General features: G+C 42.8%; 3 protein-coding genes and 2 long non-coding RNA genes across 21 annotated transcripts; 3 read left to right on the top strand and 2 right to left on the bottom strand.

The window, feature by feature from the left end:
- Nucleotides 1-657: 657 nt before the first annotated feature.
- Nucleotides 658-30,694, top strand: LOC133481431 (cyclin-dependent kinase-like 5). 10 transcript variants are annotated; one of them, XM_061780785.1, is made up of 19 exons: nt 670-810; nt 1,743-1,801; nt 2,834-2,990; nt 7,369-7,403; nt 15,750-15,795; nt 16,144-16,280; nt 16,374-16,494; nt 18,435-18,494; nt 20,290-20,380; nt 21,224-21,413; nt 22,743-22,823; nt 22,886-23,049; nt 23,695-24,709; nt 25,324-25,422; nt 26,329-26,440; nt 26,840-26,963; nt 27,051-27,156; nt 28,591-28,725; nt 29,380-30,694. In XM_061780785.1, exons 3-19 carry the CDS (start codon nt 2,954-2,956, stop codon nt 29,710-29,712), a joined length of 2,886 nt encoding a protein of 961 aa, XP_061636769.1. In that variant the 5' UTR covers nt 670-810; nt 1,743-1,801; nt 2,834-2,953; the 3' UTR covers nt 29,713-30,694. The 10 variants fall into 10 exon arrangements, with proteins under 10 accessions (XP_061636773.1, XP_061636768.1, XP_061636769.1 ...); XM_061780789.1 differs by lacking the exon at nt 1,743-1,801 and having other exon boundaries at nt 658-810; nt 23,713-24,709; XM_061780784.1 differs by lacking the exon at nt 1,743-1,801 and having other exon boundaries at nt 658-810.
- Nucleotides 30,695-31,794: 1,100 nt separating this feature from the next.
- On the bottom strand, nt 31,795-36,391 carry LOC133481432 (retinoschisin-like). 2 transcript variants are annotated; one of them, XM_061780795.1, is made up of 6 exons: nt 36,139-36,391; nt 35,320-35,344; nt 34,929-35,131; nt 33,733-33,874; nt 33,362-33,557; nt 31,795-32,363 (listed from the first exon to the last, which is right to left on the bottom strand). In XM_061780795.1, exons 1-6 carry the CDS (start codon nt 36,191-36,193, stop codon nt 32,211-32,213), a joined length of 774 nt encoding a protein of 257 aa, XP_061636779.1. In that variant the 5' UTR covers nt 36,194-36,391; the 3' UTR covers nt 31,795-32,210. The 2 variants fall into 2 exon arrangements, with proteins under 2 accessions (XP_061636779.1, XP_061636780.1); XM_061780796.1 differs by having other exon boundaries at nt 31,814-32,363; nt 34,929-35,121; nt 35,319-35,344; nt 36,139-36,386.
- Nucleotides 36,392-37,178: 787 nt separating this feature from the next.
- Nucleotides 37,179-50,308, top strand: LOC133481433 (AP-1 complex subunit sigma-2-like). 6 transcript variants are annotated; one of them, XM_061780799.1, is made up of 8 exons: nt 37,179-37,745; nt 38,030-38,208; nt 39,981-40,089; nt 40,180-40,317; nt 41,555-41,585; nt 44,893-44,956; nt 47,346-48,613; nt 49,879-50,308. In XM_061780799.1, the coding sequence occupies exons 2-6, from the start codon at nt 38,030-38,032 to the stop codon at nt 44,952-44,954; spliced, it is 519 nt and encodes a 172-aa protein (XP_061636783.1). In that variant the 5' UTR covers nt 37,179-37,745; the 3' UTR covers nt 44,955-44,956; nt 47,346-48,613; nt 49,879-50,308. The 6 variants fall into 6 exon arrangements, with proteins under 6 accessions (XP_061636783.1, XP_061636782.1, XP_061636786.1 ...); XM_061780798.1 differs by having other exon boundaries at nt 37,400-37,652; XM_061780802.1 differs by lacking the exon at nt 44,893-44,956 and having other exon boundaries at nt 37,406-37,652.
- Nucleotides 50,309-57,170: 6,862 nt separating this feature from the next.
- LOC133481434 (uncharacterized) lies at nt 57,171-66,895 on the top strand. 2 transcript variants are annotated; one of them, XR_009789554.1, is made up of 2 exons: nt 57,171-57,308; nt 64,938-66,895. It is a non-coding gene; the product is annotated as an uncharacterized LOC133481434 (long non-coding RNA). The 2 variants fall into 2 exon arrangements; XR_009789555.1 differs by lacking the exon at nt 57,171-57,308 and adding an exon at nt 63,827-63,882.
- Nucleotides 66,896-89,031: 22,136 nt separating this feature from the next.
- On the bottom strand, nt 89,032-94,764 carry LOC133481435 (uncharacterized). The gene is made up of 2 exons (XR_009789556.1): nt 94,533-94,764; nt 89,032-90,211 (listed from the first exon to the last, which is right to left on the bottom strand). It is a non-coding gene; the product is annotated as an uncharacterized LOC133481435 (long non-coding RNA).
- Nucleotides 94,765-119,146: the final 24,382 nt, after the last annotated feature.

The following is a 119,146-nucleotide window of genomic DNA, read 5'->3' as shown; positions in this document are numbered from 1 at the left end:
ATTCTTCTTTATTCGCACTCTGGAAAAGTTATGCAGGCATGTCTTTCTTTCTCTCCACTAGAGGGCAGTATTTTGTGTTCTTTTTCCGTAAACCCATGTTTAAGTGTACCGGCATGATTGTTTTATACATACAACTGTAGAAAAATGTTCACCACTGTACAATAAGACTAAAATAATAATTAAAAAAAAAACAACAACAACAACAACACTCCTGTGTCTTTGAAGACGTTTGACACCGGAGGAACCCTTTTGTGAGCCACACCCGCCGCTGAGTTGCCTTTTCTCGGGTACGACTAGACTTGAAAAGGTGGTCCTGGCTCTATGGATGGACGTGATGTGGTATTCTTTGGATCATGGGCCGTTCAGATAGATAGATAGATACCTCGATCGATAGATCGATAGATAATTTGTTCTTTGAAACGTCCCGTGTGCTGCGTGTGATCTTGTGAATTATGTAATTGAGAAATTCGAACAACAATATCAGACCTCGCGCAAAAAAACCACACACACACACACACACAAAAAAGCACCGCTAGCGCCGCAGCGACGAGACCGATCTTCGATTGGTCCGTTTCTAAGGGGGCGTGACCCAAGCGACAGCATCGAGCGCTGCGATTGGCCGCGCCTTGCCGCCGCTCAAAGGCGTTGCCCGGGCGACGGGTAGCTAGCAGCTTGTGTCAGGCGCACTTTAGCCATCCACTCAGTCGGTCGGTGGACTGGAAGCTGCCCGCTTGCCAGGGACGCCGCTCCACCGTCAGCGCGTGGATGGACGGGCCCACTTGGAGCATTTACCTCGCACATATTGACCGAGTGAGTACTTTTATTTGTCTTTTTGGAATGCCGCGAACGCGCAGGAGGAGGAGGCGGCGGGGAGTGTTAAAAGCGCAGCTGGTTGTGATGTTTACGTAGCGCGAGAACAAAAACAACAACAACCCACACAACTAGCCTCGTATTTAGCTTCACTTAGCTTATAAATCACATCGGACTCCGTGCTAGTGATCCGGTTCACGCGACGACATTTGTCACATTCGTTGTTGCTGTTATGTTGGACTAGTTGGGTGTTTTCAGGTGGGAGTTGCATCCCACGCATGCGCACACGCACTCACACTTTCTTATCTAAACGTAGGTTCGCGGGCTCTTTTTTTTTCTAAAGGTCCTATGTCACACCATTTTTTTTAATCATTATTATTTTTTTAATATATAATCTTTGATGTCCTTTTATTGTCTCTGCACGATAATTTGGGTTGGAAATGCCCAGGATGCCCTTTTTTCAAGATATTCTAGTTGGCCCAAAGCACCTGGCAGATGAGACAAGTGGATTTTTCATTAATATTGGACATGTAAATTAGCTTTGCTCTGAGTGGATCGCTCCCAAAATAAATTGAAGACATTTTTTTTCAACTCTTGTGGCAGGTGATGCAAAGTACAAGTTTTAGCTTCCAATAAAAATACACATTTGTGACGTACAGTTTCAAGATTCCCACCAGTACCACCATTTTCCTTGATTTAACGCACACGGATAAATCTCAAATCCGTTTTCGTCGACGCGTGTCAAATTTGACAAAGCCGGTGTCTTTACTTATATTCATGTTTTTTAGCACTAACGTTAGTTTCATTTCCCGTATTATGCTCGTCATAATACTGGATTTCCTCAAGCAGCAGCCCACCGCTTAAATAGATGCCCATGAGGAGAAAAACAAGTGGTAATAACATTCTTTTTATGTCATTATCTCCATTTGTAGACGCTGTCGTTCGCAGTGTCGAGCTCATGTTGCTCGCTGAAGAAGCAGCACCTACCGAGGCACGTAGAGTCAAATGTGTAGATATAGTAAACAAGTGTTAATGAGGTTTTTTATGTTATGAGCCAATTTCACCTCAGGAATTGTGGGGGGGGGGGGGGGGGGGGGGGGGGGAGGTAAAGGTTAAAAGTAGTGCATATTTTCAGCTGCACGCACAGACCGGCGTTCGTTATCCTCACCACGCATGAGTCACCGCGTTGATAGCGAGAGCGCCGAGGAGCCGCGGAATCATCCTCAGCCGCGCCGTTGCTGTTTTCGGGCCCCGGAGACGCGAGCGATCGGCGGATCGACTAATCGTCGCTACACAAAGGCGGTGGTCCACGCTGGGGTGTTTTGGGCCTCGTGGGGGCCCGCAGGTTTATTTTGGCACGCCGACGAGCGTGAGAAGAGGAATTGGAGTAAAAGGTGGCATGTGGAGACTTGCCTGATTCAATTTGAGCGCTCGAGGAGATACTTTGATCACTTTAGTCGCGAGCTTCTTACACAGAGATGTTTGTTTGTCGCAGAACCCAGCAAAGGCAGGATATTGCCGTGCTCTTTCACCCTGAGACACGGCATCCTCTTTTTTTTCTAAAGAGATCCTGCAAAGTAAAGTACTTTTTTCTATTGGACGAGTTTATGCGTTGACTAAATGAAGCTCCTCCCCTCACTTCAGCATAGTTCCCGAGCATCAAAATTCCACCAGTTGGCGCCAAAGCAATATTTTTAGATTGCATATGGCTTGGAGCGATTTTGAGAATGCCAAACGGCGAATATGTATGAGTTTACCGTATTTGTGTGTTGGAAGTGTGCGTTTGAGGGGCGTGGCCCACTGAGTGACATCAGGAGCTGGAGTCGGGTTGGCCGGTTAGTCGCCGTGTGAGCGTCTGGGCGTGCGTTGTGGCCAACAGCATCTCCTTTGCGAGTGTTTTCATTTTGTTATCTGTGCGTTTGCGCGTTTGTCTCGTTCAGTAAACGGCTGCAACTTAACTTAATTGCTCTTTTTTTAACGCCCCCTTGAAAGAAGGTTCTACACGCCTGTGCTTGCGTTTCAGGTGACGGCCATGCGGCGAGGGGCGCGGCACTCGACGGGAGCCAGCTGCTGGCCACGCCCCCCCTCTGTCCGAGCGCCGTGAGCCTTTGACTCCGTGAAGACCCGTGACGTCGGCGATGTCATGAATAAATTTGAGGTCCTTGGGATTGTGGGTGAAGGTGAGTCCCTTTGTTTCTCTTCATCAACTGGAATCCAAGCGTTTATTGACGAATATATTTGTCAAGTAAGTTTTTCGACGGGTGGGCGTGGAAGAGGCTCTCGCCCAGATGGTCTGCGAAATTCAGCTTTGCCCGAAGATGGCGGCATTGCTCGGCTGTGGATTTGAACCAGCACAGCTTTAGAGGTGAAGATAAAGATTAGGAGGTGAATCTCGGCTTGTCGCGTGGATTTCGAGGGGGAGAAATTCTAACGCGTTGGAAGTCGGATAAGTTTCGGCACCTCACACTCAAACTGAGTTGGTATATGTTTGGTATAAAAAGAGTCTGTGTCCCGGTAGGTAGTAGTAGTAGTACGTTTGTGTTGCGATGGTGAGAAAAGATGATGCGGTTTTATGAAGTGAACAGCATCTAAAAAAAAAAAGCCACTGAGCCATGCGAGCCTTTCTCAGTCTTGTTTTTGTTGTTTTATAGTTTGGCGTGTCAGAAAAGCAAAAAATATTTGTATCAAAGTCGCTGTTCTGTTTGATATGGTTGTTTTTACAAGTACTCGTTTTCTCTCTTTTTTTGGTCAGAAACTGGTGTTTTAGGCGAAACCAACCCATGCTCTACTGAGGATTACTAAAGAATAGCAAAAGCTTGAAATGAAGTTTTTTGTATGTTTTGTTTTTTGTTTTTGTCATATGTGACTGGATGTTTTTATGTTATTTGTGACAACGGCTTCTTGAAAAAGTCATCTTGGCCGTCTGTATGCTCCGCCCAAATTTGAGGGCATACAATATATTTCCGCAGAACACAATATTCTGTGGGTCTTGAAAGTTCATTCCCAATGCTTTCGACTGGCGGGCAATATGGCAAACTCGGCTTTGAAAACAGTTGAATGGGTTAAGAGCCAACTTTTCAGTGTTGTAAATCCTGATGTATTCCCCTAAATGTTGTCGCTATTATTCAGATTCTAAAGCAGGGGTGCAGGTCTATAGGCGCACAGGCCAGCAACAATGTGTCCAGCGCGGTCATAGATTTTTCCTCCGTGGACTTAAGGTCAGTCAATCGTTTGTCGATGGCTCACGCGGACGCGCCGTGCACACTGTTCACCGCTTATGTAATTGAGCAGCTTCTGGGAGCCCCCGTGAAGGAGGATAATCACATTCAATTCGCCATTCAGCACATCTTTTTTTTTTTTTTTTTTTCTTCATGGCCGTGCCTCAAAATTACCATCAAATTTTTACCCCACGGTCCATCTGTCGAGGTTGCTTCCGATTGGAGCTCATTTGAGCGAATTCCCTAATGGCAGTTCTGGAATTCGCCCAAAATGGCTGCTTCCAACCGAGATATCCGAATTCATGTTGAATGTCGGGCATGTGTTCTTGAGGATTTCCACCCGCGTCCTGTTATGATTGACACGTCCACCCAATTTCGTGTCGAATGGTGAAATGGTTTCAGGGGTTAATTTTGTTTCTTTCAGGCGGACCGAGTAGTGACTTTTTTTCAAGAGCCCTAAAATACATGCATAAAATTGTTTTTGGGCGGAATGCTGAGGCCCCTTAAAAGAAAATTAATCATTGTCGGATAAATATTTAGGTTAAAAAGATTACCGCAAATCCCCCAAAAGTTGCGCAGGTTGAAATAAGACTAAGGTAAATCCCCACAAAATTGGGTGGGTTAAAATAAGATGACTGTAATTCTCCATTAGTCACTCACATTAAAATAAGACTACCGTAAATCCCCCAAAAGTTGAAGGGGGTTAATATCAGACGACTGTAAATTCCCCAACAGAGGGGCAGTTTAAAATAAGAGTAACGTATATCCACCACAAGTCATGCTTAAAATAAGACTACGGCAAATTTCCCCAAAGTTGCGTGGGTTAAAAGAAGACAACTGGACCCCCCCCCCCAAAAAACTAAAGGTGCGTGGGTTACGACGTCTTCAAATCCCCCCAAAATTACGTGGGTTAAAATAAGTCCCGTAAGTCATGTGCTTTAAAACAAGACGACTGGAAATTTCCCAAAAGTTGTGCGGAATGAAATGAGAGAGCTTTAAATTTTCCAAAAGTTGCGCGGTTAAAAATCAGACGAGCCTAATTAATCCCTTGCACTGCAAGACATGGCATCTATAACATTTGTAAGACAAGAAATCACTAACATTTGTTTTAGTTTTTTTACCTGTAGAAATATCCTTTTTATAGTAGTTTGTTCAGGCTCTGTGCCTTACATGCATTTTCCAAACAGTCTCTTCGCACGAATACACAAGCTGTGACCCAAGGTACTACTTGATCGCATTAATCAATGTTGTTGATTAGTCGCCCCCACATCGACCTCTCCCCTGTTGCACTTTTATAAAAATCCTCAGCCGTGCTGAAACAGGGCTTTGGATTTAGTCCACCTTGGTATCATTTTGTCGCATCACTGCAACATAAAAGGTGCCAATCCTCAATTTGAAGACGTCGAGCGAGAGATGAGCCGGCGAAGAAGTGGCGAGCAGCTCGTCATTTGCCCGCCCGCTCCGACAATCCATCCTGAAGGCGCCCCTGACCCCCAAGGGGTCGAGCGAAGGCCTGCCAGGGTCGATGACGTCGCAAGAGCAGGAGCTTGCCAATGCTCGTGTCCTACTTCCTTAGCCACCTGCCCCTTTAGTAGTGCGGGATGCTTGCAGGCAGCATTAAATAGGCCTTTAAGACCTTTATAGTAACAGACTGGAAAAATACACAGAGACTACTGTAAATCCCCCTAAAGTTGCACTGGTTACAATGAGACTGGCCTAAATCCCCCAAAAGATGTGCAGATTAAGATAAGACTTCCATAAATCCCTCAGAAGTTGCGCAAGTTAAAATAGGACTACCATAAGTCCTGCAAATATTGCACAGTTTCAAGTAAGACAACTGCGAATCCACTAAAAGTTGCGCAGTATAAAATAAGAAAACCATAAATTCCCCAAAATGTCGTTCAGGTTCAAATAGGACGACCGCAAATGCCCTAAGGTTAAAATAAGACAACTGAAATCCCCCCAAAGTTGCACGGGTTAAAATAAAATGACTGTAAATCCCCCAAACGTTGCACATGTTAAAATGAGACTTTCAGAAAACACCCCAAAGTTGCACCGGTTAAAATAAGACTTTTAGAAATCCCCCAAAAGTTGCACAGGTTAAAATTACACCACCATAAATCTCTCAAAAGTTGTGCAGGTAAAAATATGACTACCTTAAATCCCCTAAAAGTTGCACAGGTTAAAATGATACTTTTGTCAATCCCCCCAAAATTGCACAGGGGTTAAGTAAGACTAGCATAAATCCCCCTAACGTTGCGCAGGTTAAAATAAGATGACCAAACGACCATAAATCCCTTACATGTTGCATGAGTTCAAATAAGACAACCGTAAATCTTCCACTCTCTCGTTCTCTCACGGACCAAACGTGTGAGCACAATGTGCTTTTGCCGCGTCATCGTCGAGGAGACGCTTGCAGTTGTATGAGAAAGCTGTCTCTTTTTTTTGCCAGACTGTGTTGGCATGACAACAACACCAGCGGCAGCAGCGGGAGAACATTTTCACGTACCCTCGCTGGCCCAAACATTAGGTACACCTGCACAGTGTAATCGCCTTTGAGAGAAGTATGGATTTTAACAACACGGGGAATGGGCTGGCATCATAATGTGCAACCTTCATACCGTGGTCAAAATATTACATGCACGTCTTCCACTTAACAGTTTTTCCAGAACTGGAGGACGATTTGGGCACCAACGTTTCTGAAAAACAAACCATTTATGTCTAAAAAAAAAATTTCAAGAAAAACGGGTAATAAAACAACGTCTGGCTCAACCATCAACAATACAATACACATAGTCGGGTACCTCAAAACATACATTTAAAAAATATTGTCGTAAAAATTCTTTGCAATTTTAATGCTAATTTAGTTTTAGTATTACTCTAATTACAGTGACAAAGTTGTAAATCAATGCTAATATTCCAATTTTTGCTCGAGTACATGCTAGCTGTGTTCACTGCTATGCTAACTGGTCAACAACAAATATCTCTATATAATAAAATGAATGTTTGATTTTAGTCTTTTTTTTTTTCTAAAAATTTGAGTAACAGGGTTACGTTGGTTTGAGTGACACACTCCGTTAAGGCTGAAAACAATGAAAAAGTATGAAAAATAGAAGAGAGGCTGTACCTTAAAGCTACTCATGGTCAGAGCAAGTAGCTTGATGATGTCAATCACGTAGCTCACTTTTTTGTTGTTGATGCAACTTCAGAGTATAATTACTACTATTTAAAATATGTCTGTGACCATTTACAAGGACGACAAATCAACAAAGGCATAACCAAAAAAAAAAAAAAACTCATTTTTTAAAAATTTGTATAACTCTGTTATCCTTCCTTCTAGGTGCCTATGGTGTTGTACTCAAGTGCAGACACAAGGTAAGATGGAGCTCGTTCATTCCCATGTTACCGCAACAACATCAGACATAAAGTATCACAGCACATATTGAGCAGCAGTTAGTGGCGCAGCGACCCACACGACCTACCGCCTCTCGTCTTGTCATCTCGCTCCATTTAAGGAAGAGGACGAGCTGAGTGTTGACACCAGAACATGGAGGAAGGGGGAAAGAAAAAAGAAATAGTTTGCCTCCTACAAACAGCAGATCTGCAGTAGACACGCTCTGTGTGTGTGTTTTTAAAAAAATTATTATTATTATTATTTTTTTTTTTATACTGTTCTTGCATCTTTTCGTCAGTGACCTCCACTTCGGTAGCTTGCCAGACGCTCGGGATGCGAAGGTGCTTAGCTGTTCATTGATTAGCTGATGAAGATTCAGCCTCCATCTGCCATCAACCGGTCAATCGCAATGACGACATCATTATACAAGCTGTGATTAAGACTTCGGCTCCCCATTCTGGGCTGTATAATTTTTGTATTTTTTATTTGCTGGGTCTGTGAAATGAGATTCCCATACTGCCTCCAAAGGTACAATCCGACTTTGTCGTCCCCCCATTTGGTGGTGTTGACGTTTATACAGCACAGCAACATTGGACAAATTGAGGAAAATCCAGCGGTACCTTGACTTACAAGGTAATGTTCATAACTCAAATCACCTGTAGATCAAGTCAACTTTCCTAAATGAAATGAATGCAATTGCCATTCATCTGTTCCATCCTCCCATAAAATACCGCCGATATTTTGTAACGAGTACTTTTAATAAGAAATATAGTATTCTCCAGTGGTGTTCTTAGGGATGGGAAATTGGCAAGAACTTAGCGATTTTGATTCCATTATTGACACCGCTTGTTGATCCGATTCCTTGTTGATTTTTATATTGATTCTCGTTGGGTGAGGGAATAAAATACAATACAAACGGCTCCATTGATTTCATTATCATGCATATCATTGTATGATATGATTGTACCAAAGATGGTTGTGCATAGTGCTGTGCAATATCGCCAAAATTTTGTATCCCGTTAACAGTATGTATCCAGATACAGTATTTTTTCTGAAAATGACATGGAATTGTCGGCAATTTTCCCTGCTCTTTTCTCCTTTTTATTGATAAAACACGTATTTTATAGAGCCGAACAATGAAGTGGATGGAATGGAATGGAAAGGGGCTTCTGATACTACCTGCAAAGGCGGAACTGTGCGACCACATCCACTTAGTGTGGGTGCTGTTTGTGGAGAGCAGCGACATGGGAAGAATGTGTAAAATCGATGATTTTGCAGGAAGTGCGAGAGGGCTTTCTGATACTACATCCAAAGATGGAAAATTGCCAGGTTGACTTCATGCCACCACTCCTTATTGGCTATTTATACAGAAGAGCAACGTGGGAAAACATTTGACTCACGTCTGCTTTTACAGGCAATATGAAAGGGGCTTATGATACTACCTCCGAAGCCACAAAATGCACTTCTTTCATTCAGCGTGGTATTATTTATTTGGTTTGTCTGACATCCAGCAGCGGAGTGGCATCAAGCAGCGCGACAGTGTGGCGCTCTCACTCTGCGGGAATAGATGCCGCCCGTACCTTTGGTGCGGCGAAATGCGTGGCTTGACGCGTGGAGGCACAGCAGGAAGAAAAACTCTGGCCGCCGATCAATATGGACCGTTGCCATCTGGAAACTATCGTATTGTTGGAGTGAATGGGGCCCACACGCAGCTCTCGGATGCGCGCGCCCACCAAACGGGGCACGGGCGGCGCAGGGCAGCGTGCCGGCTGAAGAAAATGGCGCTTGATGGGTCGCAGCTGCTCATTGGTCACGCCTCCCCACCTCCTGAATTAAAAGTACAATGCACGCGTTTAGTAGCCCAAATGACTGAGGCCGGAAATAGAATCGAGGACCCTTTATACGGACGTTTAGACAGAACAGCGACGGGGGAACAAAGTCCAAAAAATGCTGGCTTTCGGAGATAATGTGATACTACCACCAGAGGCTTTACATGGATGGGTCGATTTCCTTCCCCCCCCCCCCCCCCCCAATCTGTGTCTGTGCCATTTATACTGACACGGGGCACAGAAAAAAAGACAAGCAGTGTGAAATGGGCTAGTCGTACTACCGCCAAAGGCAGAAATTTCCGTGTCGATGCTGTTTATCGGTGTTACGTAAATTACCCGAAAGCGACTCTTGAGTAAAAGTCCAAGCGTCGGAACAGAAAATGACTTTGATTGAAGGTAAAAGTCACTTTGTAGAATATTACTTGAGTAGAAGTCTGAACATTTGCTCCAAAGTAATTTTCTGATACTAAATGTACTTATGTAAGTATTGGAAGTACAAATATTGTGATTATGTTTTTCCATCCATCCATTTTCTGTACCGCTTATCTTCACGCGGGTCGCGGGCGTGCTGCAGCCTATCCCAGCTATCTTTGGGCAGGTGGCGGGGTACACCCTGAACCGGTCGCCAGCCAATCGCAGGGCACATACAAACGAACAACCACACCTACGGGCAATTTAGAGTCTTCAATCAACTTGCCACGCAAACCGGAGTAGCCTGTGGGGAGAACATGAAAACTCCACACAGGCGGGGATGGGATTTGAGCCCAGATCCTCAGAATTGCGAGGCATATGTGCTAACCATATGTTTCTTTTTTTGTATTAAAATGTTCCTCTTATTTATCTAGTTTACCTAAGTGGTGTGCAGCCGTTAAAAATCTGCGTCTTGGCTATGAGCGAAGTTAGCCTAGCCATCACGAGATGCTAGCTAGTATCTATTTTATTCATATAAAGTAGGAACTGAAAAAAGGAGAACACACATTACTCTTGTTACAGGGTGAGTTGAGTGACGAAAGAAAATATGACGTATGTCAAATGCGTGCATCTCTTAGCAGGTGTGCTCACCAACTGTTACAACAGGCAAGTCTATTCTTCCGCGTTGTGCTCCGCGGTTCAGGCATTATGTCAACAAACAATTTCTTGGGATGTCATTTTGTTGTAATGAGTACCGACGATACTTATCGGGAGAATTTATCAGTGTAAAAGTCTACATTGTATTTAGTAAATGTAGTGGAGTTAAAGAGAAAATTGTCCGAAATAAAGTAAAGTAGAGAGACGTGAACATTCTATTGAAGTATAGTAAGAAAGTAATTGTACTCTGTTGCGGTACAAGACTGCTGTTTTGTACATAACAGCAAGTTGGGGGAAAAAGTTGCAAAATGTCAGCTTCGACAGGCAGCGTAAAAGGGGTTTTCTGATTCTGCGCCGTAAGTCTGAAACTTGCCATGCCAACTTTGTCCCCCCTTTCCGCATTTGTGCTGTTTATAGAGAACACCGACATGGGTGGGGGGGGGGGGGGCGTGTCATGGGGGGATGAATGCATCTTTTACATCACAGGCAGTGTGAAAGGTGTTTGGATACTACCTCCGTATTTGTATTGGTGCTGCATCTAAGCCTTTATGTAGCGAAGTAGATCCCTGTGACGTGCGCCCGTTTCCACTTTGTTTGTTTTTTGATAGTGTCGGCACTTGCAGGATTAACGGCACTGGGAGTGGAACTTGCCTTTTGATTTTGTGTGTGTGTGTGTGAGAGAGCGAGAGAGAGAGAGAGAGAGAGACCTGGAATTACCTGGCACGTGTTTGAAGTTTCTTTGCGGTCGGAAAACAATGAGCAGTTTTGTTTCATTTTCAATGTGCCAAAATAGAGTGGCACCTTGACTTATGTGCCCGAGCGTATGAGTCGAGAAAAAAGCAATTATTGAAAATCTGTTTCTATTTTGCTGCTATTTTTCTTATGAAAACACATGAAAAAAAAACTTTTTTTTTTTTTATTTTATTTTTTTTATAAATGAGCTGGAATGAATGAATGGCATTTCCATTCATTTGAATAGGGAAAAAGTTGTCTTGAGATACATTGTCATAAGTCAAGGTACCATTCTATGTGTAAATCCATGATCATGTCACTAACTAGAAACCTAGCACATTAGCGGTTATAAAGGCATCTTAAAACGAGATGGCGCTATGTCACATTTGGCGATACTTTGCTGTTAACTGTGAGTGGGCTCGGCGCACCAGCTGCCCTTTTATTGTTTATTTGAAGCCCTTAACAAATCCCACTGACAGCCAGCCAGGGCTCGCTAATGAATGCCGAATGATTGCTTTTCTACGAGCGGCATGGAAATGATCTCAGCCAGCAAGAAGCCATTACTTTTCGGTGACAATCTAAAGCTGCAAATACAGGAATTTGAGTCCCTACGTCATCACTGTGTTGCTGTTGATGTTGCCATGGAAGCGTAGCAGGATATTTCGATGCATAATAATGTATTTTGTGAAGCAGCATGTGGCCGGTTATCCGAGGTTATCTTTCAAAGCACTATTCCAAGTCGCTGCAAACAATTGCATGTTTGTGATCAGGAGTCGGCTCGATGGTTAGTGGAAGTGTGACAGCAGCTGCCGTGTATACTGCATTCTGTGCGCCTGCACTGCACAATGTTGCCTCTATCTTCAATACCTGCTCTTTCGAGCTCTAGTGATGTTGCACTTTAACGAAAAGACAACAAACTGTTGATAGCGCACCTTCCTAAAAAAGAAGACCAGCTATTTATGTTGTACTTTTTGAAAAAGATGAAAAACTATTGTTGATGACTTTCCTTAAAAGAAGACAAAATATTGATGCTGAACTGTCTGAAAAATAAGACAAACTATTGACATGGCACGTTACTAAGAAGAAAAGATTTATGACTTATTTTATTTCATTGTTTTCATGAAATAGGTTTTTCATAGAATGTTTTTCCACATCATTTTTTTTTTCATTTAGAGTATTTGGAATGAATGTGGCTGGATGTTTAGTGGCGGTCGGAGGGGCCGTTGGCGCAGAATGGCAGCCACGCTTCTGTCAGACTGCCGCCTGCAGGTCAGATGTGGCTCCACGAGTCTCTTACCGCCACAAGGTGTGACTGAGTAGTGAATGAATAATACGTGAAACTGTAAAGTGTCTTTGAGTGCCTAGAAAAGCGCCATGTAAGTGTAATGCATTATTATGATTTCATTCAGACGACTTTGTATATTGCGTCCTGTGTGCACTGCTCAATGCAAGTCGTCCCCTTTCTTGCAAGGAAGAAACTCGAAAGACAACTCCTGGTGCTTTCCAGTGTGTGACAATAATAATTAACATAGAACATGCTGCCACAACATAGAGTACATTGTTTTCTTCAGGTAGCGATGATATTGAGGCCAGATTTCGGTGGCATTAAGAGTTAGACGTGAACATTCTCACTTCTCAAGGTGACCTATTTAAGTCCGCTTTTTTCCTCTAGTGTCCCACTTTCTCCTCACGGGCCTACATAAATAACCGTTCCCTTCAAAAAGGGGGCGGACAGATTCTTCAACAGTTTTTCTTTCCCGCCGCTCGACAGATTCGGGAAATAAATGACTTGCATTGTTCGTGTTACGCAAGCCAGAAGAGTCCGAAAATAAAAAGACGGGAGCTGTTTGTGATCAACATCAGATGTTCACACTGACTCACTCCACGACGGCGTCATCTTCTAAAACAGCTAAATGGATTCTTTGATCATTATGCAATGGTTTAACTCGCGCTTTGGAAGTAATTGGATGCGCTTCATATATGCAGCGCGTACACGAGCACATCACAGCAAGTGTTTAGCAGTTAGCACATTGACGCCGTCTAAGTTATTGACAAACATGTCTGAGGGACAAAAAGACGGTGGTACCTTGACACACGAGCAAGCTGCCATGATTTCCATGGGGAATATTTATTTGCTATGCCAATAACTAGAAGGCGGCACGGTTTCACAGTTTAGAGGTTGTGGGTTCAAATCCGGGCTCTGGCCTCGCCTGTGTGGAGTTTGCGTGTTCTCTCTTCGCGCCTGTGTGGGTTTTCTTCGGGCACTCCGGTTTCCTCCCGCATTCCAAAAACATGCTAGGTAGATTCATTGTAGACTCTAAATTACAGAGACGCCGCTATGTTTTGTTTTCCAGGGCCGATGCCGATTATTATAGTATTTCACATATTTTAGTCAAGGACACTGATAACCGATATTTGGAGCCGATATTCATTTGCTGTTAAAGGGGAAAAATATTGCATACATCATTTTACACTTGAGACGATGAGAGTCTCGGTATGCACATGGCACGTCATCCATATTTTTTTTTCTTCCCCCAGAACCAAACCCAAAAACACTAATTGGCAGTTCATCCCCTCTTTGTCAAGAATGTATGGGGTTTAAAAAATAAAACAATGAATAAAAATTGCATTTTTTTTCCCAATGCAATTACAATAGGTGTCAATTATCTGTGGATTTCCGCTATTGGCGGTCTGGCCCTGTCCCTAATTCGCGGGGGTCCACTGTATAGTTAGTTAGTTAGGCTGCTCCAGATAAGACAACCTCAAGACATTTACAGTAAATGCTGTTTGTCTGCCGAGCTGGCGCTGAACGAAGGCCCTTTAAATCGGGGCGCTAGGTCCGCAGTGTTGCTTAAGCTGAGCAGTGCGGCGGGAGGAGGCTGTATGAACTTGATGTTCCCGCAGATTACAAGAGGATTTGACGCTCGGGTCGGCTCGGGTCGGCTCCAGTCGACCGTGGATGAAGTCGCGCGTGAAAGGAAACGTGACAACTGTAGTGAAGAGTCACTTGTCCTCCCGCGGGGGCAGCAGGACTCGATTCGGCACTGCAGGAAAGAATCGAGCAGGTGAAGGCCAGCGTGTGAGGCGTCCCGTCGACCTTTTCCCCCCCCATGACGTAAGGCGTGGGCCGGTTACCGATTTCAAGATATACTGCGGTTTTCGAAACTGGTAAATATTGCCATCTGCGGGAAGATCATTGATCATACTGATGTAGCTCCCTCGATCACCGAGAGATTGGCTTATTCATTGAAGTACTCTGACGCCTATTGTTTGCATTCTGAACATTGTCAAATGGTTGAATGGGCCCTAATAATAATAATAATAATCCACACATTTTCAGGATCTTTCGAGGATGGATGAGGAGTAAGGGGCTGGCCGCTGTCGAATGTTTGGAGGCAGAGACTCGTGGAGCGATAAGCCCATTCAGGGTGCATTCCATTGCTCTGCGCTTAAATCAATAGTGAGCACAGCTATGTTTACCCTCTCTGCTCTCGCTCAACGCACTTTAGCTGCAGCAGTAATAGAGTGTGCAACAACAACAAATCAAGTCGTTTTATTTGATTTCATTGGGGCCAACATTCACCGCTCGCATGCAAATGAGATCCAGCACGAGAGCTTGCACACAAAGATAATAAATCTTCATTTTCGGGGCTTTGACATGCTCAAAACCTCACCAAATGTTTGACTTGTTGCCTTTGTAGCAACCCCCGGAATATTGGTGAAATTCAGCCCCCGAAGACGGTTTCGCTTGGCAACATAACAATCGGTCGGCATGTCCATCGTGAGGAGACCTACAAAAAAAGTCAAAGGAACCGTGTCCGAAAAGATGCTCAAAGCCTGCCATTTTGCTTTGAAGCAGCCATTTTGAGGTCGTCTTGGCCATTTCCAGATGTCGCTCTAAGACGAACCATCCCAGAGATTTTTATCAGATTGCGACCAAATTCGACCGACGGATCCGTTGCCAAGCTTTTACGTCATTTAATTTGGGCACATCATGGCGTCAGTGTTTGAGCTCTGAAAAAGGGGGTGCGAGCGGGCCGCTTCTTGCAGCTCTATGTTGTGTTTACTGTTTACCAATGAAAAAGTGGAAATTCTACGTTTTAACTCTCACTGCGTGTGCCGCAATTAGTCGCCAGTGGCGTCCACTTGATGACAAATAGATATCTTCCCCCCCCCCCAAAAAACAGTTCTTTATTTCACACCAGGAAAAAAAAACGTGTGGGAAGCAATGGGCGCACGCCATCTATTGGTGTCGAGGCAATGATTTGATGGTAGGAATGAATCCATTTTTGAGACTCTTGCAATGATGGTTGTTTCACGGGTCATTTTGGAGGCTGCCTGCTTCTCCGCCATGTTGTTGCCTTCAGCGCAGCGCCGGGCGCAAACGCTAGCGGGCCTCGCAACTAGGGCATGGAAAACGGGGCAAGGGTCTCTGGGAGGAAAAAAAAAAAAAAAAAAACTCTCACAATTGCACTAGAAGTGATGATTTGAATTGTCTCAGTAAAGCCGAAAGTGAACATGAAGGAATGAATTCTTGACTGATACGCTTTAACAGTAGTTAACTGGAAACCTAGTGGTGTTTTTTGGTATTGTCGAAATTCATAATTTTCTGGAATGTCCACATTAAAAGTGCTTCACGTTGCTGGATGCTATCTTCTTGTTTTTATGACAGGTCTCACAAATGTGTTTTTCTTGCAGGACACCAACGAAATTGTGGCTATAAAGAAATTCAAAGACAGCGAAGGTAAAGCTAATTTTACATATTCACGATTTTTGCGGTCCTATTTTAACCTTTGCAACTTTTGGGGATTTCATGTCAGCCTATTTCAACCCGTACAGTTACGATTGTTGCGCAACAGATTTTAGTTTATACAGAGTAGCGTAAAAAGTCCAGCTTCAACCGGCAGTGTAAAAGGGGCTAGAGATACCCACCTCTCTCAAATGTCAGAATGTTCTCCTTAAATGCACTGAGAAGCCCCCCCCCCCCCCCCCAAAAAAAAAATAATTCATCTCCATGTCCACAGCAATTCTGCGAGTTCTTTTTGCCACAGTTTCATGTCACGGGTTAAATTGGCATCCATCTTTTACTCAGAAAATGAGGAGGTCAAAGAAACGACACTGCGGGAGCTCAAGATGCTGCGCACCCTCAAGCAGGAGAACATCGTGGAGCTCAAAGAGGCGTTCCGGCGGCGAGGGAAGCTCTACCTGGTCTTCGAGTACGTGGAGAAGGTGAGCTGTCTTCCTTCTCCACCAAGCCTGAGTGAACCTCGACTCCTTTTCTTTTCTTCAATGTGTTTGTCCTTTTTTTTTTTTTGTGTCCAGAACATGCTGGAGCTGCTGGAGGAGCTGCCCAACGGCGTGCCCACGGAGAAGGCGCGGAGCTACATCTACCAGCTGATCAAAGCCATCCACTGGTGCCACAAGCATGACATCGTTCACCGGGGTAAATGGCTTACATGTTCTACTTTATCATCTTCTATCAGAGGTGACAAAAGCACTCACACGCTGTACTCAAGTAGAAGTACAGATACTTGTGGAAAATAAGACTCTAGTAAAAGTAGACGTACTGAGTGACTACCATACTTAAGTAAAAGTAAAAAAAAAAAAAGCTTTATTTGAACCTGTAATCTTATTTTCACATTTGCAACTTTTAGGGGAATTATGATACTTTAAAAAAAAAAATTTGTTTTACATGTGTAATTTTTGGGAGAGTTACGCCAGTCCCAATTTAACCAGCACGATTTTTGATGGCTTTATGGTAGTCATCTATTATCCCGTGCAATTTTTATATCGTCTTATTTCAAAGCATTCAACAACTTTTTGTGGGGTTTACAGTTGTCTTAAGTACATGTTCAACTTTTGCTGGAGTTATGGTGATGGTATTTTAACTGCTGCAACTTTTACAGTAGAGCTTTTACAATAGTCATATTTTAACCTGTTCAACTTTTTAAAGATTTATATTCTGAATTTAACCTGCACAAATTTCTCTTTTTAAACCTGTGCAACTTTCGAGGTCTTATTTTGACCTAGGCAAGTTGTTCTTATTTAGCTTATATTTATAGAGAGTCATTTAGTAATAGTGCAGATAACTTTGTGAGAAAAGACTGCAGAAGTACTGATTCAACTACACTACTTAAAAAAAAAAAATTTAAAAAAAGTACAGGCTCATAAATGTACTTAAAGTACAAAAATAAAAAGTACAAATACATTTTTAGTGTCAGTTATGCACAACACCCATTTGATAGCCATTTTCAGTAACAATCATTTGTACTTGGTTACTTCCCACCATTGCACTTAATCAACTGCTAACTGTATTTTGAAAAAAGTCCTTTATTCTAACACTCGGACATTGTGAGCTTTCGGTGAACGAGCAGGAAGCCAGATGGCACTCGGCCGTCCAAATGGCCGCTGGGATCTCCCGGTGCTCACATACAACTCCTTCTGCTTCCTTGGGTTTGCCCTTGATGAATAACTCATGCTTTTTTTTTTTTTTTCCCGCTTTACAATCTGTGAATTTTCATGTTTCTTTAATTGCTGCCTCTTTTTCGCTGTGATGTCTAAGGGCATTTAGACACATTGAAGTTATAAAAATAGATGGCATGCAGTAATCCGAAAAAAAGAAAAAGAATAAATACAAATAATGCAGACCTATCATTGAATTCAAATGAATTAACCTACACAATTTACGGGGAATTTACAGTAGTTTTAATCTAACCTCTGCAACTTTCAGGCGAGTTATTGTAGTCTTATTTTAACCTGCACAACCTTTAGGGGCTGTTGTTGTTGTTGTTTTAACCTGCACATTTTTTAAGGGACATACAGTAGTCGTATTTTAACCTGAGCAACTTTTGAGGCTTTTACGGTAGCCTTAGTTTTTAACCTGTGCAACGTTTTAGGGATTTATGTTAGTCCTAATATAACCTGCGGAATTTTGTGTTGATTTACAGTAGTCCTGTTTAAGCAAGTGCCGCTTTCAGGGGATTTATGGCAGTCGTATTGCAACCTCTGCAACTTTTAGGGGATTTATGCTAATGATATTTTAACCTGTGCAACTTTTGGGGGATTTATTGATGTCGTATTTTAACCTGCGTAACTTTAAGGTAGTCTTATTTTAACCTGTGGAGTTTTTGTATAATTTACGTTAGTCTTACTTTAACCTGTGCAATTTTTGAGGGATTTACTGTCGTCTTATTTTATCCTCTGCGCCTTTTTAGCAATTTATGATGATTAGTTTAACCTTATCGAGCTTGTTAATGTTTTCGGCATCCAAAATGGGGATTTGTCTCCTCGTGACATCTATCATCAGCACAACTAAACTAAGCCTTTAATCTTTTTTATTATGCGCGATGTCATAACGTTACGTGTTGTCTGCTCATCCTTTAGACATCAAGCCGGAGAACCTCCTCATCAGCTCCGATGACGTCCTCAAGTTGTGCGATTTCGGTGAGCTGCCTGTCAAGCTGTGATGCAACTGGAGTTTTATTTTTGCACTGAGGCTAAATTTGGATGAAACCAGCGCATCCGGTGATCTACCAAGCTCCACGTGCGGCCCACCCCCTCGCTTGTTGTTCTCCCCTCGCCGCTACGGAAAGACGATTGAGCGTTTCGTTCACATCCTTGATATCTAGCTTAAGGTCCATGTACTAGTATGCTCGTTGTCCATGCCAGTAGAACAAATTTGACATACTTGGAAGAACAACCACGTCCGGCAAAAGTGTGCACTATTGGACAGCTTTGCTCTACTAGTCTCATTCTCATCACTAGTAACATGTAGTTGTCCGATTAGTTTGCCAGAAGGTTTCCTACTAGTGATGTCAAAGTGCTTACTAGCACATGAACCTTAAAGGACATTGAATAAATAAATGCTTGCCATAAAGCTGGTTGAGTGTTTAGTCAATATCCTGCTAGTCGAACAAATTGTCTTTTTAGTGAGGACAAAGCGTGTACTAGTAGTCCATGGAATAGACGGGTTTCCGTCCACCTCAGTTCGTGAAGCATGTTGCAACACGACAGGCTAACGTCGCGCTTTGATCCAATCTGGCAACCGAACGAGGGGGCACGGAAAACATCATGCGGGCAATCTGCTGCGAGAGGCGGCAGGCTGTGCTGGCCATGGGACGCATATAGGCCGAGCAGATTGGAAAGTAGGGCTGGGTCATGTGGCTTGGAAATGAAAGCTTTCAATCGTTTCACAAATATTCAATCAGAGATTCCCCCCCCCCCCCCCCCCCCATCCTTGCTTATAAAGAAAAGCTAATAAATAGTTTTTTCACTTTTGGGGATTTTCTTTATTTCTCCCGATTCCAAACAAGCACTAAAATGGTTTTTATCCGCCAAGTTATCTTTCCCAGCATCAACGTCGTCCGAAATACGAGTGCCCCAACTTGTCACGTGCCGTTAAGTGGTTGATTTCCTTCGTATTTAATGCCCTGCCATGTGGACAAGGAGAGCCACTTTTAGCCATTTAGTGAACGGGACAAGCAGTCAAACAGACGAATACAAAACGAGAACACTCGCTAGGAGCTGCTGTAGGCCACAACACGTGCCCAGGCCATCCACCCATGGTGGGGGCATCAAACACATCACTTTGCCCCGGGCAGCTCCGCCATTGCCGATAAATGCTCCAAGAGAGTGGCAAAGCACTTCATTCATTCATTCATTAGACAAGGCTATGGCCTAACTAAAAGAAGCTCCTCCCCTTAGTTCAACATAGTTGCTTGGCACCAAGATGGCACCTCAGCAATAATAATAATAATGCATTTCACTTACAACGTTGTATATGGCATTTTTCTAGACACTCAAAGACGCTTTACACATTATTCATTGACTCCACAGTCAAACTTTCTGCTTGGTAAGCTACGTATGTAGCCACAGCTGCTCTGGCGCAGTCTGATGGAAGCGTGGCTGCCATTCTGCGCCTCCGACCACCACCAAACATCCAACCACATTGATTTTTGAATTAGAGATGATTTTGGCCTGAGCATAAAAACAGCAAATTGCTGAGGATCACAAATAACAGACGTTCCTCTTCAAAAATCTGCCAAAAGGTGAACCCCCACAAATATGTGCTTCACTGAATTGATCAAAAACCCCAATTAATCGATCAAATGTATTTATCGCCCAGCCCTTGTATGTGGTGTATTTCTCCTTTGCTCTGACCCATTTTATCTTCTTAATGAGGACACAGTGTTCCAGACTGGTCGCTACTATCTCTCCTCATCTTGTCTTCCCTTGCCAGGCTTTGCACGTAATCTCTCCGAGGGGACGGACGCCAACTACACGGAGTACGTGGCCACGAGGTGGTACCGCTCTCCGGAGCTCCTGCTCGGGTACGGCCGTCACGAAACACTCACCAATGCAAATGTTTTGAAAGGTTGTTAATTGTCGCACAAGTGTAACATTCATGAAGCCACTGTAATACATGAAAAAACTTCAGTCTACCTTAGTTTTGGCCGATTAGTGGTTTAGCACCCCTGCCTTTCAGTTCGGAGGTTTTGGGCTTGAATCTTGGCTCCGGCTTTCCTGCGGGGAGTTTAAAGAGTGTTCTCCTGATTCATTCCACTTTCCCAAAACATCCATGATAGGTACTTTGAAGACTATCAACTGTCCTCAGGTGTGAATGTGAGGCTTTTGTCTATATTATTTTTTTAGTTAGGTGGATCAGCTCGACGAGTGGTGTGCGATACTGCAAGATTTGGTATCAATCTGACATCAAGGAAATACAGGCCCAGTATCACCACTACCAATATTTTTTTTTTAATGACTAACGTGGTTGCATCATCAGATTGTCCATTTACTATTGACGTGTAATACTGCAAGATTTGATATTGATTCAATACCAAGAAAATACAGGGCCAGTATCGTTGATACCAGTGCTCAAATTGCCACTCGAGTAGCAGTGTGTGATACTGCCAGATTTGGTATTGAACCAATATCAAGGAAATATAGGACCAGATATTTCTTAATAATTCATCAAATGGCCACTTTACAAGCTGTGTGTGTGTGTGTGTGTGTGTGTGTGTGTGTGTATTATACTGTAAGATGTTTTGTCAAACAGATACCAATTACTCCTGGGCCAGTATCGTCAACACCGATACTAATTCTATGCTAAAAATGTCACTGATGGGCGAGTCCTACTTCCTGTGTGGTGTCTCTTCTTACCCGCTTTCCAGGGCTCCGTACGGCAAGGCGGTGGACATGTGGTCGGTGGGCTGCATCCTGGGCGAGCTGAGCGACGGGCAGCCCCTCTTCCCGGGGGAGAGCGAGATCGACCAGCTCTTCACCATCCAGAAAGTTCTGGGCCCTCTTCCTCCCGAGCAGATGAAGCTCTTCTACAGCAACCCGCGCTTCCACGGGCTGCGGGTAAAAAAAAAAGAAAAAACACGCGCCGTTTCGCCTCCGTCTTCCGTCACTCCTTTTCTTCTCTCCATCTTGCTCCTCACACACTCTGCAGCGTGTTTTTTGAAACATTTTTTTTTTAGTCGTTATTCCTCTGGCTGTGGCGTGACTGATTGGATGGCAGTGACTCATGGTGTATCATGTGTCAATGGAAGCCGGATCGTCCTTCCTTTCCCTTTGGCGTGCCCACGCCTAGGGGATGCATAATGATCACTTTGCATATAGCTCCCCTTTGTCAATCCCTGATGGTCCCCCAATACACCCCCACCCCCACTTTCCTATTACGCTCGACAACACACATTTTTAAATGTCAAATAATGTTGCCGCCGCTGAGCGGACGTGAATAAACATCAAGCACTCGCCGTTGTTAGACGTTCTCTCAGGGGAACAAAGACAAAGCCACAACCTTGTCTCTTGTCGTTCCTCGACACTCTACTAGTGATATGCGATCAGGCAAGATTTGTTATCCGTCCACACGTATACACGACCATATTTTTTAGTCATCATGGTGAATCCATCACCAAATTGGCACTCTCCTAGTGATGTGCAATGAAGTGAGATTTGGCGTTGGCAAGCACATGGCCAGTAGCGCCGGCTTTTTAACTCTTTCACTGCCAGCAGTATATATATTTCCAACCCATTTTTCAAAAATCCATTTTGAGTATTGTGTTCTGTGACTATATAAGCCTCAAAAAGTCGACGCTGTTTTTTTTCAACCAACAAAAAAAGTTTATGAGCCATTTCTGTTCTTTAAGAATCAGCAATAGAACATTGATTGCTGATCACAAATCCAAAGCAATGCAGCGCTGCCATCTACAGGGATCTGTTAGTCATTACAGTGGTTTACAAAGCAGAATTTTATACGAGCTGGGCGAGACCCTCTTGAAAAACGTACTTGGCATATGTAAATGTTTGGATTCAACTTGCCAACTCATCATGTCCATGACAGTAATGAGTTAAAGATGCAACTGTATTAAACTTAGTTAAAGTTAAATACAACTAAACTGTATTTAGGTAGTGATTTTTTTTTTTTTTTTTTTTTTTTTTTTCCCGCATACACCGTACTGTACTGATATTATTTTTAATATAGATGTGTCATCAGATTGCCACTCTACTAGCAGTGTGGGGTACTGCATGTTTTGGTATCGATACTGAGGAAAAACAGGGCCAGTATCATGATACTGATACCGATTTATTTACGTATTATTTTTAACAATTGAAGTGCTTTCATGACACTTAGATCAGTACCGGTATTGGTCTTGCTTTTGTGTCTTATTGATCTCCTTCTCTTAGTTCCCTACTGTAAACCACCCACAAACACTGGAGCGCAGATACCTGGGAATCATCGGCGGAGCCCTGTTGGACCTGCTCAAGGTATTTTGTACGATCACGGCGGTGAGTCAGCAGAGCACGACGGTCCCTGTTGTGCCTTGCAGAGTCTTCTCCTGCTCAGCCACGCCGAGCGTTTCCTGACGGAGCAAAGCCTCAACCACCACGCCTTCCAGAACTTGCGGCTGGTGGAGCGGCCCGGGCCCCCCACGCCCACGCCCGTGCGCTCCTCCAAGAGGAAGCCCCACCACGGAGACACCACCCCCAGCAGGTCAGCGCCACAGAAACGCCTAAAGCAGCGAGAAGTAGCTCAGCTCGTAGACGCTATTGGTCACACGTTGGCTCATGGAAGGATTTTCAGATTTCGGAAAGATATACAGTTTAGATTTTGAAATCACTCTAAAAATAGATTGCATTAGTTTTACAAATCTTGAAAATATACATGTATGACATATTTTTCATTATTAGTAATTGTGTGTAAGTCAATGATTTTTAATATATATATTTTGTTCAATTATTATTTTGCTGCTCGCCACACTGTCTAAATAAAATGGACTTACTTTTTTTTCACTTTTTATTTACTTTGTTGTGCTAACTGACTTCTTACCTACAAACCGACTTTTACTTTACTTTTACTCACATGCTTTTACCTTTATTTACTCACTGACTGACCTACCAAGTTTTACTTTCATTCTTGTTCTTTCTTTGATACTTTTACTTCTTTTTTTCTTACTAACATTTACTGATGGATTTACAGACAGACTTGCTTTTGCTTACTTCCATACTTTGACTTTAACTTACTTTTAGTTAGTTACTGACTGACTTTACCGACTGAGTAGAACTTTTACATCTACTTCCTTAGCTTCTTATTTACGTTGACCGTCTGACCGACTGCCTGGTTTCCTTACTCACTCAGCGACTGTCTTGACCCCAGGAATCACGGCCCGAAGAGCTCGGGCAGCCATCGCTCCAGCACGCGCGACTGCTCCAGCTTGCCGCGCCACGAGGACCTCCACCCCGCCGGCAACAGCGGCGAGGGCGGCGGCCCCGGGGGCTTCCTCAACGGCAACCTGCCGGCGCCCATCAACCTGAGCCCCACCCTGCACCCAAAGAACTACCCGCCGCAGATGTTCAACCACTCTGCCTCTTGCGGCGTGGACCTGCCCCACCTGCTCAGCCCCGCCGAGGCCAACAAGGGCGACTTCGACGTCGGCCCGGGCCCCAAAGGCTCCGACGGCCCCGGGGCCAAGTACCTCAAGTCCAACTTCCGATTGCAGCAGCACCGCCACTCCTTCGTGGAGGGCAAGACCAGCACCCTCCAGTCGGGGGAGAAGCACGGCCGCCACAACTACATGGAGGCCCCCGCGCCCAAGTTCTCCTACCTGAACCTGTCCAAGAGCTACGGCACGCTCAGCGACGCCAAGTCGGTGGGCAACTTGAACGACGTGCACCTGTACGCCGATGAGCCCGCCGCCCGCTACTTCCCCTCCAGCTGCCTGGACCTGACGGCGCCCAGCAGCCCGGCGGTTCGGCGCTCGGACCGGCGAGGGAGCACGCGCACCGAGCGCGAGAGCAACACCCTGGACTCTTCCTACCGACGCTCGTCCGCCCGCCGCAAGGAGTCGCCGGACGGCCTGGACCCGAGCGAGGGCGGCGGCGCTGGCGGAGAAAGGAGCCACGGGCATTCCCTGTCGGCCCCGCACGAGCCTTACCCTCAGGGTTACAGCAGCCCCTTCTCGTCCCAGCAGAGGCCCCACCGTCATTCCATGTACGTGCGGCGGGACCACCAGAGGACTCACGGGGGCGACGACGGACTGCTGGTGGGGCAGGGGGTGCCCACCCGCGCCAGCAGCCTGCAGCTACTGTCGCCGCAGCTGCAGCACCGCACGCTGCCTCGCCACTCGGCCTCCAGGGAGGAGGACATGAGCCGGGTCAGTCGCACCTCTCCAGTCAAACCACCACGTCCATCACGGACGGGAGATGCGTTCCAGACCTAGCCGCGATTGGTGAAAATATGCAATATGGGCACCATATGAAAAACTTTCAAAAAAATTGTTTCACACATTTTAAACACCATTCAACTTAGATAAAACACACTCCGGGCCTGATTTACTAAGATCCCAAATAGCGGGTGTTAAATGGCGTGTTCGCTCACTCAAGCCGAACAGATTGCCCGCGCTGCTGGCAACCGGTGTAAAAGTTGTGCAGACCGGCATATTTAGAAGAGGCTTCTGCGCTTGAAATGACTCAGATGTGAGGAAAATGTGGAGTATTGCCACAGGAGATATGGCATGACTCCTAGCTCCGAGTTAGCTCTTGCTTAGATCATTCAGGAAATTCTGTAAAATTGGCTCGCGATCGCGACTCGGCGACATGAAGAAAATGTGGGCAAGTTGACTGTAGGATGTCCGGTGCTACATACGCGACTGCGGGCTGTTGCATTGTGTTGTGTGCTTGTGTGTTGTAGCGTGTAGTTGTGCGCTTCCCGTTGTTGACGCTTGGCTTTTGTGTGCGTGTGTGTGTGTGTGTTGTGTGTTGTGTCCAGAGTGATCAGGCCCCCCCTGAGGCGGCCCCCCACAGCAGACCCCCAATCAGGGACTCCACCACCAGGGACAACTTTCACGCGCAGAGGCAAAAAAGCGAGGTCCGACTTTGATTGTGGCGCGATGGGCTGCAGTGCGGATGGAGGGATCACTCGCTCTCTCTCTCTCTCTCTCTCTCTCTCTCTCTCTCTCTCTCACACACTCTCTCACTCTCTCTCTCTCTCTCCTGACCTCACTCACAATCTCCCTCTCCTTCTCAGTCTCACTCCCTCTCTCTGCGTCCCTCCCCTCTCTCTCTTTCTGTCCCACTCTTTCTCACTCAACTCTCTTCCTTTATCTTTCACCATCTATCCCTCTCTCTTTCGCTTCCTCTGCCATTCTTTCTCTCCTCCCACTTTCAATCTCTCTCCCCTCTTTCGCCCTCGCTGTCCCTCGTTCTCACTCAACTCTGGCACGCTTTATCTCTCCTCCCTCAAACTCTTGCTACTTTATCTATCATCCCTCTTTCTCTCTCTCTCTCTCCCTCTCTCCTTCCCTCTTCTCTCTTCCTCTCCCCCTCTTGCCACCACCCTTCACTTGCACCCCCCCTCTCCCTTTCTCCTGCTCCCTCCCTCTCTCGTCGCTCTTTTTCTCTCCCTTTCTCCATCTCCCTGAGCTCATCTCTCTCCCTCCCTTTTTCTTTCACTCCAGCTCTCTTGTACTTGCTCTCTCTCTTTCTCTGTTTCTCTCTGTGTTGTAGCTGACTCTATCTAGCGTCAAATGCCTGCTCCTCATCCTCTGCCTGCTTTGCTGCTCCGCTAATGTGACAGTTTAAACCTTATTTAAATTGTCCGTATATACAGTATATATTGTACAGTACACTTATCTCATTCACTGCCAGCCCTCCCAGTTAACATGGATATTTGACTTCTAAATCCGTCAATGGCAGTGAATAAGTTATGATGATGATTATGATGATGAACGGGGTACCGGAGGCCTGCGGTGTGTTGACAGCGCTTGTGTCTCAGGTGGGCCTGTATCACGAGCCTCAGGCCGAAGACGCCGGCGGCGCCTCCTCCAAGGAGAACCGCAACATCTACAGCGAGTCCATGCCCCGCAAGGTCGGAAGCTTCTACAGAGGTGGGTTGTTTGGTATGATTGATATTGATATTAATGTGATTGGTGTGATAGGTAGTATACTTTGGATCACTGGTTGTTCCTTTCTGAGACAGATAGATATTAGACTTGTGATGTGGTATGCTTTGGATTGTGAAACGTTACTTTCCATTGATGCATAGAGTAGGTATTGGACATGAGATGTAATATACTTTGGATGATGAGATTTACTTTCCTGTGCCATGTGGACAGCATGATATGAAGACATTGGACAAAGGATGTATTCATCTCTGCATTATGATATTTAATTTCTATAGAGAACTGTGTTTGACATACTGTATAATGTGGTATGATTTGGATCACGGAATAGTGTTCTTGTCTTATAAAAGGCAAGTGATGGTCTCTGTGGTGTTTGTTGAACAGTCCCTTCTCCTCGGCCAGACAACTCCTTCCACGACGGCCGCTCTCAGGCCCGAGGCTCGGGCATGGCGGGCGACGGCGGAAGTCTGGCCAACCACTCCAAACGCCAGCCCGCCTTTGACCCCTGGTAAGCCCCCCAAACCAACGGCCACCGTCAAACGCCGCTTCTCTTTCGGACCGTATCCGCCCTAACGCGCTCTTCTTCCCGTCCGAGGACGGGCCCGGACACCGTGGTGCTGAATACCGCCGAACCGTCCAAGGAGAAAGAGAAGCAGGGTTTCTTCAGAGCAATAAAGAAAAAGAAGAAAAAGCCTCAGATGGTGAGTTGGCTACACCCTCGCCAGAAATAAACCTGCACACACTTACCTTCGTGGCTGACCAGTTCCTTCCGCACCAAAGCATTACAGTGCCAGATATTCAATCTTCCATCCATTCATCCATTTTCTTCCACTTAGCTGACGTCGGGTCGCGGGGGCCGTTGTTTTAGCAGGGAAGCCCAGACTTCCCTCTCCCCAGCCACTTCGTCCAGCTCTGCCTGGGGGATCCCGAGGCGTTCCCGGCCTGGCCGAGAGACGCAGTCTCTCCGGCGCGTCCCGGGTCGTCCCCGTAGCCTCCTGCCAGTGGGACGTTCCCGGAAACGTCCAGGAGACAGCGACGACATACATAAAGTATACAACGCGTCCCAGTTATTCGCTGGGGACAGGGACCGAACCCTGAAACAAATTGCCAGCCAAAACTTTTTTTAATTGCCACATGATGGTGGCAAAGCACTATTTCTATTAGACAGGGCTATGGCCCGACTAAATGAAGCTCTGCCCCTCAGTTCAACATAGTTGCTAGGTGACGAATAACAGAGGATAGGTTCCCCCATAAAAGAGGAATTTGCAAATGCCGAGTCACGAATATGCGAGGCGTTCACCGAAGATTGCTGGATGCAACATGAACTTACGTTGGCCAGATGTTGTGAAGTTTGCTGGCGCCATCTAGCGGTGGCGTGTCTGAAGCTCACGCAAACGTCAAATTAAAATTTGCAAGAAGAAAAAAAAATTCTACGAAGTGGGAAATTTTTTTTTTTTTACCGGTGATGACTGGGAGAGAAAAGTGATGATTACAAAAAAAAGGAAAGACAAGTTATTGCCACAGGAATTTGAAATGTGACATAAAACGTGTACGGTTCCTGATCAGTTGTGTGAACGGGGCTTTGGGGGGCTCTTTTTTTCTTTTTGGCTGCTGCTTCGTTGTCAAGTTTGGGCGAGGAGGCAAATAAACGCAATCTGGCCGGCAGGAAGCAGCCGGGCGTATTTTTAGCTTCTCATTTACTGCTACTGTGACACACACACACACACACACACACACACACACAGAACACTCCGTCAGAGCTGGAAGTTGCTAGAATGCTGTTCTGGATACTTGTTGAAATAATGTCAAGTGAAATAATAAAATAAACTGTCACCATTTCTAATTCTGTACTTTTTTTTTTTTTAACAGTGTAGGCAACGTTTGAAGTTGAACGCCATGTTAAAAAATTTAAAAAAAAATAAAAATGGAGCAGTTAAGGTACTGTGATGCCCTTGCATGTGGGCAAGGAGAGCCACAGTCACCTGATTTCACTCACTTGGCCACGCCCCTTTAAAGGCACACATCCAACACATGAATTGTATTGTATTGACATTAATGGCACTTATTAAAGCCTTATTTCTTTGCATTCTGTTTTTATATTTTCAAGCTGCCGCTGTTTGTAATTGTGTTGCCAGGTCCCCAGCGAGGAGGCGGTCCTGCAGAAGTCGTCGCGCTCCCACCAGAGCGGCCGCCACCGGAGCCGCGACAAGAGCCGCGAGCGCGAGCGGGACAAGGAGTGGGCCGACAAGATGGCCGACTCCCACTCGCCGGTACGTCCCGTCTGTCGAGACGCTGACTTATGTTTACAACGCCGTCGTGATATTTGCGCTGTGAGATGTCATCCATTTATTCCCAACCGTCTAATGCCGTCATTTCGTAGCGTTTCTCTTCAGTTGTGTGATCACGCGGGATTTCGAGCTCGGCGGCGGACCAGAATCTTTCCGTGTGTGTGGTGTTCTGTGTTGAGATTATCGCAGCGCACCACACACAGTACGACCAAAACTTTTAAATGGCTGATTTTTATTATTATTTTTTTTTTTGTCTTCGTGTCTGTCACAGATTAAAAACAAAGATTTGTAAAATGCTCGCGTTTAACAGTATGTCTGAATTATACTGCCTCCGGGTGGCCACCAGAAGGAGCAGCGCAATGTCCATTGAATTGAAGCAGAAATGTGGAAAAAAACCTTTGAGTTCTTTACATTCTATTTAATTACGTCATAACTGTGTGTTTTTATGAAGTAGAAAATGATATAGTGGTGTCTGTCTAATTAAAAACACCTTCCAAACATTTGTTTGCCGTTTTTTTTTTCGGGGAAGCTGGAACAGATGAATGGCATTTCCATTTATTTCCACCGGCATGTCGAGGCTGTTATTCTGATAGATCCCTTCTTGCGTGTTTTATTTATTTTTTGTCGTCCTCCCAGAGCCAACCGCTGAAGTCGCTGCGCAAACTCCTGCACCTCTCCTCGTCCTCGTCCAACCAGACGGCGGCGTCCGACATGCGCTACCAGCCGCTGCCCGGCCCCGCCTCCGTCCCCCAGGTGGCCTTCTCCGACGGGCGCGGCCACCCGGGGGTCAACACGCCGCAGATGAAGAGCAGACAGTCGGCCTACCCGCAGCTGGAGCCCGGCTGGCACGCCGGCAACCCGTACCCCGAGCAGATGGCCGTCAAAGGGGGCCAGAACGGGCACGGCTTCGGGCGCCCCTCCAGGTCCCGCATGGCCAACCTCAACGACCTGAAAGAGACGGCGCTGTGAACCGAGACCGCACGGGAAGTACTGAACTCACCCACGCCTCCGGGACAGACCCCCGACGCGTCACACACATCTAAACATACGCGTTTACGTAAAGACACGGTCACAAAGGGGGAAAGTCTGCATTGTAGTGTGGCCCAAACAAAATGTCCGCGTTAATAACACACACACACACGCGCGCGCGCACACATGGATATACACACGCGCACACACCTGCACAGTGCACTGCTTGCAAACTGGAGGCCAAAAGCCTTCTTGTGTCTTAATGTTTTTTAAAGGCCTCCAATGTTTGATACTTTATATGATGACTTCATTTGTATTATAATATATATATATATATATATATACATACAGTATAAATATTACAAATTTAATATTAATATATATTAATGTTTAGATTCAAGTGTATTTTTAGTTTGAACTGAGTAGAAGAATTATATTTAGTTGTAAAAGGCGTGGTATTTCTTTTGAGGCCAATCCCGTCGGCACGGTAACGTCACGTGGCATTATTGTAACGCAACGCACGCACACACACACACACACACACACTCACATCAGCTGAGTTGACAATCTATTTCAATTACATTTGGTTCGTCCTCATCTTAACTCATTCCTGTACAGTTTCTGCGCTTATTATTATTATTGGTTGGAAAGTAGCTTAGCGGGGACTCTAAAAATCGGTGTCCACTTGGTCAATTCTACCCGGCGACAAGACGTATGGGAGGAACAGCGTGTATTATATTAATACTACTAATGTGGCAGCCTTTGTCGCCTGCTATTTCCTCAAACACACACACACACACACATTTGTTTATGGGCGGGCCAAAGCAAACAAAAGTGTTACATTTGGGATTTTGTTACTCACACATTTGTAGCATAGGCCATCTTGTTTATTTTCCTCCTCTGCGAAAAACAAATGTGTAATATTCATGTTTACATATGTAACACGAAAGCTCAAATAAATTGCAAACTGGTGTCATTTGCACTTTGTATTTTGTTTATTTCCCCCCCCCCCCCCCCCCCCCCCCCCCGGAGTATTTGTGCCACACTAATATGAATATGAATGATTTTGTACTGATTTTCCTATTTTTGGGGGGAGAAAAAAAAGTGGTAATACAAGATTTAAGTGCTTCAGTTACATTATGTGTATTTTTGTGAGGAAAAAAAGTCATCAATTTCCAAGAATAAAATTGTCATTTCCGTGTAGAAAAAAGTCTCTCATGGAGTATGTTTTTTTTTTTTCTATTTACTTATTAAAATAAGATCTTTTATTCTCAGACAAACTTTGTTTTTTGTAGAACAAATAGAACAGTTTTTCCCCCTCACATTACACTTTTGTTTTCCTCAACTTTTTTCTCGATTTCGCCAGAAACATGACGGCCTTGTAAAATAATGTGTGTATTCCTAGAACGTTACTTTTTAAATTTAAAAAAACAAAAAAAAGACAACATCTCATATTACGGCTTCGTTTTCGTATGATTACAATGATAATGTCATATTTATGAAAACGCTTTTGGAAAAAAATGACGACTTTAGTCTTGTGATATGAGATTTTTTTTCTTTTTCTGGAAAATGACTTTATTCTCTCAAAATTTCAGTTTTAATCTTGTAACGTACAATATTGCTCACCGATGTTGTGGCGGTGCACTCGCCTGACTTTGGTGCGGGCAGCGTGGGTTCAGTGCCCACTCAGTGGCGGTGTGCATGTGAGTGCGGATGGTTGTCCGTGCCCGTGTGTGCCCTGCGACTGACTGGCGACCAGTTCGGGGTGTAGTCGGCCTTTCGCCCGAGGTCAGCTGGGATAGGCTCCATAAGTGCTGTTGAAAATGGATGGATGAATATACTATATTGTAATATTTTTTTCCCCTAAAAGAATAAAACTTTCATCTTGTAATATTGATTTTTATTTTTTTTTTTGGTAGAAAATAAAATATATTATTCTTACAAACATTTAATCTTGTGACCTTACAGTTTAAAAAAAAAAATAAAAGTTTTGGGATCATATCAACTTTTTTTTTTTTTTACTCAGTTTTGCGCCTTTGTTTTCTGTAAGAAAATATGACTTTTTTTTCTTCTAAAATTGCAACTTTAATCTCATAATATTATAACTTGTTTTTCTATTTTAAAAAAAAAAATTCTCATATTTGCTCGAAAAAGTATGACTTTATTCTCACAAACCCCTGGAACTAATCATCCTTTGCATGGAATGAAAAGAGATGATGAGACAAAAAGTTGAAATATTTATTTAACATTTTCTTGTTGTATACTGTAATCCTCCCCCCCCCCCAAAAAAAAACATGGTATGGACAAGTCCCATTTCTTTAATGAAAAGTAAAATATTTTAGCATGGAAGTCAGACTAAAATCTATGGCGTCTAGCTGTATATTCTCAATTGAAAGTGCATGATTATAATTTTTTCCCGCTCCCCATTCCTTTCCTCCCCTGAGGCTCCGAGAAGCGCGAGTGTTGAGTTCGGGGAGCGTGTCGTCCGGGCAGGTCCGTCACACGCACTTGCTCATGCACATGAGCAGCTCCATGCGGACGGCGATGCGGGTGTGCCAACCCAGCGGCAGCAGGCGGATGTAGCGCGCCACGATGGGCGGGCGCAGAAGGTTCTGCACCGTGGACGAGCGGTCCGAATTCCCGTAGAACACCTGCGTGCAAGGCAGTGAACGCGTCATCAATTGTGAGTTCAGTTCTACTTTGACTTACAGATGCCCCAATTTAAGACTTTTTTTTTTTCCAGTTACGTACTATCGCTTGCTCGGGTTTTAATTATAAATTATTTTGCTTTGTGTTGTGAGGCAAAGTTTGAGCGAGCTTCAGTCAAGCGAAGTGAAAAATGAAATTAGCAATTAGGGTTGTGTAATGCCCTCGCACGTGGGCAAGGAGAACCACAGCCGCCGATGCGCTTTCAGCTGTTACCTTTATTAGTCCCACAATAGTGACATTTGCGTCGTTTCAGCAGCAATTGTGGATTTAGGAAATATAAATATGTCATATAAATAGCATGCAAGAGACGAAGTAATTAGTTTATAATAGTCATAATTTCTTACATGTGCGTCTTAAATGCGAAGAAGTACATTGCACAAAAGAGAAAGCAAAACTATTGTCCATACATAAACAATCCAATTCACTCTATCAGCAATGTTGTTTCTTTGTTTGCAAAAGCGAGTTTCCATTTGGAAGTTTGAGATCTGATGAATCTGCTTTCGTGGACTCAAATAGACTTTGGAAAACAGAATTGGAAAAGCAGATATTTTTGGATGGCGGAGCGTGGAAATCTCATATACTGACTGCTACTTTGGATTCAGGCTGCAACTGCGTCCACCGCGACAAGGTTGATTACAAGGTAATAAAAACATTAAAATGACAAATGTTGAAGCCATGTCACGGAAATGTTCTTTTTGTTTGTTTTGAAAGTGTGGAAATTCAGACAAATTTGGACAAATTGTTCTGGAAGCAAATTTTTATAGGCTGGCGGCTCTGTATTTGCATTTGTTTTTTGTTTTTTAAATCCTAAAATGCTAATTATTTTTTTAAAATTATTTTTTGGTTTAAAAAACAAAATTCAATGCAATTATAATGGGTGTCAATTATCTGTGGCTTTTGGCTGTGGGCAGTTGTATCTATCGTGTGTTTGCGTGCGTACTCTGTTGTTTCCCGTCTGGTCTTTGTAGTAGACCCAGTTGAGCGCTTCCACCGTGCGGTACTGGACGCTGTACTTGGTGATCCACTCGTCCGAGTCGCAGCGGCCCTGCGTCAGGATGCCCGAGACCACGCCCACTTCCCGCAGGTCGATCTGCAGCCACTGGTGCAGGTCGTTGTACTTGGACAGCCACGCGCACCTTAACGCGCGCACACACCGGCATCACGCGTGAATGTTCGATTGTCCGCCTGCCCTCCGATCCGGGGTGCGCCCCGCTTCTCTGACCGAAAGTCACGCGGGTAGGCTCCGGCCCACGCGCGACCCCGGCGAGGGTACGCGCTCCAGAGTGGCGGGCGGGTGTCCAGGGGTCTTACCCGAAGCCCTGGTTGTTGAGCCGAGCCTTGTTGGGCACCCAAGACGAGTACCAGCTGCTGTACTGGTCCCGGTGGGAGCAGCTGATCTGGTCCGACGTCACCGAGCCGGACTCGAAGCCCAGAGCTCTGTGGTACGGACACTCTGGGCGGGGGGAGGCCAGCACGACAATTGTCAACGTTTCTCGCCTTCTTCTAATAGGTAGCAACAAACTAAACGGAATTAGAGCAGCTTGAACTTTGTTTTCATGCAAATCCGTTCCGTGGTATTTAACTTTAAGCGCCAAACAAGTGCCGACCCGCGTGAGGATAAAGCGGTACGGAAAATGGAGGGATGGACGGAATTGTTCTACTCCTCTACTGGGGAGTTGTCCGAAATGAGCCGGAGTGATTTGCAAAGTTTGGTAGTGTGTGGCGCCATCTAGTTGTATGCAAAGGAGTCGCTACCTCAATACAGTTCACTTGTATTTAACTTTTAAGTACAATACATTTGCATTTCATCTTTGAGAATTGTTTGTTTTTACCCTTTTATTTTGGTCATAAAGCATTTATTCAACTTGTTTACAATACATTTAAATTTAGTTAAGTGACGTTTTTTTTTTTTTTTTTCCTATGTTTAAGCGCAGTGTTAATGTTCAAACTGTTGATGATGTTACAGTGGATTACGATCATTTTTTTGGGGGGGGGAGGGGGAATAATGATTAGATTAAAAATAATCCATAATTACAAAAAGAATTAAAATAATGAATAATTAAATAATAAAACATCACTCTTGAGTGACATTGCCTCATTTGATTTTGGTTAATCATTGAACAATACCAAATAAGCAATCCATTGATAAACAGTAATCGAGGGAAAAAGATGATTTTTAATATTTTTATTGCTTGCTGTCCATTCAAATTGTGCTTTTTTGGGTCGTGTGCTCTGAGTTAATTTTTGATTGACAGCAGTCAGGTGTGACTAGAACTATGGAAAGAAATGAAGAGAACAAAATAAAACCCCCAAATTCCTGGACCTTGTTTGGTATTTTGAATATTTTTCAATTTTGGCAAATGAATACTCTAAATGGCAATATTTGTATTTGCACTTTGGGAGTTATGTCGTCAGTGGTTTCTGAACTAAAACAAATGTTTGTGTCTTTTCAACGGATTTGAAACCCACGTGTGGAAGTCGACGGTCAGCGTGGGACGTCCCCTCACCTGGCATGCAAGTCGGCGGGCTGCCTCGAGGCGGCTCTGGCGCCGGCGAGGCGGCGACGGTGTCGGGGAGACTGCCGGGCGCGACGGCCTCACAGTCGCACGTGCACGCTTGCACGTTCCTGGCGGTCCACGTCTCCGCGATCTGCTGATCCTCCTCCTGCAGCTCCTCGTCTACCTGCGGGATCTCCTCTTCCTGCGCCGCCCAAAACGGGAAGCATAGAGTTTTTCAAACATTTGTAAACAATAGGCGCCAGGGTACTTCCGGGTGGCAGAAAGGTGACCGACTACCACTTGCCGCCCGGAAGTACGCGTGGCGTCGTGATGAAAAGCTCTCCTCAGTAGTTCGGACTAACTTTTTGAAGACATTTTGTTTATCAGTTTTTTTTTTACCTCCTGAGAGTGAACAGCAGTCAGCGCTGTAGCACATCCATGCGTGCATGGAATGTAAAAAGACATTTCTAAAGGTTTGATAGACAATCGTTAAACATGGTTCAGCAGCGTACAGTGGAACCACAAAAGTCCAACACAGTCATAAGTGAATCAATTTGGGAGCTCAAATGATCCGGATCTTGGTCCTTGAGACTTTTTTGTGCGTCCTTTTACGATGGACGTGTCCACGCAATTTAGTGTTGATTTTGGCTTTGGCTCTTTGAGACTTTTTCAGGTGTCCTGTCATGACAATCGTGTCCTCCTAATTTCGTCTCCATCAGCGAAAGTCGTGTCGGGAGCAAATTTGGGCACAGATCGCTGAGACTTTTTCATGCATCCTGTTATTAGACAACGTCCACCCATTTTCGTGTCCATCGATGAAACCTGTGTCGGGGGCTAATTATTATTTTTTTTAGGCTAACTGAGTCCAATTTGGACATTTTCACTTAGGGGTCTACTCACTTTTGTTGCCAGCGGTTGAGCGTTAATGGCTGTGTTGAATTATTTTGAACGGACAGTAAATGCACACCGTTATACAAGCCATACACTGACTACTTTACATTGGAGCAATGCGTGCTTTCTTCTGTTTTCCCATGAAAAGATATAATCAAACATTTTGCCGCGCTACTCTACTGTACAGGATCTCCTTGGGGAAAAAAAAAAAAAGATGAACAGAACATCTTGTGTTGTCACTTTCAGAGGTTCCACTGTGTATCGTGCCTTCGTGAAAATGTCTATTTATTACGATGACGATTAAAAAAAAAAAACTTTGTGGACTTACCCTGCGAGAGGATGAGGAGGAAAAGGAGCGCGGCCCAACGAACGCCGGCCTCCATCTCGCTGCTCGGCCGTGCTGGGAATGGGATGCGAGCGGCGGATTGGATTGGGATTGAGATTGAGATTACACTAATCCGGGACGGTGAAGCGCGAGGTGCTTCAACTAATACGCATTAGCGGCTCGCTAACTAACAAACGCACGCATCCTGCTTTCTCTCCGGCCATTGTATGCAAGCAGCAGAGAACCCAGATTTAAAGGTCAAATCGCTTCTTTTTTGGGGGATGTAATTATGCAAAAGTTTTTGTTTCTTCAAAAGGTGTATAATATTCCGAGATATTGTATCACCAGTGGTCTGTTGGTTTATTACAGTTGATCTATTGGTGAAATCAAACGCAAGTTGCTTTTCTTTATTCACGTCATAGCCATCAACTGTTTTGTAATTCAATTTGGATTAATGTATACTTTTAATAACTGTGACATTCATATTATAATGTAATTACTGCTAAATTAAAACAATACAATTGAATTATTATGTTATAATTATGTAAATACTTTAAAATATATTTTTATTTTGTATTATGTAATTACTGTTAAATAATAATATACAATTGACATACTATACATACTGTTAAATACAGTTTGTGTTATTTTTTATTATTATACTGTACTGGTAAGGTAAAAAAATATTGTTTGAATGTATTATTTTATTCTATTCTACACATTTGGTTTGATTTAAGTAACAATCTGTTCAGTTTTAGCAAATGTTTTATCAATAATGTAAAAAATATATAATATTTATAGTCTAATTTATTTATAACATTAAAATGATACAGTATATTTATAGTCTGTTTTTGTATTTTATATTTTTTATTCCCGGAATTTCCCTTTGTATGACATTACAATATTACACTTATACGTCGTTTGAATCATTTAAAATCTAATCACAATACATTCATAAATGTAAGCTAATTTGAATGTCCAGCACCCAATTCCAATGAAGTTGGGACTTGTGTTGTAAATTCTTCTCTTTTCTTTTTTCTTTCAGAGCAAATATAAAGTTTCATAAATGAATGAAGCAATCTTGAAAAGAATGAGATTGTATTCTATTTTGATTTATGTTTTACACAACGTCCCAACTCCATTGGAATGCGTCATCGTAATTACATTAACATTTTATTTGAGACATGTAGTTGATCTAATGTCAAAAAGTGAATCCCTGTACACTGGTCCCAGTCACCGTGTACAGCATATACAGTTTTCTTATCGTCCAATCAGCTCGTCCGCGGTTCGATCGACGTCCGCACCAGCCATACAGGATGACGACAGCGCATAGAGCAGGCGAGTGAGGCGGGATCCAAGCCCTAAACCAATGAGCGTCGACCTGCCGGCGCCTCTGGCCAATCACAAGCTTGACTGCGCCTGGCATCCTTGGCCGCTGAGTGAGGGGGAGCTCCTCTGCTCCTGATGGCTGGACGATTTCTTCCTCTTCTTCGGAGAAAACTGTGTCCGAATTAAAGGTAGCAGGTTGACGACGTGTGTTTTTGGAGACGTTTAAAGTTGACGTTCGTCTAGTAGTCGCGAAGAGTCGTCGCCGAATAACGACGTCAACGGTACACTACTGTACTGTACTTCCCGTTAGCTTGTGTTGTGCACAAATGCTATTTTGAATATTTAGATTATCGGTTGACATGCAAGTGGTACTAGCAGAGATAACAATTACCAAGCGCTATTATGATTTCATAAATAACGTGGTATAGATTTTGACATTGAGCATACAAAAAAAATGTTGAATGGAGAGATTTGAAAGCCTTTGAGACCCGAGCCACTATTTCCGCTCGCTGTCTGTCACTCACCGCTCGTGCTCATGAAATCCTTTCCTTTCTTTTCATTTCAGATGCAGTTTATGCTTCTGTTCAGCAGGCAGGGCAAGCTGCGGCTGCAGAAGTGGTACGTGCCCCTGTCGGACAAGGAGAAGAAGAAGATCACCAGGGAGCTGGTGCAGACCATCCTGGCCCGCAAGGCCAAAATGTGCAGCTTCCTGGAGTGGAGAGACCTCAAGATTGTCTACAAGAGGTGAGCAGACCTCAACCTAGCGCTTTACGGAAAGAGAAGTAGTTCAGAAGAAAAGAAAATGCATTTGGCTTGCAACCAGTCCAGGGTGTACCCCGCTTCTTGTCCCGAAGCAATTCACCGTGGATGGCAAAGCCTTCCGTGTCATTTGACAGAGGCGCAGCTTTCGAGAAAACCGGCAAAATGGCTTGAATGGTGATTTTAACCTTCTTGTCTACCGCCGGAGTTTGAATGTGTGAAGTGTCCGTCGAAAAGAAAAGGTCTTCTGGTACTACCTCTAGAAATGGAAAATTGCCGGCTTGACGTCATCGCACTATTCCGTGTCTGTGCCACTCATACAGAGCAGTGACATAGAAATGGGCAGAAAATGGCAGCTTTTACTAGCTGTATGAAAAGTGCCGTTGATTTGTTGAAATTGGAAAATTACCAGGTTGACTTCACCCCCCCCCCCCCCCCCCCCTCTCTCTCTCTCTCTCTCACTCACTCACTCACTCATACTGAACAAGTGATCCAGATAAAAGCAGGAAATTGCCGGCTTTTGCAGCTAGGGTGAAAGGGGCTTGTAATAGCCTCCCGCAACGCCGGAACATTTCTGTGACGGCAAGTCCCCTCATTGCTACCCTGTCTCCTTTTTATAAAGCAAAGCGTAATATCCGTCGTGGCTTCTTGTTTTTATTAGCCAATCGTCACATGCTTTAAGAGCGCGTGAGGGATTATCCCGGATAAAGAAGTCCCCCCGCCGCGTGGCAGGCAGGAAGAGGCTTAACTTTAGAGCAGGTGAACGGCTGGATCACCTGGAGGTCGTCGCAAAAGGCAAAAGCGCCGTGTCAGCACGAACACTCCGTTGTTTATCACGGCCGAGAGGACAAAGTGACGAGCGAGCACTTTCTCGTCTCTTCTAACTACTTCGCATATCATTAAGTCCAAATATGGTCAATTTGATATTTTTTATGTCGCTTCGAGATTAAAAGTCAGGATGTTTTTTTTTTTTGGACGAGTAAAAATAGGTTCGTTAGCTGTAGTGCTTCGTTGCAAAAGTGGTCAGCCACAAATGTTACTTTGCGTACAGATTCTTTTCCGCCTATCAAACTGCTTAATCAACTCATCGTTTTATTTTTTTTACTGTACATTAGGGCTGGGGAAAAAAATCGAATAACTCGACAAAGTCTACTTCAAAAATAGGTCGAACCAGAATTTCTGCCTCGAACCTCTGCCGGGACCAAAAAAAGAGAGCGAGAGAGAGAGAGAGAAAAAAAAGAAAAACAAAGTTCCGGAACCATGTCTGTGCCGCCAGAACCAATGTTTCACACGGACATTTATTGCAGACGGACGCGGTGTCAGGCGACTGATAAACTTTGCTAAAAACAACAGAGGAACATCTGTGAGTGTTTTTAAAGACACTATTATATGCGTAATGTACATATAACATGATGTATGAGTCATGGCAGTTAGTTTTTTTATTTTTTCCCTAAAATGGTCATCGCTAGTGCGCTAATGCTCATCGCGAATGCTAACAGTTCAGCAAAGGCTGATTTTGTTATCGCACATTCTTTATAGAGTTTATACCATACACTCAGTACCAACATTTTGTAGTTTTAAGGATAAAAGTCCAGCCCTCAGAAATGGGGGGGGGGGGGGGGGGGAAATGCCCAAGTACTCGCCAAAATATCTACAGGATAATAGATTCTAAAAAGATTCGATGGGGACAGCTCTACTGCACATATAAACTTTAAACTTAAGGTACTGTGACGATGATGTACTTGGTCTGTCGGCAGGTACGCCAGCTTGTACTTCTGCTGCGCCATCGAGGAGCAGGACAACGAGCTGATCACGCTGGAGATCATCCACAGATACGTGGAGCTGCTGGACAAATACTTCGGCAGCGTGAGTGGGTCGCGTTGTCACGGCGCTTACTTAAGCCCTTTCTCGCCATGTAACATTTTGTTTCCATCCGCCCCTTAAAAAACATGAAAGGTGTGCGAGCTGGACATCATCTTCAACTTTGAGAAGGCCTACTTCATCCTGGACGAGTTCCTGCTGGGCGGCGAAGCCCAGGAGACGTCCAAGAAGAACGTGCTGAAGGCCATCGAGCAGGGCGACCTGCTGCAGGAGGTGAGGAGCACCCGCCCACGTGTCCTTTTGCATTCACGGAAAGTTCGTCTCCTTTTTAAGGTTTCAACATTCCGTGAATTCTCAAAGTTGGAAACCTTCCATGGGAATTAACAGGAATTTATGGGACTGGAGCAGGAATGGACAAAATGGAAGCTTGCCTTTTAAGAAGGAATGTCAATATAGTTGGGGAAAATATATTTGAGCATAATCCTGGTTGAAATAAACTGATTTCCTGCAAGTCACGTAGTACCTTGACTTGTAGGGATGGGAATTGAGGAGAAGTTAGCGATACCGATTTCATTCGCAATACTGCGTTTCGATTCTCTGATAAAATCCTTCTGATTTGGACAAGTTCCAAAATTGACTTCCCATGGAAATTTACCGGAAACTTTGGGGAAATTTCCCACCGTTTTGCAACCAGCTCTTTATTGCTCTGCAGTTTTTTAAAAGTGAATTGCCACTCGCCATCGAGATGCAATCTGAACCCTGAACTAACTCAAAGGACTATAAACGAGATCGGCTGGCTAAATATCACTTTTATCCTTTCTTTATACAGTGGTACCTTGACTTACAAGTGTCCCAACGTACTGTTTTTTTCGAGTTACGATTCGTCGCTTGGTCGATTTTTTATTATTATTATATTTTTTTTAAACTTGTATTGCAAGACAAAATGTGAGTTACAATTAAGCAAGCTCGCCGCTCGAGTGAAGTGGAAAGAAAAATGGAACAATTGAATTAGCGTAATGCCCTGGCATGCGGGCAAGGAAAAAAGAGAATCTACAGATAATTTATGCCTATTATAATTGAATTAGACAAAATATATATATTTTATTAAACCCCCAGAAATGATTGAATAGGCAGAGAAGTGTTTTCGGAGGTGGTTACCCTCAAAAAACCAAAAAAAAAAACCATTTGAAAATTAGAAACATTTTGAAATAAAATTTGAAAAAAATTGTAGAAAAAAATAAAATAATCCAGCGATTTGTGCCGAACCGAGAGTATCCGGGGGTCCACTGTACATACAGAATTATATACAGTATTTGATAAAAATTGAATTGATTTACTAGCTTGGTCATGGAATGGATGAAATTGGTCCGTCAAGGTACTACTGTCTTTTAATTTTCGCTTTTCTTTTTCTTCTTGTGATTTCCCCCCCCCCCCCCCCACACACACACATCTTAATCATGTGTCCTTTCTTTTTGCTTGTGTGTACTCTTTTGCCTTTTGTGATTCGCAGAACATAGACTCTCAGACGCGCATGTTTGCAGGTACACTTTGTTTAGTCCTACTCGTGTTAGGTGACTAACTAGTACAGTAGTAGTAATGGTAGTTTAGCTTTGACAAGGTTAATGAATGAAGCCAAAGGCGCCTATTGGACAGCACGGGAACAGTCTCCTCATGGAAGTACAGTGGCAGACAAATAATACAAAAATGATGTAGACAACTTATATTAGCATAATTGCAAGACGTGATTGTGTAATACAGCGGATCAAGACAGTGAACACACACCTGTTGAAATGACATTATTTTCTTAAAATAAATATGGTCTCAAATTAACAGCATAAATATTTTCAAAATAATACAAAAACTGTATACATAAATTGAAAAATAACCTTAAAAGAAAACTTTTAAATAGGCTACTTGTATGAACACTTCTATGTTTGGATATGTGAACACAGCGCAAATAACAACCTGTATTATTAAATTGTAAAATAATTGACGGTATTCCTGATATATGTTTTCAATATAAAAAACAACAATTTTCAAAAGGCTACTTCCATATGGTGCATTGGATGGCTAAAGTGAACACACCCATGTTAATGAAACACAAAATGAAATTTTATGATTAAAAATACTGGTATAAATATTTGAAAACAAAAAAAAGATAAGTGATATTGTATATAATTAAATACAAAAATAAACACAACTCTTTCTATGAAAATATATAAAAATTTGAATATTCCGTGGTCGAGTTGCAGAAGTGTGCAGTGGATATAGGAAGTGAACACACCCCCTTGTAAATATTAATTAGTATTCCCAAAACAACTAAATTGATAAAATAATAGCCTGCAAAATTAGATTGAAAACATTTTAAGTTTTAAACTAAATTGGGAGTAAAAGTGCAGTGGCTCTAAAAATATATCATAAATAATCATTTTGGACCGTCACAATGTATTTGAAATAAAAACTTAATGATACATTTTAAAATTAGTCAATTTTTTTTTAAATATAGTTGCTTAAAGTGAGCACACTTTTTTTTTTCCAGATTAATTAATAATAAAATACAATAAATAATATGTTAATACATAAAGTAGTCCAAGATATGTTCTAAATAACAATAAAGAAATGCTAAAATATAACTGTACACTTAAATTAAAATAGAAATTTGAAAAGTGTTTTTTAACAGGGCTGTGCGCACTTTCTCTCTCCGTTGTCCGGTGAATAAAATAATGAAGTTGCATTTTATAAGTGTGGTCCGTGGTAAATTCATATTTGTTTAATAACTGCAGTTCTGTTTTCTTTGTACGCGGATGTTAAATGGGCCTTTAAGGGGGGGGGGGGGTGCGAACAAAAACTTTTTTGACTATGGGAATAATATAGCCAGCCAAAACACATCGTCTTTTGAAGTTCCTAGCCACCGGTCTAGGAATACAGTCATCTGAGGTAAGTCCGAAAATAACGTCCAACAAATGTTCAAAGTCGATCATAAGGTGATCCAATGCCTGCTGCCGGACAAGCGAGGCCCGTTGCCAAAGTGTCAAGCCACGATTTACCTTTGCCACGTAAAACAAGCGGCCCTTTGCTTCTAAAAATAAACTCTTCCTCGTGCGAGCCACTTGTCTTACTTATGTTGCGTAATTACGGTCGCCTGCGAGGACCCGGCCGGGCTCTGACGCTCGGTAACTTTCTGATTGGCCGGCTTGTCTATTCATAGAAGCAGAGCGACGACTGGGGCGCTTTGCCCAGTGACGAGCTGTTGTAACGGGCCACCTCACGCGGGTAAATACTGGTGTGAAAACCCCGCCGTGCACCTGCATGCTCGACGGGCATGAGTTGGTCCACAACTAGGCTACTCACAAAAAAAAAAAAGCTTTTGGGTGGAAATTTAAGGGTGAATTTGAAATGCACTATAACCTTGACAGCTCAACTCAATTTGACCTTCTCTAAATTTGGAGATGCACATCCAAACGTTCGATGTTTCAGTACTTATTACTGTTCTGAACGGTCAAAATCACAGCAGGTGTTTCCTCGGACGTCCACTTCTTTGCCTTTCTGTGACTCTTCCAGTCTATCTTGTGCAACCTTGCCGATGACACTCTGTGGCACTCGAAGCTCAGTGGCCACTTTCTGTTTGAAACCTTGCACTGCCGAGATACTTTTCAGTAGCTCGTAAATTGGAAGTAGTATTTAAGATACTTTTAGGTAGCGATTGACTGATGTTTTTTTTTTTTTTTCCTCTCCAGGGCCAATACTGATTATTAGCAGTCAAGGAGGTCGATAAGCAATATTTGGAGCCGATATTCATTTGCTGTAAAAGCAAAACTATTGGCATCAAAACTTTGACTAATACAAACTAGCACTTCGTTTAAATGCCTTTAAGCATATTTTTATTAAACAGCTTTTCAGATTTGCCACATGTTGAAGTTTTTTTTTTTTTTTTTTTTTTTTTGTATCATGGACGATATATATCTTTCTTTTAAAATTCTAAAAAAAAAAAAAAAGATTCTGGGAGCTCCCAGGCTCAGCAGCATGTCTTATAAAGTGAAATTAATACTTCAACTAATAAACAATAACGGCTTCAAATTTTCTATAGTAAATAATGTTTTTCAAAATTTATCTTAACTGAAATGTTAATATTTCACTTATTTATAATCCTTGTTTTAAGTTCAAACAACAAAAAAAGTGCAGGTACTTCTGACTGTTAAAGTTAACTGAAAATGTAAATGAATAAATAAATAAATAGTTGCCTGACGTTTACCCAGTTTTAAATTGATCTCGTGTATAAAGGCCAATGCCAACATGCGTCAAAATGCCGACTTGTGAGAAAATGTCTTCCACAAAGCCGATGATGGATGTTTGGATTGCGGTCGGTCTTGCGATCGTCTCTGCTTGTTCCTATGCTTGTACAACTATAGTGGCGCCATTGTTGAATGTAGTGTATTACAGTCCAAAGTACCATAAACATCCAATCACTCTGCACCCTACTATAAATATACAATATTAAAATATAGAGAATCAATGCTGTGCTAACAGACATACAGTAACACTCAGTTCAGACTGAGAACTCGTTCTAATATTTTTGATGCCTTAAATGTTTTGTTGAGTTAAGTATTAGCGGTTCTCACAGCGCGGTAATTACACCGCTAGCATACCTCGGCGGATTTAGACAAAGCTATTTTTCATAATCAGCCCTCAGTGGAACATTTGTCAAGCCAGCGGTCATTAGTTTGGTGCCTGCAAGCAGATCTTTGTTTGCAATAATGACGCCCCAGAAGGGTTCTTCTGCACAGACGGTGAAGAGTTAGTGGATGCATCTTCTTGCTTATTTTGGTTATCAAACTGTTTGACTCCCAGGTATGACGGTCCCGAATGTGAGCTCAGAGACTTCTGGACTGTTCCAGAACTTGACACGTTGAGGGTAATACTGTTTGTGGATATATGGTGTAGGTCACCAGTGCTAGTACTAGTACAGTCCTTTAGTGCATAGACTTCTTAATGTGTCTTGTCTGTCTGTAGACCAGGTTCAGTGCTCCCCATGTGTTTTCATTCCTGTCTGGTTTCATGTCCAGCACTGTGTGGTTCTTGGTTCAGTGCTCCTCGTGTGGTTTCTTTTTCAGTTTAGTTTCTCCTCACTATGTTTAGAACTGTCTGGTGCTTGGTTCATTGCTCTTGGGCTATTTCCTGATCCACTGCTCCGGATCTACTAGTGTGTGACCAGTGTGACTGGTCTGATTTTTAAAAAAAATGTATGTATTTTTTATTTTTTTATTTTTATTTATTATTTGTTTTTTGTTGTTGTCGTCCAGGGTTTCCTAGCTTGGGTGTGGATCAAGTGTTGGGTCTGGTTCCATTTCCAGTGCTTCATGTCTGATTTTTGGCCCACTGCCCCTGATCTGGTTCTTGGTCCAGTGCTCCTGGTCTTGTTCATTTTTCAGTGCTTCTTGTCTGGTTCCAAGTTCAGTGCTCTGGATCTGGTTCCTGATCCAGGGTGCCTCCTCTAGTTCTGGGTCCACTGATCCTGGTCTGGATCTGGGTGAAGTGTCCTTGGGGTGGTTTCTGGTCGCACTCCTGGTGTGGTTCAGAGTGTGGCACTCCTGGTGTAGTTCTGGGTCAAGTTTTCCTGGTCCTTTTCCATGTCCAGTGCTCATTGTCTGGTTCCAGACCAGACCCAGAACAGTGTACCAGGAATGCGACCAAGAGCCCTGGACATTGACAAACCAAGTGCTCCTTGTCTGGTTCCAGTTCAGTAAGTCGGGTCTGGTTGCTGGTCCAGTGGCCCAGGTCTGGACCCTGTTGAAGTTTTCCTGGGCCAAGTTTTGTCCAGTGGTCCTGGTTTGTTTCACGGTACAGTGCTCCTTGTCTGATTTTGTACCAGCATTACCAGATAACTAGCAACCCTTTGTTGCTCAGTGACTGTTTTTCTCAATGTCTTTATGTCTCTAAAGTATTCTCTGTCAATTGACTGTCTGTTGTCATACTAGCGCGGCTCCAAATACCGGAGACAAATTCCTTGTGTGTTTTTTGGACATATTTGGCAAATAAAGATGAATCTAATTCTGATTGAGTTCAGTGCTCGTGGTCTGCTTCCTGGTCCAGTGCTCTCGGACTCGTCTGACTCAAGACTAGCTGCACCTGGGTCTGGTGTCTAGACCTTTTCTCCCGACCAGTGCTCTGGGTCTGGTTCCTTTTCCAAGTTCTTCTGGTCTGGTTTTTGGTCCTCCTATCCCAACTCTGTGTCTACACAAGCGGATGTTAGGATGTTGTGTTTCGCACTTTGTTAATGGTCTACGTTTCATTAACACAAAATGCCCTCGACATACAATGGTACCTTGACTTGCGAGTCGAATTCCTTCGCTGACCATTTACGTAACTGAAATCAATCGTGTCTCAAGTCAACTTTCCACATTGAACTTTTCACCATATTGCGGGATTTTGAATTGTATGCTGTCATTTTTTTTTGTGGTAAAATAAAGGCTTCCTATCCTAAAACATTAAAACTGTAAAAGAAAAAGAAAAAAATGTCATTAAAACACGATACAAGGAATACAATGTACATACTGTACAGTACTGCTATGCGCTATTGTATGTTTAAGAGTTCCTAAAGGTTTAAAATATATGTAAATAACCAAAGAAAATATGTGGTTGCTACTTTTCAGATTTCACCTATTGCAGGGGTGTTCCGGAACCTAAGCCCGGCGATAAACGAGCGATTAGATTACAGATTTTTTTGCCTTTTTCACTGCAATTTTCTCACTTTTAACAGCTTCTCTATTTTTTTCATGGACAGATGTGCGCAGCTTAGAAATGATTTTAGCACTTGGCTCGCGTTGTACTACATCTGCATCAGTATAATACATGTCGTGAAGGAAGTACTACTATTACTAGTACTACTACTCCAAGTCGACTACAGGCACAACTTGCTCATCGTGTGATTAAAATAGCTGCGTCAAAAATGGAAAATGCGAGCCCAAAACAACCGATCGTATAATTCGACTGCAAGGGAACCACGTGAGCTGACGGTGGCCGGAGGTTGTGCGGCTCGCTGCCGCCATCTTGCGGCCAAGTATCTGAAGCACACTCGTAGGGGAGCAAAACACTTGACGGAGCGACGGCTCGTAGCTGTAAAAACTCAGAATTTGGGCCACCGGCAAGTCAAGGTACCGCTGTATGTGTTCGTTGCAAAGCGTCTCCGCTGCCTAGGAGACGTGGCATCTGTAAAGCTGAAGTGTACGGAGGAGTTTGAAGCCCAAGTGAGGCCTCCTGGCTGCATGTTGTTGTCTTCTAAAAGCTCTCTCTTTCTCCCTCAGCCCCGTCATGAGTACTTTAATGTGCCTGTGTACTGACTGGCTGCTCCTCTGGTGCTGCTGCCCACCATGCCCGCACCATACCCGCAACCATGCCCGCGCCATGCATGCCCAGCGCCTTTCCTTCTGCACGCTGTCCTTGTGCTTGTGTCTGGTTTGTGGATGTAGCCACCCCCACTGTACACCACAGGCATGACACACCATTGTAACAACTGTTACAATTTTCATACACACAGTCTTACCGTAATTTACGAAGTAAAGTTATTCCGTGACTGAGTTTAGTTTGACTGAATTTACTCTTACTTTAGTCACTTGGTAGTTATTTTTTTTTTTTGGGGGGGGGGGGGTAATAATTAATTGTTGCAAGTCACAATTTTACTTGGGAGTGAGCTTCACACCCCTCGGCCGCTATACGGAGCAGTGGATCCTCGCTAATCGCGAGCCCGACAGCGAATCAAGAACATTTGCAAATAATTGGCGGCCATTTTAATTGTCATGGGGGAAAAAAGCTGATTTTTTAAAAAGCGTGAATAAGAGGACGTCAGAAAGCAATACCGCCTCCCCCCGCCCTCCCTAAAAAAATAAATAAAAGAGAAGAAAAAAAAAATCAGCAAATAGGTGAATCCGTGGATGCCAAACTGCAAATATGCGGACGTCCACTGTATTTAATTTTTTTCTTGTAATTCCTTCCTGCAAGGGTTACCTGTTCTTTTATCTTGTCTTTTTGTAGTTTTTAAATTTTATGTATTTATAAGCATGTCTTTACAAGCAAACAAAATCTTATAGAAGAGTCACTTTACATTCATATTTTTGGCGTGACAATAATATGACTCGAGTATTTGCACTTTTTGCACTGATTATTATTGATGGGCCTCGTTTGGCCTTCACGTGATTATGAGTGATATTAAAACGAAGCTTTATAATAAGTTGATAAATGGACACGAGCTAAGCACCTGAAGTTTTTTTGCAATGTGACTAACCAACACAGTAATTGTAAGTCATTCACTGGCAGCCCTCCCAGTTAACATGAATATTCCACGTGTATAGTTGTCAATGGCAGTCAATGAGTTTTAATGATATAGCACAATAGTTTGATGAAATGAAAAATAAATGTTTTCTGGTTCGTATTCAGCATGTGGTGTCTTTCTTGAATTGACGTACATTTTCAACTTTGTTGCCTTTACTCACTTTTAGTGTTACGTTTGTATTTGACTCTGATCAAATGTGTTGTTGTCTTGACTTTGTGCCCACGCTGCTGTTAGGATGCAAAAGTAAGTGCCGCTACTTTGTGCTAGCATGCTACCTAACTGCTTACATCTTTTGAAATAGAGAAAAATAAATTTAAGTACACAATTCTATTGCTTCTAATTATTATATGTTCATATTTTGGGGGGTAGATTGGACATTTATGAGGAAAAAGAATGTGCTTTATCAAAAAACACATTTTATGTATATTTCATTGGCCCAAAATATTTAATGTACATATCATATTTTACAATCTGGAAAAAAAAAAAATATTGGATTGGAGTACAGATGTAACTCTAAAATTTATTTATGTATTTTGCTATAAAAAATAATTTTCATTAGTGTTGCTTTTGAAGAAAGTTATAAAGGTATTACAGGGTCATCTCAAAATTTTAACTATAATAAAAAAAAATTTTTTTTTAAAACTGCCCTGGGCCAAAAAGTCATACAAGGTGCATCCCTGCTATTGCTACATTTGTACGTTACCATAAAACGAAATCAAAATAAAACGAAGTCGAGTACATAAAAAGTATTACAACAACAGAACCAAAGAGTTAGTCCATCAATCTATCAAAATTAAATTAAAGATTAAAAAATGTATTATTATTGCATTAGCTCACAATTTTATTACAGGTACATATTTAATATTTATTAACGCTATGAATTTAACTATTTTACTATAAAAATACACATTTTACAACAGGTCCATCTTTAAGATTTAAGATTTTGTATTTTACTGTAAAGAAAGCTACGGTGGGTGGCACGGTGGACCACTGGTTAGAGCGTCTGCCTCACAGTTCTGAGGACTGGGGTTCAATCCCCGACCCCGCCTGTGTGGAGTTTGCATGTTCTCCCCGTGCCTGTGTGGGTTTTCTCCGGGCACTCCGGTTTCCTCCCACATCCCAAAAACGTGCATGGTAGGTTAATTGACAACTCTAAATTCCCCGTAGGTGTGAATGTGAGCGCGACTGGTTGTTTGTTTGTATGTGCCCTGCGATTGGCTGGCAACCAGTTGAGGGTGTACCCGGCCTCCTGCCCGATGATTGCTGGGATAGGCTCCGGCACGCCCGCGACCCTAGTGAGGAGAAGCGGCTCAGAAAATGGATGGATGGATGGATACTTTTATTTAGCTACTGTAAACAAAAACATCAACATTAAAATACATGTTTTTGAAATTGTGTATTTGTTTGTACATTGTATTTACGTGTGTAAAAAGTGTGTGTGTGTGTTGCATAATGATGACCTCATCAAAGTATTTGTCTTGTATGCTGTTTAACGTTTGATTTTGCAGGATGGAGAGGTACAGTGCAGCGTTCTGGAGGAAATCGGACTGACATGAAAAAAATAATCATCGCACAAGCCACGCCCCCTTCAGCATAACTTGACATTTTCCCAGCAACAATATAAGTATCTTTTATCTCTTTATTTTTAGTTTTGGTTTTTAAAGGATGTAGCACTATTTTTTAAATATATATGCAATTCTTTACTATGACCAAGGCGGGAAATTTCCTGCATAACCAAAGCTGGCGCTACTGTATTGACGAATATGTATCAAGTATGTGAAAAGGGAAGTCCAAAGTGTTACAACAGAACCAAAGAGATAGTCTATCAATTTTTTATTTACACTGGCAGGGACTCCTGTAGTCAACAAAGTGACGTTACTCTGGCCATTGAAATATAATTACACTGGACATGTTTATTAAAATATGACATCACCAATACTAAGCCGCTGTGTACTTCATTTAAAGAAGAGAATATATACCTGTATTGTTGTATGCTCTGTTTGTATTTGTTTGCTTCTCCGTGTGTGTGTTAAAGTAGCAGTTGTTTGAAGGTTTATAATTACCGGAACATCTATGCTAATTTCTGTTAGCCTGTTAATGGCGTTTCGCATCATGTTAGCATTAAGCTCACTGACTTTTTTAGACAGAATGATATGGTTTGGTTGAACGTTTTGGCATTTAATTCTCATTTTTTTGTATGCTCTGTTTGCATGTGTAGCTGGTCCGTGGGTGTTAAAAGTAGCAGCTTTCTGAAGTTTTCGAATTGCTGGAACATCAATGCTAATTTCTGTGAGCCGGATCTCCCGTTCCATTCTTCCCTCACTCGTGAACAAGACCCGAAGATACTTGAACTCCTCCACTTGGGGCAGGATCTCATCCCGGACTCGGAGAGTACACGACACCCTTATCCGACTGAGGACCACTGTCTCAGATTTGGAGGTGCTGATTCTCATCCCAGCCAGTTCACACTCTGCTGCGAACTGCTCCAGTGAGAGTTGGAGATCACGGCTTGATGAAGCCAACAGAACCACATCGTCTGCAAAAAGCAGAGATGCAATACTATGCCTCGGCTGCGCTTTGAAATTCTTTTCATAAAAGTTCGGTGACAAAAGGCAGCCTTGGCGGAGTCCAACCCTCACCGGAAACGAGTCCGACTTACTGCCGGATATGCGGACCAAACTCTGACTCCGGTCGTACAGGGACCGAACAGCCCGTATCAGGGGGTTCGGCACCCCATACTCCCGAAGCACCCCCCACAGGAACCCCCGAGGGACACGGTCAAACGCCTTCTCCAAGTCCACAAAACACATGTAGACTGGTTGGACGAATTCCCGTGCACCCTCGAGGACCCTGCCGAGGGTGTAGAGCTGGTCCACTGTTCCACGGCCAGGACGAAAACCACACTGCTCCTCCTGAATCTGAGATTCGACTTCCCGACGGACCCTCCTCTCCAGCACCCTTGAATAGACCTTACCAGGGAGGCTGAGGAGTGTGATCCCACTGTAGCTGGAACACACCCTCCGGTCCCCCTTCTTGAAAAGGGGGACCACCACCCCAGTCTGCCAATCCAGAGGCACTGTCCCCGATGTCCACGCGATGTTGCACACAACGTCCAGAGCCGTGAGGAACTCCGGGCGAATCTCATCCACCCCGGGGCCTTGCCACCGGGGAGCTTTTTAACCACCTGGGTGACCTCAACCCCAGAGATAGGAGAGCCCGCCTCAGAGAACCCAGACTCATATCTGTGGAATTGAGGAGGTCTTCGAAGTATTCTCCCCACCGGCTCACAACGTCCCAAGTCGAGCTCAGCAGCTCCCCATCCCCACTATACAAAGTGTTGATGGTGCAATGCTTCCCCCTCTTGAGACGCCGGATGGTGGACCAGAATTTCCAGTCTTTCTCCTTGGCCTTACCAAACTCCTCCCATACCCGAGTTTTTGCTTCAGCGACCACCAAAGCTCCATTCCGCTTGGCCAGCTGGTACCCATCAGCTGCCTCAGCAGTCCCACAGGCCAAAAAGGCCCGATAGGACTCCTTCTTCAGCTTGACGGCATCCCTCACCGTTGGTGTCCACCAACGAGTTCAGGGATTGCCGCCACGACAGGCACCTTCCTCGGAAGGTGAGCAAAGTTCTGTCGGAGGTGGGAGTTGAAACTCCTTCTGACAGGGGATTCTACCAGACGTTCCCAGCAGACCCTCTCAATACGTTTGGGCCTGCCACGTCGGACCGGCATCTTCCCCCAACGTCTGAGCCAACCCACCACCAGGTGGTAATCAGTTGACAGCTCCGCCCCTCTCTTTAGATGAATGTCAAAGACATGCGGCCGCAAGTCCGATGACACGACCACAAAGTAAATCATCGAACTGCGACCTAGGGAGTCCTGGTGTCAAGTGCACGTGTGGACACCCTTATGCTTGAACATGGTGTTTGTTATGGACGATCCGTGATGAGCACAGAAGTCCAATAACAGAACACCGCTCGGGTTCTGATCAGGGGGTGCCGTTCCTCTCAATCACGCCCTTCCAGGTCTCACTGTCATTGCCCACGTGAGCATTGAAGTCCCCCAGCAGAACGATGGAGTCCCCAGCGGGAGCGCTCTCCAGCACCCCCTCCGAGTACTCCCAAAAGGGTGGGTACTCTGAACTGCTGTTTGGTGCATAGGCACAAACAATAGTCAGGACGTGTCCCTCCACTCGAAGGCGGAGGGAGGCTACCCTCTCGTCCACCGGCGCCGAGCCGGGGGGCAATAAGTATACCCACACCTACTCGGCGCCTCTCACCGTGGGCAACTCCAGAGTGGAAGAGAGTCCAACCCCTCTCGAGAGGACTGGTACCAGAGCCAGAGCTGCGTGTGGAGGCAAATCCAACTATATCTAGTCGGAACTTCTCGACTTCACACACCAGCTCGGGCTCCTTCCCTGCCAGAGAGGTGACATTCCACACCCCTAGAGCCAGCTTCTGTAGCCAGGGATTGGATCGCCAAGGTCCCCGGGCCTTCGGCCACCGCCCAGCTCGCACTGCACCTGACCCCTATGGCCCCTCCCGCAGGTGGTGAGCCCACGCATGGGAAAGGGGACCCACGTTACCCTTTCGGGCTGTGCCCGGCCGGGCCCCACGGGTGCAGGCCCGGCCACCAGGCGCTCGCCTTCGAGCCCCACCTCCAGGTTTGGCTCCAGAGGGGGGCCCCGGTGACCCGCTTCCGGGCAAGGGAAACCTAGATCCATTTGTTTCTTTCTTCATAGGGGTGTGTTAAAATATACAAAGTTTATTTGTCAAGTTTTTTTGTGTCTGACTGTTTTACAGTCAAGTTCAACTGGGAGAGACAAATGAACAACTTTAAGAGTGAGCACAGGTGTGAAGGAGTAGTTTAAAAAGTGTCTTTTAATAAGTTTTCAAGTGGGTGAGAGGAGTAGAACTATTTTAAAAATAGATGTTTTTTTTAAGTAACACATCTAGTCTCAAAACACAGAAAACATCCGGAGTATTTGAAACAGATGACTACAGTGTGCACAGAACACTTGGCACTGATTTCGACATCAGCATACACTTTTTGTGTCCGTTTAGTAACAGTTATGATATATTGTCTTTTTCTGGTTCATAAAATAATACGTTTAAATGTTTAGTGAGTATGAATATAGAAATGTAGGATGGTCACTTATTGGACAAAAGTATTGGGACTAAATTAAGGTCAGTTAGGGCTATTTCTCATTATGTAGATTGGCGTGTGTGTGTGTGTGTGCGTGTGGGGCACTATGCAAACTGGCAATTGTGTGAGAGGAATTTGTGTGTGTATGTTTGTGTTGTGAGGTTCGTTACTGCAGGCTGGAAACGATGTCCTTGCTCAGTCTTACTTTTGTTGTTTTTTGTTTGAGGTGTCACAAAAAAAGCTAATTTTGTTTGCTTTTTGGGTCAGAAACCGGTGTTTGGTGAAACCAACCCATTCTCTACTACTAATTACTCAAGAACTGAAAAAACTAGAAACAAACTTTTATTTTCCTGGTGAAAGAGGAGCGTCTACACTTCGTTTTGGTAGGTTTGGTGCTTATATGGTCACAGAACACAATATTCTGTGGGCCTTAACAGATCTGTCAAAATGCTCGGAAAGGGCTAACAAGACAGGCTTTGAAAATGGTTGGCAGCCATTGAGTTCATATCAATACCAATGTCAGTATCGGTATTATCGTTATTTGGATCGGGCCGCAGACCACTAGTGAGTAATATTCTTATTTGGCCCCAAATGTGGAAGGAGGTGGCGGGGGGGAATGCAGTTACGGTCATTGTCCACAAGAGAGTGCCAAAGAGCCACCTGGAACATGGAAGCCAAAATATGTGTGTGTTTGTGAGCGCGCGTGTGTGTTTTGGAACGTTTGAGTTCTGGCTGTGAGGCGTAATCGCGACACAATTAAGATAATTTGCCAGCGACGGCTGGTGGCAAGAAAAGCAATTTGCGCGCCCGTAATTTGTAATGTGACGCGTGGCTGTCAGATGAAGATAAAACAGCTGATTGTGGCCCAATTGTCTCAGCTAACGAACTCTTTGGAGAGGCATCCAGGGGTAAGGGGGGCCTCAGGGGTCCACTTCGAGGCCCCCTGAGCTTTGGATACACTTGAGTTTGTGACTTCATATATATATATATTATATATATATATATATATATATATATTTTTTTACATCATTTTCGCCCTGTGGATGTCTTTGTGAGTGTGTTCAGGAGATTACCACCATAAACACATGGCCGAAATAAACAATTAAAATGTAATAAATATACCATATGGAAAATACACAAAAATGAGGAAACAAAAATGTTCCAACACCAAAAAATAAAATAAAAATGATTGTTCCCCACCGCACACACGCACACAAAAAAAAAACTGTTGGGGGAAAAAAATGCACAAATATGAAAAACACAAATATTTGAAATAAAACACAAATATTATGACAAAAATAAAACAAAATGAATAGAACAACAACTAACAATGGAGAAAAAATACAATAAATTTGGGAAAAAAAATCATCCATCCATCTTCTGTACCGCTTAATTCTCACTAGGGTCGCGGGCGTGCCGGTGCCTATTCCAGCCATCTTCGGGCGAGAGGCGGGGTCAAATATGAAAAAAACTATACAAAATAGCAGACAGTAATAGTAGGAAATAATATTTTAAAAATATAAATTATTGGACAACCATATTATAATATCACAATATTATATGAAAAATAAACAAAAAACATATAAACCAAAAGTTTTGTAAATTTATAAAAGCTACATGGAAAAATTCAAAAATATTGGACAAAAATGTTAGACAGTCATATTAAAATAATGTATGTAAATATGAAAAGGTTTGACAAACAGAAAAATATTAGATGAGGGAAATACACAATTAATAGGCAGACATACTATGTTATTAAAGTTATTGTATTTAAACTAAAGATTTACATAAAATGAAGTTTTAATTTTTTTCAAAGACAAAAAAACAAAAACTTATTTTAGAAGACAAACTTTGCATCTAATTTTATAATTAAAATATATATTATATACATACTAACTTTTGAACACCCAAAAAAGAAAAAGAAATCAAAATAAACAAGACATACACTAATATGTTAAACACCACAAAAACAACAAAAAAACGCTTTGTATTTCATTTTAAAATGTATTTTATACATTAATAACTATATAAGTAGCATAAAAATATTTATTCACATGATATTTCAATAAATACATTTTAAAAAACGGGTCTTCTACTTAATTTTATAAAAGAACGCTCCTGGAGACATTCTTTGAAAGTCTTGACGTCATTTATTGTTTGCTCCAGTAGATGGCAGTGACACACTTCAGCAATCACTGACGGCTGCCTCAATTGCACGCGTCATATTTCAATGCCTTTTGATTCCACAAAGTATATTATTAGTTTGAATGAATTTATTGTCACCCGTAGCCACTTGAGAACTCCGCCATTAAACAAAACAATGGAACCCCAGGCACAAAAGAGGTCATTATTATTTTTGGCGTCATAAATAGACTTCATGAGACGATAGACGTGTATAGTATTTTTTTTTTCCTCAGTCGTTTTTAGTTTCCTGCTGATTTCTTTGGTTTCATCCCATCAAAACACAAGCATTTTTTTTTTTTCAATTAGTCAGGATATGCGGTACAGAAAATGGATGGATGGATATTGTTTTACAGAATATGAAATTTTTTAAATATACAAGTAATTGAAAATACGTTTGGGAAAAAAATAAAGAAAAAGGAATATCTACATTATTTAAAAAAAAAAACTTTCTTTTTAAAAAATTAAGTTCAAGTTTCCTTTTTAAATATTTCTTTTGAATTTGTTTTTGATTTTTGTATGCTTTTTAATTGTCATATTCGCTTTGATGGCTCCCTGAAATGTAAACATAAAAATTAACATTTTAATTTAAACGTTATAGTTAGGAATAAAATATTTATGAAATATGATTGAAAAACATAATTTTCTAAACACACATAACATTATTAGTTTTGGTTTGTTCTCTGTGTTTCTGATGTCCCCAAAAATGTATAATACCCCTATTTTTTTATTTAAATGATATTTTGAGATAAAATATTTGTGAAATATAACCTAGAATTGTATTTAATCATTTATATATTTTTTCAAAACAAAAGATATTATTGAGTTTTTATTTTTGCTTTGTTTTTGTTTTTCATTTGTTTTTGATATGATTCTTTTATTTTTGTATTATTTTTACTGGGAAAGCAAAAGCTTGTGATTCTTTTTAATTTAATTTTAATATTATATTTTGATATGAAATAATTGTTAAAAAATGAAAATATATTCAAGTATTGACATTTTTTTACAAATATTGAATTTGTTTTTATTTGTTTGTTTATTATGTTTTACTTGGCATGCAAAAGCTTGTGATTTTTTTAGTATAATTTTAATATTATATTTTGATATGAAATAATTGTAAAAAAAATGTATTCAATTGTTGACATTTTTTTCAAAATATTTAATTTGTTTGTTTATTATTTTTACTTGTCATATCTGCATATGTCTCTATCCCAAAAATGTATCAAACTAACTACATACATGAATATAACACTTTTTTTTTTTCTCTCATTATTTTGCTTATTTTGTTTTGTCAACCTTGCAAGAGTTCCAGGGGCGGGCGGCACCGAGGTGACATTAAGCGTCGTTCTTGACCTTTGTGTGGTTGTGGTGTGACGGAAGCGGCGAGGGGGGAGGAGGAATTTGGCCACTCGGCACTTGGCGGGTGACACGGCAGCGCCCTTCGTGCCGGCCGCCGTATTATTTGCGCCGTTGTGGAGTTTCGGCTTCGGAGAGCGCTTCGAGCTGCTTCGTGCCGGATTGAGGGCAAATCTCCAGCGTGGGCGGCGATAACGAGTCTTATCTGCTGTCGGGGGCTCTGGAGAGAGAAGAATAGGAAGGATGTCACTCAGGTGAGAGTGCACACACCTCGATGACTCCCACGCACACACGTATGCGCTCACACTCACATTTGGGTTTCCATGTGTCGTGGGGACCGGGCGGGCTCTTGGGCGCTCTCCTGTGGGCAACGGCTGTAACTGTGCAATTCCCCCCCCCCCCCCCCCGTCTTCACGCTGGGGAGCATGTTGAAAGACCACTTTGGCCCGCCTGGGGCGCGTCATCGTGGGCTGTGGTCATCACAAAGCCCCGCTGCAAATGAAAGCGTGAAAATAAGCGGCTATTTTATCATCAGTGGAGCAATGTGGGACTTTTTCATGCTTTTATTCTTTTGTTTCCGGACACTTTGCACACACACCAGAAAATAAAATAAAATAAAATAAAATAAAATAAAATAAAATAAAATAAAATAAAATAAAATAATTAAATAATTAAATAATTAAATAATTAAATAATTAAATAATTAAATAAATAAATAAATAATTAAATAAATAAATAAATAAATAAATAAAATAAAAAATAAAGGTGTGTTTTCTAGGATAAAAGGTGTGCGTGAATAAAGTATTTTTGATATTCACCTGTTAAAATATAATTTTCTTCCCTTGTTAAACTTTGCATCAAATATCATAAAATCACGTAACTTTATCTTGGACCCGGAAAGTAAGAGAACCCGAGTTTTAAAAGTAGTGGTGTCGCGTTTATCCTTGATAGCCTCGCCCTTGTGGTGTCCTCCCTGTGAGTCGCACATCCACACAGCAAACTTTGCAAGGGCAACTTTTTTTTTTTTCTTTCTTTGTCACTTTTTTTTTTTTACTGTTCACGAGAGCGACGCCGTCGTAGGGCACAAAAGGGCCGCGCGGCTAATACAAGTCGCGATTCGGCCGCTTTCATGTGGCTTGCGTGGTGTTTGCTGCGAGCGCTCCAAGGTCCCTCAAGTCGACATGAATGGGTCGATTGTTTGATGTCCATTGTGTCCGTTATTCCCCCGGCCAGGTAGCGTTGAGAATGGCACTTTTCTTCCCCGCCGTTCTTGATCCACAATATTGGCAAACGCTCCTTAATTCCCGTCGCTAACTCGGCGCCTCGGAAGTCTTTGCCGGGTTGCGGGGCTGAATGGCGGCCCAGTGTTGTGGCGCCTCAACAGACTCAACAGACGGCCGCCGATTTATCCGAGGGCGAGGAGTGGAGACTTTGCGCCGAGACGCATCGGTGTATTTTTGGCCAAGGATGTGTTATTCTTCCGTCGCATGAGGCAAAACACATCAGCGCCTGCTCAGTTCATTGTGTGCGCACAAAGGAAAGTCACTTGACCGATTTCAAATCCTACCTTCAACTTACCTTCATTCATTACATTCACATAATAACAAGCAAATTACTTTTGATCATTTTAATCTTAGCTACGGTGAGACTGGGATGGACCCTCGCAAAAAAATGACAGTTGGTGACTCACGCCCCCCGCATATCGAGCGATGTGCTGCAACGGGGAAGGGTCGCAGTTTCCCGTTGCAGCACATAACCCAAAAGGGTCAGCGACCTTTTTAAACACATCGATTTGTGCAGCCAGTTTGATACATACTACGGCAATAACAAATAACGTTCAAATCACACTGCAAACTCCCTTTTCATTTCACACTTGACGGGTGGCCGGGCACTCCAGACACACGACTATTTGTTTACAAACATCGCAAAGTCAGTTTTCCACACTATGTTCCCTTTAAAAAGAATGTTTTTCCAGGCGGAATGGTTTTGTTTGTTTGCTTGAGCGTTGTTGACGTTTGACGGCTGTCAGGCCTCGTCCGGGATTAAGGGCAGCATCAGGCAGACGTGTGTCCTTTCTTGCTTTTGTGCCTCTTTTTTTCCCCCGTTTCTTTCTTTTTTTTTTTTTTTTTAAAGTTATCATCCGTCTGAAATATAATTTTTATCGGCCTGACAGTTTCCTCAAAGTCGCGGTACGCGGCACGGGTGATATTCATTACTTTTTGTGGACCTGCCGTCAAGTCATCTCCCGTCATATCTCATCTCTCTCAGGAAAAGCACTTTTTATTTATTTTGTATTTCTTTTTCTCGCAAAACCCCCCTTCCCCCCTTCCCCTGCTTTTACTTTGCTATGACCTTCCCGCTTAAATTGCTTGGCTTGTGTTATTCAGCGTTTGAGATTTACCAGGGTGAAGAATATTGCGGTTGAGGATTTCCCGCCCTCTTAGCTGCCCAATAACTTGTGAGAGGAATTCCGCCAGGCGCTTGTTTGTATTCCCGCAGCTTAGGCGCTGATGATGGGAGGCTGTACTGTACGACACGCGTTCCGTAACCTCTCATGCGGAAAGGTGCGAGGGGAAAGTATTCCCTGATATCGCCATGTGTCCTATGTTCTTCTCTTACAGTTACAGTGCCCGTGACCATATGCTATAATGTTTAAGCATGTGGAAAAACATTTTCTGTTTGTGGTGGGAAATAATGAAGTACATGTTTGTTTGTTTTTTATTGTACTTTAGTAGCTTTTTCATTTATCTGTACTTTTCTTGAATATTTATAGAGGAGATAAGAAGTCTCCTCAGCAAAGTTTTGGGGATGTAAAAAAAAAATGAGACCTGATTGAAGTCAGCGTGAGCACAGAACCTTCAGGCTTCTGCTTGAAGGCACACAAAAAAAAAGTCAGTAAAAGCCTGCTAGAACAGCTGAAGTTGATTTTGCGTTAATTAGAGGCACTTTAAATAGTGAATGGTGTGCGATGACTCCCGTTTCAAATGAGTTTGAATGTTATCAGTTCATTCTGAACACAGCTCATATCCCAACTATAAGAGGGTGTGCACATTATGCAACTCTGTTATTTCAGCTATTTTTACTTCCCCTCTCGAAAATATATATATTTTTCAATTTAGTTGTACAGGTTATAGGTCACATTAATAGTGGGAAAAGTTTTGAACTGATTTGAAATGATTTTTTTTCATGTCACAAAAACCTGCCATTTGAACAGGGGTGTGTAGACTTTTTATAGCCACTCTGTTTTTCTGACGACTAAAAGCCAGTGCCGAGGTTAGCCGAACTCTTAGTTTAAAAATAAAATCTGAACTTTTTGTTGTTGAGCAGAAGGTATTTTAAGTGAATCGTATTGTAATTTCAATGAATTGGATCACATCGTATTCAAACTGAATTGTCTTATCCTAATTGGAGGCAATCATTTCGCATCGCATCGTGATTGGGGTGAATGTATCTCTTTAACTGTAGCGTCTTTTTTTAAACACAAGATGTCACCACGGAGCCAACAAAGCTGCCAATATTCGATGTTCATTAATTTCATTCGTGTTTACATATATCATATCCCATCATATTTGTATGAATAAATGAGATACATGTATTTAACTTTAACTTCACATCGGAATTTGAGTAAATCGAAAAACATCTCGGAATTGGAGTGTATCATACCACGTCTACTTGGAGAATATCGTAATGTGTCGCATTGTACTATATCGTAATTCAAGTGCATTACATTGTACCGTATTGTAATTGGAGTAAACTTTGTCACATAATAATGTAACTAAGTTGCATAGTATACTCTCATATCATAATTAGAGTGAATTATATTGTAATAAGAGTGTACCGTATAGTATCATATCGTTATTGGATTGAATCGTGTCATATGAAATCGCAGTTGGAGTGAATCGTATTGGAATAGGAGCGTTGCATATCGTATCTTAATCGCATCATAATTTACCTTGTTGTATCGTATTGGAATTGGCGCAATCGTATTACGTCATCATTGGAGCAAAAGTATAGAATCCTATAGAATTAATCCTAATTAATTGCATCGTATTGTTCAGCAATTGGAGTGAATCACATTTCATTGTTGTTTTGGTTCAATGGATGGCATCTTAATTGGAGTGTATCATAAATCATATAATATTGTATGCCAAAATAATTGCAGGGAATTGTATCGTAATTGGACGGACTCTAATCGTATAGTACAGGGAGTGAATCTTAACGTATCGTGTTTTATATTATCGTCTTGTATCCACTTTTTGTCTATTTAGACAAAAAGTTTTGGCCTGACTCAATGAAGTTCCTCCCCTCACTTCAACATAGTTCATTGGGCCAAATGAAAGCGCCAAAGCAATGTTCTCAATCAGAAATGTCTTTGGCCTGAGCACAAACGCAAAAATCTGCAAATTTGCGAATGCTAGCCACAAATATGCCATGGCTCAAGATACCAATTAAAAATCAACATTTAATTATTATTATTATTATTTTTTTTGAGTTGAGCTTTTACAGAATGACCAATAAAGGCCCCAGTTCGGAATTCTCTGTCACTTATTTAATGGTTCAGGCTTTGCGGGGCTTTTATGGGAACTCACTCACTCACTGACATGTTGTACATTCAAGTGAAGGTCGCGACCCAGCAGGTTGGCCCCGCCCGCACAATAATGGCGCTGGCAAATTTGCGGCGTAAAAGCCTCTTTTGGGCCTCATTCAAAGCGCTTCACCTCTTGTCTCGTCAAATGCGCAACGCACGCTGGAGAGGCTTTTTTTTTTCTTTTTTTTTTTTTTTTTTCTCCACTCGCGCACCTGGCGTAATAGTCCCCCGAATCTTTGTCAGCGAGGCACTGCTTGTCCATTTGCGGCGCAGGGCTTTAATCTTTCTTCATTAGTTCCCAATTTGGGATAAATATGCTCATAATGCCTCCCCGCCTCTCGCCAATGGAACTCTTTGACTCCCTCCCCGCCGCTCGCCGCGCCGCCGCTTTCATCTGGCAGGCGGGAGGATAATTGGGTGGGTAAACACGCGGGTCACGGCCAGACGGCCGTCCGTGCGCAAATCGCCGCGTTTGCGTTATTCCGTGCCGTAACGCCTCGAATTGACCCACGGGGGCACCCTTGGCCAAATGGTATTGTGCCGCGACTTCGGGGGTCACGCTACGCCCGCCTGTTGCGCAATTTATGTGGATGTCTGACATGAAACGTTTCGCTCGAGATGTAATTCTGTTTGTAGCATTTGCCAAAAGTTTCTGCGGGAGGGAAATTGGCCACGTGGGCGATGTGGCGCCACTCTGGACGCTACTTCCGACAGTTGCAAATGAGAAAAAACACTTGACAAAATGGCCAAGGCTGACTTATTTTTTTTCCCTTCTTTTTTATGACTAATTTTTTTCATCTAATAATTTCATATTTTCCATTTAACAGCTGTGTGTAATAATTGTGTATTTTTTTGTTAATATTTCTAGTATTTTTCATTCCCTGTAAAATCTTTAGTTTTTGTAATATGTATAATATTTTGGTATTTCTCTTTTATTTGTGCATTGGTCATTTAATATTGTTTACATTTTTTTTCTTAATCTTTTTTAAATTTTTGGGCTGTACTTCTGTTTTTTTCATCTAATACTTTTGTATTTTTCATCCAATCTGTTGTTATTTTTGCATGATATATTTTCCCCCATTATTTTCATGTTTTCAAATATTTCCATATTGTTCATCAAATATTTTTGTCTTCATCATCTAATAACTAATATTTTTTGTAAATCTAATCTTGGCAATTGTGTCCTATTTTGTATTTTTAAACATTTTTCTTCTAATATTTGTGTGTTTTTGCATCGATATTTTTTTCGTCTTATATTTTACATGCCGCAATTTATTTTGACATCATAAATAAATAAATGTGAAATGTTGGAATTGCGTTTGCAGCATTTGCCAAGCTTTTGGCAGGAAATGGCAAACGCATGGGAAAACGAACAATAAATTCTCAAGAAGCCATGTCTGAAAAGACACAGGGAGGCGGCCATTTTGGTTGGAATTGACCATTTTAAGGTCATTTTAAGGTGCACTGGAGATTTTGTCCAATTGCTCGCAAATTTGAACTCTGCATACTAAACAGACGTGTGACGCTAAATTGAGAAACATTTGAGTTTTTGTCATTGCGCGTGGGTGGAGCATGGCAGTGAAATTTGATGACTCGCCGTTCAAAAAAGGAAACTCCCGTAACGGCAACATTGGGAAAATTCAGACCCCAAAGCCAATTTCACTTGGCAACGTGAACCTTGGTTGGGATGTCTATCACGGGTAGACCCACAAAAAAGTCTCAGAAGCCATGCCTGAAAAGACACAGGAAGTCAGCCATTTTGGTTTGAAACAAGGTCATTTCCAGGCATATTTTTTTTTTGAAAATCCGGCCTGAAGCTCGTCTCGCTTGGCAACGTGGAATTCGGTAGACACGACTATCATGAGTAGAGCCACAAAAAAGCCTCAAGAAGTCATGCTTAAAAACACACAGAAAGTCCGCCATTTTCGGGTTATTTTTGGCCATTTGTAGGGATCCTTCAAAGGTGAAGTCCAGGGGCGGAGCCAGAGGGGAGGCCGGGGTAGCACTGGACCCCCCCTGAAATCTGATTGGACCCCCCCCACATGATTGACTTAACACGGCACCGCACGTCAAGTCGAAAGGAGCAGTTTGCATTTTGAAATCAGTGACGCCTTTTGACTGCTAAGTCCCTCCTGTACAGTAGTTGGCGCTATGTACCACAAAGACTTGTAGTCCACATTTATTAGGAGAAGAAGAAGAATAGGATTTGCTCCAGAGCCAATCTACGACGTCATTCTAAAGTAAATTTGACGGCGGTTGTCCAAATGGAGTCACTTTTGTGTTGCGATAGGAGCTGGTTTTGCTAGCAAGCTCAAGTTAGCATGAAGTTACATCTCATGGCGGTAAAAACGAAAAGTTGTGTCACGCAGTGTGCCAGTCTCTGTCGCCCGCTGGCACACACAAACACGGGCACATCTCGTGGCGTCTCCACGTGAACATTTGTGTACATTTAACTCGGCTTGCTGCTTCGTTTGACGTGTTCCTCCAATGATTTTTAGAGGGCAATCGGCCAGCGAGCTGTTTCGTGCTCTGTTTGCCTTCAAGGAAATACAACCTATAGATATCCTTCACGTTACGTCTCGAAATGTTTAAAAGTGACAGTGTGAAAAGTGTTGCTGTTGCAGCATCTTGTTCCTTGCGTAAATGTACTACGACAAACACGCGGAGTGCTTTCAAAGAAAAGTTGAGCAAAGAGTTGAGGGCGTCACAAAAGTGCTGTTAACGGAACTTGTTTAAAAAGAACAAATGCTGTCATTCAAGTCAATTCTGCCTTTAGATTTCTGAGTTTGGTTTCTGAAAGTTTAGCTGATTTAAAATAGCTGTAGCCGATCTGTAATTCAAGTGAATTCTGCCTTTTTATTTCAGTATTTTGTCTCCTTTATTTTATTTGATTCAAGAAGTCTGCCTTTTTATTCATCAAAAGTGTTGCCTTTTTATTTCATATTTCATATTTGTCATGTTTGATCACGTTTCATATATATCAACTCTTTTCATGTTTTCAACGGTGCATAAAGGCTTTTGTATTACTGGGCTATTTTTGTGAGAATTCAATCGGAGTTGCTCAAGAATGTCCAAAATGTGGCTTGCGACTTAATGACTAAGTTCAATTTTGGCTCCTGAGGCAAAACCAGTTGGGAACCACCGAGTAGCTGAAAGTTTGAATATGAAACTTACGTCGGCAGTGGTCTATTTCCCCTGCACATCTTTTAGGCTTGAAGTGGGGATTTGATAGCATTGTGCAATTGTAAGTGTTTTGCTAAGAGTTACAAAAGTGGCCAATTTTGTTTTTTCATAGGGTCCGTTGAGAAATGAAAAGATGGGGACAAGATATTCGACTTCTTTTTAAAGAGAAGCAAGTCAGGCAACGGTAAGGTGGTCAAAGAGAGTGTGAGTGAATTGTGTGTGTGTGTGTGTGAGCGGGTTACTATGACGATTAAACAATTGTTGCAGGTGTGTTTGTGTGTACATTGTGTTGTGAACATTGTTAATGAACTTTAATTGATGCACACAAACCTCATCTTCTGTGTGCTTCGTATGTACATTGCAACATTTAGAGACGCAAATTGCAATTCTTTGGTCGAGAAACAAATTCATTGTCATAGTTTGTGGACCCCCTGAATTAGCCTTGGCCACCCCAAGGATGAAAGTCTAGCTCCGCCACTGGTGAAGTCATCCGAAAGAGTTTTGCGATTGCGACCACGGACGTTAAACGGATGCGTGACGCTAAACTGAGCGACATTTCCGCTTTTGTCATCGGGTACGAGTTTGCGAGGGATACCTGGCAGGCCGCGTATGGGATCGCTAAGCAAGCGTGTGCTATCGCTAATGAAAAGTGATGGCAGGCAGGCGGCAGGAATGAGGAGGAACTGTTTGGAATTAAGCATTCATAGAAGAAAAGAGAGCAAGAGAGGGGGGGGGGGGGGAAAGCAGCGAAGATGTCTTCGCGGGTCCTAATCTTTTCGCTGGGAGCGGCGCGCAGTGGCTTAAGCTAGGTGTTTTGCGCTGACAGGTCCCCCACCTGGACAAGCTTGGACAATGTCTGGGCCGTGTCTGGCTTCTTGCGGGAACAGTGGCTTAATCAGGCGGGCCGAGCGACGGCGCCTGCCCTATCTGCCTCTCCGTTTGCCGGGGAAAATCTGGCAAAAGAGGCTAAAGCTCACTTTCATGCTTGTCTTTCATTCACGGACCGCACGAGCGCTTATCGAAGACGACCCCCCCCCCCCCCCCCGCGCCAACCCCCCCTCAAACCGCCATCTTCCCTCCTACAAGCATTTTTTTTCTTTTTGGTGAGGATGCTCGACGTAAGTACAGCCCATCTGGCTAAATAGGAATCTCTCCTCGCTGTCACCGCTGCCACATTATGCCCCTGAGGGAACATTCTCTTCATAATATCATAAGCTGCTTAGCGGTGTGCTTCTATTTAAGGCATACATATTAATAGCTATAAGCAAATCATATTGGAAGTCTTCTGTGCTCTGTCTCGCTGCCTTTTGCTGCTGTTGTGCCGGCTGTAAGAAGGTGCTAATAACTGCAAGGCCCCTCGCACGCCGGACCGTCTAATCCCGATAAGCGCTCCTCCAAGATGCGGGGGAGGGGGGATAGATCACAAGACCCTGGGAAAAAAAAAAAAAGACCACGACTCCCCTTTCGCGTTCCTTCTTCGAATTGTTGTAATCCATGTTCTGAGAATTCCAGTTGAACTTCTTGTCGAATGTGTGCAGCAAATCGAGAACGTTGTACTCCACCTTGCTCCTTTGTAGTTGTTGTATTTGCCATTCTGATTATTATTTGACATTTCAGCTCACAAATGGTATTTGTTACAAATTAGAATATGAATTTTATACAATATTTTTCTATACTGTACTGATGCACTGATGCCATTTTTTTTTTAACTTACATTTGAATACTTGCTGTTAAGAAGCATGAGCATGACTTTACATCTTGCAATTGTGATGAAAATGTATCTTTAATCAAATATTGTTCAGAAAAACTACTCATACTTGAGTACAGTAGAGATGCACAGTATTAGCACTGGTATCAGTGCATCCTTTATACACAGTATATAAAAATACTAAATATATTTGACATAGTATTTGTATTGCTTTAGTAGAAGTATGTTTTCTATATATAGATATATAAATATAATTTATTATTTTGATTTGTAGTTTAATATTTTTATTTTATGTATTTATTTGCTTACCATATTCAATGTTTTTTTTAAATAAAAATGTTTCTTTTTTTACCATTTTTTTTGGGAATTTTCATTGTTAGTATTGTTTATTTGTCATATTTAAATGATTGTTTTTTTTCTTTATTCTATTTTTAGTTGTTGACGCGTGTGTCATTGATCACGGAAAGTTGCATTGATTACACATTTGGTTGTCTTTAAACCTTTGTTTTATTTTTTTTTAATACTAAAAAAAAGTCCAATTTCATGGCAAAGTGCTTATTATATTTCCTTCCCCTCGCTAGCAATGATAAGTAATTATTTCATATTTTCCGCGACTATTAAAAGCTCTGCATCCATGTTATCATTGACAGTGTTGAATAGTTTGCATTTTGTGTGGACGCAAGGTGCAGTAGCTTCGGCGTGCAGTAGGGGGTGCTAATGCCTCGCAAGGTCTCCTTTTTTGTGTGTGCGTGTTGCCAGGCTAGCATCATCATCATCATGATGATGATCATCATCAGCAGCAGCAGCAGCAGCAGCCTGAGCTCCGATGAGTGCTTCAATTGTGGGGATATTTCCCCCGTCTAAGCCCCGCGCTTGACAGCAACACAGTGCACTTATTTAAAGCAATTTCAAACATGTCTTGTCTGACAAGTTTTAAATCCCGCTTAACAGCCCGTAACAGCCAGCAGTTTACTGTCACAATTAAAGAAGAGCCGGCGTGCTCAAAAGAGAAGAGGCAGGGGTGCTGCTGCTGCTGCTGCTAGTGTGTGTGTGTGTGTGTGTGTGTGTGCGTGTGTGTCGCTTTCACTTTGTTCGCCGCTCTTGTTTAGACAGGATGTGCCCGCCTGCCCAATTCGTCATCTTCATCATCATAGTAATCATTATTATTATTCAGACTGAATTCCTGAAAAATCTAGAATTTTACAAGTGTATTTATCCAGGTAAACATTTATAATGGGGTTATTATTTTGAAATTCTATTTTATAAATGTGCGGTATTCATTTTATGGATTATTACCTTGTATTTTATTTTACCAAATTTTATTGTATTATATTCTTACTTTCATGTGGATTGTATTTTGTTTTTAAATGAATTTTTATATTTGTCTTCATATTTAGTACATGGAATATTTTTCCAGTGTTTGTATTGTGATGTTTTCATTTAGTTGACATTTTTAGATATTTGTATTTTTTATTTTTGTCTTGTTATATTATTTTTTATTGAATCATTTTTATGTAGTACATTCATTTTTCATTATATATATTTTTGTAATTCACATTTGTTAGATTTTTAGATTGAATTTATTTTATATTTATGCATGCTTGTGGTTTTTTTCATTTACTACACCTCGAAGCTCACTTAATAATACCCATGTATTGGTTTACAATTTTTTGAATATTATGTATTGTATAATTCATAGCATAGTTTGATTTTATACATTTGTATTCCATACATTTATTTTTGTGTATTTCATTTAAAATGATGTACATACAATACAATATTGTAATATATATTATATAATAATATATTTTTTTATTTGACTTAATTTTGTACTTTATATTTTATATCCTCTTCTTTTACATTTGTTTGATTTGGTTTTATTTTAAATAATGGATTTCATATTTGTACCTCATTAATTTTATTTTGTATTTTTTATTTGAGATATTTTCTACATTATTTCTAAAATATTAAATTAAGAGAGTATTTGTTTTTCGTTCATTTGTGCTGTTATATTTTGTGAAATTACTTTAATAGTACATCAATTACTAAGCGAATGTTATATTGTCTGTAATGCTTTTTTTAATCTAAGAAAAATCACTCAGTAGCGCCTCCAGGTTGATTAGTTAATTGGGTCGCAAATGAGTTGCGTTATAAGCTCGCACTTTTGTGTAGAGGAACAACGCAGGCATCGTTAGCTATATAAGTTAAGTCGATCATTAGTTAGTTAGTAGCATTGCTTAGCGAGCTAGCAGTATTAGACAAAAATGATACATGCGTTGTTAGTTAGCAGGTTAGTAGACTCTGTGTTATAGAGTCTTGGTTGGTTGGTTGGTTGGTCAGTAAATTGGGTACTTCGTTAGGAATATTACGCAACCACTGGTTGACGTTTGATCAGCAGTAATAAGCTAGATATCTAAAATGACAGCTGGTTTCCATACGTACACACAGTGCCAGGAGCGGAGCCCTGCCGCCAATTGTGAACGACGACCCAATGAGTAATTGTAGCGTCTGTAAAAATGTTTGTATTTGCCAATAGATGCCACAAGATGGCAAAGCACTACTTACTGTATGTCTCAATGAAACGCCTCAACTCACTTCAACGTACTCCCTTGACCGCAAGGTGCCCCAGATGGCGCCAAAAAGCATGACTGTTATAGCACCAAAAGTTCTTCAATGAATAACGATAAATCCGCAGATAGGACAAACTTGTGAAAGGCCAAAGCGCCAATGTGCGGGGGTCCACTCTCCAGCTTATTATTCTTTTATTTTAAGGATTTTCTCTCCTCTGGAAGGAAAACCTTTATCGTGATTTGATTGCGATGGTTGATTGCTTTTTACTTTTATTTTAAAATGCGGGCCTGCCTTTCGCGCTGCCGACCCGCACAGATGGACTATCCCCCCCAGCCCCCCTTCCCCCCGTGCTCGGATTCCTGGCGTGTTATCGCAGCCCCCAAAGAAGAAAACAACAAACCAGCAAATGTAACAATCTGGGTCCTGTCCTCCTTGGGCGGCGATAAGCGCAGCGCTACGTGTTGTTGCTGTGTGAAAGACACCCTTTATCGGCTCGCGCCTCGCTCGGCCCCGTGCTTCGTCTGGTCTCGTCAGCCGGGGAAATATGACGGGAATCTTGATAGGGAAGCGGGTTCCCATCTCGCCGTCATCCGTGTTTATGCGCCCGCCGCCTTTCTCGGGGGGCCAAACATGTCAACAGTGTCGCGGGAAGCGAGAGGTGTCGTCCGTCTCGTGCAAACAAGACAACGCGCGCATCAGGACAGCTAGCGGCGGAAAAAAAACGGCAACAGCAATGTGCGGGGCTGACGTACTGTACCGCTGTTGACATGCGGGAAATGTGGAAAAAGTATGTTACGAGTTTGTCAGTCAGCGGCATTTTACAAAAAAAAAAAAAAAAAAGTATTACTTAAAATCTAAAGCCGCAATGTTAATTGCCTTTTTAGTTAGCTGTATTATGCTAAATTTATATCCACAACGTTGTCGTCAGCACTTTTGCCCTGTAATGCAAAAACAATAGCCATAATATTATTAAGTCTGCAGTACTACGAAAAAACTGTTGGCTTATCCACAACATTTAGTACCCAGTAAAAGGCAAAAACTATATCGACAATGTTACTTTGTTAGCAGTACTACACCAAAACTATATCCACAATCTTATTTAGTTCACAGTACAACACACAAACTAGAGCCACAATATTAGTTAGTTAGTGGCGGCACAGTGGACGACTGGTTAGCACATCTGCCTCACAGTTCTGAGGACCTGGGTTCAAATCCCGGCCCCGCATGTTCTCCACGTGCCTGGGTGGGTTTTCTCCAGGCACCCCGGTTAACTCTCACATCCTAAAAACATGCGTGTTAGGTTGATTGAAGACTAAATTGCCAGTAGGTCTGAATGTGAGTGTGAATGGTTGTTTGTTTCTATGTGCCCTGCGATTGGCTGGCGACTTGTTCGTGGTGTACTTTGCCCCCCCGCCCGAAGATAGCTGGGATAGGCTACAGCAGCCCGCGACCCTAGTGAGGAGAAGCGGTAAAGAAAATGGATGGATGGATAGTGAGTTAGCACTGTTATTTAAAAAATTACCAGACAGCCACAACATTAGCTTGTTGTCAGTATTATGCAAACCCTTTATCCACAAGTTATCAGGATTACGCAAAAACTACATCAGCAACGATATTTAGTCAGAAGTACAGTGGGATCGGGATCGAGCCCTGCTGCAAATAATTGTCGACCCCCAAAAGGTTTGTAATTGCCTATAGATGCCACAAGATGGCAGTAAAGCACTACGTTTCTATAAGACAAGGCCATGGCCTGACTAAATGAAGCGCCTCCCCTCACTTCTACATAGTTCCACCAAGATGCCACCAAGTTGTGCCAAAGCAATACTTTGTATTAGATAGCAAACTGAAAATATGCGAGGGTTAACTGTGCAACCAACATCACAGACGTTATGTTTCGCTAATATCACCATTCGTAAACTACTTAACAGAAAACTTTGTTGATCTTCCTAAAAAAGCCCACCCGAGCTACGTTTCGAGCGCTTTGTGACTTTCAGGTTCTTCCACAGTCTGTCACCAAGCCCTGGGGGAGGTCTTATTTCGCCACCATCTGGCGTCGCAAGCCGAGCGAGTCGCGATGCGGGTATTTGGAGGCGGGATAAAGGAGATGCTATCCCGGCTAAATGAGGGACGCTTCACACGGCATAATGAAGGGTAGCTGATGCGTATCTAAAGGAAAAGAGTCGGGTAAACAGTGTTTATCATCCCCTGCGAGCACGAGGCCCCACATGAGGGCCCCGCGGCTATCGGGGACATCGCTTTTTATTCCGGTTTTATCAGGAAGCGTTGAAAAAAATGTGACACATTGCATTCCAGTGCACACATCACAATAGATGCACGGCGACGACAAGAGGACACGACACTTTGCAAAGACAACTTTAGCGTACCGTATCGTACTGTACTCTATTGTACCATCTCATAATATACTGTAACATACTGTGCCGTATTGCAGTGTACCGTACTGTGTTCTATTGTATGAAATACATACATAGTGTCGTATGCTACCATATTATACTGTATGGAATCGCATTTCGCCGCAACGGATTTTTGTCATATTGTACCGTACTCATACCTTACCATACTGTAACATACCGTATCATATGGAATCCTATCACAGTATTTTGTACCACGTGATATCACACTGTATTGTATACCGTATTATATCTTACCATACTTGTAGCGCAGCGTCTTTCACCGTATTGTAATATACGGTAGTGTGCCGTATCAACTGGTACTGTACCAAACTTGACCTTACAGTCGAGTTAATTTGGGAATGCGCCAAGCTGCATTTCCACCTGGTATCTGGTGTACATTCAAAAAGTCTTCTGTGGTCTCTGACACTTGGCGAAGCTCAGTAAGTGCGTCGGCAGCGCGCGATTGACCGATGCAGATGTTTATCGCGACGGCCGGTGACTCCATTTTGAGCGTTTTGCAGGCCTCACAATGGACCGTGCCGAGTGGCGCTACCCGGAGCTGGGCTGAAATTATATTTTCTTCATGGCTGGCTGGCTTGCAGTTCGCAAACAAACTGCTTATGGAAGCCTCGCCGCAGATCGGCGATAATAGAAGCTTCACATCCAGTTGACACTCCCCCCCCCCCCCCCCCGCACCCCCTCGTCCGTAACCAATAGCTCAATTGCCCAAGTGACAATCTCGGTCCGAGGCTAGGCCTCCTCGGAACAACTGATTTCCTGCGGCTCTGACGGGAGCTTATTCCATATTTACGCCTGTCACTTCCACGCCGCTTTGCATCCGCTGGAATTCCACAGCGGGACGGTAACGGCCGAAAGTCAGCAGTAAACTATTACGACGTGGTACTTTTTGGTGCACATATCATATTGTATCGCACCGTACTGTGTAGCAGCATGTCGTGGAATGTAGTGTGACATCTTAATTGTTGTCGTGTTGTACAGCGACATACTCTATTGTGTCGTATCGTGCCTAATTTTAGCCATTGTCAACCATTTTATAATGAGCGTTACCAACCATCCATTTACAGACTGCATCGTATCATATGGACTTGTACCGTACAATACGGTAATGTATAGTATTCTATTTTTGGGAGGGAGGTCTTTCCATTGTTTGGGTCCAGCAATAAGAAAAGGGGGCTCTATCCCCCCTAAGATTCTGCTTCGACATCGGCACCTCCAGGAACAACTGGTCAGCTAGCGATGAAGCAGGGCGAGACCATTGCGACATTTGAAGACCAATGGCAGAATCTTGCAAATGAACTCTGAAGTGCACATGGAGCCAGTGGCGGGAGGCCAGAACGGGAGTTGCGCATGTGCTCCCTCTTACGTGTTCCAGTTAAGAGGCGAGCGGCTGCATTGTGAAACAACTGGCGACATTTGTACGGTACGGTACAGTACTATATAGTATCGCATCAAATAGAATTGTCTGATACCGTACTGTTTTATATAGATTATCGTTTCTTGTTTTGCTGTGTCGACTAGTGTCATACCGTGTCATTTTTTTGTAGTATTGCATCAACTTGTATCGTGACGTAACATAGCGTTATTTTGTCTAGAAGATCATTGAAATCCCTATTTAGATCCTTTCATTTTCCTTGCGAAATTAGGAAAAAATGTTCAAAAAGGCCTATTTTTACAACATTTACTCAAAGTTGTGCGTCTGCTATTTTTGGCTTTTCTTTCGTGGAATGTCATGGTTATGGAGGACAAAAGGAAAACATATGGGAATAATTCTTGCCATCCCGCTAAGAAAGAAGGTTTTGTGTGTGTGTGTGTGTGTGTGGCATCACACGGTTGCTGACGAAGCTTTTTGATGAAGGCCACAGACAAAACAAGAGCATTCCCGCCGCTCCCGGGATGTTTCAAGTATCACTCGCAGCTGTCCGTGGCTTTTAAACGCGCTGTGTCGTCTGACGCGTGGGCGGCCACAAAAGCGGCGGCTGATTGTAGCCACAATACAGATGCCATCTGGGCCTCTTCATCTCCCCTCATCATCTTCGCAGGACAAGGAAGGTGAAGAATGTGCCAAAGAAGGTGGAGAGCCAAACGCCCCGACCGCGGCGGCTGAACGGGAGTTAGCGTGGAGCGTGTCGACACCGCAACAGCCGACCGCGGGGGGCGGGGCAATGTTGCAATGTGTTGTAGCTCTTCGGAGGACCTGGATGGCCTCGGTTGGCGCAAACCCTAACACTAGGTAGGGTCTTCGTTTGTAAAAGAAAAAAATATTTTGGGAACAATCCTAACCCTTAGGCTAACCTTGACCCTGAATCTCGTGCCCTAAGCCCTAACCCTGTACTAAACCTGGAATTTGGAACCCTTCCCCTAATCCCTGACCAAGTCCCTCAACAAGGGGAGACCAGGGAACCCAGCATTCTAGACTTCCCCCCGCACCCCCAAAAAGGGACTTTTTGTAGTGACTTGTTGTAGTTGTGACGATGCTACGAACAAGGACCGCGCTAGTGTGAGCGATGGACGGAAGCCGTTGAGGCTTCCTGAGGGCGTATTTGCGCCTGTCACATTCGTTGCGCGTTCAACGAACAACAGTTCGTTTGCCCCTTGGTCCGCATGGAAAAGGGTGACGCACCGTGGCGAGCCAACACGGGACGAGCCGAAAGAAAAAGAAGATGGACTTGGTCTCCTGTCAGTAGGATTTCGGTTTTAATCGCGGCTGAGTTGTGGAAAGCTGGACACTGACGGGCGCATTTTCGGAGGAGACAATTTGTCCTTCGACTCGGCCGTGCTTTGTTTCCGGAGTTCACGTGAGCACAGCACCATTTTTTTATTTTTTTTTAATCCTCCCATGATTATTGCGATAAAGCGTCAGTACAAGGGTAGAAGACAAAAAAAAAAAAGAAAAACCAAGCGTCACAATATGAAGCTCGTGTGGGGCCGAAAAATGTTGCCCTGCTTGCAGGAGGGAAGGAAAAGGCAACGGCAACGTTTAATTAACCTCGCCCACCTCAAACGCGCGACCGCATTTAGTGCCCTACCTAGCGAGCGAGCGGGCGACCTCATTGTCAGGAAGAACGAGCCCAGCCGGCGTTTAATTAAACGAACGGACAAACGCGTGTGTTTAAGGGTGAACTCTCCACGCGGGCCGCTGCCATGACGCACCGGGCGCATGACCGCTGACATCCTACACGCGCGCACGCCACATCATTAGACGGGGAAATGGTTTCAGAGGAGGTTTTCGAGCCACGATTAGGCTTTCAAAGTGGGGTGCAAAGCCAGAGTTGACGTTTTGAATGAGGATTAGGGTGTCAAGCCGGGGTTAGGGTTGCATGTCAAAGTTAAGATTTTGAAGGAGGGTTTCGAGCTACAGTTAGGGTTTCGAGTCAGACTTGGGGTTTCAAAGTGGAGTATCAATCCAGGATTCGGGTTTCAGTGTAGGTTTCAGGTTGTTGTTAAAGGGTTCAAGCGAGCGTTCGATTTTCAAATGAAATCAGGAGTCGATTCAAAAGAATTTGGCTCGGTCGCGCCACCTGAAATTCTTCGGAAATTCAGCCCCCGATTCCGATTTCAATTAGCAACATGAAATTTGGTGGGCGTGTGTATCGTGAGTAGACCGACAAAAAAGTCTCAAGACACCATACCTGAAAAGACACAGGAAGTCAGCCATCTTGGTTTGAAGTGGACATTATTGTTTAAAATCAGTTTTGTCGGTAGAATTCCGGTAGCGGACGCCGAGAGCACGCTGCTCGGCGGAGGCCGCACACGCGCGTACGAGGAAGGAGCGCTGCGAGCGGCTCGAAAGGCGGCAGCGGCGGCGCTATCGTTTTCCGAGCGGGGGATCATAATATTCAAATCCGTCTTTAACCTTTCAAGGCAGACGGATTATGCGTCAAAGTCTCCATTGCGAGCGCTTTCCTGGCCCCGACTCCCCTGCCTGCCGTAATAACGATGATGATTATCGTCATTGTGCGAGAGAGGATTAGCACGTCCTGCTGTAAAAAAACCAGAATACGGCGTTCGCTATTATGACGACGACGGCGGCCTTTTACCGTGACAGGTGACCGCGGAGCTCAAACCTCAAGATGGACGCAAAGCAGGAATGAGAAAAGCAGAAGACAGATGAGGAAGTCACAACTTGAATCATTCTTCATTTGAAACCCTTCCCCTGGCTTCAAGTCTTGGTTTGAAACCTTACCCCTTGTTTGAAACCGTAACCCTGTCTTAAAACCCTCATTTGAAATCCTAACTCTGGCTTAAAACCCTAACTTGAAACCGTAACACTGGCTTGAAATGCTAAAATGAAAACCCTGACCCTGTCTTTAAAACCCTACTTTGAGACTCTAACCCCGTCTGGAAACCCTAAACCTGGTTTGAAATTGTACTTGGAAACACTATCTCCAAACTCTGACCTGAAACCCGACTTTGAAAGCTTTATCCAGACTTGCAACACCAATTTAGAATCTTTAGGTGAAATTTTATCCCTGGTTTACTTCATAATTAATCCTGTCTAGAAACCCTAATTTGAAACCCCAACCTTGTCTTGACACCCTAACCTGAAACCCTGTGCCAGTCTTGAAACCCTAACCTAAAACCCACCCTGACCCAGACTTGAAACCCTAACCTGAAACCCTGGTCCCGTCTTGACACCCTAACTTGAAACCCTACCCCCGCTCTTGAAGCTTTTCCTCTTGTGTGTATTGGATCTCATTAGATGTTGCAGGTACATATTTGAATAACATGCGCGTATAATAAAGACAAAGCTGCGTGCACCTCAGCCACAATAGCATTAGCGCACCATATAACAGCCAATAGTTAATCATAGAGCTTGTTATTCTCCCCCGCCATCTAATGCGTGATTTGTTTTTTGTTTTTGGAAACTTTTTTTCCCCCCACAGTGTGAATGAAGCAAACGTGGCACTTTTGATGGCGGCTTTTGTTTGCCTCCTTCTCCTCCATTATCGCCCGGCACTGAGGAAGAGGACGTCAGATTAAAGTGCTCTTCGTCACGTAATCAGCCCGGCAGATTTTAATTGTAAGAGAGAAGAAGAGGAGTGCGGCTGGCTCGGCTTCTTGTTTTTGTGCCTGACAAAAATCTGACAGTGGCTTTGCATGGCAAACCTGTTTAATGAATGACTAATCCCGCCAGAGCGCATTATGGCGAGCTGTCACACGCGCATTGTGGCAATATTAACTTGAATTTACATTATCATCCGCTGGTAATGCCGGAATATTTAGATTCCCATTAATGCGTGGCCCCGCAAAGAAGAAGAAGAAGCACAACAGTAGGCGCGGTGAACTCAATCTGTTTTGCGCCGCCGCTGATTGGCTCTCGCGCGCAGCGTCTTTTTCTTTTTCGTGATCGCTATTATCATTATGTCGGATGACAGCTTGCAGGCTTTTGCGCCATCAAGCCGGCAAACAAAAGGCCCGCCCGCATTACTCCACGAGCGCGAAAGACAAACTCTTATTACACGGCCGGGACAGCGCTGTAAATCAGACGGGACAAAAGAGAAAGCGGCACAATCGGGACGCCCGGACGCCGCCGTCTCTTTACGACGCGCGGCTGAGGGACAATGATGAAAGGACTACTTTATTTATCACTTATTTATCCTCCTTAGCCTTTGTTTTTGTTTGTTTTTCCTGACACGTAGCTTAGCGACATTAGCTCCCGGCACCAAAAATGACTCAATTCCTCTTGAATAGGAACAATTGCTGGCAAAGAATGTGTTTATCCTCCTGCTAGCCTTCACTTTTTTATTTTTCTGACACTACAACCGCAGTGTTGATACATAGCTTAGCATTGTTAGCTTGTAGCATCAAAAAAATGACTCAGTTCCTCTGAATAGCAAAAATCTTATTTCTTCTCCGGGCGGCCTTTTGTTTTTTTTTTTTCCTGACACGTCAACTGTCGTGTTGACACGTACGTGTAGCTTAGCATCGTTAGCTTCCAGCACCAAGAATGACTCAATTCCTCTAAACAGGAACATATGCTGACAAAAAAAACATACTTGTTTATCCTTCAGGAAGTCTTTTGTTTTTGTTTTCAATTTAACACCAAACATGACTCAAGTCCTCTGAACAGGAACATATGTTGTTGAAAAACGTGTTTATTCACCTCCTAGCCTCTTATTTTTGTTTTATTCAGACACAGCAGTCGCCACTTTGACACGTAGCATTGCATTGTTAGCATCAAGCACCAAACATAGCTCAATGACTCCATGTGTTGGCAAAAATCTCAGTTTTTCTCCTTTTTAAAATTTTTTTTTCGACATGATCTTTCCATGTTGACACTTAGCTTAGCATAGCATCTTTTAGGCCTCTTTTAATTCTGGGGAAGCGTTGGCCCCTCGTAAAAAACGACAACAAAAGGGCAAAGTTTAGCATAGCTTTTGCGCTTGTTTTTCTGACACTACGGCCGCCGTGTTGACATGTATCTTAGCATCGTTAGCTTCCAGCAACAAGCATGACTCATTTTGTCCAAACAGGAACATATCTTAGTGAAAACGAGACTCAATTGCTCCGGAAGGAAAGCAGCTCTGACATTAGAACGACGACGCTTGACGGCTCGGAGACGCTCCATAGTAAATTGTGACGGGTAGCCAAATGGCAGGCAAGATTAGCACTGATTTGACCATTGATCTTCTGTCAGACAGCATTTAAAATCAGTAGGGTTCTTGCCAATTTGAGTTTTTGGTCATTGTGTGTGGTTGGAACATGACAGCAAAGTTTAACATAAAAAACATTAACTGAATTATTGTTATTTTTTTAAATTAAGCTCCTGAAACCAGTTGTAGCTAGAAATATGATATTTTCTATCATGAATAGACCGGCGAAAAAGTCTAAAGAATCCATACCCAAAAATACAGAAGTCTGACATTTTGAATCAAAGCGGCCATTTTGGGGTCGTATGTGCCAATTCCAAGGGTTCTTCAGAGAAAAAACGATTTGGTCCAATTGCTACCAAATTTTGTACCACGTGTACGCAAAATTGCAGAGAATTTGAATTTGGAATATGGCAGTGAAGTCTGACACCTAACCAAAAAACATGAATCAGTAGCGCCCGAAGTTTCCTTTTTTTTTTTTTTTTTTTTTAAATTGAGACCCCGAAGCCAGTTCCACTTGGCAGCATAAAATTTGGTAGGCAAGTCTATCATGAGTAGACTTGATAGACATGGCATGTCTCAAGAAGACAGCCATTTTGGTTTTGAACTGGCCATTTAATGGTCATTTTGGCCATTTCCAGGAACCTGTCCAATTGCTGCCACGTTTGAACCTGATCACTTGCGGCCTGACGTGTGCACGTTTGCCACCATCACTCGTGTCTGAACGCTCATGCGCGACAGAGATAAAAAAAAAAAAAAAAAACAGGAAAGCCAAAGCAGCAAGTTTGTAATGTTCCTGAGCCAGCAACTCAGAAAATGCAAAGTGCAACACGGGGGGAAAAAACGGGAATGAATGCTTTCTTAGACCCGAAAATCCTTTCACCCTCTCGCATTGAGCAGATCAGATTAAGAGAGCGCTTTAAGAAGATTCTGACACGCGCAGGGGGGGAAAAAACGAGCGAGCCGTGGGAGGGGAGAGTCGAGGGTGTCGGAGAGCACTTTGTAATTCCCAAGGCTTGGGGCCATTCATCAGCCCGATTGAGTTTTTTCCGATGCAGCATCCCGACGATCCCTTTTTTGCCCCATCAACGTTTTCAGACACCGCGATGGAAAAGGTGTCTGGGGAACATTTTTGGCCTCTGACGTTCCACACGCACGCGGATCTGTACAACAAGAACTTACTGCGACCAAAGAAAGCCCCGGGACGCTCAGTGCAATATTAGCAATACAATTCATTCAACATCACAAGGCTTTATTCGTAAAAGTAGTACCTATAAAACACCACTGGGTGACAGTGTCGCAAAGCAAACAAGCATGACGTGTGGGGTGCGGTGGGCGATGAGGGTGGGGGGCTGCTGACGAACCTTCCCGATCAGTGCGCGGCCCGGTACAATATAGCCCGCTGACCGGTGGTTGGGGAACACTGACTTAATACGTAACCACTACAGCTAATAAAGCTTTTATGATGCGAGTAGTTTTACTTTATTTAGTTCAATCTCCTTGTAGTTGTAACGTTAGAAACGTTAAAATGTTTCTGAGAAGTGCCTTAAAGCAATGCCTGTATAGTTATAGAATAATTATTATTTGGAGGTTTACACTTTATTGTGTACATGTGTGAATGTTTTTTTTTTTTCTTCCTGTGAGTCATACTAAAGTGGCGTAGGCGTACCACAGGGCAGTCTTGCGGGGCCTCTTTTAATTCTGGGGAAGCGTTGGCCCCTCGTAAAAACGACAACAAAAGGGAAAAGTTTGTTTAACGGCATGCCTCGTGAACACTGCATACATCCTCCATCTTGTCACGCCCCGTGGAAAAAAAGCAATTGGTCTCTGGAGAGTTGTCGGCGTCATAAAGACAAGGCCACGTCCGCGCCGTGATTGCTCCCATCGAGGGCCTTTTGCCGACCTTTAATCTGCCGCGCCGACGCACGCCCGGGACGTGGCCTTGTCACCTTTTCGAGGATTCCCCCCTCTCCCCCCCCGCCCCCCCCCAGCATTCATCCGACATCATTGGACCGCTTTGCCTCGTGAGTATTAAAATGAAAAAAGGAAGAAAAACAATCCTTGGTGACTTGTGTTGGAGCCACAAACCCGGCAATAAATCTACTTGATGTGCAGTTTAGTGGATCTCTGCCACAGGTGCATGATGGGAAGGTTGACCTTCTTTTTTTTTTTTTTTTTTTTTTTTTACCCTCAACTGATGCCTTACACATTTATTAAAATGCAGCTGATTCTGAAAATGCCAATTATCTGTTAAAATTAAAATCTATGATTTATTATGCTTTTGGTGTATACACACGCACGCACAATGTTTACGAATCCACATAAGATTTGGCTGGAAATTGATTAAGATTTTCATTCTTTTTTTGAATTAATCATTGTTTCCTTCATTAAAAAAAAAAGTAATATTATAGTTAAAATTAATGACATAAGACTAGTGCTACCACCACCACTACTACTACTACTACTAGCAGTAGTCGTGGTAGTACAACTAATTTTAATTACTTAAAATTAAATCTATTTCATAATCATACACACTTATGTGTTTGGCTAAAAATAGAGTTTTAAGGTTTATTAAAAAAAAAAATTTGATAATTGCTTATCTAATTTGTTTTGGAATGACAGTAAAGTTCAAATGAATTACTTATATGGAACACTTGCTTTTTTAATTATTAATATTATTATTATAAAAAAATTTATATCACTGCTTATCAATTAAATTGTTGGAGTTGTATTACAGTTAGCATAAATATAACACAATAATTATTAAGAATAGTGGTGCCCTTCAATACATGCCTTTTTTAAAAATTTTATTTAGTTTTACATTTACAGCATTATATACTGTACATGCACGTATGTACATACCGACCTACACATGTACATACAAACCAAAACGTGTGACTGTTCAAAGTGCAAATAGTTTTTAAATAGTTTTGAATCAAGTCATGTGCAATAATGGCATCCATTTGTGTAAATGAATATCAACCGTGCAGCAAAAAACACCACAAAAGGCCCAACAACAGCAACAAAAAAGGTAAGTGAGCGTTTGTTTGCTTTTGACTGACACTTATTGTTATTCATGGCCGAGCAGCGTTTAGTTATTAATCAGCGGGCTCGTACGCTGAGCGCTGTCAGCGCCCAAATAGCTTTAATATGGACTGCCCCTGTGGGACCCGCGTGGTCATTAACTCCACTGCCGTTTTCTTCTACACAACACAGCGAATTCACGGCCGCCCCCCCGCCCAGCGCCCCTTCATTGATTCCAAAAACGGCGAGGCAAAACGACTCCCAAGACAACGCTGGGATTCCAAAGACTGAACCTGAGGACATCACCAATTTGTGGCTCGTTAGGAGGAGGCGGGGTTGGGGGGGGGGGGGGGGTCGTTTCGTGGGTGAAGGGCACCCACGGACAGACAGGCACATGAAGACGAGGGGGAGCGCAGATGTGACATCTTTAAACGTCGCAATCGATTTGGCATTCTCCCACTTGGCGCATCAGTCACTAAATGCGGCTATTATTGCATTTGCTCGTCAATATGTTGAACCTCCGCATTGATTTCAGCGAATCTCTATGAAGGGATATTAAGAAAAAAATGAAGTACGAAAAGATTCCCGAGATTCAAGGCGGCTTGGGCGTGATCTAATATTACGACGATAAAGTTTTCCTTTTTCAAGAAATGCCATAATGGAGAAAAGGTGTAACAATAGGGACAGTTGTAATATTCGGGAAAACAGCTGTTTTGAGAAAGTTGTATTATAACGCGAAAAAAATCGGACGTTTTGGAGAAACAAAAATTGACTTCGTGTTAACTTGAGACTTATTTTTAACTCATGCCTTCTCTTTCACATACGGCTTTTGTTCTTGACTCTTCGACTTGCAGTTCACTTCCGACTTTTGATTTTAACGCATGACTTCACGTTAGCATATGACTTTTGTTCTCAACGTTTAACTTCTGGTTAGCTTGTGACTTTTGTCCTTAACTCTTGACTTTACGTTAGCTTACAACTTTTGCTCTTAACTCTTGACTTCATATTAACGTATGACTTTTGCTCTTAGTTTCTGTCTTCACGTTAACGTTTGTTCTTAACTTTTGACTCACCGTAAACTTGCGACTTTCGTACTCTTGACTTCCGGATAACATGCGAATTTTGTTCTTCACGTTAACGAATGACTTTAGTCTTCATGACTTCCGGTTAACTTACGACTTCACCTTAACGTACGACTTTTCTTCTCAGCTTTGCTAGCAAACGTGACCTAGCCAGAAGACGTTCAGGCATGTCGCGAGCTGATTGGCTGCCGAGAGGAAGGGGGCGGGGCGCGGAACAGCAAGGTGAATCCCAATCAGGTAACGACTTTTTTTTTTTGTCGTCCTGGCTGCTTCTTCGTAAACAAACGGTGAACGTCTGAACGTCGGCGAGACGAATATGAGCGTTGGCCTCAGCTGTTGTCTATTAATTAGATGTCCTTGAGAGATAGCTCGCCTCCACGAGCAACAATGGATCTTTTCATCGTGCTTCTCTGGCTCGTCTATTCAGGCCTTCCTTTTTTTTTGAACCCCTCCTCCAGCAGACCGTTCAAGGCAACCGACTGCTGGCTCCTCTTCTTCTTCTTTTTTTTTTTTTTTTTTTTTTGCTATCGTTTAGAGTCAATGTTATCTCTCTGTGGATATTTCAATTACATGCCTTCTTTAGCACAATGCGCTCCATTCAATCAGCGCTTTTGGATCACAAATGGTCGGACGCCCCCCAACTCCCAGGACTGCGTGTGCGCTTTACAATATCATGTGGGCGCAGGCTTCAAAAAAGTATGATCAAAATATTAGAGGATGTAACTATTGAATTAAATGGAACCACTTAGGGGCTACAAATGCATCAAAAAGTGTAATAAAATAATGTGAAGAATATGAATGTAAGCCTGAAGGCCAACGGTACACAATACAGATGTTGCGCATGCAGATATGAATATACTCTACATGTAAGTATTATGGAAAGATAAAAAGAAAAAGCCTTTATTTTAGGTATAAATAGATAATAATAAATTATTTGGTGCAAATAATCATAATCATAATAATCATACTCTTAAGTACCAGTAAACATTGGAAGGGAGTTTAATTATACTATATATTCTTATTATTTTTTTAAACATAACGTTAACTCTTGTTATTTAACTAATTATAATTGTGTTATACTAAATTATATTATTTGTATTTAAGCAAGATCATATTAAATAATAAAAAAAAAAAAGAAACAACCATTAATATTTCTATTTAAACCATTACCGGTACATATACTGAATTAGATTATTTTAAAAATAACTTGCTATGTAATTATACTTGTATTAATTTATATATTATCCTGTATTTAAAAAAGGTATGTGCTATACATATACAATACAATACAATGTGTTGTAAAACACATTACACGGCTGTACTTTTAATTTAAAAATAAGAATAACAGTAGCTATTGTGATGTAATTATACTTGCATTTTACTGTCTGTTATGTTATATTGTGTTATATTTTGTCGTCGTTTTCATCAAAAATAACTATTGGCATGTATTACAATACACTACAATGGAACCACTAGACACTTCATTAGGTACACCCGCCCTGCATCTTCAATGCAATCCGCTGCAAATAGAACATTGAGATCATAATGCGATCATACAATAAACACATTATTTACACGATTAGCAATTTTTGAGACATGAGCATCTGTATCGCTCTCACGAGCTTTCTTTGACATCTTGACTCTCATTGGATGGTGCAGGGGTGCCTAATGAAATGGCCGAAGATGTAAAAATGAATTATTCCTTTATACATTCATTTTGCCAATCTTGGCACAAATAAACCACATACAAACACGCACAAAACAAAATACATAAATTAAAGCTATACTGTATAAGCAAAAGAAATAATGCAGCGCAATCTTCATTCAGCACACACGTGCACTTTGCATGTCAAGCACGTGTCAAACGTGTGTGTGTGTGTGTAAGCAACTTTGTCACGAGTGCACTGAGCCCCCCCCACCCCTCCTTCCCCCTCCCCAGTTAGCATGTTAGCACATTAGCAGGCGATCAGCATACATTCAAAGTGTTCCCCCAGGAGGAGGAGAGAAAAGCTTTATCAAGGCTCGGTTTCATCCTTGTGTGTTTTTGTTAACACAAAGGGGTCACCTCCTCATGAAAGAATAACAAAGACCACCTCCCCCGCCACTGCCCTCCCCCCCAGACCCCCTCCTCGCTTCCATGTTTTTCCCCGCCGCTGACAAACTCCTACTGCCTGAAACCCTGAAGTCGAATTTTTTTCCCCTGATTTATACTTTAAAATTTTTTTTTTAAATTGGCCGTAATCCCCCTCCGTCGCTGGGGTTACTTAAATTCAAGACCGCCCCCTCAATGAGTGAAACAGGCTATATAAAAACGCCCAATTTTAATACAATAATTTTTATTATAGTATATATTAATATATTTTTATTTTAGAAATTCCTGACAAATTCCCAACCTGAATTATTATTTTTTTTTTACAAATGTAAAAAAGTTTTAAAATGAATAGATTCAAATTATAAATAAAAAATGTTTTTAAAAATACTAAACCTGACTGATATTCCCGCTGCCTCAAAGTGTGAAAAATTGTTGGATTTTTTTCTTTTTGCAAAAAAAATAAAAAATAAAATCAAAATATATTTGAAATTCATTAAATCAAATGATGATTTTAAAATGATTTATTTAAAAAAAAAATCATCCCAATTTAAATGAAAAATCTCAACCTGACCAGATCACATCACCAGAAACCCTGAAAAATAAGTTTGGATTTTTTTTACAAATGAAAAAATATATATATTTAAAAAATATATGATAAAAATATATATTTTAAAATCATTAAAGAAAAAATAAAATCACTCCAAAATAATTCCAAAGCTAAACTTGACTGAAATTTCCACCGCCTGAAATCCTGAAAAGTTACTTTTTAAAAATAATTTTAGAAGGAAAAGAAAACTAGATTTTATTTTTTTTTTTTACAGATTATAACAAATGAACAAATATTTAAAAAATAATTTATTTAATGAATAAAAGATCCTTCAAAAACGAGTCCCGCCTGAAAAGGGCATCACCGGAGAATAGTTTTTTTGCGCTGAGCCCTGAGGAAAAGAAGAAGGAGGAACGGCGGCGGCTAATAAAAGAATTGTGCGCCCCGACGGCTGCCTCTCAACATGCCTGTTGAGAAAAGCGGCAGCAAGTTGAAGCAGTTTGTAATCAGCCCAAAAGCACGCGCGCTAAGACAGCTCGGCCCGCCGCTGATAAATGCCTATCGCTCATTTGCATACGGTGGAAGGAAGCTACCCTTTAATCACCGCCTCTAATCCCTGACGGTATTAATGATTTTTTTTCTTCTTCAGCAGCCTCCTCCTCCTCGTTCCCCTCTTCTTCTTTTTCTTCTTCTTCAGTATCATGTTTGCTAATTCCAAAGTGATCAGCTTTTTTTTTTTTCCCCCCTTTTTTGTGTGGCGGCATAATGGCCGAGTGGAGAACTTGTGTTATCCTACTCCGCCACACAATTAGGACGACAAATGGCGCTGAATGGGACTCACAAAGAAGAGATTTTTTTCGTTTTCTTCCTCTTCTTCTTCTCTGCTTTCTTTCCTTGCTGTCAGCTGGAGACGTTTTGACGCCAAGGAAAAGATAAATAGAGCAAAAATGTCTCACGTAATTACGCCTCAAGCAGATCACTGATGGTGGATGTATTAACTCACAGGTGAATGCAACTCTCAAATCGCAATGATCAGAATATATATATGAATATATATATATATATATATATATTAAAAAAAAAATTTGGGGGGGGGGGCTGTTTATTTTTTTCCAGGTCTGTATATTATACTGATGCGATACTTTTACATGTCCATTCCTTTTTCTTAAATTATTTTAATTGTACAAATAATGAAAGTACTTATTTTATTTGTAGCAATTAAAATTGTAAAAAAAAAAATAATAATTCAATGTATATATTGAAATTATTCTATTGTTATTTTTACATGTCAAGAAAATGTAGAATTCTTTTTTTATTGTAGTTATTTGTAATTTACATTATTTTTGTTCTTTTTTTCTTATTTTAATTGTAAAAAAATAAAAACTGTATATTTAAATTTTAAAAATAATTTAATAATGTAAAAAGATTCAAAATCTTATTATTTATGACTAGAAATAGCAGATATTACATATATAAAAAATCAGGCTGCCATGAATAAGAGACTCCAATGTAACTGGATCCCAATTCAAGTGTTTAGCTACGAAATCTGACATGATAGAATGATTTCATAAAAATCCTGAAGGTTGACCATGATCAAAAGATTTTAATCATTTTGGCTCCTACATAACTTGTTCCCATCTTCTGACACCAACTCTCCATTGAAGCATTATACTCTATCTATGGACCAATAAATTTTCCATGAGAAAATGCAAGAATTTTAAAAGTGTAATTCATGTTACTCATGGATCAAAGACCCGAATTTTGGCTCCCACGTCCCTGAAACCCTTTTCTGATGCCAAACCTCCACTCAAGCGTTCTATGGAAAAAGAAATTTTACTTGGAGAAAACATGAGAGAAAATACTATGAAAACTTATTGCGAAAAATTTAGACCGTGAGAGTGAAAGACCGACAGTTAATTCCAATGTGATGAACTGGAACCCTGCTTCTGACACTGAATTTCCATTCAAGCCTTCTAGCTATGAAATAATCTTACATGAAAGAATGCAATATTTTCACAAAAATAATGAATGTTGACTTGAATAAGAGACCCCCATTTTGTCCGACTCTCACACGCCATTGGAACCCTTGTTCTGACACCAAATCTCATCTGAAGCGTTCTAGTTATGCAATAATACATTTTTTAGAAGACATTAGAGAAAATATAAAAATATATCACCAAAAATTTAGACCATGAATAAAAGATGAATTCCTATTTGGCTAAATGGAACCCTGCTTCTGACATCAAATCGCCATTCAAGCCTTCACCTTCCAGCTATGGAATAATACATCGTACATGGAAAACGCAATATTTCCAGTAAAATAATGAATGTTGATACGAATAAAAGACACCCCCATTTTAGCTTACATGTCACTGGAACCCACGTTCTGACTCTCCCATGTCATTGGAAGCCTTTTTCTGACGCCATATCACTACTAAAGCATCATAGCTATGGAATAATACATTTTACATGAAAAAATGCAACATTTTCACTCAAATAATGAATGTTGACATGAATAAAGTAATAATTTGAAATGTAAGTGGATCCCATTTTCTGACGCCAAAATTTCATTCAAGCGTTGTAGCAAATAATGAATGTTGACATGAGTAAGAGACCCCCATTTTGGCTCCCATGTCACTGGAACCCATGTTCTGACGCCAAATCTCCACTCGAGCAAAATTGACCATGTAATTAGGCGGCCAGTTCCTTTCCAGCGGCAAAAACAATCCTCCTCAAATTTGAACCAAAACCACGCTTTTGCCCCCCCCCCGTCACAGGACGTCAAATAAATAGCCGCGTTCGGGGGTCTCGATAGCGTGCGTGTAAGCGGCGGATTAAAAAATTGAAAGAAGGAGGGGGGCCGGCGGGGGGGGGGGGGGGGGGGGGGGGGGTGCGCTGAGCAGAATGTCAAGGAGGTGCGACGGTGACAGCTGATTTATACAATTCATTTGGGCCATTACTTTTCATTAAAGATCAAATGCAATGGGTACTTACTTACTAAGAGGCCTTTGGGGAGCTGAATGGTGGCGGCGAAGAAAGAAGATTAAACTTTACATTCAGCCCCAAATTTAATTCAGAAGTAATCAATCGCATAATGGGGCCGAGCGACTGTAGGCCTCGGCTTGATTGAAATGAAATTACCATATTTTTAATCTTAATTTTCCACACTGTTTATCTGACAGTGTCAATATAAAACACAAACAGATAATGAAACGGCATTATATTGACACTACAATCATCTCTCGAGCAGCCCTGTGTGATTAAACCGCTGGAATGTTTGATTACATTTTGTTGGCTGACATTACAAATGACACGGATGCTTCGCCGAGACTCGCTGCCGGCCGCGAAATGAGCCCATCCATCACGCCGGGGCTGGCAGCCTCTCCCTCGCCGAGTCGATCCAGCCGTATGGGCCCCCCACGCCCCCCCCCCCCCCGTCCCGTCACGCCGTTTAGCTGCCCCCCCCCCTCACCGCCACAAGAGGGCGGAGGGAGGGTGTCGCTCTTTCTCCCGGTGATTCACGACGCCTCGCCGCCGCTAATGATACAAAAGCAAAAAAGAGGAGGGAGAAAAATGGGCCCCGGGACACGTATCGCCCGTGCAGGCCCGTTCTCGGGGCGTTCCGGGAAGGGGGCCATAAAGCTGGCCCACAATGACCACCCCCCCCACGGGGTGAGGGCCGTCAGCGCATCAGATGCCAGGATGACTTTTTAAGAGGCTCATCAATTACCTGCTCATTCAAACAAGTGGAGCCAAAACTGTCAAAGGCAACTTTAGCCACTTTGCCGCATTATTTCCAGTCGTCGTGTTGATTTCGATTGTGCAATTGTAAGCATTGAAACAACTTATTTGAACACAAACGGTACAGCAACACATGTAAACAGACAATATAACAAAACTCAGGTATTTTTTTTCTTTATCCTCAGCGAAAATCGACTAATCTTACAATCTTGAGTCACTTACAGTAGTTGTGAAGCTCTTCTTGGTTTATGTCTGCATAATGGTATTATACTGCCTCTTGGTGGCCAAGTCGCATACACCAGAAGAAGCTGCAATGCATTAATCGTGATGCACAAACTGCTAAATTATTTGCATTCGATTTAATTACATTATTGCTATAGCTTTTTATACAATATTATTGTGGTATTTTTCTTATTTAAAAAAAAAATACGTAAAAATGTTTTTCTTGTGTTTTTCGGAAGGCTGGATTAACGGCATTGCCATTAATTTCAATGGCCGTCTTGACTTAAGGGCACGATGACGGAACATATTAGCCTCATATCTCAAGGCACCGCTGTACTTGTAAGACGACATTAGCAATATGCCAAAGCTGTAACAAGCAACTTCACCCATTTTGCGCAGTATTTGTAGTCGTTTTGTTGATTTCTATTGCGCATAGAGGTGGTTTTCAATAACAATTGTTGAGAATTTATTCATCTTGAATTATACGGCAATTACATTTAGCATGTGACCAAGCGGGCCGTGGACTTGTTTTGGACTTTTGGGCTTATTTCTAGTCGCTCTTCTTATTTCAATGGTGCAAGGTTACTTTGAAAATAACTTGCAAACTCCACACAGGCGGGGCCGGGGATTGAACCCCGGTCCTCAGAACTGTGAGGCAGATGTGCTAACCAGTCGTCCACCGTGCCCATTCAACAGTATAATCAATAAATTGTGGGCGACCAGTTTGCCCCGGCTTTCAATAGAAGGAACTGTGACAGATAGTTTTACATCACACCCAAAATATTTCAAAAGTACAAAAACCATCAAAGGACACAAACAGACACGCGTTTCAAACAATTCCAACAAACGGCAACAGCAGAGTGGAAGGATTGTCGCATTTGTGGCGTCACAAACTTATCAGCAGCCCTGAAGGTCACGCCGATAACACCCTGGGATTCCCGCCTCAGAATTGCATTCTTCCGCGACCTTGAGACCCCCCGAAGTCGATCAAAGCGGCGAGTTCACAGAGAGCGAGGAATCACCGAGGATCAGCGGGCCGGCCTGGAATCATCCGCTCGGAAGCCCCTGGAAACCACACCAGAGACACTTTCACGCAGAGTTCCTGCAAAATTGGCACATCAGAGCTGCAGTTTAGTCACCTTTCGCATTTTATACACAACCCAGCAAAGCAGGATCGTGCTGAAATTGACAATGTTCCAATTTTTGGAAAATGTAGAAGGCCCAAAGCGGTACCGTTAAAAAAATGAGGGGGTAGAAGTTAAATTCAACTCTTTTGAATGTTCATTTCCGACATTAACGACCCTTGGAGCGCTGAAGCAGACAAACGACCCGCTTGGTCACGTCCTCACGTCCTTGAAGCGAAGTTCTATTCCAGTCCTGTGGGTGGCAGTAATGTGTAGTACAAAGTAATGTGTGCTCGCCACCAAACAATGCACCACAGCGCCCTCTGATGGAGCTAGTGGGTCACTACTCCACTTAGCCTCAATGTGAGCGGACTGTAACTGGTAAACGTGAAAATAAATCCCAACCGCTGAATGTGACAACAGACATTTTAACATGATCTTTTTGTTCAGTTCAAAGTCACGTCCACATTTGCTAAAATAAATGAATAAAGAAGTTTAAAGTCACTTCCTGTAGCATCTTGCGTTAATGTTAGCTCATTCACAGCGTAGTTTAGCACCGCTGGTGGGTCAGTGGACCGTCACTGTTCAATGTGAAACGGAAATCTCTTTTATCCTGATGTATTTTGTTTTTAGGAAACTAACAAACTAACTAACAAACTAATCAGAACAGTACATCTGGCCTTGGCGGAGGTAACAAAGCGCTGTGAGTGTGTGTCACAGCCAAACAGTTTTTTAATTTCCTAAATGAAGTTGGGGCACATTCAGAGCCGGTTGGCACGACGGAGGAGCAATATGGCGTGACGAGGGCACGGGGGTGGGGAGGCCGAAGATAAACAAACAAACCTTGATGAGGGGAGGGAGAATGAATGCGGGAATCGGACGGCGGACGGGCGGCGAGGTCTGCGCCCCCCCGCCCCCCGCCACCGGTCGGAGAGAGGGGGCGGCTTGCCAAGTGGCGACCCTGAACTGCGGCGGCGCTGCCCGCCTGCCAGCGCGCTGTGATTTATCAAGGGGCGGGGGCTCCGACGGCAGCCACTGCCTCGTGCTACACGGTACCCCTCGGTGCCGCCCCCTCCCGGTGCCCCCCCAGTGCCCTCGCCTTTTTGAAGAGTCTCCCTGACGCCTCCGATAGCGCAATCAGGGCCGCCGCAGAGCCCAGGCAATTTCTCCTCGGCTCTGCGATAACCTCGCTCGGCGCGGCGGAAGCCAACAGCAACAACAGCTCAATTGGAAGAGTCGCGGCATTCTGAAGAGGCGGGAGAAAAGGTTACGCCTCCAGGCGGGAGACCACTCGTCTGGATTGAAAGGGCTCTTTGTCGGCCAACAGGTGGCGTCGCTCCAAAGCCGTCGTCGTCTCATTACTGACTTTTTTTATTGAGGGAGAAAAACGCAGGAAGTTCAAAGTCACTTCACTTTGCGCATTGTGTTAGGGTTAGCACGTTTATAGCATAACGTGGCGAACTCCTCAATTTGCGCTTTGCCGCAATGCTCGGTGACCCTCGGTCTTAACGGGCAGCAAGTTCAAAGTCACTTTCTGTAGCATCTTGTGTTAGCATTAGCACATTTATAGCTTCACAACTTGATTTTTTTTTTTGAAGGATGAACATTGAAAGTATAGTCACTTCCTTTCGCGTCTTGTGTTAGCATTAGCGCATTTATAGATTCGAACGCCATTTTATTGAGGGATGCACATAGGAAGTCTGGGGCTTCACAATCAATTGAATTTGAATGTTGATGGCCATTTTGGCTGCCATGTTTGAATGAGACTGATCGTCGGCAAATTTTTCTTTTTTTACAATTAAAATGTGGCCACTGCTGCATGAAAAGTGCTTCATTTGCAGCAGTGCCCGCAACCTAGTCTTAACGCATGGTTAAGGTTGATTACAATATTGATCGAAATGAACATTATTATTTCGGCCATTATCGTGCAGGCCTGCTTTAGCATCTTTTGTTAGTGTTAGCACATTTATAGCTTCGGAAAACCATTTTACTTGAGGGTTGAAGGAGAGGAAGGTCAAAGGCACTTCCCTAAGCATCTTGTGTTAGCATTAGCACATTTATAGCTTCAAAGCTAAATTTTCTCGTGGAATAAACGCACACGACGTTCAAAGTCACATGCTTTATACAATCTCGTGTTAGTCTTAGAGCATTTGCTAAAATAAATGACAAATCAGATAAAAAGTTCCATCACTTCCCGTCGCCTCTTGTGTTAGCATTAGCACATTTATAGCAGCAGAACGACATTTTCTCGAGGGATAAACACACACAAAGTTTGAAGTCACTTCCTTTAGCATCTTGTGTTAGCATTAGCACATTTGATGAAATAATTCTATAAAAATAAAGTAATTTCACTTGGCCTCTTGTGTTAGCATTAGCATATTTACCAAAACAAATGGTGAATTTCATCCCTAAGGTAACGTTGGCATGCCCTGTTGCCGGGCCTGCCGTATTGTGCCCCGCAGTCTCTGCTTTACTGTAGCGCTTTGTTTTTACGTTGCCCTCAGCCGCCTGCTTTTCTGTTGTCGGCCCGCAGGTGGCATTTCGTACGCATGAATTTGTGTGTGTGTGTGTGTTGGGCCTCAGCTCTGCATGGCGCCGTGTTGCGCTCCACAGTCTCCGCTTTGCTGTGCCAACTCCAGTTAGTTCTAAGTTAGTTAAAGTGCTTTACAATTGAAATGACTCGATGCTGATTTCGGGCTGGCGTACGCCGAAGCTCATCGTGATGCGCAGCGTAAATAAATAGTTGTTGTAAGCACATATTTAGATGTTAATGTAAGCCGCCATCTGGGAGGGAAGGAGGGGGGGGGCACTCGGAGGGGGTGTGATTATGTGACACGCTCGTAAATCTGAACTCTTCATCTCCAATTGCAAACTCGAGTTTATTACCCTCAATAAAAGCCGTGATTTGTTGCGCTCTCGAGTGTTTGCTTGATAAGGTCGGAACGCCGCCATCACCCCCCACCCCCCCACCCCCCCCCCACCCACCAATGCAGCGAACCAGCGCGTCAAATGAAATTAAACCTGTCAGCAGCCGGGCCCTCTCACCCTTTTTATTTCCCATAGCCATTTAGCGTCGCCCATCTGTCGAGGATACTTGCTTGTGACTTCCATTTCCGGTTTCCATTTGGGTGAATTCCCAAATACGAGCGCTGGCCGCTTCCCACCGACATGGCCGACCGACTTTCACGCCAATAGGTGAAGCTGGCGTTAGGGGCAAATTTTGAATCTGCCCCAAAACTGACTTCTTGGTAAATTCAGGTCACATACCCTTGAGACGTTTTCGTGTGTCCTGTTATAATAGAAAAAGTTGTGAATCTTTGTGACGTGAATTTTGACCCAAACTGCTGCTTCGAACCAAAATGGCTGACTTCCTGTTCAATTTCGGACATGGATCCAGATACTTTTTGTCTGTGTCCTGTCATGATAGGCAGCTCCACCCGGTTTTGCGTTGATGGCAATTTTTTATTTTTTTCCCCCGAAATGATCAATTGATGAATTCACCCCAAAATGGCTGCTTCAAAGCAAAATGGCTGACCTCCTGTTGAATTTCGGGCACGGATCCATGAGACTTTTTCCTGGATCCTTTTGCGTCCACCAAGTTTTGTGTCAATGTCTGAAACTGGAGTCGGGGGGCTGATTTATTCTTCCTTCCAAATTTAGAGGCCCAAAGTGGCAAATGGCTGACCCCGCCCACCCTCCCCCCAACTAAGTTTCAGAATGATCCTTGAAACTGGTGCTTCTTGCTTTCGCCGCTCTGCTTTGGGAATTGGCCGGGGAAATGATGTACAGTAATTAAGATTTTCCCCTATAACTCCATGCGGACGAATTACTTTCTTACAAAGGCCCAAAGAAGTCACGTGATACCGCCGGGTCGGTTCGAAATCTGATTAATCTCACAGTTATTCCATCGTTTTAGCAAACCTCCTGGCAATAGGAAGCGTTTCGTAGTCATCCGTGAACTTTTTCCTTTAATGAGTCGGACACGAGCGCGGCGGCCGACGGACCCGATTCACCCGAGACGTGGCGCGAGTTGTCCACGGGAGCTCACACGGGGTGAATTCAATTATGCCCAAAATATGCGCGGAGATCGCGTGGGCGCATGTTAAACATCGTCTCGGGCGCACGTGTGTCCGAAGGCGCTCGTGCCAGTTTCTCTTAGCAATATGAAAATGTGGTCAATTTTGAATTTTTCGGCGATTCAGCCCGAGGGGACGGTTTTATTTAAGATCGTGAGACTTTGTAGAAATGTCTTATCATCATTTTACCCGCAAAAAGTCATTTTGTGTCGGCGCACGACGGCGGCGGCTTGATGGCTTGCCGCCAAACATTTTGACAATCACTTTGTCTGAGCGACGTGAAATTTGGTGGCCATTTTGATTGAAAGTGTCCAATAGTTTTTGCCCATTTCCAAATACAAACATGTTCTCGATATTTTACAGATGATATGAGGTGCACGCCACCGTTTTTAATAATACCGTTGCTAAAAACGACAAAATAAATGTCTGTCTTTGACTTTTGCAGTGTTTGTAGTACAACTAATGACAATAAATGGAACAAAACAGCGAACATGTCACCTGCTTCATTTGATGAAAAAAGCGCCCCCGCCCAAGCGTGGCCCACTGGGAGATGCATGGGGTGGGGTAGGGGGGGGTCTCTTTTTTTGTAGTCGTCTGAGCGGCGTGGTGGGGTCGCAGGGGTCACTCTCCGGGGACCCGGCGGAGGTTAATGATCTCACCGCCTCTGCTTGAATAAATAAATCATTTCCACGCATAAATCAAGCGCCACCAGTTGCTCATGGGGGTTTTGTTAACCCCCCCCCCCCCCCCCCCCCCAAAAAAAAACCCCGTGCCGCCTGAGGCTGTTTTTGTTTGGGTGGTTACGGCCCTGCTGAAAGTATTTTTTAGTATTACTCCATTTTGTTTGATTTAAATGCCGTAATTTGTTTGGTTTTAAATGTTTTATTTTTCCCATTTAGTCAATAATATTACATTATTATTTCTTTTGAAATTCCAATATTATTAGTCATTATCTGAATGAAGAGGCATGATTTATTTGAGGAAAAATATATTATTCAGTATAATTATGTCTTTTGAATCAAGTGGCATGATTTGATTGTGCAAGATTTTCTTTTTACATTTAATTCAACATTAGATTATTTCAATTAAAAGGCGAATGATTTATTTATTAAAAAATATGTATTTATTTTGTCAATTGTTATTTTAATTAAGTGGCGTGGTTGTGTAAAAGTTTTTTTGATTTGTACATTTTCATTAATATTACGTTATTTCAATTAAGAGACATGATTTATTTGTTTTAAAAGATGTATTTAATTTGTACATTTTATTCAATATTAGTCTGTTATTTTAATGAAGTGGCATGATTTATTTGTGGAATAATGTTTTTGATTTGCGCATTGTATTCAGTATTATTACACCTTTGAAGTGGCGTGATTTCATAGTGAAAATATTTTTTGTAATTGATGAATTTTATTCAATATTCTAACACATTATTCGTCAAATGGCACGATTTGTGTAAAAAAAAAAATAGTTTTTAATTTGTACATTTTATTCTATAGTATTACAAATTTGACCTAAGAGGCATGAGCTAATTGCGGGATATTGTTTTTAATTTGTATATTTTATTCCATATGGTTACATATTTGAATTAAGTGGCATCACCAAAAATTACAATTATCGTTTATTTTATTCAACAAAAATGTATTTCACTAGTGGACATGTGGTAGACTGTATAATATAAACATTTAAAAATATTTGTATTCAGTATTATAACATGTTATTTTCCCAATAACAGTCGCCATTGTCGGCTTTACAGATGCCAGTCTGCAAAAAAAAAATAAAAAATCTCCAGATAAATCCAATATTTTCGAGAGTTGCACCATGTTACTCAAACGTAAAAACAGCTGCCTTCCGCTTCAAGCGATCTAAACGTTCGTACGCGGTCGGCGCTTAACAGGAAATAACCTTTCACCTTTCAAATCGATCGGCAAATTGACTGCTAATCAATGGAGCCGTTCACAGCTAATTAGGAGACTCAATTAGGCAAATGTGAGGAGAGAAAAAGGTGAAGTGCAGTCACGTCAGAGGAACGCGAGACAGAAATTAGCCCGTTGTTGTTGTTGTTGTTATTATTGTGGGCCATATTTATTTTATTTTAGATTACGTTGGCATGAAGAAAGAAGAGAACCGATTATAGATCCAATCATAATAAATATTTTAACTTAAAAAAAACAAAACAATGGCAAACAAGTCAGACATTTTCAATAGCGTGCGTGAACGTTACATTTAATTATTATTTTTACATGATGAAATCACCTTTAAAATAAATGCCATTGAATGATAGTTTTCCCTAACAAATGTACTAAATGGTTTATTTTTTCAGGAATGTAAATAATGTCATTTGAAGTTAAATTTCACAATAATTAAAAGAAAATCATTATTTTAACTTGTTTTATTAAACTGCTATAAAAGTATTTATAAGACATGTTCAATTAATATTTAACATTTATGTAAATTAGGGTTATTTTTAGAATTAGATATTTTTCCGTAACATTGTTTAAAAATTGCCTATAAATGATCATTTTGTCACTTTTGAAAAATTCAATTATAATACACTTTTAATATATATTTTTTAATGACTATAAAATTATTATTATATTAGATTCCATTACATTATTTTGGGATTTCAATCCAGAATAATGGCATTCAATTTAAAATTGGATAATCTTTTAAAACTCAAGTGTGAGTATTTTTATTTAATGTATCTTAATTATCTAAAATTATTGAATGGTCAGATTTAAAATGTCGTGATTTTAATCCAAAATCAATCAAATGAAGTAGTTATTTGTTTTGCCAGGGATAATAGTGACATTAAAGTGCAGTGCATTTGCTGGAGAATAATAGCCAGTGTCACCAAAGTACCGAAGACCAAATAGCTTATTCTGATTGTGATGATGATTATTATTGCAATATTTGTGTTTGCGAACGCACGCTTTGAACTCGTCCTCCGTGGGGAGAAAAGCGCCCTTTTCCTCCATCTTTATTTCAAGGTGAAACGGAAGCGGGCAGATTATAGATGAAATCACAAATGTGTTGACTTGATTCATTTCACAAAAAAAACGGCAGCCACGACAACAAAGCCAAGAAATAAATAAAGTCATTACCACAGCTTATAGAACACAGGCGCCGATTTGCTCTTTTATCCTGTCACAACAACAACAAAAATAAAACCAGGAAGAAGACAGAGGAGGAGGAGGAGGAGGAGGAAGAAATAACAAAAAAGGGGAGAATATTGCACAGCCAGGCTTGCTTATTTTTTCTTCTTTCTTTCTCTCTCTCTCTCTCGAAAATGCTGCATTAGGTCTTTTTTTCCTCGCAGTCACTTTTCATAGTTCAAAGCTGGCAGTTCAATAAATAGCTGCAACCGGCACATCTCTGTTCTCGCGCAAAGAAATCAATGTTAATCCTATTACCGCCAGTTATCACCTCGCCCAGAAACGTGAGGGGGAAAGAAGAAGAGGAAGAAGAAGAAGAAGAAGGGGAAGGAGGAGGAGGAGGAGGAGGAGGAGAAGGAGGTGGGGGGGGGGGGGAAACTGAGATGTCAAAGCGGGCGAGAGAGGCAGACAGAGACAAGGAGAGACAGAGAGAGAGAGAGTCACCCTTCATTCACTTTCAAACACACTTTTGATAATTTACTTCTGTGGCAGGAGAAGCAAGGAAAGGTGTGTGGCGACTGATGTGTTCGCACACAATGCCGGGATCAGACCCCCGCTGCTGTAAGCAAGATGTTTGAGGCGCACACACACACAAAAAAAAAAAAAAAAAAAAAAAATGTTTTTAAGGGAGGAAAATATTCCAGTCGGAAAAATGTTTTGGCAAACGGCGTCGCTCGTCGCGAGTTCATTCGGGAACCGGACGCGAGACGAGGTCAAGTCTTTGCGGTTGTCGGGGTCCTTGAACGCGTCGCAGACGGTTGTACTTGAACTATGGCGTGACACGCGCCGCGAATGAGCCTCCGTGCCAGCAGGGGGCAGCGGCGGTGTCAACGCAACGTGCGACAGTCATGACATTAAAGACGAGTGCTTCTCGAAATTTTTACACCAAGTATCATCTTAAAAAATAATAATAATAAATACTTAGCTCTCCAAGTCCATGTTCTCTTCATGACAAATATTACAATATAGTAGTGTAGTAGGCATGAGTGTTCATTGAATAGTGTCCTCTTTTTTTTTCTTTTTAACGATAAAAATAGGTTGAATGAATTGTTTCATTTCAAATTGAAACATTTTCAATCCGATTTTTGGTTTCTCAATCAAATGAATCATGACACAACAGAGCCCGTTCTCCCAATTTGGTACAATTGAGTTTGGAATGGGAGATTGCAACGGAAGCCCCGCTCTTAACTGCCACAAAGCGTGCCAGGAGGTCGAAAAACAAAAAGACAAATGTCCCAAAATGTCCAAAAGAAATCTGCAGATAAGTGAATCCGAGTATTTGCTTGAAAGATGCCTGGCAGACACGTAGCGTAAGAGAGCTGTACCGCAATAGCGTCACCTAGTGGCGCTTCACAGCTATTACCGGACGAGTGCGGTTGACAGAGAGAACGAGACGAGAGCGATGACTTGCCGCCGAATGTCAACGTGAGACACAAGACGGTGGATTGCGTGCGACGCAACGGCAGTAAAAAGTGTGCGTTGGCGCACAAAGCGTCAGCTTAGACGTCGGCGCCGCTGTCACCAGAAAGCCGGCGGATTAAGTCTTCCCCCGTTGTTCTCGTCCGCATTGTTCCGCCGCACAAATAATTACACGGGAATCTCGTCAAAGCCAATTCAACTCTTGCCGGCTCCACTTTTTTTTTTTTGTCTTTTGTTGTTGTTTTTTTTTTTTTTTTTTTTTTAAACCGCCGCCAAGTGCAAAAGCGCACAGGCGAGATGTTTTGTTTCGATTGTCCTTTGTTACTGCGCAGGATTACACGACAACTACACAATGAGCCAAAGAAGTACACTTTCAAATGTGCTGAGATCCAGTCACTTATTTTCACTTCGCATCCTTTTGATCGGGATTCTTTTCTAACCCTGACAATAACCTTAAGAGCCCAAGCCTCAAGCTCCCAACCCCAACCTTAATCCTAAACCCCCAACTGTCCCCGACGGCACTTCAGCGCCCGTTTGAGAAGCTTGGCGGGCAGTCACGCCGCTCCAGTGCCGAGTACAATTTACGCGATCCGTGGCAAGTTTTTCCAAACAGGATGTGTTCTCGACCAACTACGCAGAGGAAGGCCGATTAATACCTCCCCCCCCCCCCGATGAAAACACTGAACCGCTAGAGCAGGCATTTGCGCACAGCCCCGGAACGTTCTTCCGGAGGGCGGCGCAGGAACTCGGCCGCAACAGAAGCTGAATTCAGCGGCTGCTTGGAAGAGAAAAACTTTTACCTGTACCAACTTCAGGTTGTTAAGAACTGTATTCCTGAAGCCACTTTGAAGCCTTTGGTTTGCGCAAACGCCTGCTCTAAGAGTTCAGTGTTTTCATCAGGAGTGTCGTAGCAGGCTTTCCGCTGCGTGGTTTGTTAAGAACAGCTCTCGTTTCGAGAAACTCGCCACGGACGGTGTAAATTGTACTCGCTATTAAAGCAACGTGACAGCCATAACATTTCCCAAACTGGCGCTGAAGTGCAATTTTGCAACGCCGCTGCAATGTCATTGGCTGAGCCATGTGCAAGCTTGCTGAGAAAACCCGCAAAGCCGAAACTGTCAAACGCTAATTGCGTCACGGCAGTCCGAATCATGACTGAAATGAAATTTTCAAAAGTGCATCGTGACCTTTGGTATATTGTAGTATCCGAGCCGTAACCGATATTCCCAATAATCGGTGTATGTCAGTATTATTCGATTCCAATTGTTGCAATAATAAACAGTCAAAACTGGCAATTCCCTCTTACAAACTCAAATCACTTTTGTTCAACTGTGATTTGTCCCCTCAATGCGCCGTCGCAATATGATTGGGAATTACTCGGGCCAGTCATCTTACTGTACGCGCGACATATGCTAACGGAAGAATGAACGAACAAACACTTTTGTTAGCATTTCAATCTTGGCAGTTCTTTTATTGTTATGAGCGGAAACGCACTACGGGACTTTTGTCACCGTTGACTCCACTGACTTCGCGTGATGACCTCATTCTCTAATAATAAATTGGTTTTAACATGTAAAATAGAGGTCACATGCTAAATAATGAGGCAGGCTGGAATTTGGGCGCAGGCTCTGCGGGCGTTCCCGGGCCTCGGAGCCGCCCGGACCTCCTCTCCTCGGGGGGACGGGGGCGCCTATGAATAGGAACGTGCATATGGAAATAGAAAAGGCAATTTCTGTCGAAATTGCGTGTGAATGCTGAAGAGCCGTGGCTGAGCTGAAACGCCGTATAATTAAGTAAATATTAACGAAAAGTACTATTTCTAATGATAATTGCTCACATATATGTAATTGTAAAATTAGAATGGAAAGCAAACGAGGGGAACAATTTCCAGTTGGAACGGTTTGAATCTGTGGAGAAATGTTTCCAATTGTCTCCGTTAGTTTGGATATTTTGTCATGGAAAATGTGGACTACTGAAAAATGTTTCGGAAGTGTGCAAAATAGTTCCAGAAACGATAGTTTCAAGTTGGAATGGTTGGAAACTGTCAGAAGATGTGGAAAGGTGAGCAAAATCTGGAAAAGGTTTCCAAATTTGTGTCTTCTTAAATGTTGTCATGGGAAATTATTTTCCAAGATGGACTCAACATTTTTGAAGTTGGAATGGTTTAAATTGGTCAAGAAATGCAGACAGGCGAAGTCCATTTGTAAAGTGTCTCCATACGTTTGGGGAATTTTGTCATGGAAAATGTGGAATAATGAAAAATGCCATTTAGACAAAAAATGCAACCAAGTCTCCTAGCAAACTGACTATTGTTCAACGCGAAAGCAAACAACTAGCATGTAAAACCTGTCCGAAATCATTTGAATTGCAGAAACTGATTTTACTGCAGCTACCGTCATCGCTCAAAGCCAATCACAAACATATACGTAGTTACATCATCACTAACTCGTCTTCAAACATGTCATTTCGCATTAGCTCGCTGCTAACGTAGCCCCGATTGCGCTTGGAAGTGAGCGTAAAATATGACAATGGCGCGAAACAGTCCAAGAGAGATGATGTCATGAAGCTCGTCGATGTCGCGGCGAGTCGGTCGCGAACGCGCCCGTCGTTCATTTCGCTCCTGATGTTTTTTTTCTTTTTGTCTTTTTTTCTGTTCCACAGGAAACCCGCGTTTGACTTCATTCGTAAAAAAAAAAATGTGTTTGACCTCTTCACATGGGCGATAGGAAGAAATATGGAACGTGGGAATTTTGGCATTGTTGAAAATAGTTCAGATGTCCTGAATAAGATGAACAGGAAAACAAACGGGAATTGATTGAATCGGTCAAGAAATGTGGAAGGATGAGTTAAATTAGGAAGTTTTCTCCATTCATTGTTGTCATTGCAAAATGTACAATTGTTGGAAAAGTGGGAATTTGGGGAATGTAAAAAAGTTTCCGAGAAATCGTTAATGAGCGCAATATATTGACGTGGGAATGGTTAGAATCGGTTGGGAAATGTGGAAGGATGACTTCGATTCGGAAACTGCCTCCATTCTGTTCTTTTCTTTATCCGTGGAAAATGTACAATTCTTGGAAAAGTGGGAATTTGGGGAATGTAAAAAAAGTTTCCGAGAAATCGTTAATGAGCGCAATATATTGACGTGGGAATGGTTAGAATCGGTTGGGAAATGTGGAAGGATGACTTCGATTCGGAAACTGCCTCCATTCCGTTCTTTTCTTTATCCGTGGAAAATGTACAATTGTTGGAAAAGTGGGAATTTGAGGAATGTGAAAAGTTTCCCGTCGATCCTTGACGAGCGGAATATGTTGATGCGGGAATGTTTTGAATGGGTTGAGAAACGTGGACGTTTTCAGAAGGACGACTAAATGCGCTTCGGCCTTGACACAATGAATGTAGCGTAGCACGTGAGAGTGTTTGGCGCCACTCGCCTCACGTTTTCGGCCGGCGACAAACACTGGCAGCTTTTATCCGCACTGGAAAATTGTTGTTTTTACGACTCCCGGGTGGCCAGCGAGGCGCATCGGGCCGTTGTGTTTGTTTTGATTGAAGTGGGTCATTTGAGGCGTAATGGCGGCATCATCTCGCTCTGGTTTGGGCCGCTTTTTTGGGGGGAGGGGAGAGGGGGTGGCGCGGTGACTGATGGCGGCGATAAAGACGCGAGCGACTCGCGATGGGTCGCACAATGACTTTGTCTGCCTCTTTGAGCAACGTGGAGGAAACGCTCGGAACGCAACCTTGAGGCCCGCTGGCGAACTCGGCGGTTTTACGGTCGCCGGACAGATTTAGCAGCCGAGTTTGTTTGCGGGAAAAATTGCTTGTAAAGCTGCTTTACAACCCGGCCGCCATGTTTTTATTTTTATTTTTATTTTTTTATTTTTTTGTCCAGAGGGGGATTAGGTGATGAACGGCGCGTGTCCTTCAGGTCCTGGTTTCCTGCGTCGCGGTTTACGGCCGCCTTCCTGCAGTGACTGATGAGCGCTTGCCGTGTCTGTTTTTTTTTTTTCCAATTCTTATTATTTTGTTAAATGTAGCTTCCTTTCTGTAACAACTCTCTCCTGCTTTAAGGAGCAACACAAAAGGTGCTTGTTGATTTGTTACCTCTGCCAAGCACAAAATGATATTTCATGCAATTTCCTTACTCAAGCCCCTAACCTTAATCCAAACCCACTAACCCTACCCCTAGTCCAACCTAATCCCCTCTAGCCCTCTTCTTAACCATATCACTAACCACTCTAACATTAACCATACAGCACCCCTAATTGAACCTTAACCCTACCCTGATAGTAACCCTAAGCACCCAACCCCTAACCATACCTTAACCACCATAACCCTAATCTCTAACTTTAGCCTAAACTCCCTAACCATCCAAACCCTTAACCTAAACCCTATCCTAACCACTTACATCCTTAAACCAAACCTTAATCCCCTATCCTCATTTTTCCGTTCTGACATAGTTTCATATTTCTGGCCAAATTTGGAAAAATAAAAAAGCCAGTCTGGCTAGAAATGAAAGCGCTTTTGACAATCTTTCCCCCAAGTTTGATTCATTTCTGCACTTTATCTATAACGTTTCAACATTCTCAAAACTATTTGTCAAACAGGTTAAAGCTCGACAGGAAATCAGGTTTTGGGTACTTCAACAAGGTCGGTGAAACGATGAAGTAGGAATCGCATTCTTCTGCCTTTTTTGCAATCGCCAGGGTCATGACTCAAAGTCTCACAGTTTAATGTGGACACAATTCAAAGTGATGACTTTATTTTAGGTTGCGTGCGGTTCAATTGCGATTAAATCGGCGACGGCGTGAACGGCGGCCGAAAGCCGGCGGTCATATAGAGAAGGCGCGGGGCCGTTCAATGAGGAGCTATTTGGCCATTAGCGCAGCTCATCGCTCGCATTCAGCTCGCCACAACGCGTCCGGTGAACAATCGGCGGCGGAAAGAAAAGGACGAAACCTTCAGAATGCGCCCATCTCACCTCGCTTTTGGCGGCCCCGCGTGAAATTAAATAAGCGTAGATGTTTTCTTCTCAAAGGACGAATGAAAGCGCTAATGTGTGAGTGCACGGGGGGCGACCAAGTAAAGATAAACGAGGCAAGAATGAGGAAGATCTAATATAATTGCGCGTCACACAGAGACCTTGGCTATTTTGTTTCTGAATGGCGGGCCCAAATGAATGGCCGCTATTCAGCGCGCTGCCTTTTATCTTCAGAAAGGATTTAATTGATTTTTTTTTTACAAGGCGGCTGTTCAGAATGGTGCGCCCTCACTTTATTCCTAATTGTCCGGTGAAAGGAGGCGGCCGTGCCAAGTTCACTGCGGCACAGACGGCACGAGTGGCCGCTCGGAAATGTGAGCGCCTTTGCGGCTAATTCCAACGATGTTAGGACAAGCGTGAATCTAAGCGCGGGTTTTAGCCGACCATCGGGTTGCTCAAAAGCACTTGAACAATCGCTGATGATCGCGTTGACCGTTTTAACCAAACACCGCATCTTTTGGAACGAGCTAATCCTAAAGTCGAACCTTCAACTCTACCACCAACCATTTCCCTAAGCGCTCTAACCCAAACCTAACCACACCTTAAGCCCCCAACTACGCCAAGACCAAACTCCTAACCCTAATTGCACCCTAGCCCTAACCTCCTAACCTTACCCTAACCCTAACTAACCCTAAACCTACCATAACCCTTAACTCCTAACTGTACCCTAAACTCGCCTCACCCTTAACTCTAATCCTAACCCTACGCTAACCGCACTAACCTGAAAGGTGGAGTTTGCAATTCACCCCCCCCCCCCCCAAAAAAAACAAAAACAAATGACTTTTGTTAACAGGGTCAGCATAAACCTGAGAGTATTACATTTGTAAAAGGGTCTGTGAAAGAATCAGCCCTCTCTGACCTCGTCTTGTACCTTACATTTTGAAGACGCTGCATTGTGCTAGGAAAAACAACCAATCAGAGACACAAGGCGTGACCGACGAGGTGTCAGTCATTTGCCATGCGCTCGCGGGCTCACCCACGCAGCCTCGGGCTTCAGGAGCTTTTAGGGTTATAGTAACACTTTATTATGGATAAATCAAGCTACCAAATTTTAAATCGTGCTAGCAGCGCTAAAACATAATGGAAGGAGACGGCCTGCGAGACCAGCGGGGCATCGTAAACACGGCTAATTCGAACGACGGCCATTAGTGGCAGAGTCAGGACAGAGTGGCCACGCCGTCACATTAACTGCGTTTAAGTCCGGCGCTAATCCGCCCGCGTTCATGTCGCCTGGCCGAGCCGCCTCCTATCAGCGGCGGCTTCGACGGACTTACGGCATCAGGACGCTAATAAGCACTTAGCGCACTGATAGGCTGCTAATATCTGCTGGTCCAGGTAGCCGGGAGTTTAAGCTATAAAAATGTCATTTTGCTGGTGTAATCCCGTCGATTAGTCAGAGGTTTTAGGGTCCTACTTGTCGCAGCAGACAAATTGAACATGTTCACACGCCACGCGACTTTATTAAGGAATCAAACATTTGGGCGGCCTTTGAACTGAAGCTCATGCCGCCGTCTCGTTGTGCCCCCCCCCCCCGAAGTTTCATGTACGGATGACAGCGTTGACTCGCACAAACTGTAATATGCAAAAATATGTATATGAGTTTAGAATTTGATGTGGTAAATAGTTTATGCGCTCCGCCAAGCTCCTGACTCTCTGACTGACTAACTTGGCAATTAGCTAACAAACAGGTTAACTCACAAACTAGCTCACCGAGTCGCTCGCAACAAACAGATTGGCAGTCTCACTGACGGATGACCTCAATTCAATTTGATTTGAGTCAGTTGAATTCAATTCAAACTCAATGATGCAGTTCAAAGCGATACAATAAATCCTATCGAGTTCGACCGCGCAAAACACCTCTTCGAGGACTATACGACAATTTATGACAATGCCTTAAGTGTGACTAGCCAACTAACTAAAGTAGCCGGACGAACTGACTAACCATCTATCCGACCGATCGACTAGCTAAGTAACTCGCAAATTGTTGACAACCTTCCTTAATTAGGTTCTTCTAGTTGACCAAACAGCATTTGCGCTGTCAACACGGAACACCCCAAACGTAAAGATTCTGCTCAAACGCGGGATCTCGCAAAACCCAAGAAGAAGAAGAAACACTCCCGGCTTTGCGGCGATGTCTCCCGAACGTTCCGGAAGGTTGTCGGAGCCGGGAACCTAATAAAATGGTCAAAAACGAACTGCTTTGGAAAATACTTACACACACACGAAGACTTTTCGTCGTGAATATTGAACACGTTCGTTATTTAAGATTGTCTCTAAAATCTTGACACACGTCAGACGTAAGCACAATCTTCTAGAATAGTCTTATAAGATTTAAGATTGTCTGGTGCAAAACGGGCCCAAAAACATGGCGATCGTCGTTGCGCGTGAGACCTAAGGCCTAAGACCTAAGACCTCTGGACCCAGTTGTACAGTATGTGACATTGCCTCCAAATAGCATATGTCACCTAAAAGCCGTGCGACACGGAGCGCATGTCATTTCCATTTCCGGCGCTGCCGGGGTTTGTGTCGGCGGCCGATAGCGCCTCGCGTTCAACGTCCCGCTTTCGCCGCTTAAGTGCCATTAAGCAGCGGCGACGCGAAAAGAGGAAGCTAGCGGAAGGGGGGAGTTTGCCTCGGAGATAAACGCGGAACCCGCCTGGGCGTTGCGCGGTGGTTTTGATGATTTATTTTGTATGTATTTATTTTTTCTATGCATCATTCTGAGGGCCTCACAATGGCTGCAAGTCAATTCCTCCTCCCTCTCACCTCCTCTGCGGGCCCTCTCTACGTTTATCAGGTTCGGAGGTGTGGGGGGGGGGGGGGGGGGTGCACTGTATTTTGATGTCAATAAGCAATTTTTCCTGGCTGCTCTCCCCCCCTGACCCCTTTAATCCATCAATATATTATTAGAGATAAAGTTTGGCGGACGCCTGCTGCAGTCACAAGATAAATGACATCTCTGAAGTCGCGCATTAAAGACGAGATTAAGGCCCCGGCGACTGTGTCTTGGGCGCTCATCCGGGCGCCTGTGTGTGACCCATCACGCTAAGTGACAAGAAAGAAAAATAATGAAGTGAGGCAGAAGAAGCAAAGAGATATTTCTTTCACACGCGCAGCCGGCGTCTGTCTTGAGCGTGGATTAGGACGCATTAGACGGCCGGCGAGAGGCGAGGCGGCGAGGGAGCCTGGACGTTTGTCTCCGCTCAAAGACCGCCAGACAATTTGAGCTCGCTCTTTTTTTTTTTTGTCTGCAACAATGACTCTTTAGTTTTTTTTTTGTCTTTTTTTTTTTATCCTCCGGATTGTCTCAGACGCACTGTAGACGTTTTATACGGCGTTACGAAGTGAGGGAGCGTCTGCAAGTACGAGACAAAAGCTCAGGAACTTTGGAACAGGGATGCACAAACTGTGGTGCCAGATCGAAAGTACGATAACATTAAAAAGGTGACACGGCGGAACCTCGATTGAATGGACTAATGGGGGGTGGCCTAAAAACCCAAGTCCAGTTCAAAATGATTGTAAATGAACATAAGGGAATGTTTCTGACTTACCTGACTGGTGCATGGAAGGGTTGACACTTTTCTGTCCGTCAAATCCCAAGTCTGTTAAATCCCAAGTCCACAGTAGGGAACATTTACTCCAGAACTTGTTCTTTTTTTTAGGAATTCAAAACAAAATGACAAAAAATACACACTGAGACAGTCAGTTGGATTGTCAAGCTGTTAGTCATGAGTCAGTCATTCAGTTAGTCGCTCAGTTGGTTCCTTTGTCAGTTACTTTGTCAGTCTGTTAGGCTGCCAATCTGTTAGCGAAAAACTCTTTCAGTTAGTCAGTCGGTAAGTTATTCAGGTAATCAGTCTGTTGCCTGGTGAGTTATTCTTTCAGTCATTCAGTGATTTTGTTATTTAGTTACAGTACAGTATATTTAGTCGGTCAGACTGCGTGTCTCTTCGGTTGGTGCGTTTGTCAGTCAGTCAGATAGCCGGTTAGTTAGTCAGTACATTTGTGTCAGCCCTTTAGTTAGTCAGCTAGTTAGACTGCCAAGCTGTTAGTCGGTAAGTACAGTAATTCAGTTAGTCTGTCAGTCGGAAATGAAAATTTAGTTAGACTGTCAACCCGTGAGTGGCAGTTGGTTATTTAGTTGGTCAGTCAGTTGGGCTGTTGATGTGTTAGTTGGTGAGTTGGTCTGTCAGACAGTCCTTTAGTTATTTTGTTAGCTAGATACTCAGTTAGTAATTTTTTTTTGTGAATCAGTCAATTGGATAGTTAGTCTGTCATTTAGTTTGACTGTCGATCTGTTGGTCGGTTAGTCATTCAGTCAGTCTGTTAGATATTCAGTTAGTTGGCCAGTCACATGGTTTATTAGTTAGTCAGTTGGACTATCAATATGTTCATCGGGGAGTTAGTCAGCCGGATGGTTAGTTAGTTGGTCAGCTGGTTAGGTAGTCAGTTGGACTATCAACCTATTTGTCATTGGTTAATTATTCCGTGACATACTTGTCACTTGGATAATCAAACTGTTAGTCATTTTGTTAGTTTGTCTGTTTGATAGTCAGATGGTGAGACGGGGAATCTGTTTGTCGGTGAGTTAGTTAGTCTATTTTGTTAGTCTTTCACTCAGTTAGACTTTTATTGTTAATCATTGCTGAGTTATTCAGTTAGTTATTAGTCAGTCAGTTGCCAAGCTGTTGGATGTGAGTTAGCAATTCAGTTAGCTATTTGTCAGGTAGTTCCGCAATAGTTCCGCAGTTGGATATTCAGATGGTTAGTCAGGTAACCACAGCAAGGATTTTGGGGGAAAGGCCAATCGGGAGCCCTTCGTTCGCTCTTGATCGAATTGAAATCGGAACTAAGTAAGGTTGACTTCGAGAGCTTCTGGGTTGGAATCTCGGCAAGTTCTCCGGCTGGACTCCAGCTTCCCGAGTTGGAGTTGCGAGATCGCTGGCGGGAGCTCCGAGTCAGTTCAACGCAAACCCGCGGTTGAAGATATTTGAGTTATTAATATTGCAAAAAGGGGATCAGAGCCTGGGTGTAAAAGTCCAAACGGAGCGTCCGGCCTGAATTCTTCCTTTCACACTTTTTTTTTTTTTTATTTCTTGATGACAAAAAAAAAAAAAGAAAAAAAAAAAGACATTTCCCTGCAGGAGCGGCTGACAAAGAAACTTTTGGAGAGTTTGTTGTGAGCTTCGCCAACTCGGCTCCTATTTGCACAAGGAGATGCCTCGGAAAAGGTATGAAATCACGTTAAGTGTGCCGTTTTTAACTTCCAAAAAAAAAAAAAAAAAAAACCTCTCACACACAAGCTTGTGCATTGTGCGTCAAAAAGCAGCCAACACCTTGACCGCACTCCCAATTCCCAGAACGCCACTGCCGGAAAAGTCCTTAATTACCACCACGGCGCTTCTTACGATGGATTGCGATAAAGCGGCAGGCTTACACGTCTTTTCTCCCCCCCCCCCCCCCCTTTTTCCCGCTTCATCTTCTGCGTGAAAACCCGCGTTTGGAGTCGGCCGCAATCCCAAATCGAGTCAATTCTCACCCTTTCACGGCCTCCTCCGCCGCCGCGCCGACATGAATGCACTTTACTATTACAAGATAAAGCTACAGGGACGTATTACGGCCGCGGCGTATCTCACCGGGCCGTAATAGCACAGAGTCAGCATTCAATAAAAGACATTTGCAAGCAGGCATTTCTCACAACAACAACACTCGCGGCCGAGATTTAAACGCCGCTAAATTAGGAGCCGCTCCCGCTGCAAAGGTGCCGGCTAAGCAGCGCGGCGCTTACTTCCAGAGTTGTTTATGGCGGAGTGGGTGGGAGTTATGGGGGAGGGGGCGCTTTGCAAGCGCTTAGCCTCCGACGACGCCGTCCGGCGACAATCAGTGCACATAACTCAGGTCGGCCTCGCCGGATCCCGCTTCGCGGGGGGGCGACGCGGCGGCCATGAATAGCGACGGCGGCCCGATGAATCACACGTCGTCGCTTTTGCTGACGTTCGGATTCGCCTGTCGATCTCCCGTTCCATTCTTCCCTCACTCGTGAACAAGACGCCAAGATACTTGAACTCCTCCACTCGGGGCAGGATCTCATCCCCGACCCGGAGAGGGCACGCCGCCCTCTTCCCACTGAGGACCGCGGTCTCAGATTTGGAGGTGCCGATTCCCATTCCAGCCGCTTCGCACTCGGCTGCGAACCGGTCCAGTGAGCGTTGGAGGTCACAGAACCACACTGAGACCACCAAACCGGACCTTGAAATTCTGTCCATTAATTCTGTCCATTATTATTATTATATTATTTATATTCCCACCACTAATTTTTATCTTTTACTCGTAATTGTTTTTTTTATTGTTTTATTTTTTTTTTAATTTTTATTTTTTTAAATTTATTTTTTGACTTGTTGTTGGACATGAATGACGACTCAGCATATGCGAGGCCGCCGGCGACTAACGGTTAACGGCGTTGATCTTCGCCGCGGCGCGTGATGGATCTTGCATGATAACTCGAACGCACCTTGATGATAAACTCATGAATCAAGCGGCGCATTCATCATGGCGCCGCCGCCCGCTGACGAATGGAGATGCTAACGTCGCGCGCTAATGATGAACTAGCAACTGTTGGCGTGCCGTGGGGGTGGGGGTGGAGTAAAGGGGGTTAAATTACACACCGGGCTTTCATGCATAATCTCAGCAGATATTAATATTCCAGCCTGCCCGCCTTCGCCGACATAATCACATTTCAGTAGCGGCCAAAAGCGGCGTGATTAAACGCCGCAAAGTGCCAGTTCACGGCCCGCCAATCAAACGGGACTCCGCCATCCCCCCTTGTTGCTCTCCAACTCCCGCCCCCGGGTCGCAACCCCCCCCCCCCCCCGGACCACCCTGACCACCCGTCCTCGCCACTTGTGCTGTTTGTCAGTCACACGGGTCCTTATCTATCTATCTATCTATCTATCTATCTATCTATCTATGCTTAAAACCCTCATTTGAAACCTTAACCCAGGCTTGAAAACCAAATTTGAGACCCTATCCCTGCCTTGACACCCAACCCTTTTTTGAAACCCAATCCCTGGCTTGAAACCCCACTAAAAGCTTAACTCTGGTTTACAACACTAACCCGGACCTTGACACCCAAATTTGAAACCCAATCCCCGTCTTGAAAACCAAATTCAAAACCCAACCCTTTTTTTGAAACCCAATCCCTGGCTGGAAACCCCAATTTAAAAGCTGAACTCTGGTTTACAACACTAACCCGGACCTCGACACCCAAATTTGAAACCCAATCCCCGTCTTGAAACCCGAATTCAAAACCCTAACCCTTTTTTGAAACCCAAATTTGAGAGCCTCCCCTCTGACTTGAAACCCTACCCCACGCGGCCGTTCGCGTCCACGTATCGCTTTGCATTCACTCATTACGAACACGTGACCGCGGCGCATTCTCCCGTCTTCCCGCAACCGTCGTTTCCTTCGCCATCTCCCGTCTGACTCGTTAATCCGTGTGAATGCGCGGCTGATAATGTTTTTTGGGCCAAATAACACGAGAGGAGAGATAGACTCCCAAGGACCAAATATCTTTATTGCGGCGGGGATAAACGGATTATGTCAGCCATTTTGCACCGCTGACAGCTTTTCTTATTAAGCGTTTTTTTTTTTTTTTCTTTTTTTTTTTTCTCCCCCTTCTTCTTCTTCTTCTTATTTTTTAATCTGCCGCTGGAAGAAATGCGGGTTTTATGTCACAATAAAACGCTGGTCACATCTAATGCTGCCCTCAAACAAACAGATTGCTCAAAGCTGGCCGGGATAGGAAATAACTTTTAAAAAAAGGGCGGGGGGGGCGGGGGGGGGGGGTCTTCATCCACAATCAAGTGAGGAGGAAGGAAAAGGGTTTCAAGTCCTTCACACAACTGCCTCCTCCTCCTTCTTTTCTTCTTCTTCTCTTAAATGTGGATTGATCTTTTTCTTTTTTTCCTCTCTATTTTAGCCGCCGCGTGTGCGGTCGTGACCCGCTCGCACTTTTCGGGGGGGGGGGGGGGGAAAGTCGAGTCGCGTGTTTCGCGTTATTGCGTCCAACAGATCGTTGGGGCAGCGCAGCAGTCATGCCACAAATGACATTTGCTTGAAACCCGGCTTGGAAAAAAAAAACTCACTCGACGCCCGACCACGGCTTGGAAACCACGCCACCGAAAGCAAAACAGACAGGTGCAGAACGGGATCATCTGACAGGCCCGCGGCCAGCAACAACACCCGACGCACAAGGAATATGGCGACGACTAATTGGAAACTCTGAAACCCTTCTTCAGAAATGTAACCCACCTTTGAAACTCATTTGAAACCCTACCGCTGGAGGGAAAACTTTGAAATGGTCGTTCAAAACGCGTCATTTGAAACCCAACGCCTAGTTTGGAAAACCAACCCTTGTTTAAAGCCCTAACCCGCACTTCTAAACCATGTCTGAAACCCTAAACCAGACTTAAAACCCTCATATGAAACGCAAATGTAAAACCTCAAAACCCTAACCCTGTATTTAAACCCTACTTTAAAACCATAACTCCGACTTGAAGGCCTCCTTTGAAATTTTGGATGAAAAACCACATTAAGCGTTCTTTGATACCCTAACCCTGTCTTGAAACCCTACTTTGAAACCTTACTGCTGACTTGGAAGCCTAACCCAGTCTTTAAATACCAGTCCTACCTAAATCTTATAAGCCTACCATTATTCAAACCTCAACCCTTGTTTTAAACCCAAACAAAATCTTGAAACCATAATTTGAAAACCGTATCCCTGTCCAAACCCGCGCTTGCGAAACGGAACTTTCATACGCTGCACCGTTAGCATTTAGCGGTCATCAAAAAAAGGAGGATTCATTTCGTCTCCACCGCGACGTGATTGGTCGTTTCGAAAGTAGTTCCGCCGGCGATGTGAAGCACTTGCACCTATTATTATGATTACCATTCAAATTCATTATTTTGCATTTTTAATATTTATGCCATTGTTGGCAGTGTGAAGTCAACACATTTTATGAGCTAATATATTCTCCTGCCACATTTTTCACTTAACCCGTGTGACCAAAAAGTTAAATTAAAAAAAAAAAAAAAAAAAAAAATAATGGAATAAGTAAATAAAAAAGCTACACTATAGTGTTAGATTATATTTTTTGCTTGCAGGGTTGTAAATGGATTTTCGGGCTCGTGTACAGACCGTAGCAGCTGATGTTTATTCAGGGAGTCATGATTGAGCGTGATACCGTGCGCGCGTGCACGCACACGCGCGGGCGGGTAATAGTGACATCAGTGCAGATATGGCGGCAGACGCCAGGACGATGTCGCATGTCATTAAAGCATCCCAATACAACAAAAATAAATGCAAAATAAAATGTCGCTGACACCGTCGCAGGCAAGTCTCGTATAATAAACGGTATCTTTATGCATCATTGCACAATATATTCTTCTGCGTCACGATGAAGCCTTATGCGTCACGACACAATATATTCTTACGTGCCTTTATGCGTCATTCTTAGGGGGCGCCGTGCGTCGTGTTGTATCTTCCCGCGTTCTTGTGTATCGTTTTGTAATGTGAGCCTCAACCAAAATGGCCGACTCCCTGGATCTTTTCAGGCTTGGGTTTCTTGAGACTTTTTTTTTTTTGGGTCGGTCTACTTTCGAGAGACACGTCGACCAAATGTCAAATGTCGCTGAGCGGAACCGGCCTCGGGGGGGCTGCGTGATCGGTTTCCTGCTTTCTGACGAGTCATCGACCACCGTCGTCGTACTGGTTCAACTTGGAAGGGTCGCTGGGATGCCAAACGGCACAATCCTGCGTCAACTGTCACTTGTCGGATTCAAATGAAGGCTTCATTTGTTTGTGACGCTGTACTATTGCCGCCGCCGCCGCCGTATGGCTTGTTGATTTGCGGCGGGGGTTACGAAAGCGATTAAAGCGGGCAATCGCTCTTATCTGTGAAAAGGAAACGTCGGGAATTAGCGCCAGTCACTATCATTCATAACAATCCCGCTCGTTTTCTCCTCACGCTTATTTATTTATTTGGCATATCATTTGCGTGTCTTCTAATTGGCGAAGTTTGATTAAACGCGGCCCCCAGTGTTTACGTGGCCGCCATATGTCGATTTCCATAATCATCGGGGCGTCGGAGGGTGGGTGGCGGCCGGGGGGGGGGGGGGGGGGGGGGGGGGGGGGGGGGCGCCCTCGCGGATGTGCGTTGATTGCATCTCGCCCCAACTTTGCCAGTTTTTTTTTTTTCCCGGCGACCTTTTAATCTAACGCTCGCAGAACGGCGCCATCTATCACGCTTGTCACTTTCAACCGCCTAATCTCGCCTCAAAAGTCTTTACAAGTGCGTGCGGATTACTCGCGCGATAATTAATCACATTCGCGCGAAAACAAATTTTTGTTGACGCGTTGTTGTTGTTGTTGTGTTTTTTTTTCCCGCCCCAAATAGGACGAAGGTGAGCGGCGCATCTGCATAACGTTCCCATTAACAAACGAGCAGCGACAGCGTTTCATTTTTCACTCGTGTGATATTCTCATTTATATCTCGATTATTTACAGGCACGGTCGTTAATTTGTCGGGCGAAGATTTGCGGCTCGTTGTTGTGGAGCGTCGCAGCAAATGTTTTTCACGCAAACGACAACATTTGGAAGAGTTTCATGTGCTCCAGCCTGGACTTCATGGAGTCAAAGTGCGTATTTAACAATGTGTGTGGTTTTTTTGTTGTTGTTTTTTTGTTTTTTCTCCCATTTTCTATACCGCTTGTTGTGTTTAGGGTTGCGGGGAGCTCGAGACAGAAAGCGTATTACACCCTCGACTAGTCGCCGGGTCATTCACAGGGCACATGTAGAAACAAACAATAATTCGCGCTCAAATTTATATTTCGTGCGGAAGCCGCAACAAAATGATTCAAATAAAAATGAATGCTGTCAAAGGGCAATTGAAATCATTTTAAATTGATTTAAAATCCAATTCATATATTTAAAAATAATTTCATTAAAAAAAAGTTAAATAAATGTATTAATAGAATTACTAATATTACATTAAAAGAATACTTAGGAATATTTATTTACATTACAAATTAATTCATATTGTATTTATTTTTATGAAATCTATTAAAATAGAAATGATAAAATATGCTAAGGAAAAATATTCTCTGTGTAGTTTATAGTGGTGGGAGTATTTTTATTTGTTTATTTATTACATTTTTCTCTGCGTGTTTGTATGCCAAGACCAGTAAAAACCAGATACAGATAAAGCATGCATTTTAAATTATTATTATTATTATTATTATTGTTATATATTTTATTATTATTTTTTTTTAATCTTGCATCGTTGAAGTTCTACTGTGACCTATCCCTGCCCTCTCGGAAGTTCAAAATAAATCAATCAAATGAACTAAGCTAAAGAAAAACAAGAAAATAGAGCTCTTTATTATTTGAATCGAAATCCCATCTCGTCCGATTAGAAAAGAAAATATTTGTAGTTATATGACATAATTTCTTTTGTAATTTAAATTTCAATAAAATTAAAGAAATTATTTTCTGTTAAAATTTTGTATTTATATTAATATTTTTTTTGAGATTTCAATAAAAGCTTTCTTTCTTCATTTTTTTACTTATTGTCATGAAGATGTCATTTCATGAGCGCGGTTCCTCATTTGGTTCCCGTCTTTAACGACATTTGAGGGTCTAAATTAGGACCTGACAGATATGGATTTTTTTTTTTTGAAGCAGATCTGATATATGGTAGAGTAAAATTCCGATAACTCATTATACGACTGATTCATTAAAAAATATAGAATGAAAATAAAATTACTTCTTTTTTTTCATCCCTTGATGCTTACAATCATAAAGATATGAATTACAGGCAGAACATTTGACTGTGTAGTAATACTTTGGCTTTTGGTATTTAACTACAACAGAGAGAAAAATATGGAAAAATTTGCTTTTTTTTTTTTTTTTTTTTTTTGCCATTTTTTGTCGATTAGTAGTGCGAGTTTGAAAATCATTGTCTTTGTCTTGTAATTTGTTAATATGTGGGGAGGGGGGGGTGGGGGGAGGCAAAAATATCAGACAATGTTTGCCGATTAGAAAAGGGCTAACATCGGTCAAATTAAATCGGCGATTAGACTCTACCGATGAATCGTTCGAGTCTAAATATTCCGACCGGCTCTCAGTATGATGTCGACTTCAGACAGGACCTCTTCAAGGTGGGGGGACAGGGAACAATTCTAATAATACCCTAACCCCCCCCCCCCCCCCCCCCCCCCCCCCACCACCGCCAACCTTTGGGTGCCCCTCCCAAGGAGAGCAAGAGGAACCACTTTGCATGAAACGCACACAGAGCGGCCCATTGAAAAGCATTCAGCGCGCATTCAGACAATGAAGAAAGGCAGCTCCTCCGAGCTTTATTAGATATGAAGATGGACAGTAAAAATCAATTTCTGCCCCTTTGATGCACTTTAAATGACAAAGCGGGCGGCGGCCATTCAGCCATTGTGAGCGGCAAAGTGATTCGGCGGCGAGAGCGAGCGACGCTCGGTGACCCGGCGGGGCAGATTGGAATGGAATGGCGAGCGGTCACGCACTTCGTATGGCGTGTCGAGGAGAGCGGAAAAAAACCAAGTTATCTCATCTCCAGGCGACGGGGGCGCCGCTTCAAACGGTTTCCCCGGCGAGAATGCTAAGCGGGCGAGGGATCGGGCCGACGGGAATTTCACAGCGTGGAAAACAAAAACAAGAATACGCTCGCCGTGGGTTCCAATCAACGGACAGCGGACTGCTGGCCAGGGACATTTGAGAATATTTGTGTCCACGTGAAGGTGAGGGGATGTCAGAAGGGCGGGATAACGTTTTTTTTTGGGGGGGGGGGGGGGGATTTGACCATCAGGGAAATAGAGTGAGGTCACACATTCTGACGGTTGCATCATAATCCAGCCATAAGTACAGTCTACTATTTAACAAATACGGGACGACAGGCAACCCAGTCGTGTCAATCTGTAAATTGGAGTCCCTGGATTTACGAATACACGACGGCCTGGTCGCCAGTCAATCACGGGGCACATTTCAACAAACGACCGACTGGTCGCCATTCAGTCATCCAGCTAGCATTTAGCATGTAGCGTTGTGCGTAATGAATCTGATTAAAAGTCGGTAATTGGCGTCCGCGCAGATGCCGATCACGTTTCAGTGCACCGTTAAACTACCCGCTCTCGTCTCCGGCGCGATAAATGCGGCGGGCCGATGTGCGCCGTGGCGCTCATTTGTTCAACAATCCCGGGGAAAATCAGCGCAAAGATTTCATTGGAGGGAGCGGGAGATTGTTTTTTCAGGAGACGGCGCCTCCTCGATGTCAACAAAATCAAATGAGGAGCAAAAAGCACTTGGATGAGGGGAAGCGTGGAGACGAGGAATCTCTTTCGCATGCTTGAATTCTTATCGCGTCAGCTTTGTTCTCGTGGGCGCCTATTTAAATCACTTAACGGGGCCGCTCACCGTTTAGTTTGTTACGGTAAAACTGTCAAGATAGAAATAAGATAATAATGCTGTTTAGTGAGAATCCGTTCCAATCCAATCCATTCACATCCATTGAGCCGGCCAAAAGTATTTCAACGAAATTGTGTTGAATTATTTCACTAAATTATTTCATTCATCATTAAATTTGTTTTAATTTGTCTCTAAGTAAATTCAACAATTCAAAAATATATATAATATTGATAAATACATAATTTATTTTAATATGAAAAAAGATTAATATTTCTTTTTTAATTATTATAATTAGGGTTATAATTGTTTTCTTTCTAAATTACTGAAGTCAATTATTATTGACGTATGTATTTTTTAATATTACATTTAAATAATTGTGGTTTAACTGAATTTAATAAAATATTATACATCACTGAATTTAAGAAATATTTTAAACATACATTTAAAATTAATACATTTATTACAATATTAAATTGACCAAAATCTAATCATTTATTAATTAAAATCAATTATGTATGTAATTATATTTATTTAGTTTAGTTTTTACATTAAATTTAGTTCTTCGTTAAATTGAATTAATTACGTACCAAATTGATTTTGTAATTTAACAAAAATACAGTATTGATAAATGCATCATTAAATTTATAAAAATAGAACTATATTTTTAAAATTAAAAATACAGAATTAAATTTAAAATAAAAAGTTGTGATTTTAAAAATATTACATTATCTTTTCAGTATTAAATACATGTATTTGTTTTAGCACCATAACATTTTAAATTATTTATTGCATTTAATTAATTCAAATGAAAGTTAATTAAAATTCGACCAGAACAGCTGAACTTTATTTGGGGTGAAGCAGAGCCACTTTAAATGGCGCCAGGTGTGTGTGCTGACTTGCTTTTAAGATGAGTATGAATGTGATCGGTTCATTCTGAAAAGAGTTGCAGCCCTAGTTAGGAGGGTGTGCACACTTGTGCAACCACATTATCTCAGCTGTTTTTCTCCCCCCGTGAACAAATTTCAGTGTTTATATACGTGTGTGTGGGTGTGTGTGTTTTAGTGGAAGTTTAGCTGTTGACTCTATTCATAATGATGTGAATATTATTGTAAATTGGTATTTCCCTACTTCCATTCATGTTGTGTGTTTGGGCCCTCTTTTGCCACTTTGTCCGCCTCGCAACTCGGCTAAAATGGCAGAATGCTAACTCAATCTGCATGAATTAGTGTCCGTAGCTAATTGTCTTCCTCAAATAAGCCTTTGTGTGTGTGTTTTTTTTTTTTTTTTTTTTTTACATTTTTGGCTTATAAAATGCTTAATAAATAAATAATTAGAGGGCGTTGTGAATGAGGCGTCGGGGGAGCTGTAGTGCAAAGGCGCGATAGCGGCTGAGCTAGCTTATGACATCTTTGTTTCCGCACGGTCGTCTCCGGAGCCGGCGGAGGATTTCTGCCAGCGACTGTTTTTTTTTTTTTTTTTTTTGTTGTTGTTTTTGCTTTCCTTTTTCTTACTATTGGAGAGGTCGCTACCTGGAGCCGTCACTCGCTATCGGAGCATCGGAGGAGCCGCAGAACAAAAACGAGACGCCGTCGGCTTGGCCTCCGACGCCACGCCGACTTTCCCCGTGGACGCGACGGGCAAAACAATCACCGATGTTTGTGGTTTCACGCCGGTGAGTTCCGTGTTTGAGGCCTTGAATGCGGCGCAATCTCTCGCTCCTACGCTGACAAGTCGTCCTTACGGCCGCTCGCACTGAATTTACTGACGCCGCGCCGCGCTGTCGACACAAATAAAACACTTTGGGGCCTTGAAGGTTTCATTTTAAATCCTACAGGACCTCCATACATAAAGATAAACATTGGACTGGTTGCCAGATAATCCCCCGGCACCAGAGAAAGTCCACACGGGAAGGCCGCAGCCCAGATTTGAACCCACGACCTCTGAACTGAAAGGCGGTGTCAACCAGTCACCCACCGTGCCAGCTAGCTTGAGTCATATTAAGCATATG

The sequence above is a fragment of the Phyllopteryx taeniolatus genome, chromosome 7 (genome assembly GCF_024500385.1).
Source record: "Phyllopteryx taeniolatus isolate TA_2022b chromosome 7, UOR_Ptae_1.2, whole genome shotgun sequence".
Taxonomy (NCBI): Eukaryota; Metazoa; Chordata; class Actinopteri; order Syngnathiformes; family Syngnathidae; genus Phyllopteryx; species Phyllopteryx taeniolatus.
This window is presented reverse-complemented; position numbering and strand designations above follow the sequence as displayed.

Coding starts and splice junctions, on each gene's coding strand:
- LOC133481432 (XM_061780795.1), bottom strand. CDS start 36,193: ATGGAGGCCGGCGTTCGTTGGGCCGCGCTCCTTTTCCTCCTCATCCTC. Junction 35,345..36,138: donor CCTCCTCATCCTCTCGCAGG/GTAAGTCCACAA, acceptor GATGTGCTACAG/CGCTGACTGCTGTTCACTCT. Junction 33,875..34,928: donor CCCGCCGACTTGCATGCCAG/GTGAGGGGACGT, acceptor CCCCCCGCCCAG/AGTGTCCGTACCACAGAGCT.
- LOC133481431 (XM_061780783.1), top strand. CDS start 14,437: ATGTTTGGAGGCAGAGACTCGTGGAGCGATAAGCCCATTCAGGGTGCA. Junction 16,281..16,373: donor TCTTCGAGTACGTGGAGAAG/GTGAGCTGTCTT, acceptor TTTTGTGTCCAG/AACATGCTGGAGCTGCTGGA. Junction 18,495..20,289: donor CCTCAAGTTGTGCGATTTCG/GTGAGCTGCCTG, acceptor TTCCCTTGCCAG/GCTTTGCACGTAATCTCTCC.
- LOC133481433 (XM_061780799.1), top strand. CDS start 38,030: ATGCAGTTTATGCTTCTGTTCAGCAGGCAGGGCAAGCTGCGGCTGCAG. Junction 38,209..39,980: donor CTCAAGATTGTCTACAAGAG/GTGAGCAGACCT, acceptor GTCTGTCGGCAG/GTACGCCAGCTTGTACTTCT. Junction 40,318..41,554: donor AGGGCGACCTGCTGCAGGAG/GTGAGGAGCACC, acceptor TGTGATTCGCAG/AACATAGACTCTCAGACGCG.